General features: G+C 44.2%; 1 protein-coding gene and 1 long non-coding RNA gene across 4 annotated transcripts; one reads left to right on the top strand and one right to left on the bottom strand.

Annotated features, from left to right (window-relative positions):
* Window positions 1-22,550: 22,550 nt before the first annotated feature.
* On the bottom strand, window positions 22,551-72,630 carry LOC125403177 (uncharacterized). Its single transcript, XR_015000968.2, has 3 exons — window positions 72,304-72,630; window positions 71,527-71,717; window positions 22,551-26,494 (listed from the first exon to the last, which is right to left on the bottom strand). It is a non-coding gene; the product is annotated as an uncharacterized LOC125403177 (long non-coding RNA).
* Window positions 72,631-80,966: 8,336 nt separating this feature from the next.
* Window positions 80,967-142,018, top strand: Lmcd1 (LIM and cysteine rich domains 1). Of its 3 annotated transcripts, XM_048438537.3 has the most exons (7): window positions 80,986-81,139; window positions 97,374-97,462; window positions 115,666-115,754; window positions 121,141-121,396; window positions 127,126-127,461; window positions 140,316-140,531; window positions 141,411-142,018. In XM_048438537.3, the coding sequence occupies exons 2-7, from the start codon at window positions 97,451-97,453 to the stop codon at window positions 141,567-141,569; spliced, it is 1,068 nt and encodes a 355-aa protein (XP_048294494.3). In that variant the 5' UTR covers window positions 80,986-81,139; window positions 97,374-97,450; the 3' UTR covers window positions 141,570-142,018. The 3 variants fall into 3 exon arrangements, with proteins under 3 accessions (XP_048294493.3, XP_048294495.3, XP_048294494.3); XM_048438536.3 differs by lacking the exon at window positions 97,374-97,462 and having other exon boundaries at window positions 80,967-81,139; XM_048438538.3 differs by lacking the exons at window positions 97,374-97,462; window positions 115,666-115,754 and having other exon boundaries at window positions 80,983-81,139.
* The last annotated feature ends 2,161 nt before the right edge of the window (window positions 142,019-144,179 follow it).

Below are 144,179 nucleotides of genomic sequence, written 5' to 3'. Positions count from 1 at the left end.
ATGGGATTCGGGGAGTAAGAAATATCGCCCGGGATTGTATAGATAATTTTAAACCTGAGGAAATTGAATTCTCTAATACAGCTACCGGAAAAGAAAATCTATTCATTCAATCATCATGTTAACATCAATGTTGTATCCAATGAGCGCCAGAACTGTGCACCGTGGGATGCTACAGAATTGGTTCCGAGCACAGTATAAAGCCGTGTCTTTTATGCTTGATACAAATCCACCCTGTACTCCCTGCCCTGCAAAGTTCTGATCTGAAGGCCGGACGCTTTGCCAGTAGAGGGCGCTGAAGAGACGCTGTTGGGCAAAAGGTCCTCCTCCCTCTGTGTGTCCTGCTTAACAGCTTCTAAGCAAATGCAGGGTAGCCAGGAAAATGCTTCAGTCTTCTCAAAAACTCACTCCCAGGGTGGTTCAGTAAACACTCAGTGAAAGCTCAATGGGCAAACAAATGCACTCCACGGTGCTTCTGATGTCCGGCAAGCAAACATTTTTGCTGCCTTTAGCAAAGAAGCCAAAAGCTATGTGGCCCTGTAAACATCAATCTATCAGCCTATCAAATCCCCCTAGCTTTAGATTGCAAGCTCCACTTTGTGGGAAACCTTCCCAAGCGTGCGCTCTTATTGAAAAGCTTTTTCCCCCCTGCTGAGAGTTTACTAAAACCATCTGATGTCACCACAGTGGTGTGGAATAAATTAACCCAATAGAGACAGAATGACTCCCATCCTAGTGTTGCTTCAGTCACATGGGAGCCCTGAGGCATTAGCTTCACACTCCTAAAGGCAGAGAGAACCACAGCAGGATCCACCCAGGAAACATTGGGACCAGAAGCCAGCCCTGTGCAGAGTGAGAAAGCCCAGCTGTCGTGGATATATACAGAAACCGAGCAACAACAGCACGTATCTGTGAGTCACACCTATACAGAGGCCCCTCAGGGATGCTCACTCGGCTCGCCCAGCTCTGGGATAAAGGGATGGACTCTGGCGTCAAGCATACTAGGGAGATGTATGTAGTATAACAGACTACCACAAAGCTTGACGGCTGGAAACAGGGTCACAGCCTTGCTAGGGGTGAAAGGGTGGACAGATGTGCTTGTGTCTTTGTGCCCCTTTGGGGAGAAGGAATCTGCACCTACCTGTCATTAATAGCTTAGCATGTGCACATTGGTGAGGACTTGTCCTGGTTATTGCCTTTTCTGAATCTGGGACTAAGAGGCTGCTGAAGTAAGAAGATCCCCCCAAAAAATATGAGTGCACCATAAATGTGGGTGCTGCCTTCCAGTGGCAGTCTAGATATAGCGACAGAAGGAGAAAGGGTTGTGTCTTATGCCTGCTTGCTTCCACTCTTGTTCGTGAGTTCAGCTACCTTGTCTCTGCTGCTGCTGCATTCCTTCACCAGTATTCAGACCCAGCATCAGCCTTCCAATATAGACTGAAGACCAGTGGCTCTCCAAGACTACAGTGCCAGACTGGAACTTCTGAGACACTTACCTCAAATATCAATATACTGAGCAAATATCAGTGGGTTCTCTGCCTGTCAGTGTGAGGTGATCGTGGTTAGACTACTCAGACCAATCTAATAAATGTCCTTTAAATGTCTATCCGACACGTTGGACCTGTTTCTCTGGAGAGCCCTAACACAGCCCTGTTAATGTAGCTTTTACTGAGGTAACTTTCAACCCAGATAGTGTGGGCAGCACAGCCCTGACAGTGATTAGGCCATATTCCAAGAAGGACCTCATCCCAGACAATCAGAGAACAAGGGAAGACTTCAGGGGATAATGATAATGAGGAACCCAAGGCAGTGGCTGACTGTGTTCCTGAATAGACTGCCTGCCTTTGTGCCCCCTGTCTCTATAAGGCTGGAGATGAGAGAGAACAATGTGAGTATGTTGGTCCACTCATTTCCTTCTCCAGCCAGTGCCCTCTGAATAATGTGCAACTTGAAAATTTAATTCCTCTTTTTGCTCAAGGGTGATGGTCCCAAGGACTCATTGTCACTGGGTGGCAGGGGTGGGATTGACTGGGAGGCTCTGCTTCTGAGAGCTGACTGGAGCTCTAACTGTGGTGAGTGGTGGGAGGGGGTACCAAAAGCACGGGAATGACAGAGTCAGCCATGTGTCTGTTCTGGGACACCACAAGTGTGACAGAACCATCTAGAAGTACCAAGTGGATAGGTAGGCTCAGACCAAGGTCCACAGCTCTCCAAATCTCAGAAGCGGCCCTAGGAGAAATCAAATTTCCCATGCCAGAGGTCTGTGGGGACTTCAATGGAGCCAGAAAGACTGAGACAGACTTCCCCACATTTTCTGGTGGGTGGAGCTCCTCCAGACTAAACCAGGTAGAATTTCTATATGTGTAAATGTATCTGGTGGGGGGACACACATGCACTAGCACCTGTGTATGAAGATCAAGAGAGAACCTTCTGGATTTAGCTTTCTCTTTTCACCCAGTTGAAGAAGGGTTTCTCTCCATGTTTCTGCAGCTGCACTATGAATTCCACGCTAGTTGGCCTGCTTAGGAGTTTCCAAGTGCTGGTCTGCCTCCACCTCCCAACTCTCACTGGGAGTGTTGGGATTGCATGCTTTCCACATGGGGTTTTAGGAATGAAATTTGGGACCTCAGGCCCCAGTGGCTAAAACCTTTGTAGTAACAGTCTGTCCTGTCCCTTTAGGAGACAAGTCCCACCTACTCCCTCCCCTGTCTGCTGTGGTAAGCAGATCTTCCTTCTGCTTCCATCCTGAGTTCCTTCCTTTCTGTCTCTCTCCCGAAGAGGCAGCTTCTACCTCACTCCCTTCTCCCCTTACCCCTTCCTCTGTTGCTCTTCCTCTCTCTCTTTCTGCTTCTCTGCTCTTCTCCCTTCTCCCCTTACCCCCTTTGCCTTTCCTCTTCATAACTCACAAAATAAATACCCACTTTCTCTGCATGATGTGACTAATAGGTCTCTGTCTCTACCCACCATGACTGTGGCTCCTTGTAGGACTGGCTGCCCTGCCAAGGTCTCTCACTTGCCATGTGGCTCTCTGCCTCGGGCTGCTGGCCCTAGTGGCCTGCCCCTGAACCCCTCAGGGAACCACAGCATTTTACTTTTACCATGACATTTGGTGCTCTTGACTCGGCCAGGCTCTCTCCACATTCCCTCCAGCCCTCAGGTGGGCTGGTTGAGGACTGTGGGACACTGGGCTCGAGAACCAGGGTTCTTTACAACAGCCCCACATTCTATCTGCCTGAACACCGACCTCTGTGAACACCAGTGGCTTGGGTGGTGAGTTTTCCCCCTTCAAACCCCAACCACAGTCTTCACGGCTACAGTTGAGCACTTCTCTGACATTCGCCTCTGGTTATGTCCCGTAGCTAAAAACATAATCGGACTACCCAAAGTTGGTCCTCCCATGCTAGCACTGGAAACGCTGTGTGGTGCATTCGATTTGGGGCCTAAGTTCCCTTGGATTTTTCTTTCTCCTTTCTTTTTCTTTTCCTTTGAACCACTCATAAGTGGTCCCCGCCATGAGAGATGGCTCAGAACAGCCTCTAGTCTCTGGCTTCCGAGTCACCCAGACTGGAGCCAGTCACGCTTTAACACCCTGCCTGTAGTAAGAAGACGTCCTTCTATAGGTGTTTGCTGTTTTCGCTGGTTTTCCCATTTTCAACTATGGTATAAACCCTCAAACTACCAGCCACCCACCTGTAAATGCTCTGCTGGTGTCCCGCTGACTCTGCTTTTCCTCAAACTATCCCTGCCACCACTACCACTGATCCCACAGAAACAACAAGATTAGTCAGATCCGCGAGGCAGCTGTTTTCAGTTCCAGCCTTTGCTCCCTGCTGCAGCTTGTGGTGCAAGGCTCGGCAACAGGGCAGGTCATGCCTCTAGGTCTCTCTTATTATGCTTAAAACTCTGATGGCTCAAAAAACATAACATGGTTTCTCCATACAACATGTGACTGCTGCCATTTTGACTGAGGTCAGGTGGCCTTACCACCAGCTTAACTGAGATTGGAGGTATTCCCTGCCTGGTCCCCCAGTGCTGACTGTTATATGTATGTTTTGTGCAGTGGCATGCCTTTGGTAGGGCCCAACAAGAGCATCCATCACCCAATTCCTGTTCACTCTGTCTGTGTATATATGTAAGTTATATACACCTATGTTTACTGTTAAATGTTATAATTGTCTGTTCATTGTATCTCAATGCAGACTACAAAGCAATAACTCTCATTTTTAAATTGATATACTTTTAAGTCTTTTAATCCAACCTTGCTTTACCTGTTGAGAGCCAGGACAGTCAAGCTGGGGCCCAGATCTCCAGGCAGATTCTATACTGTAGTTATAACTCATGTATACCTGATAAACAGCCTTCAACAGCTCAGAAATCTGGAGAATATGACATTTAAATATTTAATTACTAAAAAACTTTTTATAACAAAAAGGAACAGGTTGGCTCCTAGCAGCAGCATTCTGTTTCCTCCAAAGAAGACTGAAGACAAATGGACACAGAACAATATTCACCTGCAATTTGCTTCAACTACCAAGTGCTGATCACTGGGCAAGACTGCCTTTCATCTAAACTGAAGATCACGAGACAGTGGACAGAATCGCTGGAATTGACAGCCTAGCTGCTCAGGTTAAGGTTGGCTTGTCTTCTTACAGATTTCCTAGCCCACAGGATCTTCTGGAGCCTGGCAGGCCCTGCACTAAATGGCAAAAGAAAAATATGACCCCCAGAAACCATGGAGGACCATGAAGAGTAGCTCTAGGTGCCAACCAAGTATGTTCTCTGCCATTTTTAAATCAATAACTGAGGTAAAATTTAATCTTCTCAAAGATCTCTGATGCTTTTTGACAGTTGAGAGGTTTTGTCAGTTTCAAAGGGCAGCCTCACCAAACAAATTTCAGTAAATTACAAATACAAATTATTAAGGTGTGCACCTACAAGTTATAAAGGTATAAGGACAAATGTAAGTTATCAAATTTCTCTCTTATGCTGCATTTCATAGTCTTAAAAATACTTTCATTATGCAAAAATATCTGTCACAGTCATTCTAATATAAATATGCTATTGTCTATAACTTATGTTTTCACAAACCCAAAAAATCTTGTGAGTTCCATGGAACCAAATTGAAGAATCCACCTTAAACCGGTCAGATACACCCCTCTCAATTCCCTGGTCCTAATTTTTTTTTCTAAACTTAACTTTGTCCTCTGTTTTGCCAATACCTTAAACAGGTGTAAGAGACACCAGACATTTCCATGCCACAAACACTGGACAGGAGCAAAGACACCAGCTACCCCAGGATGTGACCAGCACCCAGATTTCTCAGGTTCCCCCCATAAGATGACACCCACAAATAAGCAGGAAGTAGTCTTGAGAATCCACCATCCCAATTCCTTTAACCTGTGGTGCCTAATCTCCTACCTTTTTATTATAAAAAAAAGAGATGATAATGTAATGATCTGTCCTGTCCCTTTAAGAGACAAGCCCCACCCACATCCTCACACCCCCTCTGTCCACTGAAGCAAGCAGATTTTCCTTCTGCTTCCAGTCTGAGTTCTTTCCTATGTTTCTCTCTCCCAAAGAGGCAGCTTCTGCCTCGCTCCCTTCTCCCTACTTCTCCTCTTCCCTCCTCTCTCTTTCTCTCTTTCTCTCTGCCTCTCACTCTTCTCCCCTTTCCCCTTCCTCTTTCCCCTCTGTAGCACACTAAATAAATACCCACTTTCTCTGCATGATGTGCCTAATAGGTCTCTGTCTCTCACCCACCACAGGTGCAGCTCCTCGTGGGACTTGCTGCCCCTCTAGGCCTGCTGTAGCCACTCAGAGAATGGCACCGTTTTATTTTTACCATAACATTTGCCTGCTGAGTCATCTTTAGGCCCTGTTAGTACCATTGCTGCTGTCCGTTGCCCCCTACACCACTTTGCTTTCTCCATATTGTCTTTACCCCCACTGTCATCATGTAACTTCACACTCAAAATGGATGGATAGATCTTAAGTACATGAAGGCCAAGACACAGAGCCCTACATCTGGGTTTCTTTGCCTGCCAAATGGGGGCAATAGGTTTCTAGGAAGCTTTCCCTAGTCCTCATGGATAGACAAGCTCTTCTCAATATTCAGTGGCTTTGCAAATCTCTAATCTACTTCCATTTTCTTTGTCATTATAAAAAGTAAGCCATTGTGGTCACCTAAAGGTGTCATGTCCAATTGACTGTCAGCCTGGGAGTACCAAAGCCAACCACAGCTGTCAGATGGGAGGAGGCCCCAATTGAAGTGCTGGAATCCTCAGGTCTATCTCTCAGGGACAGTTGGCCAGGAAGTAGCCCAGAAATCGCTAGGAAGCATCCTGAGCTGGGCGGGCAGCCACCTGGGAAGGGGTTTGCCCAGGGGTGGGAACAAAGATGCGTGGTCTCAGAAATGAGGTTTTTCTGATGAAGTTCAGGCAGAACTAATGTCTTAATTATACTGCCAACATCTTTCTGGCCTGGGGCAGTTTGCAAAGAATTTAAAAGCAGGTTTAAGTCTGACTCCTTCACCTCTGAGCACCTAAAGAGCCGTCATCCAGTTTTCTCAAGGTTGCCACGTTTGGGCTGCTCTTCATGCTAGTGTTTCATTCCAGCCCTGTGCCAACCAGATCCTGGGCACCTTGTCCCAGGAATGGGCACCCACTCAGCCTAAGGAAGCCTAGCCTGTCTGTGTGTAAATCCAGCAAGAGGGGGGCAGCTGTGCACAAAAACAAAAGTAGTGTGTATTACTCTTCATCGTTGTGAGAAAATGCCCTGACCAAGGCAATTTTCAGAAGAAAAAAAAAAGATTCTATTTGTGACTACAGTTCTAGGGGGAGAGTCCACAATGCAGGGGAGGTATGGCAGCTGGGCCAGAAGCCGGAAACTAGGAGACCTTATCTTCAGCCACAAGCAGGAAGCAGAGAGAGTGAACTGGAAGTGAGGCCAAGCTAGCAACTCACAAGCCAGCCCCTACTTTCTCCAACAAGACCCCATCCACTCCCCAAACTGCAGCACTAACTGGGCATAACAGAGTTCAAATACTGGAGTCCATGGGTGGCATTTCTCATTCAAATCAAAACATTTTTTTTTTCTAAAATGAGACCACTTTTATTGACAAAGGAGTTGGGGAATGCCTTTGGTTTTAACTATTTTGTTACTTATTATGAAAAACTTATTTATTGGTAAAAACTTATCACTATTGTGAATTTGTTCTCATTGTGAAGTAAAGAAAGCAAGACAAGCTGAATCATAGGACATGGACCCCTGGCGTTCCATTTGTGGTAAAAGATAATTTTGAAGGATTTCAGACTTCCAGCTTCCTGAATAGAGAGACTCACTTTGTGTTGTCTTTTGTAGCCACATTTTAAAGATAAGGAAATAAAGCACAGAAATGTCAAGCTACTTGACAAAGGTAACCCAGCGGATCAGTGGCATGCCAGTCACTAACTCAAGCTGGAAGTTATGTTTAGAACTTCCTACCACACCTAGAAAGGTGCTCCCACCCGTAAGACCCACAGTAGAACCTATCATTTCAAAGTATCAAGTCTGAGCAGCCCCTGATGACCATTCTGAGAACAACCTACATGTCAGGCTTGGCCACGGGCCTCCTCAGCCTCTGGCAGCTCTTGATCTCAAACTTGACTGGTTCCCAGGGCATCTGAAGGTGTGCACACATCTGCCACCATTACTATTACCATTCTGCAGACCAGACATTGAGAGGAAGGGGCACAAAATGCTCACTAGTGTCCAAACAGGGACTAAGGAGTAGGCATGGCCCATGTTCGACAATCTACAAAGTTTGCAACAGAAAACTGTAGCAAGCTTTTTTGTGGGACTATCTTTGGATCACCGCTTCCCAAATCATGACATTGAGGAGCCAAAGATGCTCATTTTTGTCCTCCGCCTCCATCTTGTGTTTTGTGTAAGCTATTTTCCATAAAACTTCTCCAGTTCTCAGAAATGGCTAGGGGCAAAAGTAACAGGGCAGCCATCTGGAAAGTACAGGTGACTGTAGAATGTCCCCACCTGAAGGTCCGCTGATAAGAAAATTTAACAAACAACAGGTGGGGTGAGGTTTGAAAATAAAAATCTGTGAAAAGTTCCTAGACATGAGTCAATCAGGATTAAACCCATCACTCCAAACCCTGCCAATGTAATTTTCCTGTTTTTTGCCTTTAAATAGTGCTCTCTAGAAGGGCAGGGTACCTCCTTTCACTGCTGCACTGACGAGGGCCCTACAGGTTTGTCCTCACGCAGAATAGTAAACCTTGCTTTTGCATTTTGGTGAGTTGGTCTCCCCCCTGGTCTTTTGGGGTCCCCACAGACTGGGCTCATCCGACACAGAGACTTATTATTATATTATACATATATATATAATAAGTTATTAATATAAAAGCTTAGCTTAGGCTTTTTTCCAACTAGCTCTTATAACTCAAATCAGCCTGCTTCTATTAATCTACTTCCTATCACGTGGCTCGGTTACCTCTCCTCTGTACTGTATGACCAGCTTGTCTCCAGTCTTACTGGCAACTCCTGCTTTCTTCTGCCCAGTGTTCTCTCTCTCTCCCCAAAGTCCCGCCTGTTCTCTCCTGCCTTACTATTAGCCATTCAGCTCTTTATTAAACCAATTACAGTGTCTCATCTCCATACAGTGTACACAAACACTCCACAACAGAGAACAGCACAGTCAATCACAGAAAAAGAAGAAAAGAAAAAGGGAGGGAGAGAGAGAGGGAGGGAGGGAGAGAACTTATAGTCAGGGCTGCAGGAATGGCTCAGCTGGGAAAGTACTCGCCTTATATGTGTGAGGACCTGAGTTCGATCCCCAGAACCCATGTGACAATACCCATGTCCAGTGGCATGTACTGTATCCCAGCACTAGTGAGGCAGAGGCAGGAGGATCCCTGGGGCTGACTAGCCAGTCAGTCTAGCCTAATTGGTGTGCTTCGGACCAATAAGAGAAGCAACAGTCTAAGGATGACACTTGGGGTTGTCCTCTGGCCTCCATACACATGTGCACACATATACATGCACTCCTACATACATACATGCGCTCTGAACAAATTGCAAAACAAATGTCAATGCTTTAAGTAGCTTTCCAGTTTTGCATTGGACTGTGCTCATGGTTGTGTGTGAATAAGAGCTGTAGTTGGACATGGCCTCTGAAAGCATCCATCTCCCCTGCCCTAAGCAAGTGTAGTCAGAACAGGTTTGGATTCACTTTGCCACTCGTGGCTAGCTTGGCTAACTGCTCATACCCAAAGCACATTGCAGGCCCTGGACCCACATGAAACCTAAAGCCCTCCAGAAGGAAAGAACTTGGAATTGCAGACTCCGCTGGCATGCCCATCCTCAGCCCACTTCCTGCAGAAGCAGACTGACTTCCAGGCTCCTCTCACACAGCATTGTTGATATGTTGAATTGCAGTTTGTTTCCAGGCAAAGCCCAGGTTTCTGTGAGGGCAGGAAAAGCAAATAGCAGCCAATTAAGGAGAGGTGACCACAGAGGCAAGCAAACAGCCAGCAATCGATATAATGAATGTGTCAGAAGGCAGACTGGGAGCTGAGTGGGACTGCTGCCGCTGGAAGCATTTATCTTCCAAGCTGAGATGCCTCCACTCCGCTGAGAGAACAAGTTTGCATTTCAAAGAGGCTTTAGGAGAAGTGGTACCCCAGCCTGCCAAAGGAGGCTTTGAATGTTCACAATTCCTCAGTGCCTAACTGGACAATCCCTGCAGGAGTGTGGCTTAACTCTGTAGGTGGCAGAGCTGTGCAAGGGTGTGAGGCATCTTTTCCTGGGATCTTGGAAGCTTCCACATGCCCAGGTTTAAGACGTGGAAATATAGAAGAGGTGACGAGGGGCGGGAGTGTGTAACTCGTATGACAGATTCACCAAAGACTAAAGGACGTGTAAGGAGTGTCAGCATAGTCCCACAAGTGTCCCGCGCTACCGTCTCGCCAGCAAGAACCACGCGGTACACATAGGATCCTTCTGTAGAAAAGCTTTATGTCTCTTGGGAGCTAGAGCATAAGCCACATGGCGGAGACCCAGATAAGATGGAACCCATCCCTTATATAGGAAACAGACCCTGCTTTGGACGTGTCACTCTTGGATTGGTCAATTGTCCATAATCCCAGGTGAATGCCTCGGAAGTAGGCGGGGACAGTAGTGGAAAAATACCAACACGTGTGAGCTTTCTAGCTCACCTGGCGGTGCAGCACCATCTATGGTGGAGAGTGTGGTTGCGGCCTTCTACATCTCCCCCTAATTTTACTTCTTTGCAGAAAGGCAACTCCCTCAAAAGGTAAAGACAGAGGTCGCACTTCCCAAAATAGAAACATTAAAATGGGCTTACACGGAATCTGTCCCTAGGTTCATGACACCTGGAACCTATCCGGCCTGCCCTCTGCCAATTTTCTGAGAAAGGGAATATATGGCAGGAAACCCTTATGCAGAGCAACTTATCTCTCTGAGAGGGCCATTCTCTGTGCGATGCTTTTTAGCTCGACAACCTTTAGGGCTAGCTAAGCCAAGCATTCCACCCTGTGTCATGGACCACAGTCCTAGGGGTGCAGGAGCTGGTTGGCTTAAACCTTACTGCTTTAACATAGATAACCACATATAAGCAGAGGCTCCCTATTCCAGGGCAGCCAGCGCTGTTGTAAAAACCATTTTGTCCCTATGGCTTTGGGATTTGAGTCAGCAGACCATCCAGAGGAGAAACATTATTCCATAGCATAGGATTGTTTCAAAACATTTCCACCCCCATCCATTCTTTGAAGTAGGGGATGAAGGACACAATCCAGGACTGGAATTCTTCGGCCAAGCTTATGTCCATTCGCGTGGAGTTGATTGTCATGATGGACCGTCTCAAGGAGGACAGCAAATCATCAAAATTCTCCTGCAAGATACAAAGACAATTCTCAGGACAAGTTAGCCATTTTTATAAAGTTTTCATATGGTACATTGGTCACACATAAGGCTGGAGTTTTCCATTTACAGCCCAACTGGGCAAGCTGCCATAAGATATTCACCTGTTCTTTATTCTACCTCTAATAGATGTATCTATGGTAGCCTGTTGATCCAGGGCTGTAGCCACTGTGGTAGATAACTGATTGAGGGTCTTTGTTTTTTATGATATAGGCCGTGTTGCCCCAGTGGCGCCTAGGAAAAACCCAGGCCCTGTTTGTTGATATTAGGTTTAAGATTTATTGGCTCCCGTATTCCTTGCCGGTACGGTGGCCTTGGGTTCCAGAGCCCGCCCCTCCATTTTCCGAGGCCCTGGGCCTGTTTGCTGTGCGGCTCAGCCTGTCCCGGGCCAGGAGGTGGTGGCTCCACCCCCATGCGCCCCTGCCTTCCCCGCGGCTGTGTTGGTGGGGGAATGTGGCGGGAGCCGACACCCAGACCGAGGCGGCACAGGCAGCAACATCTCAAGGTCCGCGCCAGAGCCGCTGCGGCTCAAGGGGCCGATGGGAGAGGCGGCGACCAGGGCCGCTTCCCTACTAGCAAACTCTCAACACCTGTGCCATAGCAAAAGCTGCTGTAAACTCTCACAGATCCAGCCAACGACCCAATCATCCCAAAATCCAAGGGCCCTTCGCATCCACCTCCCTGCGGATCCTGAAGCATCAGACAAGCCAAGCGTATACACAGCAATCTTTCAGGAGGACTTGAGTTCTTAAAATGCTAAGCAGTTCTTAAAAACTTAAGTCGCACTATGTAGATGTAATACGGTACTGTCTGTTTACTGTGTCTAAACCTTAATTGCGCTTTTATTATGATAAATACGACCAGCCCTGCCTGAAGTCAGCATAGTTTAGCGTAGCCAAATGGAACCAAGCCATTTTACCCTCAGAGACCAGCACAGTTTTAGGTACATTGCAAGGTACAATTAGGTACAATTCTGGCCTGGCAGCTTGTGGCACCGCTCTCATTCTCGGTACAGCTGTGATATCTTCCAGGCCAGGCACCAACTGAGCCGGTGCAACGTGCTCCCCACCATAGCCATAGAGCAAAGCTCCGTTCCAGCCGCCCTCCAGCCCCAGCTGCACCCACTCCGCGCCCAAACCGGTGTACGGAGCAAAGCGGAACTCAGAGAAGCAGGCTTGCTGCTCTGCAAGGACCTCATTTAATCTTTTAGGGAATTTGGGCGTCGTTAGTCTCTCTGGCTGCTTCCTGCTGTTATTGGGCCGCTGTATTTTAGGGGTAAACACTACAACATTTCAGGAGGTCTCGGTGATTCAAACCACATGGATCTCAAGCACATACTTAGGCTCTCCTTTTCTATGGAGACGAAAACAGAACCTCTCCTCCAAAACATCATATTCTTAAGCCCATGTTTTAAATTTAAACTACCTTTTTTAGCAGTTTCTAAATTCAAATATCTTTCTCCTGTCCAGTACATAAAAAACAACATGAACAACAACATAACATAAAGCTTTTGACCTTGTAAATCAGCCTTCTCCCCCATTTTTACTTTTTTAAAATCATTGGGGGGTCCTTTTTAACTTATTTGGGTGTGCGCGCACAACCTCCCACTGCTGCTCAGTTTCTGATATGCTCTCTGGACTTTAGAGCGTACCTCTCTAAGCATGCATGCCTGCAGTTCTGAATCCTCCTTGTGTCCAAGGGGTCTCCGGCGATGCAAAGTTCTTCTTCTTCTTCTTCCCGGGTATGGCACCAGATGTCCCGCGCTACCATCTCGCCAGCAAGAACCACGCGGTACACATAGGATCCTTCTGTAGAAAAGCTTTATGTCTCTTGGGAGCTAGAGCATAAGCCACATGGCGGAGACCCAGATAAGATGGAACCCATCCCTTATATAGGAAACAGACCCTGCTTTGGGCGTGTCACTCTTGGATTGGTCAATTGTCCATAATCCCAGGTGAATGCCTCGGAAGTAGGCGGGGACAGTAGTGGAAAAATACCAACACGTGTGAGCTTTCTAGCTCACCTGGCGGTGCAGCGCCATCTATGGTGGAGAGTGTGGTTGCGGCCTTCTACACACAAGCAGCAAACTAACAGGAAAATTGTGTGTGTGTGGGGGGGTATTGGCCATCAGAATAGGTGAGGACAGTCTGCTTAAGAACTGTCTTCAGGGTACTACAGTCTCATGGAGCATAGGAAGGTTGTGAGAGGAGGGAAAGAAAGAGAAGAGAAAGAAAGAAGAGCAGGCCTCCTCCACATGCATGCTCACAAAATGAACCCACCCACACATGCTCACACACGGAGGAAGAGGAAGGAAAGTGAAGCAGATGTTGAGCCTGGGAATGGATGGGAAGAGCCTAGGAGACAAGCAGGTGAAGGAAGGCAGCCAGAGATGAGAGAACTGAGGCCATAGCAATCCAAAGGTCTATGTGGCTACAGGGTGACCAGCATTCCTGACCAGTCAGTGAATAGCTACCATGTTTGCTGAGCAACTAAGCAGACAGGCCATATGGTCACTGTTTTCTGTACAGTATTGACTACAGGAGGAAAATCTAGGACTTGGGACTAAAGAGATACAGTGATGCTAAGAACAAGAAGCCAGGACTGTGGAGATAGCTCAGTTGGAAAAGTTATAGCTCTCCAAGCATGAAGGCCTAACTTCACACCCTAGAAGGTGTGTTTCCTTTTATTTTTTAAAGCCCAAAGTGGTGGTATGCTACCGTGAATCCCTGCCCTAGGCAGTCAGAGATGGGCAGGTCCCCAAGGCTCACTGGCCAGCAAGCCTAGCTTGCTTGGCAAGTTCTAGATCAGTGAATGAGAGACCCTGTCTTCAAAAGAAGGTGGACAGTGCCTGGAAAGTGATATCTGAGGTTATCACCTACCAACATACATAAAGACATGTGCACCTACACACACACACGACTGCATGCACAAACACACACACACACAAACACACACACACACACCTGGACAGCTCAGCAAGGCTAGAGAAATCCCTGTCCCACCAGTGACACAGATCAGGGCCAAGAGTACCAAGTTCTGATTCCAAGGTTTTAGATACAACATTCCCAATGTCTCAGGAGCACATTAAAGCAAGTGTTACATTAATCATGGCCCCTTCTTGTTAGACCATCTCAAGGTTTTCAAGTTCCAGCAGTTAGATTCTCTCATCCCAGTGTATACTGTTCTATCCAGTTGCTATATGACAAATTGCTGTAGGCTGGGTACCTATAACAGCAAAAACTCACTGCTCTCAGTGCAGAGAAGTTAAAATTTGGAAAGCATTTTTTTTTTCAGTATCTAGAGAGTTTCCACTTCCTAGTCCACAAATACCCCCTGCTCTTTCTCTCCATGTCTTCACGTGGGGGGAAGGGACAGGGGTTCTCCATGGGATGACTTTTGTGAGTATACCAATCACATGATATTATATCCTTCTGGAGTCTTTGATGGAGTTCAAGAATAGTTATAATTTTCCTTAGTTAGGATAAAAGATAAAGTAGATACAAATATTGTAACTATAATTCTTGCTTGATAAATGCTTTATTGTATGTAATCTTGCTATGTTAGGGTTAAAACCTTCCTTTTCATTTAGACAGAAAGGGGGAGGTGATGTGGGATTCCTCTCTACATGCTGTTAATATGTTTTATTGCCATTGGTTAATAAAGAAGCTACTTTTGGTCAATGGCTTAACAGAATAGAATCAGGCTGAAGGAGATATAGAGAAAGAGTAGGTGGAGTCAAAAAAGACACCATGTAGTGGCCACAGGAGACAAATGCTGAATGGAACCTTACCAATAAGCCACAGCCACATGGAGATATTCAGATTAATAGAAATGGGATAATTTAAGATATGAGTTAGCCAGGAATTTGCCTAAGATATTGGTCAAGCAGAGTTGTAATGAATAGTTTCTGTGTGATAATTTCAGTTCTGGGTAGCCAGGAATGAATGAGCAGTGTTCACCAACAAACAAACCAACATACATATAATCTAGAATAACCATAACATCAATGTCTGTACCATTGTGCCAACTCTTTCATAGCTGTCAATCACTGGCACTGATTGTAAAACAGGAGCCCTCATTCATAGGACATGGTGCCTGGACTGGTAAAGCTTTTCCAAGCCGCTGGGTCTGAAATTTTAACATTATGAATCCATTCCCTTGGATCTAAATACAAAGTCTCCTTGTAAAATGTATATCTTTTAAAAGAAGACAAATCATCTTACCTCCCCCACCCCCCAGGGACAAAGGCCATGCCTCTTTAATTATGATGGAAGGGGTAGGAAGAAGAAAGAATATTCAAGGGAGGGAGGAAGCAGACAGTAAGCATGAACCAGGAGAGACACACCAGTATTTATGGAGTGTACATCTCCCGCATGTATGAGGACTACCATCCGTGGCTGCCTGGAACTTTGTAGCATCCTCAAATACAAGGCTTTCCAGGTTAAAATCATGAACAGAGTGTCCTGAGCACAGCTGTCTATGTTACTGATCCCACCTATGCCATTTTCTGTGACCTCACAACAGTCCTATGTGGTAGATATTAGGAGGAGACACAGACCCATGGACAGACATTTCATAGGACATCTGCCATTTTGACAAGATCGAAACCAGCGTATCTCTGGATTCAAGGTTCAGGCTTCACCCAAGCAAACCAAGACAAACAATCCCACTGACTTCATACTTTACCCAACTGCCATTTCTCCTTCAAGCATGTCAAAGACAGTCCTGCAGTTTGGCAACCTGCGAGAGCTTGTTTGAGCAGGAGGGAGGCATGTTTGGTGCCTGGCACAATGTAAATCAGTAGCAAGAATGAACAATCTCTCGGAGAGAAGCCATCTTGTTCCTTTCTCTAGCAACCATGTCATACAGGAGCCTCCTCACTTGAACCAGCCTGGCTTGCAAGCTGAGATCTGGACCAATGAAAAACCCCATCTTAAAAAGGAAGTTGGTTGGCTCCCGAGGAGGGGAGCAGCACTTTTCGGTCCATTATGTGGCTGTCTATCTTGCCCCATGATCCTAAATTGAATTCGCCACAACATGACATCCGCTACATTAGCTGAGCTCATATCCAGCTACCTGAAGTAAAATTTAAATGGTACCAGGCCAATTCCAACCAACCATAGGTATTACCTATCTCTAACTTCAAGAAAGGGGAATGGAGGGGACCATGATTTCCCTCATTTATGGCTCTTTTTTATTTAATACTAAGGAGAGGATGTCAAAAAGAAGAACTTAGGAGACAGTGGGTTCCAACTGTATGTTGACTGTTCAAGTTCAAAAGATGGAACCTGGGGCAGGGTAAAGGAAAGAGGAGACACGAGTAATCTGGGGCTTTGCCACCCACTCTAACAACTACAACTACCTCATCTAGCCACTAGATGGCGCCAAACACAAACCATCCTGGATACCAAGAGAAAGCCAGGGAATCTTGATGCTAAAATTAACCTATGTACAGATGACTGTAGCCCAAGCAGAGTGGGGATTTGTTTGTTTTGTTTTGGTTTTTTCTGCCACTAAAATGAGAGTATTTTGTATTTAATACAAAAAGAGGACATTGAAAAGAAGCACTCAGAAGATGGTAAGTTTCAGCCATGTGTTGGCTATTCAAATGCAATCTAGTGTTCAAACACCCGGATCTTCAGCATCTCCCCAGGACAGTCCAGCTGTTACCCCCACTTTACAGCTGAGAACACTGACATCTGAAAGACTGTTTCCTGCTCAGGGTCATTCAGCTGGAAAGTGGGGGATCTAGATAGGATTGAGCCCATATCACTCCCATCTATATCATGATATATACCCCCAAGAATGTAAGTGGCTGAAGATCACTGTACCCATAAACCACCCTGACAGAGCTCTAACAGATACAAACATCAATTTTACAACAGCAAAGTCTAACAGTTGATGGAAATGATCAAGGTGTGTACTTCCCCAAGAAGCAAAGGGGCATTGAGAGTAAAGGGGACCTGGTGCCCTGGAACTGGAGTTACAGATGGTTGTGAGCTGCCACGTGGGTGCGGGGAATTGAACCCAGATCCTCTGCAAACACAACAAGTGCCTTTAACCACTGGACCATCTCTTCAGCTGCCACAGCCCCTTCCACTCAAGCTCCCACCGCCACCACTTCTGCAGCCACTGCTCTTCTCTCTGCTTCTGAGTTCTGTTGCTTTCGATCCCAGACAAAAGTGAGAACACACTGGGCCTGTCTTCTGGGCCTGTATCACTTGGCATGTTGCTGTCCCGTTGCTCCAGGGTTATCATAAATGACTGAAGCCCCTTCTCTTCAAGGCTAAGCAGCAATCTGTCAGGGACGGGTAGCACACATGCTCTACCCTTTTGTGCACTGATGAACATCTCGGCTGCTCCAGCTTCTTGTCTTCGTGCAAGGGGTGCACCAAAGAACATGAGAACACAGACATCTCATTAACACACTAATTTCAGACTCTGTGGGTAAATGCTGGGTCGTGTTTCATTGATTATTTTGACTTACGTTTTATAGGGATTGTACATGTGGTTTTCATCAATGTATTTCACTTCCCAATGTCATTACTCATCAGATACCATGACTCTCTGTTGTGTAGTTATTCCTTACAAATTGAAACATTCCCACCTAGAGGGAGAAGGGAGACTCATAAGACTCGGTGAACTAATGAAGCTTGCAAGGCTCAAGAAGCAGGTGAATGGTGCTGAACAGATGGATCATCCATCCAGAGCACTGGCCACTCTTGCAAAAGACCTGGTTTCAGGTCTCAGCACCCACACAACTGCTCACACTGCCTGTAACTCTCGTTCCAGGCATTCAGGCGCCCTCTTCTGGCCACTGGCAGGCACTGCAAGCATGTGGTGCACATAAAGACAAGCAGGAGACACACAGAAGTGAAGAAAACAAACTTTTTCAAATAGAAGAAGCTCATTAAGCTTGGGACTTGGGGAGCTCTGAGATTTACAAGACTTTGTCACATGCCACCCTCCCGGAGTATGCAGGCTGTAACCAGTTGTTAGGGCTTCTCCTCTCTTCCATGGAGCAGCCTACAAGTAGACCAAGGAGCCCCAGGGAAGTGGCTCTTTTGAGTCCTCACCCAAGCAGGGTGAGCTTTTGGTAACACAGCTGGCTTCGTTCCTCATGCTCCTGTAAGTTACCCTCACCCATGTTCCTGAAATTACCCCCAATAAACCCACAGTTTCACAGCACTAGACCTGGGTGGAATCCTTGCCTTAGTCAGTCATCTATGCCCTATCTGAAGTAAACAGAGGCTTGCTCTTATCTCCCAAGAAGTCACGTGATACTTTCCATATGTATTTTGTCTAATTTATGAAGTAAGAAAAATGTGAGGGTACTGAGAAAACATGAAGAGACATAGCATGCCTACTTAGGGGCCACACTTGGTCCCTGGGGTGCAGGAAGAGGGAGGACAGTGGTGGTGTGGGGTAGTCTGGCAGAGCAGAATCGACTCCAGCAGGAAAACTGCAACATCTGAGCCCAAGATCAGCTCCCACCTCACTCACACATGGCCAAGACGTGAGGCATGTGCTTGCTTTTAGACCCATTCCTGTTGCAGAAAAGACCATGACAAGCAGACATAGGGTTGTGCTTGAGAGGAAAAAAAGATAGCGGGGGAATGAAGAAGAGAGTCCAGGGGAAGTGACTGAAAATTTATGTCACAGCATTTCAAAGAGGAATTAAAGGCTGCTTGGAGAAATGCATGTCAAGCAAGAGAGACGGTAAGTACTGAGACATATGCACAAAAGATGTGGAAATCCTACAGTACTTGTGGTGCCTGGTACCCTGGGAAGTTGGGGCTCTGGACCAGGAGGAAGCTGGAAAAGTAATGCAGGGTGGACTAGACCCAGTGCCAGGAGCTACTCGGGGATGTGGCTAGTCTAGTCCAAAATGTGTGCCAAGTGTAAAATACCTTCCAGATTTGGGAGACTCAGTGAGAAGAGAGAAAACTAAATGTTTTTATATTGTTTGCCTGTGGAGATGATAATATTTGGGATATATTTAGCTCAATAAAATATACTGTTAAAATTAATGTCAGCTGCTTGTTTTTGCTATGCGAAAGTGGCTACCAGATGATGGAGGGCCACATAGATAGCTGGTATTTGGTCTCCACCAGTCATTGATGGACCTATTGGTTTGTGGGGCATCCTATGACACTGTACGGGCCTCAACGTTTAGCTTGGGATAAGAGGGACACTAGAATTTCTGGCAAGAGAGGGAAAGTTTTGTTCCCTGCCAGTTTAGGGTCAGTCTGGAAGGGGAGAGCTGGAAGTGAGGAAGGGATATGCCCTTCCTGCAGAACTTTCTAAATTGCAAACAGGAAGGGTAGGCGAGAGAGCTTCCAGACGAGAAAAACACCTGGCAGGTAAAACTTGCATTGCTGTCCTGTAAACCAAACCAAACAAAACAAAACCACAGGATCCCATGATATCCCTTGGAGAGTCATCCCTACTTCTCTCTCCCCCACCCCTTCCTCACCACCAGTAAATCATAGAATCCAACCTTCCTGCAGGATGTAAAACACAAAGCCAAACAGATTGCTTTCAGGACACAGGAAAGTAAAGAGGAAAAGCTCAAGAGAAGGCTTTACTCCTCTTGTTAAAGAGCCAAGAGGAAAACTCAAGCCCATTGGCCCATGGGCAGCAATCCCCAACAGTGTGGTCCTTTGTGCCTTCCTTCAAGCCTGCTGACAGGAAGGCCCGTTGCCATGGGAATGGGCCCAGCCAGGAAGCAACGTGGAGCAAACACAGACAGTCTCACTGCCTGCTCTGTCCACAGAGTCGACCAGTTGGTAAATATTACACCAGGCACATATCAGAGACACAGAGCAAACAGTATGTCATGCGAGAGCTGCGCTGGCTTGGCTCCAGCGGGAGGGGATGTTACACTGAGAAACTGCAAAGCTTGAATTCCATGTTACCAGGGGTGGGCGTTGCCCAATAGAATGGAGGGCCATCTTAAGATGTAGTGGGACAACATTACAGTGGGGATCTTGTAGTATGTAGTCTTGTAGGCACTGGTGGCTAAAAAGACATCAAGTCACTCTGATGAAAAGAAGGAAGAAAGTTCTTTTCTGTTCAGTTTTATTGATCATTAAGAAAGAGCACTTGTTGCTCTTGAGGGAAACTGGGTTCAGTTCCAACTTCTAAAAAGTGAGTATCTTCGATATATCGTAAGGTGTGAGTGTTTAACAAGCTAATGAATGAAATTAATGTGATTAATGTGATCTGGTATACAGTAGGTGCTAAGTGAAGGTTACCTTCACTTTCTACCACAGTATACCCATGGACTCTAAACAGTGTTTTCCCTCTGTACACCACAAGTACAGACCAACATCTTGCATATTATTTATTATTTTAAGTTGTTGTTTGCAGTGCTTAGAGCTGAACCTAGGTCTTCAAGCACTCTTCCTCTGAGCTGCATCTCCCACCCACTGCTCTCATTTAGATAATGCTGCACCTTATGAAGAATATCAAGGCCACCCTGACTTCTCCACTACAGATCGCTGGGTAAAACAACCTGCTGATAAACCCCCCTTTCTAAGCCGGCTCTTCTGCACCCTCTGTCTATGGAATTGACAGCCTAGGTGTAAACCCTGCACATGTCAGTCAGTTGTCAGAGTTCCTCCAAGCTGAAGCCACTGCTCCAATCTGGCAAGGTCATGGGCAAGCGGTCATTTGCTCTTGGAGAGCTTGCTGTCTGGTGCAATAGGAATAGAAACATGTCCTCCTGACCCCTGACCTGAGATGACTATTCCAAAGACAGGTTCCTTGGCCTGGTTCTAGACCTGCTCAATGAGAACATCAGGGGACAGAGTCTAGACATCATTCCTAGAAGATATCTATGCCCAGATAACTCTCAAAAATTCAGTTCTCCTGTACTATTTCTGCCTTTTTAATACATTTCAGGTTCTTTCTCTACTAGTTTTTTGTTTGGTGGAGTTGATTTTGTTTGAGACAAGGTCCCACTAAGTGCCCAAGTGGGCCTTGAACTTGCAACCTTCCTATTTCAACCTTCCTTCCAGGTAGCTGAGGTCATGCCTGCCTTCTGCATTTTTAAACTGATTCTTGAACCACTTGTGTCAGAATCTCCTAGATGGAGGTTAGGCATGCAAGATTGAGGACATCACCTTGGAACCAAGCATAACCCCTGACTTTCAATATCACCTCTTAAAACACTGGGTCAGTCATACAAAACAGAAATACAACACACCCGTGTCTTGTGACAGACCTTGCCTATGCTACCAATTTAGGGTTACTGCTTCAATTCCATTGCCCCTTCCCTTATTCTAAAATGAACGAAGTATCTTGCTTCATGACCATGTCTAATCCAAAGGACCAAGTATGAATATACTTAGCAACCATAATCAAGTGACGAGTGAGTGTCTGCCTTGGGCCTGGGGCTGGTCCAACTGTAGAAGTAGGAAAGTACAATCAGCTAAAAGAATATCCAAGACAGCTGGTGAATAGCATTGTGTGGTCTATGCCCCATTCCTTCCCAAAAGAGCTCAAAAATAGCTTATATTTTTAAAAGAGCACAATGTTCTTAATTAATAAATGCTGTCCTAATGAATTCACATAAGGAAAAGGAATTTAAAAATATGGTATATAGTTGGATAGATAACCCAGAATCTATGAGTGGTAACAAGTCTACCTAAGATCTTCCTAGCAGTTAGGTAGAAAAAAAAATATAAAATTCTTGGTGTCAGAAATAGACATTTATATATTTTTTAAAGGAAGAAGTTTTCTAAATGAAAAGATTTTCAAAGACCATTTTCAATGAACTCAAATGTCTCCTAGCATATGATGTTTCCCTGGAGACTGACAGACTGCTTCTGTTGTGGTGGAGGACAAGCCCCATGAGAAGCTGGAAAGCTATACATCATAGTTAGGAGAAAGGGGCACATCAGGAGCCTGCTGGAAAGGATGTGGGGACTCAGCCTTTAGGCTTCAAACACAATGATAGAGCCATCACCAACATCAATAATGCTCTCTGCTACACATCCCTGAGAGTGGAACCATTCCAGGGTTGTAGATAGCTTTCCAGGAAAAACAGAATGGAAGCTCTCCAAGACCCAGAAAAAAAAGAACAATTCCTTTTTTGGAGAGAGAGAGTTACACACATGTGAAACATGGAGAAACGCAGATCTGTGTCTCTTTATGAGTTGATGTCTCCTTATGATTTGATGAGTCCTAAGGTTAAAGATGATCCACTACCAATACCCAGAGAATTCACAAAGCAAAGAGTTTTCCTTAAGAGTATCACTGAGAGGCTGTAAGAGGGCTTGCTGTTTGCTTCACAAGCAGGAGGGCCTGAGTTCAAGTCCCAGCACTCACATAAAAGTCAGGCATGGTAGTGTGCACATGAAATTCTAGCCCTGGTAGACAGATGGAACCTTGGGGCTTGCTAGCTAGCCTGTTTAACCAAATAAGTGAGTTCTGTAAGATTTCCTACAGCAGACTTTGTCTCAAAAACTGAGGTAAAGAGCAATCACAGAGGACATCCCATGTTCATCTCTGACCTATACACATGGGCACCTGGTTTATATACACACATATGCAGGCACACATGCACACAAACTTGCATGCACACACATACATCACACACATATGCAAAGACAAAATAGTTGAGTGAGTACTTTATTTAACTAACTCAGCACCCCCTGGAGTGACAAGAAATTACATAAAGAACATATACAAATGTGGGAAACAGGAAGACTGGAAACATAGAGACAAGAAGAAGCAACCATGGTCAAGTGGAGGTCTCCCCTCTATTCTGTGTCTGGAAACTTTTCCAGTCTTGGATGACTGTTACCAAGTCGTAAAACTGAACAGATTAATCATTGTGTCTGTGAAGTTCTTTCATGGGAGACAACAGAAACAGATTTGGGTTAACTGAAGCAGGAATTTATTAAAGGACACAGGGTGACTGAATCTGAGGGTCAGATGGAAACTAAAAGAAATAAAAAGGACTCAAGAGACAGAGACCAAGGTATCTATGGTTGAAAGCAAGCCCAGCCAGTCTCGTCAAGATTTAGTTTCTGCCGTCAATCAATCAGCAACCATGGATCTCTCAACTCAAATAAAACTCTACAGAATAAATTTTTGATATTTCAGTGTAGCTCTGAAGTTCACCCTCTGGTGGGGAAGGCTGGTAACCTTTATTGAGGTTCCCAGTGAGGTGAATTGCTTGCTAGGAGACACCTGGTTCCACATAAAGACATTTTTGCTTACCATACTTGACTGACATCGATGGGTTGTCACCACCAGGAATACTGCCAAACATCCTACATTACACAGAATACACAATGCTTTTCTGTAATAGCAACAGTGTGAATATTGAAACCTTGATGTTGACCCCAACTGAGCATACAAGAGGCATCAACTTATAGGAAAGCCAAGGTTTGCAGTAGACATACCTAGACTCTCCCGCTCCAGACTCGGGAGTCTCTTTAACACTGAAGTCATGTTTTCCTCCTCCACTTAACATTCAGTCATTTTCCCTCCTCCACTCAGCTTTTAATCATATTGATTGATGTGGGATTCCCCTCTGTATGCTGTGAATATGTTTTGTTACCATTGGTTAATAAAGAAGCTCTTTTGACCAATGGCTCAGCAGAGTAAAGCCAGGCAGGAAATCAGAACAGAAATAAAGAAAGAGAGAGAGTGGGTGGCGTCAGGGAGACGCCATGTAGCTGCCAAAGGAGGCAGATGCCATGTAGCTGCCCAAGAAGCAAGAGGTAACAAACCATGAGCCTCGTGGTAGAACATAGAATAATAGAAATGAGTGAATTTAAGATGTAAGAGCTGGTTAGAAATATGCCTGAGTCATTGGCCAAACAATGTTGTAATTAAAATAGTTGCTGCATAATTATTTGGGTCTGGGCAACTGGGAAATGAGCGAACAGTCTCCTTCTTCATAATATTGTTTCCATCAGTTGTCATCCACAACTTTCTTCAGAAGATAGTCCTGAACCACAGGAGAGTCTACAGAGCTGGGCTTGCCAGGAGTTCACACCTACATGGTGAGCCAGTGCAAAAGAAGGAAGTCCATTTTGTCCTTCGTCAATCCAGGCATGGTGTGCATGCCAAATCTCCTCTAGCTGAGGCTGGAATTTGACCAAAATGATATCCATGTTTGCTATTTTACTTGCTAGTTCCTTCTACCAGTTCTCCTTCCTACCTTCCCTCCTTCCCACCTGCTTTCTTTTCCACCTGCCTTATTTCCTTATTTCCTTTTATACTTTAAGACAGTGTTATGTAGTCCAGGATGGCCTTCAACTAGCTATACATACAAGGATGACCTTGAATTTTTTATTATCCTGCCTCTGCTTCCCAAATTCTGGAATTGTAGACATTGACCACTATCTTAGTTAAGGTTTCTATTGCTGTGAAGAGACACCATGATAATGACAATTCTTATAAAGGAAAATATTTAATTGGAGCTTGTGTACAGTTTTAGAGGTTTAGTTCATCATCATCATGTTGGGACATGGCACAATGCAGGCAGACACGGTGCTGGAAAAGGAGCTAAGGTGTGAGATGATTGACAAGTAAAACAACAGACACCCACCATATGAACATTTCTGCCTTGACTTTCAGTTCTTCTGATTCCATGATCAAATGCCTTGAAAAGCTACTACCTAGATCTAGACCATTGCTGGAACCAGACTCAGAGCTCCACAGCAGAGGCCAACAAAGGAATGATTTTTAAACATTCAAAACAGGCTAATGGTCTCTGATCGCCAATATCACCACAGAACCCATGCTATCTACTTCAGCCTTTCAAGTGGCTGGAGCCAACTTACCCAGGAGAAGCAAAATGAAAGAGAAGGAATTATGCTCCAAGTCTCAAGAGAGATAAAGGAAAGCAAAGGAGAGAGCTGGTGAGCCAGATTGAATTTACCCAAATGCAAAATAAAGCAGCATCAGAAGGTTTGATGACTGCCTCAGGAATGATATTGAGAGAAGACAGGTCTGTGGATAAGGAGTTAGGTGTGGGCAAGCAGCAGAGACCAGCAAAGGGGACTAAACCATCTTTATGGGTCAGTGAACAAATGCCTCCACACGGAGCTAAACCAAAGATATTTAAAGAGATCAAGAGTTGGGGGCTCAGAAAGCTGATCTGGCTGTGAAAAGAGAAGGAAAGGTTTTAAAAACAATGTTCATACCTTCCTGTTTCTCTGCCTTCTCTCATGCCTGCATGGTAATGAGATAAGGGCTGTTCAGATGATTAAGGGTGCATTCTTCTAAGAAATTATTTAATTCGTGGATTAACTATGAATATTTAAATGTTTTAATGTATGTGTGTGCCTGTGTACATGTGCACACACATGTGGAGGCCAGAGGACAACATTGGCTGCTGTCCTCCCCTACAACCAACCTTATTTTTTGAAAAAACATGGTCTCCCACAAGCCTGGAAGCTACCAGAAAGGCTAGGTTGTTTGGTCAAAGCACCTCAGAAAGTCACATTCCCCACCTTCCAAATGCTTCAAGCATCCTTCTCATGCTTGTAAAGCAAGTGCTTTGTGAACTTGTATATCTTCCCAACCTGGATATTTACAGTTAAATTACTTAAAATATAAGACAACTTAAAACTCACTGGGTTCTTCTTGCAGCTCAGTGACTTAGGTAAGGAAGATCATTTCACACAGACCTCCATATCTCTATTGATAAATAAGTGGGTTCTTCCATCTTTGGGAGTCTTTGTTCTATGGCATAGAAAGGACAACTTTAGGGCAACCTTCAATGGTGTCTTGTTGACAGAGGTTGCTGTCCCACCTGGTCCCATAATTATTCAGTCCCAAAGAAACACACTGAGGCCTACATTAGTTATGAACTGGTTAACCTATTAGCTCAGGCTTCTTATTAATTAATTATTACATCTTAAATTAGCCCATTATTCTTGTCTGTGTTAGCCACGTAGCTTGATACTTTTTATCAGTGAGGAATTCTTATCTTGCTTCCTTTGTGTCTGGGTTACAACTACAGACTGACCAGAATTCTCCTGTTCTTGTCACCCCACCTCTACTTCATGCCTGATTGCTTCATCTGTACTTCCTGCCTGGCTACTGGCCAATCACTATTTTATTAAAATACTAAAAGTGAAAGGGTGCAGATCATTGTCCCACAGCACTCCCCCCCTCTTATTTTAAAGAATGCTGAATCAAATCTCCTTTGTTTACCTTTTTCCCTGACAATTATCCATAACAAGTTGTAACCAACATTCTAAACAAAGGTAAACATCCATAATCCATTTTTTTGGGAATGTGGGCATAGTTTTCTAGGATATTTCCTACTGATTGGGGACACTGGTAATCTTATGAGGACCTAAAGAAAATTTAGAATTAAGGTCAAGTCCTGACTGGAGTCTTCTGTGAGACTTGATCATCTCAGCCAGCAGTCTTGAAACTATTCTGGATGTAGAACTCAGAGGGAACTCCAACAGAGGTCTTCTGAAATATTGGATAATTTGAGCCATTCACTCCTATTGGAGATTTTTCAGGGGGATTTTCTTGATCAAACTTTATTTTCGTAACCCAGAATGAATCCACAGCTTCTCATTTCCTGTGGAAACAAAAGCAAAACCCAAAGTAACATATCTTTTGACTTAAATTTTGAAGTCAAGCCATCTTCAAAATACATATGTTGGATTAATCCAGAAGCATGTATAATCAAATGTCTTTTAGCAGCGGTTGCTCCTTCCTCAGCAGTCATACAATTCAAAGACAACACAATAACACAGTGTCCAGACTCTCCATGTATTTTCCATTGTTATGTGGCTTTAATTTTAAACTCTATTTCTTTTCTTTTTAGTTTTAATTTTTAGTTTTTTGAGAGAGGGTTTCTCTGTGTATTTTTGGCTGTCCTGGAACTCACTCTGTAGACCAGGCTGTCCTCATAGAACTCACAGAGATCCACCTGCCTCTGCTTCCAAGTGCTAGAATAAAAGGTGTGTGCCACCATACCCAACTTCTCTCTCTCCCTCTTTCTCTCTTTCTTTCTCTCTTTCTCTTTTTTTCTCTCTTTCTCTCTTTCTCTCTTTTTCTCTTTCTCTCTCCCTCCCTCTCTCTCTCTCTCTCTCTCGCTCTCTCTCTCTCTCTCTCTTTCTCTCAGGACTTTATCCTTTTTCTTTTCTCTCCCAAGCCTATTCTTATTTTTTAAACACATTGTAAACTGTTCAGAGGTTTTCTTTGTCTTTGAATTTATCATTACTCTATATCTCTTTTTCTGACCACATGAGTCTTTAATTTGCTAAGTGATATGGCTAGAATTAAGCTGTGGCTTTTTTGGCTGGATCCATCCTATTTCTTAGCATTCTGAAAGTCTAGCCTCATGGTAGAGGTACCAAATAGAGCTATGTTTATTGCCACAACTCTACAGAATTTCAAGTTCCCCACCACCACCAAAAAGCATGTGGTCAGCTATTCATCAACACCATTTAAGTGTTCCATGGCGGGGCTGAGTTACGAAATCTCTCTTAAGTAAGGCATGCTTGCCTCTAGCAGAGCCCTCCCAAGAAAACGTTGCTACCAAGAAGCCGAGTTTAACTCTGTTCTTCTATGTCTAGAATTACTTCCCAAACTCTATCAGTTTTTAAGTGGATTTAGATGTCCACCTTGGTGCCATTTTTTCACAGAGATTTCTGTCCCACCCCATCCAAACTACTCTCTTTCGTTCAAGCTAATAAGCCAACCAGTTTATGATTAATGTAGACCTCTGTGTGTTTCTTTGGGACTGAACAACTGAGGGACCAGGCAGAATAGAAACATATGTCAACAGTATCTTTAGACCCAATAGCTACATAGGCACATGTCTTACCAGGTCTGTGCTAACCCACATCCTTCATCAGAAGAGGAGAGTCTTCTGCCTCTAGGTCTTGGGGTCTACTTGAGCTGCATAGCTGTCCCAGCCATGGTCATGGCCCTTGGAGATCAACCTATAGCAAGACAGGTCTGGTTATTTCTGTATTATGAACAGCACAGCTGTCTCTTTGTGATCCAGAGAAACTGATTCTAGGATCAGTCTCTCTGAATACTTTAAATCCCTTGTATGAAATGAGAGATATTGCATGAAACCTGCATATCTTCCCATACACATCACATCACCTCTAGCTGACTGAGGATATTTAATACACTTTAAATGTTATACAAATAGTTGCTGCGTAGAGAATCTTGATCAGGACACCTGTCTTTATACATTCCATATGTGTAACAAGATGGCCTGATTGTTGGGGTTTCTGTCCTGCCCAGAAACACAGCCGGCAAGTCCCAAAGAAAATCACACAGAGCTCTCCATAAGCTAAAACTGACTGGCCCATTAGCTCAGGCTTCTTGCTAACTCTTATAACTTATATTAACCCATTATTCTTAGCTATGTCAGCCACATAACTCAGTACCTTTTTCAGTGGGGTAGGTCACATCCTGCTTCTTCAGTGATCTGGGCAGGACTGGGGAAAGATCTTCCTTCTTTCCAGTATACTCCTGTTCTCATTGCCCCACCTCTACTTCCTGTCTGGCTACCGGCCAATCAGCATTTATTTAAAATATAATTGACAGAATATAGAACTGTCCCACACCACATATGGTTTCAATAGTTCTCTAATTTCTGACCCAAACATGGTTGCATCAGTATGGTCATTCTGCAGACATCAATCCCCTCCACTGCTTCTGACCCTTCTACTAGAATGAGGGGTCTTTGTTGGCCATGCAAAACACCTCAGCCCATATTCTTTTCTGTTTTTTTCAGTGGAATTGAAGCTTAACAAAGGAACAAGCAAAAATACACATCTAGGGATCTGCTTCTAGAAAGCCCACACTGTGACAGCTTGGGGTCCCAGGAGCTTGGTAAAGTATGGTAGGCAGAAAAAAAAATACTGTGAGAATTTGATTGCAAATTTATGCCAATTAATAATGATATTATGGGTTGGAAACTAGAGGATACTACTGACATGTGGGATGTGGCAACACAGCCTCACACATAACTTATTGGAATGCCCACAGTACTCAGTGTTTCAGGGGCCATGAATACAAGTAAAGAACAGGGACAGACACCTTGAGCAACTGGCCTGATAATCCCTTATGTACACAGTATAAGCAAGATCCAAATACTTGGAGTCTGGCTTCAGAGACTATTCTTTCTTATCCCCTCATTCACACCATCACCACCCCACTGGTCTGAAGTAATTTTGCCCCTAGGCTTCAATTTCTTCTTTTATGTGATATTTGGATAGGACAGCCCCTAGAGCTCTCCAAAGACACTGTTAGGTGTTCTTGTTCAGTGTATCCATAGTAACAGAGTGAGTAAAAGGCTTAAGCCATGAAATCAGAGGTCACTACTGTCACCATGCCTGGAAATCTTGGTGCCATTCTGGTTTGGCTTTAAAGGAAGAAAGATGGAGGACTCTGAAGGAGGTTCTTACCCTGCTTCATGCTCTCTGGGAGCAGGAGGAAGACACTCCAAACACTCTACTGCAGGCCTCCTCCAGGACACAAAGAAAGACTCTCCCTAAAGACATCAGCCAGGCACTGAATGCTTAAGCAATCATTGAATTCAATGATGGAGGCTCGAAGTGGTAAAGTCACTTTTCTAAGACTACAAAGATGGTCACCAAGAAAGCACGTGCTCATAACCCAGCAGGCTCCAATATGAGTGCTCACCACCTCTGCCATCTTTGCATATGGTTTGATTTTGTCACCCAGGGTTTTTACATGAAAAGTTTCACCCTAGAGCAAGTGTATTTAGAAGTGGGACCTAGTGAGAGGTTCTTAGATCATTGGGGGCATTCACCTAGAGGACATTAGAGTTCAGGAAATTTCTAGGATAATCATCTCAAGAAGGGTTTTAGAGATGGGCCAAGTCTCTGCCTACCATTCCCTTGCTCTGGCTTCTGGATTTTCCTTGTAATCTTTCCCTCTTGCAGACATTTCTACCACAACGGCATCACCATTAGGCAAGTCCTTTTCTCATTTACAGAATGATCTGATGATATTAACTGAGGCACTACTCTCAGAATAAGAACACCCATGAAGATGGATGTCTCTCAAAGTAGAACACCAGAGATAGCAGTCATAATACAGTTATAAAGAAGGAGAAGGGTTAGAGGCAATGATCGAAACAATCACAGACAACTAGAAGGTCACTAGTCCTTAAGGTCCTTAAAAAGAGGAAGAGGAATCAGGGAGGAGAAAGGTGGAAAGAGAAAGGGGAAGGAGAGAAGGAAGAGAAGAAGGAAGAAGAGGAAAATGAAAAGTCACAATACCCAGGAAAGACCTGTGAATCAGTCACTGTACAGAGTGTGTCCTGTAGACTCAATCCTCACATCTGTCTTGTTAGGGAGCTCAGAATCATTTTGCCCACTTTACAGATAAGCAAACCAAGGTCTGAACTCAGAAATATCACCCTGTGCCAAGAGGCAGTAGAGTATAAACAGTGGCATCTAACACTCCCAGCTGCCTCATTGTAGTCAAGCAAACAGCACTCCCACGGGAATGGCACTCCAACTTTGCAATGCCCATTCCAAATGGCTTGTTATAGCTAATGAGTTGACCCTCCTGTCCTCTGAATTAGAAGAAAGCCTAGAATTAACTTCCCTCAGATAAGAGCCTTTATAAATAGTTTCCAAGGAATGGCCTCTGCTTTGTTGGAAAGGTCGGCGTGAGACTGGTTGTCACCCAACTCTCTGTTGACATTTCCTTTTAAAAGAACATAGCATACATTCTTGGGCAGGACTCACACATTCTTACATTTTGCTTTCTTTTTTTTGAACTATTTATGGCAAAAAAAATGATTATTAGAAATGCTAGGTGGAAGCCTAGAGTTCCTTCTCTCTGGGATGGAGGCATCCAATGTCAGCCCTCCAGAGCCCTGGAAGTAGCTTCTCCCTTCTCCTGGCCCTAAAGACCTCACAAATGTTCATAATGATATGCGAAAGCACGGAGTAGGTGGTTAGCGCATGATGAGGGGCAGAGGGCACTATGCAAAACATTCTACATGCAGTGTGCATTGAAATTTCACTATTACCTTATGACCTGAGTCATACATTAATCATATTTTATTAGGTAAGTAGGCCAGGAGCACTCTGCCCTTATGAATGGATTTATCCATTCATGAATGCATGGATGAATGGATTCTTGACAAAACAGTTGTGTTATAAAATCAAATACTATATGGCTCTCTTGTTCTCTGCCTTCACATGAAGCCACCACTGTTAAGATATTAAGCCAGGAAGCCCCCCCCCCCCACCTGGAAGCGGAGGACATGCTGGCTCTATTCCCTTGGACTTTCCAATCTCCAGAACTGAGAACCACATGAACTTACTTCTATTTTTCATACACAGCTATGTCCCAGGTATCTTTTTATAGCACCAGAAAATGAACTCTGTCACCCAGGAAGCAAATGTAAAGGACTCTCAAACACAGACCTCCGTGAATCCAAACAAGGAGTCCCAGACTGGAAGTAGCTGGAAGTCACTTGCCAAATGAACAGCATGCCTGTGGGAGCTTGGGGAATCCAGAAGAGGGCATCAGATCCCCTGTAACTGGAGTTACAGGCATGTAGATGTTAGGAACTGAATCCTGGTCCTCCACAAAAGCAATAGGCCCTCTTAACTGCTAAACCATTTCTCTAACCCTTCATCTAAGAAATTTTTACACAACCATAAATATACAAGCATATAAAATAAGTATGCAGATCAATTACCAATAATAAATCATAAAGAATTTTATGTTAAAACCACATTTTGACATATATATATAATTCTAGCATTTATTGAAGATAGGTTATGGATTGTAGGGTGGTAGGTGTAATGGTATGAGGTAGAAGACCTAGGAAGTTTATTGATTCAATGAAAATAATAAGGCAAATCAGTATGAAGTTGATCTTTTAGGGGAATGGATAAGTACTACCTGTTTTAGAATAAGTTAGATTAAAGTTAGATTAGTCTTTGTTGGAATGAGTGAAACTCATTAGTGATGAGACCTTTGGAAGGAGATAACATTGAGGGACACATGATGATAACGATCGGAAGTCCTATTATTGTAAGGATGATGAAAGAGACAAATAAATTTTATTCATTTTGTTTCTCATGGATTGTTGTTTTTTAGTTCTATAAGTTTAGGAAGTTCAGCCCTTGGGTAAATTTGGGAAGAAATTTTTAATTGGAATAAAATAAAACGTGTAATATTTGAGAACAGGACAATAAAAACTCATATATATGTATCTAGTTGTTTCACGTTGTGGAAAATTTGGGTCTTGAACTTTGCACACTAGTGATGAGAATGTGCTTGTTTATTTTTACACAACGAATTAAATCTTGGACGAATACTTAAAATAGCAGAGCAGGGAGAATCACCAATGTTTTTCATAGTTGATCAACATCTTTACTTAATAACTGTCCATCCCTCTTTGAATAAAAACATATTATGCAATGGTTGAAGTATGTGTAGGGCCATTTCAGACATTGTTGAAAATTCTATCTTAATCTCAAGTCAAAATTAATTTAGTGATTTTACATGTGTGTATGTGTGTGTGAGAGACTCGACTAAGTGACTTAAACTATAACTTTAAAAATCAAACATTTTAGCACAATACAATCCAAAAATACACTCACTTGATCCTTACATGGTAAAGAACGATGGCAGAAAATATTTCAAAATCCTTTGTTTTCTATAGTTAAACCATTAAGCTTCTGTAAGCTCGGAATAGTTTTAAGGTATAATACAAAACCCTGCAATTTGTAATATATGAGAATCTTTTTTTAAAAGATTCATTCTTTATGTATACAGTGTTCTCCTTGTATGCACACCTGCATGCCAGAGAAAGGCACCAGATCTCATTACAGATGGCTGTGAGCCACCATGTGGGTGCTGGGAATTGAACTCAGGACCTCTGGAAGAGCAGCCAGTGCTCTTAACCACTGAGCCATCTCTCCAGCCCCCAATATATGAGAATCTTGAATCTGAGCGAAGACCTGCCTTTCGGGAAGCTTCCATCGTCATGGGACGTGATGGGCACACAAGGTCAAAAGTGCACTCGTTCCATGTTCAGAATCAAGGCTGTAGTGAATGTGAGCTGTTTGATTTTCAATTTAATTTTGGTTGCTGAGAATTTAGAAACCATTTATTGTTGCCAAACTTGTTGTGACACCCCCCACACATACACACACGTTCAATCATGCAGCCCCAACTCAAGGCTGCAACACACAATTTAGGAAGCTGGGCTAAGGAGGACCTGTAGTAAATGACTGTAGTAAAACTCAATCATGCATGATGCCAAAGCTTCCAGACTTAACCTCAATATTATTTTTTCATTTTTGAATAGTGGTAGCCTCAGCTAAGAGAACACTCTACCAGGGGCCATATCCTGGGTTGTCTGATTCATTTTTTTTAAACAAACCTTACTATATTATCCATGCTGGCTCCAGATCATTCTGTCATTATGTAGCCCAGAAGTCTCTAAAGTTTGTGGTCCTCCTGCCTCTGCCTCCCAAGTAGCTAGGATTACAGGCTTGTACCACCAAGCCTGGCTTCCCAGGTTTTTTTCTCTGTCAGTGCCTTGCTGTGGTCCTGAGGTATCACATGAAACTGACAGTCATTAGGATTCTCCTGTCTTGTTTTTTGTTTCTGATAACACTGCTGCCCTCACTCCAGTACCTTTCTCCTCGCACTCCACTGCGGGGGGGGGGGGGGACAGAAAAATGCCTCTTTTTAACTAGCCAAAACTTGTTTAAAAGATACAAAACAAAAGGAAAGGAAAATAAGAAAAACGAAACACACATGAAAAGACGGGGCTAATTGGATACAGTCTACCGTGGGAATAAAGTTTGACAATGGCTCTGTGAAGAAGCCAGAACTGAGCATCAGAGGCTCTGCTGGCCAGGAAGGGGAGAGAAGGAGGAGAAAAGGACTTGGTCACTGTGCTTTCATGACTATGTGCCTGTCATTGAGCAGGTTTTCTGAGTCAAGAGGAAAACACCAGCAAGAGCAGGTGTAAGCTGCAAGAAACAGCAAACCAGCACTTAAACTGGCTTGAGAATTAGATTAATTGGTACATATAGTAGAGAAACCCATGTTTGTCTGGTTTCAAGTTTTCATTAGATGATATTTTGGTCAACAAGAAACAATAAATGGAGCACTGGTTTCAAAAGATGACATCATCCAGTGACATCATTGCTGCCTTAAGTTTTCTAAGCACATTCTATGACATTCACACAAAGATTGAGTCACCATGCAATGTGTGTCTCAGAATGCATCCCCATTGTTAAGATCTCTACAACTGAATGTAAAGAAAGAAAAATAAGCTTTCAATAGTGACTCAATTAATCTCTCAATTCTCCTTTAAGGAAGGCGATATCCAAACAACTGCAGGCCTGTCTACATCCTTCCCAGCTCATCAACAGAAAGGGAGTTTTCTTCTTCCATCCTCCAGCACAAGATCTCATCCCAGGCTCTGCAGCCTCACCCAGATTACTTGCCCATAGCCTCCTACAAGGCTAAGGCTCATAGGGTGGTGTTGGTCAGCAATAGATCACATACTCATCGGCTCTGGCTCACATGACCTCCAATGACAGAAAAGAGAAGAGGAGGGTTAATGAGAGGCAAGGCAGAGGGGAGTCTTGCAACAAGGCCTAGGACATGAAGGAGCTGGGAGAGAGCTGTGACTTGGCTCTGTCACTTCCTCTTGATTCCTGGTGATTTTTCTTTGGCAGGTAGGAGTCAACTGAGAAGTCTACGAAGTACTGTTGTCTCCTCTCTCTGCTAAAGAAGAATCTTTTCCAAGAATGGCAGACCAGGAGCAGAGTGAGTGGGTGCAAAAAGGCATCCTGTTTTGTTAATGAGAGCTGACAGTCCAGAGATGATGTCAGTGAAGAAAACTTCCCCCACCTAGGGAGACTGCTAATGAAGTTTTACTTTCCATGGGCCCCAGTGAAAACAAAGCAACAGCAAGAAATGGCATCCTTTGTTGAGAAGGTCACAAGTCCAGAGAGGGCCAGTTGGCATGGGGCCACAGCAGAATGAATGCAGCAGGCACATTGCAACAAATACTAGCATCATCAAGCATGCCAAGTTGACTAAGAGTTTGTAAAAGAGTGGCGCTGAGTTCCTAAATGGCTTTGTGCAAGCGAGAACACATAAGAGACCCCAATTAAGAGTCTCCTGCCCAAGTCTACCGGAGACACAACACAAAACACATCACACCCTCTACAAAGATCATGTGATAAACATAGGAACACATGCTATGAATATTTGATTTGGAAGTAGTCTGTGGCCCCATGCTCCCTCTGTCTGTCCTTTTCCCTTGCTGCTCAGCACAGCTGATTCTTGCACAGCTACTTCAGACTCCATCTTCAGACCCCAACTTGAATGTTACTTTGTCAGAGAGGTCGGGCCCATCATGGATTTCATAAAGTCTTATTCGTTGCTCTTCTATTGCTGTGATAAAATGCTATGACCATCGAAACACACAGAAGAGGGGCTTTGATTGGGCCTATGGTTCCAGAGCATTAGAATCCGCAATGGCAAAGCAAAGGGACAAGAACCTGGAACAGTAGCTGAGACAGAACAACTCTGGCCACAGACAGCAGCAGAGAGAAAACTGGGAATAACTTTGGAAAGTCTATCCTTGCTGTGGGACAATGGTCTTACAGACTGTAAAAAATTGTTACTTGTAATTTTAATAAAACATTGATTGGCCAGTAGCCAGGCAGGAAGTATAGGTGGGATGACTAGGCTGGAAGTATAGGCGGGAAAATGAGAACTGGAGAATTCTGTGAAGAGGAAAGAGTCAGTCTGCAGTCATAACCCAGACACAGAAGAAGAAAGATGAGAATGCCACTCTGATAAAAGGTACCAAGCCACATGATTAACATAGGCAAGAATAATGGGCTAATTTAAGATGTAAGAATTAGTGAATAAGAAAGACCTGAGCTACTGGGCCAACTAGTTTATAATTAACGTAAGTCTCTGTGTGTTTCTTTGTGACTAAATGGCTGTGGGACCAGGTAGGACAGAAACCTCTATCAACATGTTCCTAATGACATACTTCCCCAAGCAAGGCCATTATCCCTAAGTCTCCTCAGACAGCACCAGTTGGGCACCAAGTATGCAAATACCAAACTATAAGAAGCATTTATCAATCTGATTTCTCATAAGACTGCCATATGATATTTGCTTAATGACATGTGCACAACCTGCTTCAGAAGGAACTTCATAAGAGCAGGGCCTTGGTCTAATCTTAGTTATCCATAGATGGCCAGCAATAGATGGTCACCAAGATATGGACTTTAGCAGCAACTGACCCTCAAACACTTGTTGTAAATGTAGTCATTCATCCCTGGCCTCTTCTCATAGATACTTGAGCTATGCCAGACTCTTTTAAAAATATTTTCACCTTTTATTCACATATATGTGTGTATGTAACACAAGAAATCACTGGACCTAGAGCTACAGGTAGTTATGAACCGCCCAGCATGAGGTCTGGGGACCAAGCTAGAGTTCTCTAGAAGAGTAGCAAATTTTCTTACCTACTGAGTCATCTCTCCAGCCCCTCACAACAGACTCTTTGCATACGCTCCAAACCCTTGCAGAGGCTGTTTCTCTATCAAAGGCAGTGCTCTCCACTGCCATATGTCTGGACTACCTGGTAAGTATCATTCCTTCTCCAAGGCCACTATGGTCTTGCTTCTATAGCCTACATAGACCCTCAAATCATCTACAAGAATAAATGATAGAACACAAATCATGAAGACAGACAGTCCATGTTCAACCTTAGCTCCCTACATACTAATATGAAAGCATAGGAGAGTCTTTAGGCTTTCAGGACCTATTTCCTCTGGAAAATGGTGGTAATAATAACACTGACTGATAGTAGTTCTATGAGAACTAAATGGGGGAAAGTATTCAGCTCCAGGACCTATGACATGGTAGGATTCTGACAATAATGGCAGTCCATATCTACACATCACAATTAAGGGGGCAGTTTATAGCCGTTTCTCTTTACATTCTCCAGACTTCCACTTTGCCTAACACATAATAGATACTCACCATGTGAGCATTGAATTACACTGGATGCCATTCTGGAACTCTGCAGGCATTTAATGGCCTTCTACATATTGCTTTGCCTACAGCTACCCCAAGAAAGCATCCCCATGTGGCTCATGTCTTCCACAAAAATCTAAGAAGATGCATCACCAGCCATGAGAATATAATCACACCCATGTTTCCACTGTGAAATGAATTGTTGTCCATTGACTTCTAGCCTGTGCCCTCTGCTCTTCCGGCCCATTTTTATTAGTGTGAACTAGCAAGAGCAACTACAAAAGACAGGCAGGAAGTAACCCTGGCATGGTATCCATCTCTCTCTCAGATGGGCACTTCATAGGCAGGAAGTAACACTGGGACAGTGTACATCAATCTCTCAGATGGGCGCTTCACAGGCTGAGCGTCTTAAGCTGTTTAGAAAATACAAGACCTAATGCTTCAGCCTTTTGCTGCCTGGAACTGCCAATGCCTCCTGTCCTCAGCCTCAAGGACTGTGTCACGTTTAAGGTCATGACTATGGGTCACAGAGGAGCCAGGCATCCTAACAAAATATTATTTGCTTCCCCGATTTCTGGTGCATTCATCAGGAGCCTTCAGTTCCCAAAGGTCAAGGGTTCTAATTGGTTTTAGTTCCAACCCATAACGTCACTAGATCCCTAGAACTAATCATTTTAACAGACACCTAGGTTGGGTCCAGCATCGCTGTCCGAGTTCTGACTCTGCTTTCCTTATTCCGACATTATGAATATGTTTCCTTTTAAAACTGTGTTTTTGTTGGAAAGTTCTGTATGTCCTCTCTGAAGTCTTCCAGAATTTACTGGCACCTAAGGAGGCCCCTTAAAAAGTCAATGGCAAAAGATGAAATATACCTGCAATGGATACACTTGACAGACAGGAAATGAGATGAACGAAATCAAACAAAAAGGTGGTGGAATGGGAGGGGAACGTGGCGACAACCTTTGGGCTGCAGAGATACTACCCAAGGACCTCATTCAGCAAGTGGTTGTTTGCTTGGCCAGTGTCCTCCATTCCATGGATTTTAGGCGTGTTTGCACACTCAATGGGAAAATGGAAGAAATAGGTCATTGAGACCTTTCATTTTTCTCATTCCTTTCATATAAACATGAAGAAATTAAAATGCTGCTAAGTTAGGATAACCCAAAGATAGTTCAAGCCTTCATTTTGGCCACTTCTTTCTGTTTGATGCAGCTTTCTGCTCTTGCAACAGATGAAAATACTTCTTTCCATGGCAACACCATGTAGAAATATGGCAGTTTTTATTTTAAAAAGAAAAAAAAGGCCATGCTGTTTATCTTGAATCTAAATCAGACTCTCTCCACTTTCCTCTCATCCACAACTACACTAGTGTTGGCAGGTTCCCTCAAGGGCATGTGAGGATGTTTAGGTACTTTTACCAAAAGCTTTTGGTTCTTCATCTCCAGTCCCCCATATTATTCTGATCTTGAACACTCAAAAATGCTTTCAACCTTGGGTACTCAAGGCCAAGTTCTCAACTTACTGTCCATGGCTCCCCACCATTGTCCTGCCTCCCTCTTTATTTTCATATCCTTCAATGGCTCACATATTACCCTCCATGCTAACACTACTGAGCTGTTTAACATGGGCGCCTAAATGTATTTGACTTTCATGGAAATTTGCTGTTTTATTACAGTCAAGTTCAACCTGACTTCACCACTGCATCCATAAGCTGACACACTCATGTATCAAAATACATAGACACACTATCTCTTCCCTATCACAAGCAACTGGACAATAAAGTCAATTTTTACTGAGAGTCTAAGAAGAGCACACTGTCAAGGGGATATTGCTTGTCATGGGTGCTTTACAAATTCCTCAGAATTCAGGGGTTACCTGATGTATCTCTTTCCTCCTTTCACAAAACTATCTAGTTGACGTCATCTCTTCCTCCTTATCCCTTCCCCAGTCTCACAGCCCACTGAACAGAATGAAATCCAGGGACTGAGCTGAGAAATCTCTATGATACCAGATCATTGGCAAATTCTGACAATTCAGCAATCCAAGACCAGAGAAAGGTGGACACTGATCTCAGTTCATTGGCATCATTGGCTGCATGAGTGAACATGCTAGTTTCTTTTTTCTGGAATAGTCTTCCATATTGCCTAAGTGATGTAACATTTAAAGTTTCAAGAGTAAAGGAGAAGAAAATAAAATAAAATAAATCACTATTGAGAAAACTTGGGCATTTCAGGTACTTTGTTGTTGTTCAAAGAGGAAATGGCAGTAGTGCCGATCCCTCTGCAATGCAATGAGATTTACACAACACACACATGCTAGCGCACATAGAAATTCATCTTAGGAAAAGAATCACTGTTTATCAAACCTATCTTTGTGACAGATAGAAATCGCCACCAAAAATTACAGCCAATAAAAATGCAGAGTCAAAGATCTTCTTCCCAGCGGACACATCTACAACACAACACCTATACCCAAGGCTTGGGAGTCATTGCTGAAGAATGGGCAGAAAGACTGTAAGAACCAGAAGAACAGTGTTTGCTGTGAAAGTGTGTCTCCTAGGAAGGACAGAAGCTACACCCATAAAGTCTCACCAGCATTGCTGTCTAAATATGAGCTTAATACAGATAATAATACAATAATAATAATAGACATCCTAATATTGACAGGGGCTAGGGGACCTCAGAAGGCCGTGAACCTACATAAAGAACAATAGGCAATTAAGAGATGCTGAGAATGAGAGCAAATAGTCTTCCCCAGAAAAGGGCACACCAAATGGTTAGCCCTGAAATAATACATACTAGTAACAATATGAATATTAAGCAGGTTGGATTTATGTATTTGTGTATGTATGTCTTTGTTTAACAACAATTAATGAAATAGGCAATTAATGTGAAAGGGAGTAAGGGGGGGTTATATGGTAGGGGTTTGAGTGAGGAAAGGGAATGAGGAATGATGTAATTATACCATCATCTCAAGTAATCATCATCATCATCCTACTACTAAAAATAATAAATAGCAAAAATGATCAACTCATGATTGGCTCTGTCTTCTTTCTTCTGGGTCTAAGAAGAGCCTCTCCACCATCATCCTGAGGTCCAGAGTAGAAATGGGGGAAGGGCAGAAATAAATCTCACCCAGTGTATAGCACTTTATTCTGTAAGCCACTGATATTTCAGGGTTATATAATACCTGTCTCAAATAACTGACAATTTGACACAACCTAGAGTCATCTGGGAAAAGACTCACAGTTGAGGAATTGCCTAGATCAGGTTGGTCGGTGGACATGTCTGAGGGGAATTGCTTTGATTATTAATTGATGTAAAAAGATCCAGTCACTATGGGTAGCACCATTCCCTAGACGAATTGTCGTGAACTATGTAAGAAAGGTATCTTGACATGATTCTTCCTTCCAGCCTCCATGCAACACCCTCCATAATTTCCTGCTGTGTCTTTGACTACAAAGGAATTCCTTGGTCAGAACTAATGATGTGTGGAATAGCAAGCAGGCCTACCTTCCCGTTCCTAGCTTGACTTCCCTCAATAAAGGACTGTGACCTAGAATTTGTAAATGAAATAAAATTTTTCTCCTCCAAAGCCTCTTTGCCCCAATAATAGAAATCAGGCTAGAACATTGCCTTGGTATAATGTAGTCTAAGTAGAATAATGAACTCTAATACGCATCTGGTCTTTTTGTAGTGCTCATATGTCAAGCAAAAAGATCAACATCTATCTTTTTATACAAAAATTAACATATTAAAGCATTATTCATATTATCATGGTGTTGAAAAGTCATTAATCCTTCCCAATTGCTCTACCTTGGTCTCCCAGGACCTGACTGAGACTTCCTCATTGATTGCTTTCTGTCCTATATTCTCATTTGCATTCAACAGTCCACCATGCTAATATTCTCACTCTCAAAGAAGCCATATTATTTTTAACCTTGTCTATGCTCCTACCTGGAATTCTCTGGCCTACCCACCTTCATTCTCCACTGTATTATTCAAATGGCACCTCTTTGTTGAAGTCTTTTGGCACCCCCAATGAGAATTATGAGCAGCTCCACTTATTAGGTGTGTTCTTTGAAGCATGCATTTTCTTTTCTAGTAATTTGCAATATTAGATGTGTTTATAAGGCTGTTTAATGAAATCACTTCCCCAGCTAGACTATGTTTCCTGGCAATGGGAATTGCATCTAATTTATCCAACCACTTAGACTGCCAAATGCTTAAACACGGTAGATATCCACGGTATTTTATGGATGAAGGAACGAGTGAACTGTGAATGAGGAAGTTTTTCTAGTCTTTGGCTCCTTACTAGACTTGAGAAATAAAGTTGCTATTTCCATTGAGCAAGAATTCAGAGAACTCTCCTCATTTAATCTGTTAGATCAGAAAACTCAAGTCATTATATTTCTGGGCACCGTTTATACAGGTACCTCGGGATGGCACCTCGTTCTCTTAGGCTTTCTGGCCATGCAGATAAAGAAGTAAAATCCAGAACTTCTCTGAACACAAGCTCTGACCCAAAAGCTTGTAAGAGGAATGTGAGCACCCAACAAGCAGAGCTGCTTACCCACGGCTCACAGTTAATGCACTCATGAGCTAAAATGGACTATTCATGTTTTGGAATGTGTCCGGATGCTGCCCAGAAATGGAGTACTGGATGCTATTTTCTCTCCACAGCCGACTATGGCTTCAGGCATTCCAAGGGCATGGTCTGAGCAGTTCCATATAAACAACCCCAGAGGCCCAGAGCAGGACCCCTCTGTTTTTTTAGGCCACTGATCAAGACATTGGCTGTGCCACTGGTCTTATGGCCAGGGGTTAGAGGGCAAGGGCTGGGCCAGTTGCCACGAGATGCACTGTGATCAGCAAGTCTCTATTTGTAGTTTCACAGGGCTCTTGGATGAGTCCTAAAAAAACAGCAAAAGTCACAAGAACAAGGAGCCCAGGTGAGATAATTGATACCACCAAAGGGTCACATTCTCTCTGATCTTTGGGTTCAAATCCAGCATAGTCAATGACTAGTGATGTGAAGTTGGGCCTTTCACCACACTTCCCTAAGTCATATTATCTTCAAACAGGAGGTAAGAGAGCTGGAGAGATGTCTCAGTGAGTAAAGTATTTGCCTTGTAATATGAGGTTCTGACTTCAGTTCTCAGACTCATGGACAAACAGCCAGGCATGGCAGCTTGAATTTGTATCCACAACACTGGGGATGTAGAAACTGGCAGATCCCTGGGTTCACTAGCCATCCAGTCTAGCCAATTAGGTGCACTTCTGGCCAATAAGAAACCCTATTTCAAAACTCAAGGTGGCTGGCTCCTGAGGGAATTTCACTAGAGGAAGTATCACACACACACACACACACACACACACACACACACACACACACACACACACACAAAGGTAAAACAAAAATCCTTTCTTCTTGCAATCATATTAAGTGATGCAATGCTTAGGAAGCACCTACCATATAGCAGGTTCCTCCTGATAGTAAACATCCCTCCATTTGTGATTGTGACTTTTCTCATGACCAGCAGCAGCAGCTAAAAGGAGACAACATTTTGGCCCTTGGTTTCAGAAGGAATAGTCCAGCACAGTGAAGAAGGTATGGTAGCATAGTGGATCTGTCCATGGTGGCAGGGACATGTGGTATCTGCTTGTTAAAGCTTGGTAGACCAGGAAGCAGAGAGTTCCATAGGAATTGATATAACCTTCAAGGCCTGTCCCTAACAATTCACTTCTGCTAGCTAGATCACACCTCCTCAGGGTCCAAAGACATTCAGACTTAAACCATAAACTATTCCTAATCCTTCTTCTGATCAGGCAGTAGACTCAAATCGTCAATCTACGTCTCAATAACTAACAAGATATTCTAGTTTTATTCTGTTGCTATGAAAGAATAGATCAAAACCAACCTGGGAAGTATGGTATTTATTTCAGCTTATGCTTCCAGGTCACAGTCCATAATCAAGGCAAGCCAGAGCAGAAACTCAGGACGGACCTGAAGAAGAAACGACAGGGGAATGCTGCTTGCTGCCTTGCTCTCTGGCTCATACTCAGTAACTTTCTTGTATAACCTAGACTCACCTATCCAGGGATGATGCTGCCCACAGTAGATTGGGCCCTCCTACCACATTTGGAAATCAAGACAAGAATGCCTATAGGTCAATCTGATTGAATCAATTCTGCAATTAAGTTTCCTTCTTCCCAGGTGACTCGGGTTTTGTCAAATCAGCAATAAAAACCAACCATGATAGAGTCATGTTATAAGTCAGGTTTTCATTCATACTTTAGCAGAAGGGACCAAGTTTTATGACAGTTAGGGGTGAGCTCCATGATAAGCAATATAACATGGTAGAGATGGCAAAATATTAATAAATGGCTATCTCCTCTGCAAAGAGCAACCCCTAATAACCAGGCACTGACTTGAGTGCATGATTTATACTCCTGTTGGTAGTATGGCCTTAGTAAATTGTTGATTTTTACAACTATTCTAATAGAAATAGTGATACCATTGTCATTTTGGGGTGTGTGTGTGTGTGTGTGTGTGTATGTGTGTGTGTGTGTGTGTGTGTGTGTGTGTGTGTGTGTGTGTGTGTGAGAGAGAGAGAGAGAGAGAGAGAGAGAGAGAGAGAGAGAGAAAAGATGCCAAAGATCAACCTTTACCTTGTTTTTTGAGGCAAGGTATGGTGGTTTGCATGAGATGCACCCTATAGCCTCATGTATTTGATTAGAGGCAAGGACAAGGAAGCAACTCAGTTGGTGAATGTGTATTATGGCCTAGATGTGAAATGCTCTCATGTGTTGCACATCCAGTCACCACTTAGTAGAGCTGTTTTGGGAGATTCTGGAAATGTTAGGGTATGGGACCTATGTGGAAGAAGGAAGTCCATCTGTGGCTCTGATCCTTCGCTGGGAGTCCATCTGTGGCCCTGACCCTTCCCTAAGAGTCAGTCTGTGGCCCTGACCCTTCCCTAGGAGTCCGACTGTGGCCCCAGACCATTCCCTTGGAGTCTGTCTGTGGCCCTAACCCTTCCCTCAGCCTCTGATTCTTGTTACTCTTAGATAAATAGCTTCCTCCTTCACAACTTCCTACCTCCATGATGCTCTGTCTCCCCACAAGCCCAGAATAAAGAAAGATGAGAACTATAGACTAAAATCCCCAAAATCATGAGACAAAATGTATCTCTCTCCCTTTATGTTATTTATGTTAGCTATTTTGCCAGGTTTTATATTTTTCTCAAAGATTAAAACCTTCCATATTGGAAAGAAACTTTAATAAGACACAAAGTGTTTACAAAGAGGTGAAGTAACAGGATGTTCTAAAAAATGATGGAGCATTCCACCTTGCAAGGAAGTTCCATAAGCCCAGGAAGTAAACAATCCAAATACTTCAGGAAGTGCCTGAAACTGACCAGTTTCACTAGGCCATGCCTCTCAAGCATATATAAACAGTAAGGACTTCTGAGAGACACTCTTAGACAAGATTAGCTGCCTAGAACTGACCCGCTTACAACTGATCTGTATGAAAATAATATTCTCCAACCTGTTAAGCTGCCTATCGACTGTGCAATATGCCCCATGGTTCCAGCTTTCATAAGCCATAACCTATGCTGGGGCAGGCTTTGATGATGGAACTGTCTGTGTCATTTCTGCTCATTTAAGCCACCCCTCACCCACATTCCTGTAAGTAACCCCAAGAAAACTCACTGGTTTACCAACTTGTACTTCGGTGGTATCCATACTTTGGTCTGGCATTGGTTCCCTACCTGGAATGAGTAGACATTTATTTATGTCTCCCCAGGAACAGTGCCACACAACATACCAGAAAAGAAAAACTTAACACAACAGGTTCCTTACATCTTATAAGGATCTCAGAAAGAATCAACATGTCTGACCTGTTGGTCAGATATTTCCAGATGCCTGTAGAATAACATTTTTTTTCACTCTCTCATGGTGCTTTGCCATTGTTGACTGGTTTAATCCTAATGACATCCTAGAATGTGCTTGCATAATTGTCTATCCCACTTTAAAGATGCAGCAACTGAGCCTCATGGAAGCTATGTGGTCATCCAGGACAGCAGGTCACGTCTACTTGATGTCTAACTCCAGCCACTGCATTCTCAGTCATGGTCCGAGACTATGTCTCCATGATAGCCAGTATTTGTTCCAACTCTCAACACAAGATCTGACCCCTCCTTAGCTCTGGGAATTTAGTGGCACTTTTTCCAAATATTTATGGACAGCCTCAAACTTCACCATGGGAGCAGAAGCCAGCTTACACATGGGTCGAGCATGAGAAGCTATTCTGTCACTGAAATTCTGATCATCTCCTGGGACTCTCCTTCAGAGGAGCTGGGTGTTGATAGCTGAATTCTCGAAGGGGACAGTCCCAGGCTGGTGTGTGGGAAAAGATCGGCAGAGTGGCTTCGACTTTGCAAATCTTTAGGCATTTGCACATTGAATAAACTGATCCTTATTGACTGAAGAACCAGTTTCTTATTTCTGTCCCCTTTTTTTATTTTCCTTATTCATTATTTTCCAAGAAACCGGTTCTTAAATACTATGTGGTTGATGCTGTCCTTGAACTCATGGTCCTTCTGCCTCAGTCTCTCAGAGCCTTGGATTACAGATACGTCCACCACACACAACTAAAGACTGAAACCTAGAGAGTTCTCAGTTCACAAAGTTAGGGGGAAATGAAATAACATCAATTATAATATGATTCCAAACACTTCTCCAGCCCTGAGAACAAATCTAAAGCATCATGAGAGACCTATATAGACTTTGGGGGTGTTCAGGCTTTTGCTCATGTGCCCTCAATTCTGTTCCCCACGAAGTAGCCACAGTGGGCTTAGCCAAATGCAAATAGTATCCAGCTGAAAACCCCGTGTGGCTTTTCAGTGTTGAAAAACCATATCCGTGTCCTTTAGTGCAGTCCATAAAGCTTGTGAGATCATTTCTTGCCTGTGTTTACAACGCCCTCGTCCACCATCTCTCCCAAGTTTTCCAAATCCAACCCATTAAACAGCTAAGTTCTGGCTCCTCAGATGAACAAATTATCTTCCTGCCTGGGGCCTTTGCGCTTCCTACTTCTACTTTCAGGGAGACTCCCTGGATCACCCCATTGAAGGCCCTCTTCCTGCTCCACCTGTAATTTAGTACTGCACAGCATAGACACTCATTGGGTGCATTGCTTTGCTTGGTTGTTTATTGTCTCTTTCACCTTCTAGAATGTAAATTCCAGGAGAGCAGTGACTTTGTGGAGCTCACATGTGTCTTGTCAGCATGTATAATGGTGACACAGTTAATGTGTGCTGAATGAACTAATGAGTGATGGAAATCCAACACACAATCCAGGTATGATGGTATACACACGTAATTCTGGGACTTCGGAGGCTGAAATAACAGGCAGCAAGAGGATTATGGATCTGAGGCCAGCCTGGGATGCATAGAGAGTTTAAAGAGTTTCAGAACAGCATGAACAGCATAGGGAGTCTTTGTCTCAAAAAAAACAAAAAAACCTAGGAAGCAAGACAGTGAACAGGAGGGAGGAAAGAAATAAGGAGGTTTCAACTGGAACTTGTGGGAAAAGGAAGCAAAAAGCCCTGATTTTCACAGTGTGTGCCCCAGAGTAAAAAGGAGGGGATTGACAAAAAGAAGCCACTGGTGGTTCCCCAGGGCAGCAGATGATCTTACTTCTGTGCCTCTCTTGGAATGAGCTATAAGTATCCTCATAGCACCAGCTGCTCGGGGCAGGAACTTAGGGTACAAACAGGGCACTTGATGGTGTCCCAGCTCAGTGAGTTGAGCTGAGCCCTCTGGAAGTCCTTCTGTGGTACTAGATCATGCTAATCCTGGGTCAAACTCTAAGTGCAAACTGGGTTTGAAGTTGTTATTCATCAAACTCCTGGTTAAATTTAATGACACACTTGTAATGGTCTTGAGGGAACATTTTCATTTTGCATAAGTCAATCAAGCTAGTGTCTTGTGATGGCTGCCTGCAGGCACTACACATACTTTTTAAATGAAAGTTCAAAGATGTAGGACAGTTCCAAGATAAAGATAAACTATCGGGACTAGTCAGGAGAGCCACATTCTTCCTATAAGTCATTTTCATATGACCACTCATCTCCACTCTGAGAATGGGATGCTTGACATGGACCTCTTTTGGGTGCACCCCAACCACACTCTGGGTTCTAGTATCTTCTCAGAGTAAGGAGAAGGGAACCCAAGACAGGAAGAGAGGGGTTCTTGGAGCAGGGTGGAGTAATATGGATATTTACAGAATCAATAGAAACACGTGTGTATGAGGGGAGAGCTACTTGTTCTTCCCAGCCACCCAGAACCAAAATAATCACACAGAAACTGTATTAATTAAATCACTGCTTGGCCCATTAGCTCTAACTTCTTATTGGCTAACTCCTACATTTTAAGTTAACCCATAACCATTAATGTGTGCATCACCACAAGGTCGTGGCATACCAGCAAAGTTTCAGTTTCAGCACATCTATCTCCAGCAGTGGCAGCTCCATGCCATCCCTGACTCGGCCCTTCTTTCTCCCAGCAATCAGTTCCATCTTCCCCACCTACCTAAGTTCTGCCCTATCAACAGGCCAAAGCAGTTTTTCTTTATTCATTAACGGTAATTACAGCACACAGAGGGGACTCCCATATCAAATGTGAAAATGGAAGAGCATGTGTTGGGATGGGATAAAGATGAAATGAAAGGGAGAGGGGGCACTGCATTCATGCACTTGGGCAAGACCCATAATCTCTCTCCATTAGCAGTCACCTGTCCTGCAAATTGCAACACCATGGATGGTTTCTGCATGAGTAGCATCAGTCCTACCTGCAAATCTGCTGAAAGCACAAATTCTCAAGCCCCACTGCAAACTTTACTGCATGAGAACACCAGACGGTGTATTGGTTACTCTTCCACTGCACTAATGAAACACCATGACCATGGCAACTTATAGAAAAAAGAGTTCACTGGGGCTCATGGTTCCAGAGATAAGATTCAGAACTGTAGAGTAAAGGCATGGAGCTTAGAACAGGAAGCTGATCCACAAGCAGGAAACAGACAGGAAACTAGAAATTATGCAAGTCTTTAAACTCTCATTGTCGCTCCCCCTCCAGTGGTATTATTATTCCTGCAAAGCTACACCTTCTAATCCTACTCAAAAAGCATCACCAACTGGGAACCAAATATTAAAATATATGAGACTATGGGAGACATCTCATTTAAACCACCACAGATGAGTTCACTATTCCATGCAAGTAAGCCTTTCTTTCAGGTGATCCTGATACACGACCAAGGTTGAGGGATGAAGTTTCCATCTCTAGTACCCTCTCATAGTCTCCAAGTGTCCAGCTTACAACCGTGTCTGGAGAATCTACTGCCTTTGTGAATCCCTTCGTGAATCTTATGAGTCCTGTTTATTAGACCCCTTCATTCCTGCTATGCCTGGACTGAGCCATCTAGTTGATGCAAACATGTTAACGGCAGTCATCAAGTGAATTATTGTCCCTAGTTCTTTAGCCTTCCCTATTTCCAGAGCCCTTTTCTTCCACATGCCATGAAGTTCTTCCACAAAAGGCACATTGGGTAGTGCTACCCCCTTTGTGTGATTTGTGCTTTGGTCAAAAGGATACTAGCAGATGTACTTGAGCAAGGCCTTGAGATGTACATACACATATGCTGGCATACCTTTGTCATCCCTGTACTTCTCCAGGGATGTGGTTCCCCTTCAGCCTGGTCCCAGAATGAACCCAGGTGAAACAGACCTAACTTGTCCACTTAAGCTAATGTACGATTCCTAGTGAATGAAACACTTCTTGTTGCAAAACGTAAGACTCTGGGCTTATTTGTTACCCAGTAATAGCAGCCTGATGCATTGAACATTAGTAGACTTTGGTTGCCTGACTAAACTGTTTCACTTGCAGCCTAGACCTTCTGATATCCTGGTGCCTTATGAAGGAGGATTTTCATTTTTGTTATGTTTTTTTAATTAAGATTTTAAAATACAATGTTTTCTCATTTTACATAGCTATCCCTGTTCCCACTCCCTCCCCTCCTCCTGCCTCACCCTTATCCCCACCCCACTCCCCCATCTCCTCCTTATAAAGAGTAAGGCTTCCAAAGGGGTGTCAGCATAGTCTGACACTTAGCTTCAAGGCAAGACCAAGGCCCTCACCCTTATATCTAGGCTGAGCAAGGTATCCCTCCAAAGAGAATGTGCTCCTAGATGCCAGTTCAAGCAACAGGGATAAATCCTGGTCCCACTGCTAGTGGTCCCACAGACCGCCCAAGCCTCACATTCAATGGGCCTAATTTGGTCCTATGTGGGTTTCCCTGCTATCAATCTAGAGTCAGTGAGTGCTCACTAGCTCAGGTCAGCTGTTTTTGTGGGTATCACCACCATGGTCTTGGATTTTCAGAACTTAGTTAGAGGGAAGAATATATATTTTGGAGAAACCATGCTGGCAGTTGGGAGGGTTCCACTTCTCTCTAGCAAGCCTGAACAGCAGTCTGGGCCCTGGAGTCAGATGATACAGAAGATGCTAAGGGTAGAATGGGAGATAAGATGTGATAAAAAAAATAATGTTTTTGGGCAGTTAGGATCAGAAAATTGAGACAGGGTAATGAGCCAGGTTAATTAGGGCTGAAAATGAAGGGTACAGTTTCAGACTAGAGTAGCCCCCTCTGGCAGAAGGTTATGGGATGCTGTTTACCAGAAGGAAATGATTTGCTTCAGACTCAAATCATCCACCCAGTTTTGCTATAAAACTAGTTGTGCCGTGGGCTCTTTCTTAGATGGGGGACATGTCAGTAAAGTGCCATGTGTACTTTCAACCAGCTGTCTGGGGACCCCGATGATGAGACAAAGCATGGGAGTTACACACTATATGGTGATAAGGAAGGTGGAGGCTGTTTCTGGTCATTGGGCACTTGACCTCCTGTTGACATCCCAGAGGCATGCATCTTTTAGGTTGAATGCTCTTGAAAGAAGAAATTAAGAAAATTTCTGGGTAACCAAACGTAGATACATAGATATTTTCAGTATTAATTGGACAGAGCCTTAGACATACAGCAATATACCCTTCATTCTCAGTCCCAATTATCCTAGCCTGGGACATACCAGTACCGTAGCATGGCTAATAAAAACCCAGAGACAGATATTGGGGTCCAACCCGAAGATCAGAAAAGCAAAACAGTCAGCCACTGGCTTTTACCTCAATCTGGAATGGCAATCCTGCCTCCAGGATGGGTACAGAATGAGGCTGTACTATCCACCTCACCTCAGTGCCATAATCAGGGGATACCTAGATTTGAGATAAGAAAGAAAGAATGGAATGAGGGTGAGAGGGAGAAAGAGAGAGAGAGAGAGAGAGAGAGAGAGAGAGAGAGAGCTGTTGTCTTGAGGGTTTGCTGTACACTAGGCACTATAACTAGTAGTTTACATGAATCACTTTAATCATATTCCTGATGTTGTACATTTACACTCAGTATACAGATAGGAGTCTTAAAACTCAGGAACATGAAACAATACCCTGTCCCAGTTTGCTTTCTGTTGCTGGAATAAAAATGCTGACCAAAAGCAACTTGGAGGGAGGAAAAGTTTCTCTGGATTGTACTTCTCTGCCACTGTCCATCACTGAACTATGCCAGGACAGAAACTCAGGCAAGAACCTGGAGGCAGGAACTGAAGCAGAGGTTGTACTGCAATTCCATTTACTGGCTTGCTCCCCATATTTGCTAGACCTGCTTTCTTTTACATTCAGGGACCGTCTTTTATGCCCAGGGTGGCACCTCCCACAGCTGATTGAACCCTCCCCCACCAATCGTTAATCAAGAAAATTCCCTATAGGCATACCAATAGGTGAATCAGATGAAGGAAATTTCTCAGTTGAGGTTCCTTCTTCCCAGGTGACTTTAGCTTGTAGCAAGTTGACCAAAAACCTAACTAGCACTAACCAGACTGCACAATTGCTAGCAGGGAGCCCAGAGTGGAAGCCAGGCTTACTTAAAAGTCAAGGTTCACACTGGTGCTACAATCCATCACAAGAGCTTCTTAATTATTTGACTGCAGGATAATTCCTGTCTCTTCTGGGTTAAGTTTTATAAACACCATCTCAAGTGTCTTCTTATAGCTGGTGTCATCCTCATTTCATACACGGGAAATAATAAAGCTGAGGGAGGTTGAATGACTGACCGAACATACAATGTGGTGATTTGAAAGAAAATGGCCCCCAAAGGGAATGGCACAGTTAGAGGGTGTGGTTTTGTCAAAGTAGGTGTGTCTTGTTAGAGGAAGTGTGTCTCTGTGGGGCAGTCTTGGAGGTCTCTTTGGCTCAAGCTTCCCTCAGTGTGACACATAGTTCACTTCCTATTACCTTCGGACCAAGATGTAACCAGCACCACGTCTGACTGAATACCACCATGCTTCTTGCCATGATGATAATGGATTAAACCTCTGAAACTGTAAGTGAGCCGTCCCAGTTAAATATTTCTCTGGTCATGGTGTCACTTCACAGCAAGAGAAACCCTAACTAAGATACACAGTAAGCAACACAGGCAAGATCTGATTAAGATCAGAGCCCCATCCCTAATCAGTAGGCTATCCTTCATGTTGTCAGTGTCCACACACTATGATCAAATCACATTCACCAAAAAGTGATTATAAGTCATTTAAAGAGTACTCCAAAAAAATATGGCTTTCATGGAGCCACAATATACACCTAAATCTCACAGTTGCAACAGACTCTGGTGACATATGTGTCTTTGGCAACCTTGAAGCATGGAATATACTTTGGTAATGAACTCTATCCCCAGATATATATATATATATATATATATATATATATATATATATATATATATGTGTGTGTGTGTGTGTGTGTGTGTGTGTGTGTGTGTGTGTGTGTGTCCCACTGGGCCAGCATCAGAGCTTACTTCTAGAAACATCAATCATGAAATATCATGGCTTCTGAGTGTGTCTGGATTCCACCATGGTCTCCCACGTAGCAGTTTTATACTCTTAGGGCATGTGGTAACAGACCTTTGGTCAACTTGACGCAAACTAGCATTGTCTGAGGAAAGGGAACCTCAGTTGAGGAATTGCCTCCATTGATGATAGAGTACAAGAATAACCCCTGTGAAACAAATCTCAGCCAGACAGAGTGGTATAGGCCAGTCATTCCAACATCAGCAGGTCTAGGCAAGAGAATTACAAGTTCAAAGCCAGCTTGAGGTAGACAGAGATCCTGTCTGAGTAAAGCAAGTGCTGGAGGTGTAGCACAGTGGTTGTGTGCTTGCATGGCACATGCAAGGTGCCAGGTTCTAGTCCACAAAAAATCAATAGAAAAGCAAGTCACTATAGCTGAGAAGCAATTTTAAAAATATATTTCAGAGGTCCCTGAAAAAGTTATGTTCGTAGGCATGACCCAGGATGGTGACTGGCAGGGACTGGAGGGAAGAAAGCACTGGAAAGTTAGTGTGTAATGCACTTGGAGATTCAGGTTGGGAAGATAAGGAACATTCTGGATATAAATAGTGCTACATAACACTAAGTACATTTAATGTCACTGAATAGTAAACCGGAAAATGGCCAGTGTGGGGACTAGAAAGCAGGCTCAGTGATTAAGAGTATTTGCTGCTCTTTCAGAGGTCCTGGGTCAGGATCCCAGCACATATATGGAGGCTCAAATCATCTGTATCGCCAGGTCCCAGGGATCTGATAACCTTTTCTAATGTCCACAAGCACTGGGCATGCACAAGATACACATACATAATACATACATACATACATACAAGCAAAACACTCATAAAATTCAGTAAATAAATTTTCAAAAGTTTAAAAAGCAAGAAAATCTCTTAACACAGCTCCCAATCTGTCTGTGGCTCTCCTGAGCTTACAAATAAATGTAGTTTTTCTATTCTTGTGGGGTATGTGCTTTAAAACAGCACTCAGCTCTTGTCTGGTGGATAACAAGACCCAGTTACTTTGGGCGCAGGCTGTTTGAATAGGGAACTCGTGAAGCTGCCTAAATGCATAGGCCCTCCTCTTTCCTCCCACATGCCCAGCCTGCTTTCTGCCTTGGTCTTCTGTGGGATTTGACCTGGCCTGGCCTCTGGCTTCCACCCAGCTGTTGGTAAAAGTTTTCTTGCTCCTCCCATGTGACCCCAGGAACAGAGAAGCCATTTAAGCCTTATAAATACTGGCAGGCTCAAAAAGTAAGTCTCCAGCCTCAAAAACATGTCTCTGTTTCCTTTGGCAGATTGGCAGATCCCGTAATATTTTCAGATAAGAAGGTAAACAGTGGGTGGAGGAGGATTAAGGCGTCCTAACAAGGCCCGTGTCTTTACAGAGAGAGAAAGAGAAAAATTACTACTCAAATCATTTCCTTTGGGGGAAAAGGAAAGAAGCAAGCCCATCAGAGCCCCCAAAGCTGAGAGAAGTGGGGGAGGGTTAAGTGGGCACTTCTCTCTGTTTTTTTTCTTTCAAAAAATAAATGAGGACACTGAGGACAGACTGGAAGATACAGTCTTGCACACGTCACCCTCAGAGCTTAGAGAAAGGGAAGAGGGTGAGAAAAGAAATTTACTCAAAGCCGGGCAGTGGTAGTGCACACATTTAATTCCAGCAAGGCAGGCAAATCTCTGAGTTCAAGGCCAGCCTGGTTTACAGAGTGAGTTACAAGGCAGTCAGGGCTACATAGAGAAATCTTGTCTTGGGGGAAAAAAAAGAAAGAAAAAGAAAAGAAAAGAAATTGATTGAAACCTCAGTCTGAGTTCTGGAGTGTGATGGTCTTTGAAGGTGCTTAGCAAATTCACTCCTTAAAAAAAGAAAAGAAAAGAAAAGAAAAAGAGGAAGTCAGACCCTTACTTTATATTCAACCCTCAGAAGCTGGGAATGCAGGGAAGACAGAGAAGCCAAGTCTGCATAGCTCAAGTGTGGGTACTTGCCGAGCATCTATGATAGTCTGGAAGGAAGATAATAAGCCATAGATGATAGAGTATCTTCAGGTCCCTCACCCCCAAGCCTTCCTGTGTGTCACTAAATTCCAGCTCAGGGAAGCAAGTACTTTTTAAGACTTAAAGATGCCCTCTACCTGGATAGGAGGTCCAGGGAGGAGGGTGATTCTGTGTGTTCTGTTTACTGTTTGTATGTCTCTTCACATACTAGGTACTTAGAAAAATATGTATGAAGTAGACGAATACCTCTAGCCAGAGTCTCATCTTTTATTTCCTTTTTTTTTTTTGATGTGGCTTGGTATAACCCACAGATGTGGGACCTTAGGAAACACACATCTTCAGATCACATCGATACTGAGCTGATGTCTAATCTCCACCCCACGTTGTAATAATCGTGTCAGGAATCCAGTGTCTTCACACCCCCACAGCAAGGCCACCTTCCCCAAAGTGGAAAGGAAAGTAGTAGTTGTGGCTCTGAAAGCCAGCTTTATAAAAGGCTTGCCCTGTCCTGGCCTTGCAACCGTTCTGTTATTGACATTGAAACCTAATTGTGTTGACCTTGGTCTCCAAGGTAAACAAAGTATGTGGAGGAAATGTTTGGACGTGAAGATTCCTGTTTGCTTCCCGTTTGACCTACCGGCTGGGATCCTGAATGGTTCCATTCTCTTCCTTTTAAAGTGCTTCTGATATGCAGCAAAAGGGACAGTCCCTATCTACTGATCCTTTTCAAAATCAGATGAAGACGTACAGTTGGGACTCCCAGTCATGAAACTGCTCTAACAAAGAAACACCAGGAGCTATGCCTCTCCAGGGGCCCCAAGATGCTGAGGAAGAGCTAAGGGAACATGAAGGAGGGATGAGTGTTGTGGTCAGGAGTTGCTGATCTATTGTGGAGTTTTTGTTTGCACTTCTCATAGTGTGTATATATATGTGTGCCATATGTGTGTGTGCATGTGTGTGTAAGAAGTCAATGCCACGTATCGTCCTCAGTTGCTCTCCACCTTACATTTTTGAGAAAGGGTCTCTCACTGAGCCTGCCTCTCACTGATTGGCTAGATGGCTAGCCAGTGAGTTTGAAGGATTCACCTAAGCCCCACCCTCACCCCTGCAGGTGGGGTTACAGACTTAAGCTGATGTGCCTGCCTGACTTTTAAAATGGATGATGGGTATGCAAACCTGGTCCCTCCTGTGAGGCAGGCACTTCATCAGCTGAGCCAGCTTTCCAAAGTCGTGTGTGTGTGTGTGTGTGTGTGTGTGTGTGTGTGTGTGTGGTGCTGGCAATTGGAGATTGGACTTGGGACCTTGTGTAAGATCTTGCAAATCTGAACATTGATTACATACCTGGAACAAAGTTAAGACTTTCAATAAGGGGTCTCACTAAATCCTTTCAGTGGGTCCAAGACAAAGGCCCATTTCTCCCCTTTACATGTGAGAAAACAGAGGCCCAGAGATGGCCCAAGGACACATAACTGAAGTGGTAACCAGAGTATGTCTTGGTGCCAAAGCCTTAAGCACAAGGTAATGCTGCTTCTCCAGGCTTGTTCTCCCTGGTACCGTAGCATTCCTTCCCCTGAGTATGAGGGTGGTTTCTTAATTAAACAGTCAGATCTTGGGCCTGGAGAGACAAGACAATAAATGATTGGATGAAGACCTTTCTCCTTAGAATTTCCATCCAGGAGATGGCAGACAACAAAGGCTGGAGCTGGACGTGGAGTTTGGAGAAGGGCACATGAGCTTGACTTTCTCCAGTGGGAGACGGGGACCAGAGCAGGGTTCTGATGGGTGCAGGGCATGGCCAGATCTGTGTGCTGGAAATCACATGCCAGAAGTGGCATGCCAGGCCTCCTGGTGTCCCAAGCAAGACACACACTGCTGAGCTGTGCGGAGCTGAGGAAGTTGTCTCACCCACAATTGGCATTGTTGGTAGGGACCTGCCTGGCAAACCATGGCCTCCTCATAACCCAGTCTGGAGAGCTGGCTTTTGTTGCAGTTGGCAGGGAGCCCTGGATGAGCTCAGCAGCGGAGAATGCAGAGTGTCACTGCTTTCCAATGTAAAGTGCTCTGCTTAATCAGGACTACAGCTGGACCATCATATGGGGGCTGGGGAATGTATCCAGGGCTGCCTGTGCTTTCTCACACATGTGGTAACAGATGAGCTGAAGTCAGACTCATCCTTGGCACACAGGATCTTAAACCTCTGAGCACGATCCCTGGAAACCTTGCTATTCCACATGCAACCTGGGTGTCAATCATGTGAGCAACTCCTGCCATCCGTCAGAAATGCAAACTCCCAGGCTGTGGAGATGGCTTAATGGCTTAAAGAGCTGGCCACCCAAGTTCTGAACCCAAGATCTGATTCTCCGAACCTATAGGAAGTCAGGTATGGTTTCATGCACCTCCAATCCCAGCAAGATGGGAGTTGAAGACAAGAAAATACACAGGAGTTTGCAGGCCAGGGAACAAAAGACTGCTTCAAAAACATACAAGATGGGGGCTGGAGAGATGGCTCAGTGGTTAAGAGCACTGCCTGCTCTTCCAAAGGTTCCGAGTTCAATTCCCAGCAACCACATGGTGGCTCACAACCATCTGTAAAGAGATCTGGTGCCCTCTTCTGGCCTGCAGGCACACATGCAGACAGAATACTGAGAATACTGTATACATAATAAACAAATAAATCTAAAAAAAAATGCAAGGTGAGGGTTAGCACCTGATGTTGTCCTCTGACCCCCACTGCACACACACTAGCACATGTGTGATCACCCTCCCCACAACTCACAAAGATAAATTATAAAAGAAAGAAAAGAAGCGCAAACTCTGGGCTCCACACAGACCTACTGAATCCAAACGTGCTTTACCATGCTCCCCACATGAAGGAAGTTTAGACATGCTGTCTTTGACCACGCCCTGATCAGATGAGTCAGACTTCCTGAAGCCGTACTTCCACAGCATGTGTGCTTTCTGAGACTGAGATGCATGGTGGAGTTTGTTTATCACCACAGGAAACCTTTGAGACACCCTTAAAGACCCATCATGCTACAGTTAAACAATATCTTGTATGTGCCTCCCCCAGTCAGCAGTGCCACACAAATTCCCTTTGAAGGGGTGCAGAAAGCATCATCAGATGATTCTTCTGATCCCTGCTAAGGCTCTGAGGCTGCCTATAAGCAGAGTGGGCAGCCTGGTGAGGAGAAGAGTAAAGGCGTCCTGAGCAAATCCAGAGTTTCATTGCCCATAAATTCACTCTGGTGGAAACAGAGCCTGCCATCTTTCGATGGGTCACCTCTGTGTTCCTTGGGAAAATGAGCTATGGGACTGGAGATAGCTCAGTGGTTAAGAGGACCTAAGTTTGGTTCCTAGTGGCCATGGTGGATGCTAACTGCAGCTCTAGGGGATCTGACAAGTCTAGTCTCAATAGACACCTTTACTCATGTACATACCTACACATACAAGCACACATGCACACACATAATTTTAAAAAAAGAAAAAATTTCAATTTACTTTGTTGTTTCGGAATTTTCTTATGGATAAAAAGGCATCCTTACCCTAAAACTAAGTGTCTTAGTTATGATTTCTATTGCTGTGATAAAACACCATGACCAACAGCAACTTTGAAAAGAAAAGATTTATTCGTCTTATATTTAGAGGTAACAGTCCATCCCTGAAGGAAGTCAGGCAAGAACTCCTGCAGGGAAGGAACCTGGAGTTGGGAACTAATGCAGAGGTCACGAAGGAACACTGCTTACTGACTTGCTCTTCATGACTTACTCAGCCTGCTTTATTATAGCGCCCAGATGCACCTGCCCATAAGAGGAACTGCCGACAGTGAGCTAGACCCTCTCACACCAATAATCAAGCATGCAAATGTCCTACAGGTATATCAACTGGTCAGTCCAATGAGGGAATTTTCTCAGTTGCGGTTCTCTCTTCCCAAATGACTCTATCTGTGTCAAGCTGACATAAGATTAGGGGTGACACTAAATCATGGTGACTCCAGAGTTTGGTCTGGCGTGTGTGTGTGTGTGTGTGTGTGTGTGTGTGTGTGTGTGTGTGTTTCATGTATGCACATGCATGTGCAGTATATATAGATACATGTGTATGTGTGCAGAAGTGTACACATGCATGTAGAGGCCAGGGATCAACATTAAGCATCTTCCTCAATGGCCTTCCACCTAAGATTTTGAGTCAGGGTCTCCCACTAAACCTGAAGTTTGCTGGTTTGACTAGACTGGTGGCCAGTAAGCCAGAAGAGTTTCCTGACTCCTCTTCCCCAGTTTTAGGATTTCAGGTAAACACACCTTACTTCTCTTTCTTATCTGAGTTCTGGAGATCTGAGCTCAGGTCTTCCTGTTTACACCATGCCCTTCACAAACTGAGCCATGTCTCCACCCCCAAGTCTATTTTCTTGATGATATTCTCTCAGCCAACGGAAAACCCTAAGGGCTGTTTCCTTCCATCTTCTCCACCCTTCACACCTTGCCTGCCAGGACCCACAACTGATCCCCTACTGCTAAGCCTGTCTTTCTGCTCTCTGCTCCATGAAACAATTAGGAGGTTCCAGAAGAACAGAAATCAAAGATGCTTGAAGTCCGTGAAAGCTGAGACCAGCCTGGTCCAGCTTCTCAGCTGCTGTAAGTAATGACTACAAACTCAAGGAGATCAAGACAATAAATATTTATTGTCTCCCAGGTCTGGAGGCTGGAAATACTAAATCAATCTCATTGGGCTAAAACTGTGCTGGAAAATCCAGAGCCTGTTGCTGACCTGTTCCAGCTTCTAGAAGCTACCATTATTGGCTAGCTTGTTGCTACATTCCTTAGGCTGTGCCTCCATCACTGCATGGCCTTCCCCTCTGTTCTCTGTGTCATATCTTCCTCTTCCTCACTCTAACAGGGATGTGTATACATGATTACACTTAGGGCCCACATGCTTAACCATCATGACTCCAAAGCCTGGCTTTGTATTGTCTTCTGACATTTATGGATCCAGGGATAGGATGTGCGTATCTTTTGGGGAAGGGACATTTTCTAACTATTGCATGGTCATTCCAATGCACTACCAAAGCTAAACTTTATTTACTGTAGTCACTAAGGTGACATGGCTCCTGCCCACCTCTGAACTCATCTTATTCCACCTCTTCTTCCTCTCAGCCCATTTCTTTGGTCTGTTTTTAGACCCCCAAACAAGTATGTACCTGCCACAAGGACTTTGCTCTTACAGATTCTTTGCTTGGAATATTACTGCTTTTGATATCATTTCCTGAAAGAATTCATGAATTAATGAGTGAGAATGAATGAACTCATGAACAAATGTCGTATTCCCAAATATAACAAAATTATCAAGCAGCCTCATGGATTGACTAGCTTCATCTACTTCTTAGTTTTTCTCAGTACGAATAAAGATCTTTCCAGATAATCATTTTTTTCAATCATCAAACACTTCTAAACACCCATAAGTCTTAGCTATCTACAGACTGGCTAGAAAGGAATCACATTCTCCCATTGTGATGAAGCCTGAGCTGAGGACTGACATGTCTAATGTTGTGTAGCACCTTGCCCATCTATTTGCTCTTGCAGAAGAAAAGCCCTAGGAGTAGAGTCTTCTTGGATATCCAGCAGTGGTTGTCATGGGGCTTTGTCCAGGGGCCAGGGAATACTCATCTCAAAGAGTGATGGCTCATTTACAAACACTACCACTCATAGGCTTCAGACTCCCCTGGAGACAGAATGCCTGGTTGTGGTCAAATGACCTTGAATTTCTTTCTGACTCAGAGAGCAGGACTGTCATCAGGGAAATTCTAATAATACACCAAGATAAAAGCATAAACCAAAGTTGTTGGGGTTTTATTGTTGTTGTTCCCAAAATAAAAATTCTAACATGCCTAGATCTACACTTAGTAGAAGTTATTAGATTATAAACAGATCTAGAGAGAATAACTCAACTCCCTCTGATTTGTCTAGAACGTTCTCTATCTGTATCCCAGGGAAAACCCCCTTAGTCCCAAACCAGGACAGCTGGTTACATACTGGTGACTTACATGCTTATCCCTACCACTTGAGGGCTGGAGCAAATGGGTACAAGCAGGGTCCACATAATATATGTCCAAATATGTACAAGTTGTAAATCAAGCTAACATACTGTGGGACAAAAAAAAGCTTTCTCCTTCTGCCCATGACAAATGATCTCAAAGCAACATGGGAAATCAGGTTTGAATTTCAAGCTCATGAGTGTCTCTCTAGTTTCTGGTTGATTTTCACTTTTTCTTCCTACTCATAACTCTGCTCTGTACTTTAAGGGGTATTACATAGGTGGGAATGTTCAAACTTCATCTACACACACTAGGATGGCCTGCTCTTAGTTATTCGTTGGTCCTAGGGTAAACTGTGGCAGGCCTATAAACGAGACTTAGTCATCTCTGAAGTGGGATTATGGTCCATTACACAGGGCTTTCAGAGTTCAAAGTCTTTAAATTCTTGCTGAGAAGAGCCAGATTGTGGTCCCCAGGACTGGAGAAATCCCTCCTAAGTCTCTTGGTCATACTGGTAAGCACTACTCAATGGAGTATCCACATAGCTGGAAACCATGGGTGACTTCTAATTCCCAAATGTACCAACAGCTCCTCCACAGCCTGAGATCACAGTTATTCAACTAATGTAGTGAACCCTACAGAAAACTTTACAGTTGCCCTCAGGCTATTCCTAGAAAAAAAAACTTTTTAGAACAATTGAAGTTACGATAAGAGTCAAGAAAAAAGCCATGTAGCCATTGAGAATTAAATGAGAATGATCCCCACCCCCGTAAAATTCATAGGGAAAAGGCCTGCTGTGAAGAATCCAGAACTTTCCCCCACTCTCCATTCTGAGTCCACACAAGTGCTAACATTTCAATTTAATTTCATGAAATTTATTTTACTGAATTACTTAGACTATGACAAATACTGACAGGCAAAATGCCACATGATCAAAATCTCCTCCTACAGCCTTATCCACATGAGTTAATAAAATTAAGAAAAAAAGCACACAGCTAATACAAGGTGGTAAAAGGATGATTTTTTTAGAGTTTCTATTGTTGTGATAAAACATCATGACAAAAAATAACTTGGGGAGGAAATAGATTATTTATCTTATATTTCATTACCAGAGGCAGCCAAGGCAGGAACCTGGAGACAGGAAATGAAGCAGAAAGCATAGAGGAGTGCTTGCTTACTGGATTGCTCCCCCATTGTTTGCTTTTTTATACATCCAGGACCACTTCCCCAGGAGAAGTTTCATCTACAATGGGCTGGACCCTCCTACATCAATCACTAATCAAGAAAATGCCCCACGGGCTTGCCTTCATAGGTCAATCCTATGAAGTCCTGTTAAGGCATATTGGCGAAGGGCCACTTGTTGATTCCCAGATGCCCAACCCTGAAATAATCATACAAAACTGTATTAATTAAATCACTGCTTGGCCCATTAGCTCTAGCTTCTTATTGGCTAACTCTTACATTAATTTAATCCATTTCTACTAATCTGTATATCACTACGAGGTCATGGCCTACCAGCAAAGTTTTAGCATGTCTATCTCTGGTGGCAGCTCCATGGCAGCTCTCTCTCTCCACTTTTCTTCTCCCAGCATTCAGTCCAGTTTTCCCCACCTACTTAAGCTCTGTCCTATCAATGGGCCAAGGCAGTGTTTTATTCATTAACCAATAAAAGCAACACATAGGCAGAAAGGACCTCCCACACCAAAGGCATTTCTCAGTTGTGGTTCCTTCTTCTCAGATGACTCCAGTTTATGACAAATTGATTTTTTAAAAAAAAAAAAACAATGATTAAAACCATCTAGGATATGTGTTAAAATCAAGAAATACGGTTGTCAAGGTGAAGAGCATGGACTCAGGGAAGGTGATTTTTAGATGTTGCCTCTAAAATTTGCCACCAGTATGATCCAAGGTGAGTTTCATTGCTCATGTGACTCTTGATTTCTTCTTCAACAGCCCGTACTATAAAGAACTGGAGGGGAGATGGGCAGAGATGGAACACATAAAGGACACAACCAGTGTCTATGGCATGAAGTTTCAAACCACACATCTTCATAGTAACAGACATGCTGCTGGCTGTTACTGGAAAACTCCACTGGCAGAACAGTTCTCACTACCAGCATGGCATGCTGTAGCCATAGTACTGTGAAGCAGATTAATTAACTCTGAGGCTTGTTGTTAAGGAGAGATGACTTCCATGATGACTGAGATGTCAGGAAAAGAAACCCAGCTAGAGCGCCCAAGAAACAGCTCTGTTGGCAAAAGACTTGCCTTACAAACACCAAGAACCAAGGCTGATCTCCAGAGCCCATGTAAAAAGCCAGAAGTAGTGGTAAACATCTGTAATTTCAGCTTAGGGCGGTAGAGACAGGGGCTCCCTAGGGCGGCCTGGCCATGCAGCCTAGCCAAATCAGTATGCCACAGGTCCCTGAGAGAGACCCTGTCTAATATCCAAAGTGGATTGCCTCTGAAGAATAGCATTCAGGGTTGATCTCTAGCCCCCACACAACCTACACATAAATATACATATAACAAAAGAAACCCCTCATTGGAGAGAGTTGATAGTCTAAGTCTTTAATAACTACAGAATGACGAAAAAGAACCCACGGGGAGATCCTTGGAGACACAGATTGTTCATATCTTCCTTGGAATACGCAGCACTGAGTGAGCAGTGCCCATGAGGACAGATACATCTCAGACTACATGGGACACACAAGAGCAGCTACGAAGAGAGCTAACCATGGCATTTACAGTCATACTGACGCCACCCGTGTCTTTGCAGCCCTTCAGTCACCTCTCAAATAACAGAAGGCAGGTCACTCACGGGCAAGCTCGAGTCACTCTCACCTTCGGTGACTGTCCCTAGCTCTGGCCAGACACAGGCAACTACTCAAGTTGTGCATGAGTCATTTCTAAATTAAATGTGAACATCACCAAATTAGCTCAAAAATGATCGAACATCTGGACCGATGGACCATATCACTAAGTTGACGGAAGGAGACATAAGGAATTAAGGGGAAAAAAAATAGAAGCCTACATTCTTTGAAAAGTTTGTTTTCTTTCGAAATGGAGGACTATTTTTGTAAAAACGACTGACTCACTTCCTTTTTTATCATTGTAAAGGAAAGAGAGTGTGTGTAATAGATTGCTTTACAACCAAATGAAGATGTCATGTGGACGTTAAGCTCCCTAGTTTGGTTTACTTTATCCTAGCGACATTCAAAATGTGCACATGAGCCTAAGATGGATTCGTTTCTGGGTTGCATTGCTTAAGGACTCTCCACGATTGCAAGGAACTTCCCGACAAACTTTCTCATGCCTTCTGGGAGGCAGAAGCATGGCTTACCCCCCAAATACTCTCTTGCCTGGTCACCCTACGTTCTTACATTTGTCCTCGTGGGATGGAAGCCTTATTGTGGGATCTTGGGAGTAAACTAATAAGGTCCAAAGATGCTTTCTACCCTGAATTCTTGACACCCTTTGTCAAGCTTTTCCAGTTCAGGGGACAGGGACGGCAAAGGGAACGGAATCCGACTCATCAGAGCTCCACTCCTAGTGGAAAAGCTGCTGCTCTCTCTGAGCTTCGGCTTCCTCATCTGCGAAATGGGGAGACTCAGGATTGTCGGGAGGATTAAGTGTGACTATCTTGGTAGAGGGTTTGGCTCTATGCCCAGCCACCTGGCACAAGCAGCACAAATGTTCACTCTTCTTTCTAAGGAGTGTTCGCAGTTATTTATGTAGACACTCTAGAAGCTAAGCCACTGGAATCTCAACTTTGGGGTAATAGAAAACTTTTAAAGCTCTGGCCAAAGGGAATTTTTGCTGCAAGGCTCTTGCCCTCCCTGTCACAATGCTCCCCATTCATCACCTTTCGTTGCAATTACTTGTTTACAGGGTCTGTCTTCTCCAGAATAGCCGATCCTGTGTCTGCCTTAGTTCACTGCTGCCTGCCCAATGCTCAGCACAGCAAGGCACACAGAAAGAAAGCACAGAAGTTATTTGGCCAGATAGTGAAAGACTGGACAATTAATGGACCGACCCATGAAATGTCAGATGGAATGAAACATGGATCAAGGTTAGACCGGATGAATGAATAGCTGTTTCCATTGATGGAAATAATGAATGAACTAAAAGATTGAGGTTGATCATGCCCTTCTAACTGAGTCAGATGAAGGTATTTTGCATTCATGACACAACATGAGCCAAACTAAATGTTAGATCTCAGCTTGGAGTGAGTTCTTCAGGGATAGATGATGGTTATTTTTGAGTATCTTGAGGAGTTGGAGTCAGTGCGGGGATAGGTGATAATGCCCTACTGGAAAGCATGACTCACTCCACGCTCACGTGGTACACAATTTGCACGTCTCTCTCACCTTCCATCACAATCCAGGATCTATCTGGCAGCTTCTGGCTTTGGCACATCTATTCAGGTCAGATGACATCACCAGCAAGCCATGTCTCTGGGGTTATGACAACAAGTGGGGACATCAACAGGAGCCCTCGGCCCCCAGAGTTTTTACAACTTGATTTCTGATAACTCAGAATCTTTCCTGAAATCTCTCACCCACCCCTTCTTCTGGGTGAGCTCATCTGGTCTTTCGAGAAGGATGATCATCGACGAAGCATTGCTGGACTTCGTCAGGGGGATTTGGTGTCTACATAGCCTGTGCATCAGCCGTGGACACACTCATCTTTCAGCTGCTCTGGAGTACTGCCCACGACTGTCTGGGCATTCCACTGCTTCCCCAGAGGTCTCTACAGCACCCAGGGTTAGACAAAGGAAGTCTGAATGGTTTTTTTATTGCAACTTGCCTTGAACTGATATGTTTAAAGTGATCATTGGACTACCAGACTTCCTCTAAATGTCTGTGACTATAATGGGGTAAGGGAGATACTTAATGCCACTTTATTCACAAAGAAAGACCCACACAGCCATGCTGGGTCTTAAAGGTCACTAAGGAGATTTTCCTAAAGTAAACAAACAGGATGACCACTCTCTACCTGACGATTACCAAATCAGCCTCACTTGCATTTCCCAAGCTGTCCTTCTGACAGCTAAAAGAAAGAAAACTATTTCTATATCTGGAGTTAAAAAGGGGGAAAGACTTCTTGAAGATACAATCACATTTTTCATGCATGCATGTGTGTGTGTGTTCATGCATGTGTGCATGTTTATCAGTGTGCAAGTAAATGTGCACATATGTGGGCATGTATATAGAGAAGAATAGACAAGCTCAGTTGTTCTTTGTTGGATGCCTTGCATCTTGTTTTCTCTTAAAACAGGATCTCTCCCTGACCAGGAACTCAACAAGTAGGCTTGGCTAGCAGACCATTGAGCCTCAGAGATTTATCTATCTCTGCCTTCTGTATCATCATCACTGGGCTTACATGTAAGTCCCATTATGCTTGGCTATTGTATATGTGAGTTCTGGGAATTAAACTCATATCCTTGCATTTGCAATGTGAGCACTTTACCAACTGAGCTGCCTCCCCAGCCCTGATCACAGTCTTCTAGTAGATTCACTATTTTCATGTATGTAAGAGCAAAGCCTTTCAGCTACATCATGAAGGCAGGAACGGGACAGATGAGGGACCTTTTCTGAAAGGTAGATTGTTGTAGAATATTTATTGAAGATGTGTTACATTTGTTTGTGGTCTGGAATATTACTTTAGCTGTGTAAAGGTGTATTATATTTGCTTATGTTGCATCTGTTAAATGATGTAAGGATGCATGCTTACTTGTGTACAGACATGTTGATGTTTCACCTTGCCTGCCTAAGACACCTTATTAGTCTGATCAAGAGCTGAATGGCCAGTAGGTAGGCAGGGAAAGGATAGTCGGGGCTGGAAGACAAAGAGAATAAATAGCAGGAGAAATCTAGTCTCAAAAAAAATGAGAGAATAAGGACAAGAAAATGAGGGACACACCTGGGGCCAGGGGCCAGGCAGCCACCAGTCAGCCAGTCGTGAGAAGCACTGAAAGTAAGATATACAGAAGGAAAGAAAAGCAAAATTCCCTAAGGCAAGCACAGAAGAAGAAAAACAAGTTAAATTATGAGAGCTAGTAGGACAAGCATAAGACAAGACCGAGCATTCATAAGTGATAAGTCTCTGTGTCGTGATTTGGGATCTTGTTGGTGACCCAAAAGACAGACTGGTACAGCAGATGTCAGCTCATGCTAAAAAGGAAACTTATAATAGTGAGATATTATACTTACCTGAATTGTTCTAGTACTAATAACTCTGGAGTCAGAAATTGAAATAAAACTTTATAAACCCAAGGAGAGCAGAGAGATAATCAGCTGACCTTATTCTCCACATTTTTATGATCCAAAAACCCCAGAAATCTCCCTCAGCCCCTCCTTCTTTCTTCCTGTCCCTGTCTATCCAACTTTCTTCGTCCTTCAACATCTCTATGGATAATCCTGGTCAGCCAACCACTGACTCCATCCTTGATTCAAGGGGTCTTTATTGGCACAGTCGAGTGGCAGTGTGAACAATTCTCCAGCAATATTGAGAGACCCCCAGATACCTGGGGTCAATGAACAGATAAATTCTCACAGACAGCATCAAGCAGAGGATGGCAGATGTTACCCAGGTGACCCAGATAGACGGGAGAGACAGGATTCCTAAAAGGTTCTGCCAACTCTGTCTCCTCTTAGAGCATTAAGTATCCAATACAATGTACCCTGCATTATATTAGCCAGTGGCTTCCTCAGTGGCTGTGTGGAAGCCACTGCTTATTATAGCCATGTGTAGAGAAACATCTTGGGGAATTAGGCCAAGGTTGTAGTGTTAGGCACTAGGGAGAAAGATAACAATAGAGGCAAACACTATTCTAAACCATTTGTAATCTAGGAATAACTGGGTGAACATTATAAGGGAAGAGATTTTTTGGAAAAGGAGTCAATCATGGTGGATGCCAACAGCAGTGCGGGTACTTTGTATGCCCACCCTCCTCTCAGCGGGTCCGTCCCTTCTAGGCCAGGCTCACAGTCCCATTTCACAGCTAGAACAATCAGGAAAAAATGAAAAGTGCCCACGATTGAACAGCTGAGACGCAGAAAAGCACGGATACAACCTCAGGAATTCCTGCGTGAAAAGCTACACTTTCCTGCCCAGCATCTGCCAGACCCAGTGGGAGGAAGACAGGAGAGGACCCAGAGTCAGCAGTCGTGACCAGCAGGGTGGTCCAACAGTCAGAAAGGTAGGGGAAGCTGAAGCACGGAGTGGGGCACAAAGGACTAGACCAGTGTGGGATCCTCAGGCAGAGAATCTAATCCCTAAAGAAAGCTGGGCAACAGGAAATGGTTGGATTACATGCTTGACTCATCACTGTGTGACTTAGTTTGTTTTCTGGGTATGAGAAAAAGCACTGACTAAAAGCAACTTAAGGGAAGAAAGGAATTACATCATGATATAACTTCCTGGTCACATCCATCACAGAAAGAAGTCAGGGCAGGAACCCCAGATAGAGGAACAGAGAGCTAGCTAGGCTGGAAGCAGAACTGGCCACAACCCACAAAAGTTCACGCTCAATGACCGACCTCCACCAACCAGGCCCTGCATTCTCCCAAACCACACCACCAGCTGGGGACCAGCTGAGTTTGTGGGGGACATCCCGAGTTGAGCTATAGTGCGGATCAAATCAGACATCCCCCTCATTTGAAACATAGTCTAATTTGCTCCTCAAGTCCAGCTGTAGAAATGAATCTAAGTCCTAAGTGATGCCAGTTCGTGGGTGATACCTCACCTATTCTGGTAGCCACAGAGCATGTGCATGTCATTCTTGGGGCCAGATAATACACAAAGGCATTTGTATCAGCATCTCACAGGGAGATGCTACCAGGTGAAAGTTTCAGGATGCCTTGGAAAATTAAAATGCCAATATAGCAAACAGGCGGGAAAGTGCAGTCATGGAGAAAGCTATTAATGAAGGCATCAGCATACTGATTTTTATATCTTCTGTCTTTTCAGTTTGTCCCAGAGTGAAGAATGCGATAATATTTACCTCTACCTCTCACAGATGGGAGATCTCCCAAGGTGTTGGATTTTCTCCATTACCTGTGTTCAGATTATTTTAAAATGCAACGTTATTTTAAACAGTCCCCTAAAGCTGAATAGATGGCTCAGTCCATAAAGTGTTTGCTGAGAACGCACAAGGACCTAATATCAATCCCCAGAATGTACAGCCAAACCAAAGCCATGTGTGACGGTGTGTACTAGTAACCCCAGCCCTGGAGACAGGCTAAGAGGCAGGCAGATCCCTGAGAAGCCACCTAGCCAAATCAGCAAGTCTCAGGTCAGTGAGAAACCCTGCCGCAGGAAAATCAATGTGGATGATGTCCTGAGGAATGACATTTGAGGTCAACTTCTGGTCTGCTCATACATTTACACACTGCTATTCATAAACACGTACATGCATGCTCATACCTGCGCAAAAATAAATAAATGGTATCCATAATTAAGTAACTGAGGGATATATACAATCAGCCCATAGGTGGTAAGTGGCAAGAAGGAGAGAGATAGAACAATTTTCATTTCTAAGCAATGGTTCAATGTCACACATACATATACATATGTATATTTATAATTGCTTGGCACATGGCTGTAGTACTATTAATACAAACCCAGAGACAGATATTGGGGTTCAGCCTGAAGGTCAGAAAAGCGAAACAGTCAGCCACTAGCTATTACCTCTTCTTCAGTCTGAAATGGTGATCCTGCCTTCAGGAATCTCAAAAGGAGACTGAATGCAAGCTGTCTTCTCCCATCTTATAGTCCACTCTAGGACTGGGATTAAAGGCATGCACCACTATCGCCTGGTTTCTATGGCAAACAAATGTGGGTACTGGGATTAAAGGTATGTGTCACCACTGCTTGATCTGTAAGGCTGACTAGTGGGGCTGTATTATTCTCTGATCTTTAGGCAAACTTTATTTATTAAATTACAAATGAAATATCACTACACATGGCCAATACCTCAGGAGGGGCTGCTGGTGTTTTTAGCTGAGGTTTATATCAGTATTAACATTGGAATCTTGACACATGTAAACTCAAATCAAGGCTTTTCAATCAGCTATATGACCATGGGAAAATTGCTTCATGTCTCCAGGCATCCTAGTTAGCATTAACTGTCTATTCAGCACACACAAGAACCACCTGAAATGAGTCTCCATTGAGTAACTGTCTTTACCAGGTTGGTATATAAACGTGTCTGTGAACAACAGTCTTGATAGTCTTAGTGGATGGAGAAGGGACTAGCCTGTTGTAGGTTGTACCGTGGTCTGGGCAGGCAGTTGGGAGCTTTATCAGACAGTGCTCCTGAGAGTAATTCAGCAAGCAGTGTTCCTCCATGGTTCCTGCCTCCCGTTTCTGTCTTAACTACCCCTCAAATGGACTGAGAACTGAAAATATAATCTAAATAAACTCTTTCCTCCTCAAGCTGGTTTTTTTTTTTGATCAAAGTGTTTTTGCACAGCAACAGAAATCAAACTTGAATACCAGGGCTCAATGCAATGGGATTAGATCACTTTCCTCAAGGAGGTACTGTAGGAAGATTTCATGAAACGTTGCATGGATAGAAGCTGGCCATGTCATTTCAGCATCAGCCCAGAAATCACACTTGGTATCAACTATCTTGAGTATGTCTTTTGAAGTTGGGAGGTCCCCTCCTTACCAAGCCACTGAAAATTTATGAGGCAGCTTCTTCTAAACTAGTCCATCTCTACCACTACCCTCCCCACACCCCAAGGTTCATTATGATTCCTAGACTAGGAATTTGGATCTCTATCACGGAACTTTAATCTTACAGAATGTTCTACTTCCTTAGTGAGTCATGGCAACATCTTCCTCCCACTGGGTCACATAGAACATAAATAAGTATTTTCTACACATTGTTTGCAAACTGCATGCCAGCTAATCACACAATGATTCAAGCTCAGATAGCCTCAGTGTCTCATACCCAAATCTAATCCCCAAAGAATCAGATGAAATCAAAATGGAATTGGTATCAGGAGGATGGGACCCCTAATGTGGGATTCCCCTCTGTATGTGGCGATTATCATTAATTAATAAAGAAAACTGGCTCGGCCTAATAGGGTAGAGTAGAGCTAGGCTGGAAAAACTGAATGGTGGGAGAAAGGAGGTGGAGTCAGGGAGAAGTCATGTCACCCCATCAGAGACAGACACCGGACAGAACTTTACCGGGTAAGCCACAGCCACGTGGCAATACACAGATTAATGGAGATGGGTTAAATTAATATGTAAGAGTTAGCCAATAAGAAGTTAGAGCTAATGGGCCAAACAGTGCTTTAAATAGTACAGTTTCTGTGTAATTATTTCGGGGCTGAGCAGTCTGGAACCAACAAGTGGCCTCCTCCAACAGATCCCATGGTGGCATCATATAAGAAGAAGGGAAGGTCAATGAGTTTGCTCTGTGCATAAAGGCACTTGCTGTCATGCCTGATGGCTTTGATTTCCAAGATGCACAGAAGAGGAGGAGAAAATCAGCTCCTACATGTTGTCTCCAGATCTTTGCACATTGACTAAATAATTAAATATAATTAAAAAGAAAAAAAGAAGAAGAGAGGGAGGAGAACGAAGAAAAAGAAAAGGGGAGGAAGTAAGAGGGAGAAGAAAGGGAGACAGAATTGAGGAAGAAAAAAAAGGAGAAAGAAGTGGAGAATGGGGACAGAGCTGGGCTGTTTTCTGCTTTACCACACAATGAGCTTCACAGTGTAATCATGTATTGTGAAGCTCCCTGTACTCTCTATGTACCAAGTACATTGCAGTCCCCCACCCCTAGGTCTCCCAGCCCCTAAAACCACTAGCCAAAATAAGTCCATCCTTTATAAATTACCTTGTTTCAGGCATTTTGTTATAGCAACAAAAAATGGACAGTGTTGCCAAGCTTTTATCTATGCCCCACATTCCCACACCCACCCCTCAAAGCAGGCAAATTTATTGACAGTTATTTTAATAACTTTCTCCTCGCACACCATCCGCCAAGTTTACACAGCGGTTCTGTGTGTAGGCATTCCTGAGCATAAGGCCGACGACCTAGGATTAAAATAGTTTTCAGCTAAGAGAAAACCACAAAAGAGGAAGGAAATTCCTGGTGAGCAAGAAGGCTTTGTACACCTGTGGCCTTATCACCCAGGAGCTACAGCCTGTGGTACCTGGTGGTACCCTGCAGTGCCCTGGTGCCACATGCCATGCCTCATGGAAACGGTGATGGTGACAGCTGCCTGTATCTCCCATGCTCTTTACATCCTTCCATCGTCTCTGCACTAGATATGCTGTATTTACAAACTACTTCTTTTTTTCTCACAACCCTGGGCATGGAACCCAGGGTCTCCAGCAAGTTAAGCAAATGCTCCACCACTTAGCCATATCCTGGGCCTAGCTACATTATTTTTAATATAGGTAAACTGAGGCGTAAAGGACCTACATGCCTGAAGTAGCACTCCATGGCTGAATAACTTCACAGTTGGTTTCCTTGTGGCCTCAAAGCAACCAGCAAGCCAAGCTATAAGGTACCTCATTTCCCACCTTACCTTGCGGCATTTCTCACTGATTTTCATGTTCCCATTGCTCACGAAGCCTCACATCCTTATCTTGATTCATATATAACAGAGAACACAAAGAATCCAAAATAGACCACAGGGAGTCTGCTAAAGAGCTTGCAGACACCAAGCCAATCGAGGAGCATTGCATTTTGGGTCGGAGTTAATTCTGGAAGGGATTGCTGAAGAGAAATAATAAAGGGATTTCTTATAAAGAAGAAAACAGGGACCAGAAGTTTCTTAAAGAAAATGGAAGCATCCAAAGCCAGCAATAACTAAAAGCAGAAGCCCGAAGTGGCAAAGTGGCAGAGCTATCACTGTTCTGTAGGAACTGTGCAGATGTAGGTGTTCTACTTCCATTTCTGCTGCGGTGTTAAAAGCACCCCAACAAAAAGCAATTTAAGGGAGAAAGGGCTTATTTTAGTTCACAATTCCAGGTTAAAGTCTATGCCTTCTGAAAAGTCCCGGCCGCGGGAGCTTGAAGCAGCTAATCACATCACAGCCACAGTCAAGAGCAGGGAAAAATTCATGCATGTTTAGTGTTCAGCTAGCCTTCTACACTTGTGTAGTACAGAACCCACTGCTTAGGGAATGATTCTGTCCAAAATGGACTATGTCTGCCCACATGAATTAACATAAACAAGACAACGTCTCAGGATCGCCTCTGGGCACAGAGGGAGAAGAAGAAGAGAAAATGAAGTCAAAGGCCATGCAAGAAACATGAACACCAAAGGTTGGGGGACCCATCCTTGCCCAGAAGGTACTCACCCAGAAATCAGGGACTCCCTGAGTGATCCCAGTGTGAACTTGTATCCCCACTAGCTGGGAGGCCTTCAGCAGCTAAACTGACATGGCTGAGCTTTAGATTCTCATCTGGAAACATAAATGACAGCCCTTGGTCATTTCAAGGACTTCACTCATCAAACACTAAGAATGCAAAGCAAGATAGACATGTGTTTACTTTCTTCCCGTGACTTTTTCTCTTCCAGGCAGGAAGAGCCACTCTGAATGTGGGTGACAACATCCTGTTTAAGGGGGAAAGGAGGAAAGGAGGAAGCCAGATAAGAACCAGTATTTGCCTATTTTTGATTCTTGATTTACATAGATGTTAAGTAGCCTCATGCTCTAACTAAAACTGATGAAAGTCAATCCTGCTGCTGTGCTTTTCCCTCCTTGTCCTCCTCTCTCTCTCTCTCTCTCTCTCTCTCTCTCTCTCTCTATCTCTCTCTCTCTCTCTCTTTCTCTCTCTCTCTCTCTCTCTCTGTGTCTGTGTGTGTGTGTGTCTGTGCGCGTGTGTGATTGTGTGTAGTATAGATCCCTGTTTATGTGTTTATGGATGCTGAGGATGACCGACTGCATTTCTCAGGCTTGTGTGTCCTTTAGATTTCCTGTTCTAAAATAAGCATTTTTTATGAATCTATGTGTGTTTGCTTATTGGAATATAGGAGATGGAACTCAGAACCTCAATCATGCTCAGCAAGTGCAGGTGTATGAGTGTTCATGCAGGTATGTGTACATATGAAGGGCGGTCAGAGGTTGACGGTGGTGCCTTTACCAATCATTCTCCACTTGATTTTTCTTTGAAATGGGGTCTCTGGCTAACCGTGGAGCTCAGAAGTTAGCTAGACTGGCTGACCAGTAAGCTCCAGGGCTCTTCTTGTTTCTGCCTCCCTAGTATTGAGGCATGCATTGCCCAGAATTTGAACTCAGGTTCTCATGACAGTGAGAACTTTCTCTCTTGGCAAAGACAGGAGAAATCCTCCCAGACACTTACAAACTAACTGGCCCACAAACTACTTCATCTCCATCAAGTTTATGAACTGAACTATCTCCCTAGTTCCTTAAGATGCCTTTCCTGAGTATCTGGTTACACCCGTGAGAAAGGTAACTAATAGAGTAACTTAAGGACAGATAAAGCTGTTTAAGGAGATACTTGGGGCCAGAGGTATGGCTAAGTTGAATAACACCCACCTAGCAAGTGGAAGTCCCTGAGGTTCTCTCCCCAGCACTGAAGAAAAAAAAAACAACTAAATCAATTAAAAGGATGGATACCCCATTCACATGACACCCCAAGAAAGTTATAAGACCTCACAGAAGTGTCACTTTTAAAGAGACAAAGCAAACTTGTTCTTCCTAAGAAGTAACAGAAAACTAAAGCTTTAGCACAAATTCAGTTATTATGGAATGATGCTCCTTGGGTCTTTTACTTGGTGTAACAAATAAGCAGAGATCCAGCACCTTCATGTTCTTTTTACATCTAGACACCCTCGGCTTCCAGTGGGGTAGAGCCCTGTCAGTTACTGTTTATTTCTTTAAGAATCAATGTCAGGGAAGACATGTTTGTTCTATTTTACGGGTTGATGGGGTACAGTCCATCACAGCAAGGGAGGTTTGGAGGCAGGAGCTTCGGGTGGCTGCTCACATTGTATCTGAGGTCAGGAAGCAGAGTCATGACTGTCAACGCTCAGCTGGCTATCTCCTTTGTGTACAGCTTGAGAGGGTACACAGCCCATGGTGTGGTGTCATCCTCATTCAGAGTGGATCTTCCCATTTTAATTGCCTTAATCGAGACAATTTCTATCAGACATGTGCTGAGACATGTCTCCTGGATGATTCTGGTTTCTATCAAGTTGACCACATTAACAGTCCCAATCTATCGCAAGTAAGTCTAAATCAATCACAACAAATTCATCCTAAACTGAAAATATTTTAAATCCAAAATGTATTGAATAGTCTAAATAAATGCCCCAGTTCAGCAGTTATAGACATTCACTCACTCTTGAGATTGTGTGGCTGACCAAGAGCTGTAGGTTCCTGCCCAGCATCACCAGAAACTACTGGACCATCAACTGATACTCCAGGAAAAGGCAAATATTCAAACACTGAAGTCAAGTTAATCACTTCCATACTATCATAAAGTTTTGCTTGTTTGTTTTGGGGTTTGTTTTGTTTTTAAGTCAGAGGCTTGGAAAATGTCTCAGTGGGAGAAGATGTGCCACACAAGTGTGTAGATATGCATTCAGGTAGCCAGAGCCTACGGAAGAGCCAGATAAGGTAGTGCATATCTGTAATCCCAATGCCCCTTTGGTGATGTGAATGGCAGAGCTGGGAAAATCCATGGAAACTTGCAAAGCAGCTAGCCTGGCTAATGCTGGAGCAAACAAAAAGCACTGACTCAAGAGGGAAAGTGGGGACTGACACCTGAGATTGTCTTCTGACCTTCTCATACTGTGCACCGACACAGAGGAGGGCGTGCACGTGCACGCACGCGCGCACACACACACACACACAGGAGAAAGGGTAAAAAAGAAGTCAAAATCATTGTTACAATGGTTTGGGGGTGGGTTCAGGCACACTTAACTGGTTAATTGGGTCGCTGGCTCAGGGCCTCACAAGACTTATTTCCAGCTGTCAGCTGGCATGAGGTATCCAAGAAGACCCCCTCTGAGACAGGAGACAGGCTCCATTCTTCGTCCAAGTCCATCTGCTGTTGGAAGAGTTCATTTTCTTGCAGATGTAGAACTGATGGTGGTTGATTCCTCAGATCCAGCAAGACAGAAAGAAGGGCTTTTTCTGTCAGCAGTGGGCTCTCTTCTCCTAGGCTCAGACCAGGCTGGGTGCACACAGGAAGAGCTCCCCTCTGTAGCTTATTCTAGGCCTTAATTCTAGCTGCAAAATCCCTTATTTGTGCCAGAAGAAACAGCATAATCATGGCATGATTCCTAACCCCTTCACCATCTTGTATTTGTTAGAAGTAACTTGCAGGTACCAGAATGGCGAGCCACTTTAAACTTCTGTATACTGCAAATGGAGCAAGACAAATGTGGATGCACTTGCAGTAAAAGGGCAACAACCATCTTTATCCTCAGTTTTCAGAGACCACGAGATTCTCAAGTAACTTCTAACCACTTCATCCATGGTAGATAGAGCTGGACCGAGCATGCATTCTCTCTCTCTCTCTCTCTCTCTCTCTCTCTCTCTCTCTCTCTCTCTCTCTCCTCTCCCCCACCCTTTCTCAGAGCTATTTTTAAGTATACATCCTGTTCTCTCTTTGTACACCCTTTACCCGATTAAATGGGCAAAGGCTACTATTGCACCTTAAGGTAGATTGCAAAGCTGACACCAAGGACAAATTTACCAGTCACTTCTAGCAACTTACAGCAAACTTGAGTTGCAAGGTGGGGGATCAGAAACAGTGATGTTAGCAGAATCAGGCTCAACATCATGCTCCTGGCATATTGTACTTTTCAAACAGAGTCGCCTCATGTCTTTCTCCACCCTTGTCAAAGACTGTGAAGCAGAACGCTGGTTGGATCAAACAATTGTGGTTTTTAATCCAGATGTTTTGACCCTATAGGCAAAGCTTTTCTGGATCTGGGAGGTTATCCAAAAATCTGGAGAAAATTAGATCTTTATTCTAAAATTAAAGTTCCTGTAAAAAGAAAATAGCAGGAAAGAAACCAAAATATTTAAGTTGTGGACAAGTTACAAAATATATGGCACAAATGTGGGTTGAAATTAACACAAATTAAACTATCATATGTCACTCATGCATATTTATAACCGCTAATTAAAATAGACTATGCAGTCTGTAAATTATTTATATCTACTAATCCTTAAGTGTTAGGTGTTTTTAATGAATACAGGATGTTCTTAAAATCATAACCAAATAAAAATCATTATTCATGTTCACTCATGGAGACAGCTTGGGCCATGTTTACCACACCCTAATGGTAAAAACACTGTAATCAGTGGGGATGCATGAAAGTATCTGGTGTGCATCCAGGAAATCTGGGTTCAAATCTTGCTTCAACTTTCCTCTGGCTTTGTAACTTTGGCAAAATCACTTATCCCTCTTAGTACAAGCTGCACAAGAGGCCATAGGAGACCCATCCCTAACTGACTTCACAGCCTCATAATTTCACCAGGTGGCAATGGGAGAAATGTCAGCTATCAGCTAAATTTCTTTTGCTGATCATGGGTTTATTTAGTCTGCAGTGAAGCCCTGCTCTGTCTAACGTGGTAGCCCTAGCCACGTGAGGCCACTGAATCTTTGCAGTATGGCTAATCTTGAGGGAGATATACCGAGAGGATAAGATGTTTCAAAGACATAACACAAAACAGTAACGGAAGAGGTTAAAGAGATGGTTAAGTTGGTAAGGGCACTGGATGCTGTTCCAGAGGACCCAGATTTAAATTCCAACACCCACAGAGAGGCTCACAACTGTCCATAACTCATTCAGGGGATTGGATGTCCTCTTCTGGCCTCCAAGGGCTTAAAGCATGCACATGGTTCACAGACCTGCACTTTGCACAGCCAAGATACCCATACACATAAAACAAATTAATTAACATTTTAAATCAAGCACAGTTGGAGATGGCAATACTTTGCTGATCATGTTGAATAAAATTCATTGTAAAGATCTCGTCTGTTCCTTTAGGATTTCTGTAAATATGGCTATCGGAAGTTTTAAGTGTCACATGTGGCATGCGCTGTATTCGGCTGGAAAGCAGGAATGTGTAACATCTCTGTATTTTCAGAAGTGTGGCTATAAGAGCATCCCAGCCCTGCCTGCCTGGACCTCATCTCCTCTTGTTCCTTCCAGCTGTTAGTGTTGCTCTTCAGACACTCTGGCCCTCCTATCCCTCCCTCACCAAGCCAATGACCACCTGAGGACCTTTGCTCTCATAGCTCTGGGCTCCTGGAGTCCTCTCTCCATGCTGGCCCCACTTCCCACCTAAACTTCTTTCCCTCTCCTCTGATATGCTGCCGCTTCTGCCAGGCTTTCCTGGACCCTGGGGCACAGTGGTTTTCTCCTCCATGCATTTTTCCCTGGGCATCTTGAGAAATCTGCAGTTTGCTTAACTAAATATCTAGTCACTGGCTGAATCTCAGGTCCATCCACCAGATAGAAACCTGTGAGGACAACCCCCTTCCCTGCTGTGTTTACCATGTGTGAATATGAGATTCATTCAAAAATCGCATATCAGATACAGGGAGGGATGGTGAGGGTATCAACAGAACTGTCTTGAACCAAGTACTTACTTCTCCCTTCGAGTGGCTCACTCTCCTCTGTAATAACGACCAGGGTCAGGGGAAGGTTACATGGAATGGGTGACAACACCTAAAATGTGAAACTGTGAATTTGAATTTCAGTGCAGGCAATTTCTAGTTCTGTGATCTTTGATAAAGAAAGGCCTTTGAATTTTCATTTTCTGAGTGGCCAAGATCTAGTAAGATAGAGGTTTTAACAGGTAGAGTGGCCTAGTGTTAGTTATTGCACCAACAATCTCCAAGCAGAAGGATTTCTTCTTTAGTTTATGGAGTATCCCCAGCGCGTAGGCCAGGGCTTGGTTAAGGCAGGTGTCTGGGACTCCTTTGTAAATGAATCGGTGTTTCCAGCACCTCAAAACAATGGACCTTGAGAAAATCAGTCCTCGCTGCTTTTCCAATCCCCCACCAAAAGATTTCCAGATTTCTATTTTCCTCCCCAAAGAAATAAAGAATTCAGTCCATAAAATACATAAAGCCATAAAACTATACAAGCAAAAGAATCAGAATTCAATTCTCTGTACCCATGAAAAAAGCCAGGCATGGGGACATACATGTTTATAATCTCAGCCCTAGAAAGGCGAAAACAGAGAATCTCTGGACCAGTCCAGTGTCAAGATCCAGGTTCAATAAGACACTATCTCAAAAAAAGATAAGGCACACACAAGTTTGACGATGGACCATCTATGATAAAAATTGGCATTATAAGCTGGGATGGGGACAGACTCTAGAGGACAGCAGGGACCTCTCATTTGCCCATAGTATTTCTCTAGGAAACAGTGGATGGGGCACCGAACACAGCAGCTCTTGTATTCTATTCTGAGAATAGACCCTTACCTCCTTACCTTTTCCTCTGTCTCCAGGGACCTTGAAGGATGCTATGACATCTGCATCCTTCAATGTACCTGGAAATAGAGGTAAAAGTAAGGAGAACTGGAGGGAATCTAGCTGAAACTATCAGTGTCAAGTCAATGCAGTTACCATGATCCCCAGAACAATGGTTTCTCAAGATGAGACAGGAAGAATGGCTAGGGAGGGAGTGGGCAGTAACTTCACTGGGAAGGCCTCTGCCTGGTCGGAAAGGGATAAAGCTTGCCTTTGTTATACTCCTGGCTTCTGTTCGCATTGCTCTGAGAAATGAAAACTTCTGACATGATGTCTTTCTTTAGCACTGTTGTTCTGAGAATTTGCTACTGAGAGAGGTGCTCATGGGGAAACTTCCATCCAGGGCCAGGCTTCTGTTGCCAGGTGGATGTCTAACATTTACATGGAGCTCACCTTGGAAGTCTGAACAAAGCAGACAAAGCCAGCTCTTTTCCTCTCACCTGGCCTGATGAGTGTTAATGAAAAGTCAGAATCACAGGTAGGAAAGTTGCCTAGTTTGTAAAACTCTCAACTAGTAAACATGAGGACCGGGGTTCAATCCTCAAAACCTATGTAAAACAAGCCTGGTGTGGTAGCATGCTCAGAATCCCAGCACTGGGGAGGCAGAGACAGGTGGATTCCTCGGAGTTCACTAGCCAATCAGCCAAACCTACTGGGCAAAGTCCAGGTCAGTAAAAGACCTTGTCAAAGATTGCCAGCCCTTGACAAACAATAGCCAATAATGTCATCTGGCCTCCTCATAAACACACACACACACACACACACACACACACACACACACACACACACGTACCAGAACCAGATCTTTATTCATCTATCCAACTAATGGGCCCTCAACTTCCCTTACATGCTTGATAGTTGTACTTAGAGCTAGGAATAAACAAAACTAATTATAGCAGAAACCTGTGAGAAAAAAATAGGTTCTCTGTCATCTTAGGGCGGGGGGGGGAGCAAAATCACCGATGCATAGTCTTTTCCAGGAATATGAAAGAGGAATCACCGTTTGAGTCAGAAAGGGGTAGGGATGATTTGAGATTCTTGAAGAAGATGAAGGATTAGGCAATAGAAAGCTTCTGAAAAGGAAGTTTCAGTATGTGACCCACAGTCCCAGCCCCCAAGGAGTCAATACTAAAGGATGTACTTTAAGGTCAGTATTGGACCTCCTACAACCAATCTTCCACTTACCATACTGGAGCCCTGGCTTTGGTAGGAGATCTTGCCAATGTGGGTTGTAGAAAGACCACCTCACCTCATGACAGATAAAGCAGGACTGCCTCATATAAAAGGGGACAGGGAAATCCAAGTCTGGGGAGCTTCCTCAGATAGCATTGTGGCCTCAGAAACAAACAGCCTGGCGTAGCTAAGCAATCCTGGCCAACTTCCAGGGATTGTTATCAGATGTAACGTGGACAGTTCATTTCAAGGATGAGAAAAATCCGATAGACCTGCAAGACTCAATTTGTGTAAAAATTACTGAGTTTCACGGTCAATCTTTTATAGTCTTGAGCTCCTTCCTCTGGGCCTGTTCTTGCCTCACCTTCACAGGTGAGGTCAAGTCTTGTTGCAGAGTGCAACTCTGGTGTCTCCTCATCTTCCTAGTTGGAGTGATAATAATACTACATGAAGGAATTCTGTTGCTATAATGTTGAAATGGCTCCCTGGGTAAGGGCGCTTGCTGCCAAGCCTGATGATCTGAGTTCGATGCTGGGAATCCATGTGGTAGAAGGGGAGAACTGACTTCCGCAAGTCATTCTCTGACCTCCACATGAAATGTTGTATCATACATACACACGTGAGCGTGTGCACGCCCACGCGGGGACACATACACACACACACACACACACACACACACACACACACACACACACGGGGGGGGGGGAGAGAGAGAGAGAGAGAGAGAGAGGTAAAAACATATTGTATTCTCTTCCACTGAGAAGGGAAGGCCAAACAAGTTATTAAAAAAGTTATTTTAAACTTTTTTGTTATTATTGTTGCTTTTAAGAAATGTTCATTTGCCAGAGTCTCTTCTCTCTGGTAACTAGAGACCTTACTCAGCTTAGGGTCGGTCCAGGCTTCTGCCGACCACCTGCCTCGTGCACCCCTAGGACAAGGAGGAAGAGGGTGGGCAGAGAGCATTTATTTTTGGAGCCAGTTCTCTAAAAATACCTTGGCTCTCCGATTTGCTCTCTCTTTTGACCTGAATGATTCTGCCTGGGTCTCATCTGCCCCTCCCTCTGCTCCTTGCCCTTTAAAGGAGAAGGGCGTGGAAAGGGATTCCTGCCGCCTAGGGGACAGATGTGAGCCCTAGGTGGCAGAGCCGCCGGCTACACTGACGTCAGGGTAGAACTTAGCTGCATTCTCAGCCTCCGTGCAGAGGCCACCCTAAGGGAGGGGAGCAGCCTTTTGCTCTGATTGGCTGGCTCCCCGTGGGCGCCCACTCGCATTGGCTGGCGACGTTTTAGAGGGAGTCCCGCTCTCCAATTAAAGCGGACGGCGGCTCTGTGCTGAGCCCAGAGCAGCCGACTGAGCACACAAACCTGAACTTGACCCATCAGCTGCAGTGTCCCTTCTGCACACCCTCCCGCCCCTGTCTGAGAAGCCAGGAGCTGTTTCTGCATTCCTAGGATGGCGAAGGTGGCTAAGGACCTCAACCCCAGAGTACAAAAGGTGAGCCGAGATCCCTCTGTATTGGTGTATCCTCCCATTCCCCTTGCTCTCAGTCGCACAGAGTACCTAGAAACACCCTAAGGGATGCGTCAAATCCACACAATGCACACACACAAAAAAAAGAATTAGGTGATTATACTTATTTGAGTTAACAGACGCATCCCTCAAATCCACTCTTTAAGTCATTGTTAAGAAAAGTATTTACATTGAGTCTTGGTTCTTTATTGCCGCTGATTATAGGTGAATTAAAGTAAAAACTTAGGAGGCAGGGATAAGCGCTTGTTTGTGATCACGGGAAATGCCCTAGCTTTCCCCACCCTGTCCCCTCCGCTTCTCTGCTTTCCCGATGTGGCTTTAGTGAAGTTTGGGAGTCTGTGATACACACCCTCCCTCTTTGCTACCCTCCCAAAGTTGTGTGGTTTCTCCAGCACACAGAACAGTTTCTTTTGATGCTGTTGGCAGTGGTAGCCATTCTAGCACAGGGAACTAATTTCTGTCCCCAGGGTCTGCATGTTTCCCTTTCAAGAAAGGCTGGCCCAGAGCCCAGAAGAAGGTCACGGGTAAATTGCTGCAGGAGGGGCCAGCAGCTAGCCTACAGCTCCAAGCTGACTGCCTACTTACCTGAGGCACCCTGAAGGCAGCAGACTGGACTTTGAGAAGACATAGGGGACAGGAAGGCAGCAGTGACAAAAAGCGATGCTTCCCAGATGGAGAAATAGGAAGAACAGGGTCACCGGAAGGTAGCTCCTGGGGGCAGAAGTGTTCAGACCCTGGCCCTGGGTCTGCCACATTTTAGCTGGATAACAGCGGACAAGTCACACTTTCCCTATTTATGCTATATGGGTGAGAGACACCCCAACAGTTTTAATAGCAATGTTGAAGGTGTAGCTTAATCTCCCCAAGCAGTAATTATTAAGCTCTGCTTTCAGAACATTTCATCTTGCAGGACAAAGTCCTCCTTTGCTGACATTTTGTGGGAGGTAGAGAGGCAAAAGAAAGAAAAAGAAAGACTTGAGGAGAGGACACGAAGAAAAGAGGGAGAGAGAGGAAGCCCCAGGCCTCCTGCCCTCCCACTGCTCAGTCTAGTGAATCCCTCTACACATGGCATCAAATCAGACTTAATCCAGGCATCTCCCTGATGCATTCACTAGACTATTTGCAGAATCGAGTGTCCCCTTTCCTCCAGAATTCGCGGAACACTGAGACCTGAGTGAGGGGGATGCCTGGTGGTTTCCGGTTGTGTTCGGGCTTTACTCTTACTGAACTGCGTTTTTCTCAAGGATTTGAGGACAGGCTTCACCCTTTCTCACCTCTGCTCCAGTCTAGCATCTCCAATCACATGCCTACAGTGAGATTCAAAACAACTAAAGTGCAGACTGTCTGACGGCTAAGCCCATAATGGCTGCTCAGGGTGCCAGTGGGGTCACCTCTCCACTTGTAGCACTGTGGAATGGTATGTTCGGATTGCTGTCCCAAATTCGGTCAAAGTACCAGAATTCAGGGGTGTGACAGCATTTCTCTGTCCTCAGAGAGGTCAAATGATTTGGGAGTGTGTTGCTATAAGCTGGTTGACATCATAGAATGTGAGATGAAGTCTATAAAAGCACCCCTTCCCTTCATCAAAAGCCCAGGTCATGATTGGAGAGAGCCTTGTTTTTATTGTCCCTTGCATAGGAGGGTGTGATTCTCTGGATCAGAGATGGAACATGTTCCTCTTCATGTCCCCGCCTAGTGCCAACTTCCTTGGTCTGCAAAGGTTTTATTTTCCATTTAGATCCAATTACAGGCTTAGAGAAAGAATGAAGTGGGTAGAGATGAAAGGGCTGCTATTTTTTTACCTCTTGGAATTTCAACCATTGGGGAAGATCACTACGGGGTGGATTAACCAATGTCTTCAACCTCAAGAGTGGAGGGAAGGGAAGGGAAGGAGCCTGAGATAAGAGGGCCTTGTTGAATGGTGCAGGAGTGGCTAAATACTGTGCCCTATCAACAGTGCGCTGAAAGAGTTTACTGCATATTTACTTTAAAAATCTGCAACTGTGGGGGTTTACAACATTTGGCCTCGGGAAACATGATCACACTTAGACGTTCTGAACCAGTTTCAGACTCAGAGTTGCAAAGAACTTATTATTTACAGAATGTGAAATGGATTGCAGTGTCCCCATTGCCCTGTCCCCTAAGGATTGGGAGGGGTGGGAATCCCCAGCAGCTGGGGAAGTCATAAAAAGGTCTTCGAGAGAAAATATAAAATCCCAGACTGTAGTGGCCTTGGAGATCATGTGACTGAGCCCAGACAGGCTGCTGGCCTCTCTAGCTGTGGGATGCTTGCTCTCATTCACAGGGGCAGAGGCTGAGGAACAGTCCCAAGCCACTGGCTCTTGAGCCATCATTCACTTTCCTCTTGGAAGAGAAGATATTCCTCCCAGGACAAGCAGGTCCCTGGGCATGGTGAAATTGCCAAAATTCCTTGGCAGAAAAAGAGCCCAGAAGGCCAAATGCCTGTCTCTAGGTGGAACCAATCACTAGAATGCTTATTAAGAATTCTGCTTACTGCCACAGATTTTGGCATAAGATCTGAGTTCAAATCCCAGCTCCACCATTTACTAGATGTGCACTAGAGCAAGGTAATTAACTTCTGTGTTGGTGGTGTTGGTGTCCTAGAGTCAATAATGACACTGACTTCTCTCACTAACTGTGATAATTAGTGAGGTGATGTATATTAAAGGCGCAGCATCAAAGTACTCAGTGGAAATCACCCATTAGTGGGACTGGGAAGACCGCCAATTTGGTAAAGTGTTTGCCACACAATCATAAGGACCTGAGTTCAACCTTTAGCGCCCGCATGAAGAGTCATGGCATATCTGTATAATCTCAGCACTGGAGAGGTAGAGACAGACAGCTCCCTGGGACTTGCTGGTCACCCAGTTCAGCCTACTTGACAAGTTCCAGGTTCCAGTGAGTGACCCTGTCTCAAAAACACAAAGTGGATGACTCTGGAGAAAAAAAACTAGCCACGGTTTGCCTTAGGCCATCATCCACCACAGCTATTTGTACACACACACACACACACACACACACACCTGTGCACATGTGAACATGTATAAATATTATACATATATTCACACACAGAGGCACACAAAATCAACTATTAGGATGTTTCGTGGTGATTTTCATTTTGAAAGCATGTGGATACAAGAAGGTACATGCTTTAATTTTTGCTGTCCCAAGGAAATAGTCACCAACTTGCATTCGGCTATACCTAAGTCAGTTGTGCCCTACACCCCTTGGTAATCTAGAGCAAAGACCAATGATCTCATTTCCATTTTCACCCAACACATGGAAAGTGTGTCTGTGCAGAATCACGTCTCTCCTTCTGAACTTGGATGATCAATCAGTGAGCAGTTCACCCCAGAGATATAGAGTTGGGGGGCTGATGGGTAGCACTTGGAGCTCTTTATCACCTTTTGGAAACTGAGGCTCAGAGGAGTCAAACTACTGACCAGGGGTTACTGAAGAGGTGCGTAGAAGCCTAGTAGGCTCTGAAAGATGCCCTGATAGCCAGAAGACCTTTGTGGGGATTTAGAACGGACTAGATCAAAGAGATTTAAGACTCTAAAGAGCTTTGTTACTCCACATGCAGCTTTAAGAGATGGGATAACGAGTTTTATGTCCAGGTCCAACTAGACATCTTTCTCTACATATTATTGCTCCACATTATATGCTTCCTGGCTATCTGGGCTATCCAGGATTGTTCTCATCTACATCCAGAGCCCTTCCTGTTTTCACCTCTAATTCTTGCTGTGTGCAAAATTTCTGGCACATGACTTGGGCAGGCCAGTCCAACACAAACAGGACTCTTCAAGAATGTCACTGGCTCCCTCACTCTTAAAAAACATATTAAGCTGTCATTTAAAGACCTTAATAGCCAACACATTGGAGGTATGCCCATAGGTGTATAAAACAACTTGTCCCCAAAAAGAGCTGAAAGGGGGAAATTAACCAAGGTTGTTTTTTTAATTTTATTTGTGTGTGTGCACACGCATGCACGCATGCGTGTGTGCCACAGCACATGTGCAGAGGTCAGAGGACAACCCTTAGGTAGCAGTTCTCCCCTTCCACGGTGAGTTCAAAGGATCAGGCTCAGATGGTGAGGCTGGTGGGGTAAACACTTTTGCCCGCTGGGTCATTTCGCCAGCCCTCTCTAAGTCTTTTTCAGAAAACGGCAACTCTGCACAGGGCAGGCGCTTATTCTAACACACAAGTGTGTCTGAAGAGGCTCAGTGAGGGAATCCCAGGTAACCTGCCTTAGAAGGGCATCAGGCACCTGCGGAGGTGGTAGTGGGATCTTCCGGTCACATGACCTGCAGACTTGCTGAGGCAGGACAAGAACAAACTGAGCTCTTCCGAGCAGAAAGCCAGACCACCCAGCTCCTGCGTGTTTCTCTCGTGCCTGTACTCCGGGAACTCTCAGGAGGAGATGCCAGTGAGTCGACTGTGTTCCAGAAGAAGCCTAGTGCTGGGCTGGGGTGGGAGAATCACCCTGCCTTCCCTACTCACATATTCAAAATAGCCTATGTATAATAAAGCAGAGACTCGCCATGACTCATGGCAGGCCTAGCATGCTCTTATCTCACCACCACTTACCCAACACCATTGAAACATTCATTTTTCTAGCAGGTGGCTGAATCACTGTAGTTAAAAAGGCACGTGATGGGTTTGGGATGCACCCCAGAGGTAAAACCTATGCCTAGCACACTTGAGACCCTGGATGCTATCCCAAGCACTACAAAATCAATGAATTAATGAACAAATAATCATTATTATTTTTCCAGGCATTTGCTCACTGGAGGACTATACACAGATCATTTTCCTAAGAAGTGGCAGAAGTTAGATAAATTTCCTTCTACCTTCATTCAGCTGCCTTTTACGTCAGACCATCTCCTAAACAAGTGATTGTGGCAAAACAGGCCTAATGCTCCATTCTCAGGAAAGCAGACTTGTCCGGGAACCTTCTAGAGCATTGCAGAGGAAGAGACAACTGCTCACGACTTTCATGACTTTCCTTTGAGACTGTCCTCTTCTTCCCTTATATTACAGAAAGAGGATCTGGTCAGCAGCTGTCACCTCCTTGACAGGTGTAGGGTCAAAAGCCACTTCTATAAGATTCCTTCAATATCAGGGGGCTTCTTTGACTACACTTGGGACATTTTGGTGTTCTGAACATTCTTGGTGTCATGTATGTCAATAGCATAGATTTCTTGGAGATTTAGAAAGTGCCATCTGTGGGATTTCTCTAGGAATTAAAGGTAAAGTAGGGGTCTGTGGATGTTGAGATTCTTTTTAATAGTTCACACATACATATTTGGTATCTAAGTTTAGATACTTGAGGCAGACATTTGCTATTTTTTATTTTATTTGCTTATTTGATGTGTGTGTGCATGTGTGTGTGAATGTATGTATGTGTGTGTGGTGTTATGTCATAGTGCACATGTAGGAGGACAACTTTCAGGAGTTGCTTCTCACTTTCTGTTACGTAGGTTCTGAGTATCAGACTCAGGACATCTGGCTTGACGGCAAGTACCTTTACCTGATGAGCCACTTTATCAGCCCAGATCTCGGCTTTTACAAATTCAGAAATGACAAGGCAATCACAAAGCACGAAATTCTCACATCAGTTCTGTAGCTGGAGTCTACCCTTTTCTATGAGAAATGAACCTGTTCCCTCTTTTATCCCTCAAAAAAGACTGTGTTTGTTCTTACTGTTATCAATTGTTTGAATTCCTTCCTCCCAGGAGACTTGTCTGTTCTCTGTTAAGACAGACAAGCTCAGGGGAAAAGCAAATGAGGGCAAGGGTAGACTCCCCTCCAGAATGCTCAGGATGCCTGACATGTACTCTGACACCAACACCTTCAGAACCACCAAGTGAATTCAACAGTGTCCTTTCCACATATGAGTGGATTTAGACCAAGTGTTGAAATGACTTGCCTAACGTGAACAGGCTAAGAAGTCAAAACCAGGTCTCTCAGATCACAAATTCTAAGCTCACCTATCCAAAGAAGGTAGTTTCACACATATACTAAGTTCTCCCAACTCACTAAACTCGGTGATAGTCTGGGGAACAACTTCCCAGAATCTGCCCAATGTCACCAGATGTCTGATCTTCTGTGATATATGTGAACACCCAGGAGCATACTGTCACCCTCTTCAATTCCCAGCCATTTCCAGGTTACAACATAAGCTTTCTATATTCTTCCTGATTTTTTAGAAGGCTGATGATATTCTATAGTTAAGAATCTTGTGCAGGAACCATTCAAAGAATCACATTATTGCCCTATTATCCTGATTCTTAAAATAAATTCTGGAGATACTAGACCAAAGATTCCAGGCTATATTAGTATGAGTATTAGCTTCCCTGGAGAATGTACATCTCAACATGCTTGGTCAGCTTGACTCATGCTTTGCCCAGTAATATGTGAATCAGGACAAGAAAACCACAGCCCAGGATCCCATAAGGACATGCTTTAAAAGGACATAATATTGCTAAAAGGGAAGAAATCAAATTATCCACTGTCTACTTTAAAAGGCAGAGACTATGGATTCCAGGCCTAGGTGGCTTTTGAAAAATCCATGTGGTTTGTTTATAGATTGAATTTTTCTCTATATTATTTTAAAACATTTGATCCTGTGTAAAAAAAAACTGTCTATGGACACAAATGCAAATGAATCATTGTGCCAAAGAGCTGAAGAGACTCAAATGGTGCTCTCTCCTGTGATCCTAGAACTGCCCCAGGCCCAGACAAAGGAATCTCTGGGACTTACTGACCCATCAGTCTAGAACACTTGGTGAGCCTTTAGGTCCCAATGAGAAATATTGTCTCATAAAATATGGTAGAGAGTGACTAAAGGAAACACTTGATATTTACCTATTGCCTCTCTATATGTGTGCACATACACATATATGTACACATTGGGTGGGGAAGATCCACATATTTCAACCGTAGTGATCTAGAGATAAGACCTAATTCTCTTATTTACCAGTTCCACAATTTTTGCCAAGTTATTTATCCTTGCTGAACCTCCAATCTCTCATTTTAGAACACAGGCTAATAGTAGTTCTACATTTAAAAGCTAGTTTAATGAGGTAAGCAAGCAATAAACCTGTCCCCCTTGCTGTTATTGGCATTCCCTCTCATCAGCACAAAGCAAAAATCTCATAGGTCATTAAGCGCTGGAATGTTGGAAGAGCAAGTTCAGTTTGCCTACATCACATGTGGCGGCTTCTAAGCTATCAGATTGCAAGACCTTCTCTTTGTAGCTAAACTTGATCCGGCCATAAATATGCTCAGGCCGCACCATATGCAAAATCATGGAAATAGCAGCAGTCCCTTAGATCTCTCACTGCCAACCTTTCACCAGCAGACTTCGCCTTGTCCAACCCCCATCCTCGTGACCTTACCCAGGCACTCACCCTTAGATCCTTTGCCTGCAAATGCAAATGAAATCCACTTATCTATTTCTGTGTAAATAGTTATTTAACATTTACTAGGTTTCATCCACTATCTGGTCATACTATATGATGAATTCAAAAGCTCTGAGATTCTGACCATGCCAACTTGAATCTGAAGTTCATTTTTCATATGGTAAAAGAAAGGCCTGACAATATCAATGTTCTAGATTCTATGTATTCCTTGACTTCTCACCTCTCTCTCTCTCTCTCTCTCTCTCTCTCTCTCTCTCTCTCTCTCTCTCTCTCACACACACACACACACACACACACACACATACATGTGTGTCTGTATGTGTGCACCCTAATCCTCTTTTCCTGGCTATCCTCACATCTCCCAGACTGTGTACCTTCAGAGAAACCCGAACATGCTACCTTACTTTAACAGTGGAGGGTGTCAATTCTTTACCCACTTTTTATATCCCAAGCAGGACTCTTAGAAAAGCAACCATCAGAAACAGAGTTTAAAAGTAGCTCCTGGGTCCCACCAGTACCTAGTTTCAGCATTCATGCTGATGGAGAGTTGACCAATTGTCTGTCTAAGTACATGTCCTCAAAGGCTGCTGATCCCTGGGTTGTATTTTTTTTCATTGTGTCGATTTCAGGGACACCAAAGGATTAAGAGAAAAACAGAGAAAGGGTTACTAGCTAAGCAATGCCCTATAAGAAACCTGTCCTTAAGAAGACAGCATCTCTTTGGGCCACATGACTAAAGGCCATTTCTAGCTACTGATTCATGAGCCTGACCATCAAGGTGACGGGCTCAAGAAATCTGCTGGCTACAGGAGGTAGAAGGAAAGAAGATCCCAGCTTTGTCCCCATCCTGGAGGACAGCCACCCACCTCCCAAGGCACTCCTATGTTCCCCACCTCAGCTGGCTGTACAGCCATCTGGATTCCTTCTTAAGAGTACTTTGACTCTAACAAGAGGGACAGTGGGTAGGGATTTATGTAAGGGAATTCTTTTGAAATCCTGCTGGTAGATAAAGGCAGGGATACTTTGCTTTTTCTTTATTAAAATGGGGTCTCACCGTGTAATTGAGGCTGGTCTTGACTCATATTTTCCTGCCTTAGTCATCCAAGTTCCAGGATTTCAGGTGTGTGCCACTATCCTGGGACAAATCATTTTACTTTTGTTTTTTGGTCCTAAAGATCATACCCAGGGCCCTGAGATTTCTAGACAGATTTTTCTGTCACCGAAATCTACTCCTCAATCATTAGAAAGATGTGTTTTTAATGAGAGATCTGTGGTTACACCAGGGGTTACCAGGCAACTTAGTAAGCAAAGCTATTGCATCTTTATATTTTTACTCTCTCATTGAAAGATAGGACTTCCTTATATCAGAAATGAAAGCAAAGGCCCTGAAAATTTATGAACTCTGGGCCTTAAATACCAATGGATATCAGTGATTATTTAACTGAGTTGAATTTGGACATACCATTTATGTTCACCCTTGTTCTGAAAAGATATTGATGATAGCCACCAATGTTTCCTAATAATATTTGAAGTAGCTTATATATTATTAATCCACAGCTTTGAATTTATGTGTTTATATAATTTCAATAATACTTTCTTTGGGATTTTAACTTATGCATTTAAAACAGTATTCTGAGAAGAGATACTTTCCAATCAGATAGCCAGGAGGTCCCTTCCCATCATAAATAAAACTTTAACAGCATTACACATATATACTTATGTGCATATACACACATGTATACATATATATGTAAAAGCATACATTCATATATGTATGGTGATAGAGAGCTGGGCTACTGGAGTAGGCAAAGTAGACTCAAATTGAGACCTGCTATTCATTTTATAATGTCTTGAGTAAGTCATTTTTGAAAGAAGCCTCAGTTTCTTCATCGGTAAACGGACCTTAAACTCCTTTCTTTACATTGATCTTTTGAGTCCTTAGCATAGCGCTTGACATATAATAACTGTGTTAAATGTAGCTATCATCACCATTAGAAGACAGTACAAAAGTGAAATCTTAAATAAACAATAAAATAGTATGCTGGTGAAACACTTTTACCCACATTTGATTTGATCTAATATAAGAATCTACTCTTTTTAAAGCTAAGCATGATTGTTTACACCTTAATCCTAAGATTCAGGAAGTTGAAGTAAGAGGATTGCCACAAGTCCAAGGCCAGGCTAGGCTATATAACAAATACTAGTTTTGCTGGGGCGATATAGTCAGACCTTATCAAAGAAAGGAAGGAAGGGAGGGAGGGAGAGAGGGAGGGAGGGAGGGAGGGAGGGAGGGAGGGAGGGAGGGAGGGAGGGAGGGAGGGAGGAAAGGAGGAAAGAAAGAAAGGGTAGAAGGAAAGGAAGGGAGATGAAGGAGTGAGCATTTACTTTGTTTATGTGTATTATAGAGTTATTACTTGTTGGCCTGAGAGTAGAGGAAGTGGAAGAAAAGGACTCACAAATTTGATGATTTCCAAAGAGAAACTATCTGAGCATCCCAGCATTGTCCTGACTGGAGGTAGAAAAGTGAATCAGAGGAATATGAGAGGAAGTTAATCTCCCCCAGGGTGATCAGGGAAGTCTCCCCAAGAAGGCAATTTGAACAGTGTGTTGAAAGATGAGGATGGCCACCGATCAGGTCACAATTCTGCTTTGTGCCTTCCAGATCTGACGCTAATATTCCCATCTCACTTGCTGTCTAACTTAGGGATAGCAGCTGTCTCAAATTGTGAAGAAATGCATTCCGCTGCAGTCCTCCATTCCAGCTGTGTGTCTTTTATTTATCTGAAAACGTGTTCCTTTTTCTCAATGAAGACCCTCCGGGCTGATGAGATAGTAGGGACGGCCACATTGGCAATGGAGAAGATGTCTTGATACACCCTGCAGATGACAATCAGCCTTCTAAAAGTCAGGTCCTTGGTCCTCAAGACTCAGAATCTTGCATCACAATGGTTCCTATCACACGGCTCTTCCTTCAGACTTCTGACTTGGATTCTTTCTTGAAGCATTTCAGAGCAAGTGACAGAACATAGTGAAATGTACAAGGGTTGAATATAAAAAAGTCACTAGGCTGACTGTTCTTAATTTTTGTTAGTTACGTGTGGTGTATGTGACTATATGACCCGGAAAAAACCCTAATGATTTGCTGCCAAGTTTTTGGAAAATGAAAACACAGTCATCATAGTTATATTTGCAGGGACTTGAAAAAGAGTACGATTTAATGGAGGAACTCAAGTCTGTCCTCCTACACAGCCGACAGGCCCAAACAGCTCAGGAGGAAAACACAGTCCCAGAATAAGACTTGTTGCTAATTAGACTTGTAATCACCACCTCTACCTTTCCTGGGGCCCAGGGTTAAGACCATCACAGGGAAAATCACTGTTTTCTTATTTGAATAATGCCTGTGCTCTGCATTTACACAATAGAAATTAGTTTTTAAAGGATAGTAAAGACCTCAGAGAGTCTGGGTTTTCTTGCTGGATGGACGAGGCCACAGACCCAGCAAGATCAAGTGACTTGTTCAAGGTCCTAAGGCTAGTTTGTTGAAGTACTAATAGGTCAGGAATGTAACTCAGCAGGAGACTATTTGTCTAGCATGGACAGGCCTAGTACACAGACAAGGAAGAGGAAGAGGAATCGAAGAAATCAGGGTGCCACAGTATCTAGGCATGTGACTCAGTTGCTGACATGCCCGAAGCCCTGGGTTCCATTGTTAGCACTGCATAAACCAGGTGTGGTGACTCCAGTAGTAGAGACAGAAGCATCAGAAGTTCAACTAAATAATAAGCTGGAAGTCCACCTGGGCTACATGAGACCCTGACTCAAAAATAAAACACTATTTGGCCTAACCTCCATGGCCAGAGCCATCAGGGCAGGATGACATGGGCAGCGATGAGAATGGCTCATGAATAGATCTGGTTTTCGTTTGTTTGCTTGCTTGTTTTATTAACTTCTCTGATCCTTAGAAAGCTCTTCCTTCTCTTGAACTAGAATCTCTGACTCAGTAGCATCTCCCCAGCAGCTCTTTTTGCTTCCAGGTCAGCTCAAGACTGAATGGCCAGTTGTTTCCTAAAACTCTATTTCTAGTTCTTCTGTCAAGTCTTTCACGCTGGTCAGGCTGAAAGCCAAGGCTTCCGTTTCCAGGGTCACTTTCCAGCTCTAGGAGACCTAGCATAAGCTTTCCATAGACTTCCTTGAACTTTGATCTGGGGAACCACATTTGCAAACTGTGTCATTTCTCTGTCTGGGAGGGATTCTCTCCGTCTGTCTTCATGTACTTCTGTGCCACCAACAATCCTGTTCTTAGGAGAGGACTCTAAAAATGGAAACTCCATTAATAATAATAATAATAATAATAATAATAACCAAAGAATTACTAAGAGAAACCCTCCCACACTCCTGGGCAATACTTAAGAAAATTCAGTACTGTTGTTCCTAGTTTAACAAAAAGGTGGGGAAACTGTGTACATAAAACCTGAGAAGATTAAGGTAGGATATAATAATTCCTGTTAAATCAAAGAAATAGCACAGCATTTGTCTTGTGTGGTGTGTGTGTGTGTGTGTGTGTGTGTGTGTGTAATATACATGTACATGTGAGTCAGTGAGCCATAGGGATCCACCTATTGCCACTTCCCCAGAAGCATGCACCACTAAACCCAGCTTAGAATCAAACCTTCATACTTGCATAGTAAATACCATCCCAAGTAAGACATTGCTCAAGCCTCTGCACAAGGTATTTATTAATTGCAGAGTGTTCATAGTTTATTGCCATATGGAATGCTAGAATAGGATAATAGAATAGAATAGAATAGAATAGAATAGAATAGAATAGAATAGAATAGAATAGAATAGAATAGAACAGAACAGAACAGAATAAAGGTACAATACAAGACTGCGTACCTCTGTGACGTCTCTTCTGGAGGGAATATGCAACAAATAAATGAGAGATCTGTCAATCAAAAATACCTTGCTTTCTCTGAAAGATACCACCAAGAAATGAAAGGTAATGAACAAAGAGAAAGTGTTTCAAGTGTTACACAACACATGGATACATTTGACAAAGAGTTGTATCCAGAATATATAGATATCTCCCACAAACTAATTCTAAATGTGTAACTTAAAAAATCATTTTACTTACATGATCAGCATATGTGTGGATGCCTGCATATCAGTATTGTATCATGTGCATGCAGTGCTTGTAGAGGCCAGAAGAGAGCATCGTATCCTCTGAGCCTGGAGTTCCAGACAGCTGAGAGTTGCCATGTGGGTGCTGAGAACTGAACCTGGGTCAACTGCAAGAGTAGCAAGTGCTCTTAATTGCTGAGCTATCTCTCCAGCCCCTAAAAGTGAAGACTGGACAAAGTACATCAAGAAGAGGCCTAAATAGCTTGTACATGCAGAAAAGGGAGTCTGACATCTTTATTTCAATTAGAAATACAGATTAAAAGCATAATAAGATTGTGTTGGATACTCAGAGGAAGGCGGAAATGAAGTCAGATATTATCAGGTCTGGGGGAAAAAGTGGAGCAGCTGGAAGTCACATGATCTAGAAGTCACATGATGTTGCCAGGGAGAATGAAACACATAAAATGATACTACCAGAAGGTGCAGGTAGCTTCTCGTGGGGTTTAACTGCTACCCCCGCAGCAGTTTCACTTTTAGATATATGTCTAAGAGAAAGGACCATGGGTGTCCACCATAAAACTTAGACAAAAGTGTCTGGAATGATTTTTACCTGTAATAGCCCTAGATTGGAAACAATTCAAATTCCCCGTTAACATGAGAATGGCTATTTAGATAACAGAAACTACTAAGCAATTTTTAATCTAATGTATGCAACGACCTGGGTAACCTCAAACAAGGAGTAAGAAACAAAATTGTTTAGTACCGTAGAGTATATTTTGTATGATGCTCAAGACAGGGAGAGAAAGAAGTCGACGGTGCTAGACCTCAGAATAGTAGCTATCTTTCTGAGAGAGGGCTATTACCAAGAAAGGGGAACGTGGAAACTTTCTGGAATGTAGGTTTTTCTATATTTTATCTGGTTAGTGATCTTAAGGAATATACATATAAAGTAATCAAGCGAATACTTGAGATTTTTTTAATATTTTTAAACTCCAAAGCTAGGCACAGTAGCACACCCATTTGCAATCCCTGTGATCCTTCTGGAAGATGAGGTTAGGTCCAGGAGAACCAGAAGTTCGCCACTCAGCTAGTCTAGCATATGCAGCAGTGAACAAGAGACGTTGTCTCTGTTGTCTCTCAAGGAGGAGGAAAGGGAAGGACCAATACCCAAGGCTGCCCTCTGTCTTTCACATGCACACCATGACAAACACACATGCACACACATGTACATACAGCATGCACCCAGGCAACATGCACAAAGAGAGGAAGGTTCTGTGTGAGTTTTGCTTTGACTTTAAGAGACAACAATTAAGAATAAAGATGGATCTGTGAGCAGATGATTAGGGAACCGTAGGGCTGAGGGCTGAGTTCCCGCAGCAGCCTGGTGGATACCACTTTAAGGAAGAAGGCTTTCTCAAGGAGCTGCTGCCTGGGGCTTTTAGATCTCCCTCCCTTTAGTCTGGAATTACCATTTCAGTGATGGTCCCTCTTCACTCAGGAACCTGACAATGGCCAGCCTGCCCTGAATGATCCTGCCACCAGTTCCCCAAGAGTCTTTCTTGTACACACACCTGCTTGTCGAGAGGGCCTTATTCTCCATGCACTCACCTTCTGTGAGGCCGGCAATTCAGACCAGGCCCTCTCTTTTCTGAACCCCTAACACTGATCTGCTTTCCTACTGGGCACATGTGTCTGTCACCTTCAGAACGGTCCAGGGACATCTGCAGTTGTTGTCTTGCTTGCTTTAATGCCTGTACCACGATATCCTGATTGTGCTGGCTTTCCCCACCTCACCTCACTCTCCTCTGTGTGTTCCCCATTAGTGCAGTCCACAGGAAGGCTCAGCAGTAAGGCGGTGGAACGGAGAAAAGTCAGGCAAGAAGGAGATGAGGAACGGGAGAGTTGCCCCCTCTCCTGACAGAGACAGTCATTCCTGAGAGGATAGAAGAGAAAAAGGGATCGTGACAGTAGAGGGCATGATACAGATGTATAAGAGAGAAAGAAAACCACGCTCCTCTCCCTTGGTGGGGCCCCAATGTCGCACTACCGACTCTCTGGCCTTTATAGTCATGAGCCAAAACCAGAACCAGCCAACGAGGAGTGGGGTGCAGGGGTAGAGGGAGGCAGATGCCTTGATGCTGTCCTTGGTGGTATCCAAGATATATCTTAAGACAAAAAGGAAACTAGTGAGATGCATGCCAAACCGAACTCAGAATTTTTGATGACTATGTCCAACGTCAGATTATCTTTCCTTATCTATGAAAGCAATGGCCACAGGATGCAGACGAGCTACACCTTGATATATTTCCAGTTTTCTAACCAACTCGGGCCTTCCTGTGAATCCAGCAGCCATTGCTTCCCAGCCCAGGTCCCCTGAAGACAAACTCCAGGGATTTCCATAGGCTGGGGAGACAGTCGGCCCTGGTCTCCAAACAACAGCAGTCACATCTTAGAAGAGCTGGCCCTCTTGAAGAGTGACTGAAGGCTGGCTGAAATCGAGGCCAAGCGTCTCTAGCTCAGTTTAATTTAATCATATTAAACTGATATCTAGTTTAATTTTCTACCCCTTGATGAATATTTATACCAAAATAGGCCAGTGGAAGCGTTCCATCTGGGAGGGTTTGCAGAAGTTTGTCTTTCTGCAGCCACCTTGACTAAGCTTAGGGAAACAGTGGAATCACTGCCAACTGCGGAGTCTTTGAAGTACGGGAGATGCTGAGACGGCTCCGGACTATAGTATTTCTTATCTTGAAGACTCGAAGTTGGCATTCCACCCTCTTTTTCTTTTTAATGCTTAGTATCAATGCGGCTTAGTGCTTTATAATTTTAGCCAAACCTTCAATACCACACTGATCATGGTGAAAAGTGTTTTTGAAAGCGTGGATAACACTATTAAAATTTTTTCTGGGTGATCTTGCTCAGTTAATTGTTGTTTTAAAATTTACTTTATAAAGAGTGGGGGGTTGGAGGCAATTCAGTTGGTGCAGTGCAAACATGAAGGCCTGAGTTCAATCCCCAGAACCCATGTCTTTTAAAATGACCAGGCATGGTGGTATGCTCTTATAATTCCAGTACTGGGGAAGCGGAGACAGGGGATGTCTGGGTCTTGTTCGCCAGCTAGCCTAGCCTACGCAAGTTGGGGGCCAGTGAGATACACCATCTCAAAATTAAGATGAGAAATGAAATTCCAGGGTGTCCTCTGTCCTTTGTCCCCTCTTCCTCTCTCTCTCACCCTTTCCCCATCTCTCTCCTTCCTCCCCTGTCCCTCCACCTCTCTCTCATATGCACACGCATACACACATGTACCTGCATATCCATAAACAACCACTATACACTTACACCAGTTTCTTTCATTTTCCTTTTATTTTCTACCCATTACACTTCAAGCCTCTCACATTCTAAGCAGCCCTCTTGTCTTTACCGGTAAAGAGATGTCTCCCAAATTGTCTTCTTTGCTTCTTAGCAGCCCTCCTGTACTCCTCAGAGCCCAGGCTTCTCAACCCTAGGCTGCCCTCTTCGTGAAAGGGTAAACTAGAATCCTTGTTCCTGCATAAAGAGTATTGACTTCTCCAGCGAAGCACAGGCAGTGGGCCATGCATTGCATCGAATCAAAGTTTCTCTCATCTTTACAGGAATCTACTTTTACAAGAGGGTAAACCCAGGCTCAGAGGCAAGACCTGGATGGCTTCAGTTGCAGGCACAATCGCTGATGAAGGTGAAGGTCAGGAAATTCATCCCTAGATCTTCCTCCTTCCCTAGGATCTTTTCAGTTCCCTGAAGTCTAGGATATAAATTTGTTCATGGGTTGAATTTAGTCAATACACAAACATGAACATTTACCAGACTCTATCTCTTTTCAGATCGCAAACACTTCTGATTCTATTGGGGAGAAAATCTTTCAGTACTGACATGTCTGACTTCTCAAACATTTAACCAGATTTATGTTAAAGTCACGTGAGCCAATCCAAAGTGCTTAGAAGGAAATTTTATAGAATTAGAATGTAATGAAGCTGTTTCATTATTCACTCTATTTTTAAAGGTTTATCTGTATATGACTGTTTTATCTACCTGCATGTCTGAATATTGTTGCCTGCTTGGTGCCCACAGAGGCCAGAAGAGAGAGTTGGACCGTGTAACTGGAGTTACAATGGTTATGAGCCATCATGTGGGTTCTAGGAACCAAACCCATGCCCTCTAGAAGAGCAGCCAGTACTCTTAACCAGTGAGTTTCCCCCCAGTCCCTATTTGCTATGTCTTACGGCTGCTTTCTATTTTAAATACATTTCAGGGGTGAAGTTATTTTTCAAGAAACAAGTTCTCCAAAAGTGATCTGTGTGACTATAAATAAGCAGATAGTCACACAGATGGTATGTAGAGGACAAAGGCCATGAAGAAGGAAGACGGGGTTCTGTAAACAGCTGATGTTTGATTTTGCCTGATCTCCAAAACACTTTGTGTTTTCCCAAAACATCTTCTATGTATTATTATGTGTGATTCTCACAACCATGCTGCTAAAGACTATAATTCACATTTAAAGATGAGAAAGGACTGGAAATTAGGTCAAGGATAGTGTTGCATGCCTGTCATACATAGGGTCCTAGGTTTCATTCTCAACACTATTATACAAAAAGTATAATAAAGCTGAATGGGGTGGTGTAAACCTGTAATCCCAGCATCCAGCAGGTGGAGAGTTCTAAAGTCCAAGGCCATTTGCAACCACACAGTTCAATGTCAGTTTATGATACATGAGATCCTGTGTTCAGAAAGAAAAAAGTATAATGAAAATGCAAAAATCTGAGATTGAAAGGGCAGAAAGAACTTTCTGGAGCTACATAGGTAGCATGAATAGTATCCAGAGTTTACATTTAATGCCACAAGCTCCAACACGCACAGAACTTCCCCAACACTCTGTGAGCCACCCACAACAGGAGTGGGTAAAGAGATAATTCCGAGGTGATGCGCCAAGATCAAAATGCCATGGAAAGCCTGCACAATTTAACAAAGCTCTCAGATTGGCTTGGGTTTACACTATTTCCCAGTACTTGTATATATTCTCATTCCTAGAAAAGCCTGGGGCAGAGTCTCTCTACAGAAATATGCTCTGCTCTTCCCTCCCTGCGAAGTCACTTTCCAGAAGACAGTGATGGAATGAGCTTTCCTGTCCAGGCAGTGTCTCATATTCTGGGTACACTGGCATGTAAGCTATAGCCTGAAGTAGAAATGGACCACTCTGTGAAGAAACATCCATCTCTGAAACAAGGAGAGCAGCTCTTTCCAAGTTGGCCTTGAGTGGTTGGCTGAGATTTGGCACTAGACCCAGGTGCCTAGACAGATAGATGGAGCTGGTAGAAATGGAGATCAGGTGCCAAAGAAGTAAAGGGACAGTTGCATGTGCCTGTACTTAAGAGTCCTGTATTTGTGGAGGTTAGAGGCGGGAACTGCAAGGGAGAGGTGAAACCACTTGATGAAGTCCAACAGGAGAGAAGAGCTGGTGCTAGAACCGGGGAGGAGAGGGGACAGCTGAGCAGGGCTCAGAAGGGCACTGACAAACATCACAGAAAGGGACCATCTAACGTAGTAGTTTTTGATGCCAAGAAACACAGACAGAAGGCAAAAACTGAGAGTCCTGTCAAAGGGACTTTCTAAATCAAAGTGTGTTTTAAGGAGCTACCATGTGCAAGGCATTCTGGGGACTAGCGGTAGACCAATGAACTAGACTCCGGCAACTCTGTCCTCTTAGAACTTGCAATCAAGCAGGAAGAGTTGCTAAAGACCATCAAAGTGGGGAGATGAGGCCCACCGTGATGGGGACCATAAAGAAGTGAAAGGCACAAGCACTCCAAGAGTACATGACAAGGACATGTGAAATTTTTCTGCAAACTACCTTGGGTTCTGCAGTTTTGATTTTTCTCATTTGAATGACATCTAGTAAATTTCAAAGGTGAGACCTTGACAATGAGCTATTCGTAGGTGAATGGCCACCTCTAATGTCCATTTCTTGTTTGGTTGATTGGTAAGTTTTTTTCTATGTGTGTATTTACTTACTTTTATTTATCATTATTAGTGTGGGGGAGTGCATGCATGTGTGGTGTGTGTGATTCATATGTGTATAAGTATAGGTGTGCACATGTTCCAACACACACGTGGGAGTTGGAAAAAAACCTTTGAGAGTTGGTTTCTCCTTCTACCGGGGGTTCCAGTAATCTATTTTTGGGTCATAAAGTTTGTGTGACAACTGCTCTTACCCCCTAAGCCATCTCTTTGGCTTTTGTTTGTTTATTTGAATCACGGTCCCCCTATGTAGACCAGGTTGGCCTCACACTCATAGAGAACCACCTGCCTCTGCCTTCTCAGTGCAGGGTTATAGACATGAGCCACCACGCCTACATCTAATATCTGCTTTATAAAACTAGACTGAGAAAAAAAATGACCTATGACCTTCTTAAGGTCCTATCAGCTCTAAGGATCTACGGCTTTCTTACATTCAAAAGCCCACTGTACCTAGGGCACAATTAGGTCCCTATGCAGTGCAGAAGTCAAGGGAAAGATGAAATACTTGGGCTCAAAAGCTGTCTTTAATATTCAGTTTTTAAAAATGTCAGTAAAAAAGAGAAAAGAGGAATCATTTATAAGACAAGTGTCCTTTGAAACCAGAGAAACACCTCCCTAAAAGCAGCCTCTCTCTCTCTCTCTCTCTCTCTCTCTCTCTCTCTCTCTCTCTCTCTCTCTTTCTCTCTCTCTCTCTCTCTGTGTGTGTGTGTGTGTGTGTGTGTGTGTGTGTGTGTGTGTGTGTGTGTGTGTGAAGCTTCCATTGTCAATAAGCTAACCTACAATTTAAAGTCTGAGGTTCCTAGCAGGAGGCACTTGCATAGTGAAACCTGCAGACTTTTAATAACTGGGCTACAAAACACATTTAGACAGCATGTTTCCTTTCAAGGTATTAAGACTCAGACAGGCAAGATTTCAAACCTTCCAGCTTTTCTCCAACCACCGCCCCTTTCCTAAGCTAACGCCAATGAAAGCATATCATCCTGAAAATTAGAATTCACACACACACACACACACACACACACACACACACACACACATGAAATTATATTCTTATAGGATTACATTATTAATCTAGCACAATGCTAAATACACAAGTGTCTCACCAAACTGGAAGGTATAATGAACAGATATAGCCAAACTTAAGATTAAAATTTATACTAGAAACAAAGTTTATGAAGAGTTGAAATCTAAGAACCATGAGATGAATTAGACTCTGAGTGTAACCTGAAGACATCAGGCCCAGAAACACCAGCAGCTTGTTCTCGTTTAGGAGATGTGGGTGCGGGGGAGGAAGGGATCCCATAAAAGGACCTTATTTTTCTTATCTTCACTTCCCCCAAGCTACTTGGATAAGATTCTCAAGGGAGTCCGGTCAACTTCTGGTTCACAGCGAGGGTCATATAGCTGTGCTCTATTATCCACAAAGCTGCAGGTCATAGCCAAAGAAGGACAACGTTCCTAGGAAGGGCTGCATTGGAGGAAGAAGCACCAGGGAAGGGATCAGAAGTGACAGGTCAGCTACCGCCTCTAGGATTCCTCTTCATAACCTTCATGCTGTGGGGATAGAAGTGTCTCATAAGATCCTTTAGGAAACACCAGAGTGTTAGATGGGCCAACATCAAAAACACTGGTAACAAGTTATGCTGGAGAGGATGTGAGGTAAGGGGAACACTCCTCCATTGCTGGTGGGAGTGCAAACTGGTACAGTCACTTTGGAAATCAGTATGATGGTTTCTCAGAAACTAAGGAAACAACTTACCTCAAGACCCAACAAAACCACTTTTGGGTATATGCCCAAAGGATGCTCAATCATACCACAAGGACATGTGCTCAACTGTGTTCATAGCAGCATTATTTGTCATAGACATAAAATGGAAAAAACTTAAATGCCCCTCAACTAAAGAATGGATAAAGAAGATGTGGTACATTTACACAATGGAGTATTGTACAGCAGAAAAAAGTAATGACATCTTGAAACTTGCAGGCAAATGGATGGAGCTAGAAAACATCATATTGAGTGAGGTAACCCAGACCCAGAAAGACAAATATAATATGTACTCACTCATAAGTTGCTTTTTAGACATAAAGCAAAGAAAAACCAGCATACAATTCACAAGCCCAGAGAACCTAGACAACAAAGAGGGCCCTAAGAGAGACATACATGGATTTAATCTACATGGAAAGTAGAAAGATCTCCTGAGTAAATAGGAAGCATGGTAATCACGAGAGAAGGTAGAAGGTGCGGGGGGAGAGGAAGGAAGGGAGTAGAGAAAAAATGTATAGCTCAATAAAACAATTTAAAAAATAAAAGGAAAACACCAAAGTATAGATTAGGAGATCTATGGTAGAGAGCTTGTCTAGCTTGCATGAGGCCCTGTATTCAATTCCCCAGCACTTCCCAAAGCAACAACAAACACCCAAGTGGGGCTTAGTAGAGTGAATGCCTGTAATCATACAGTAATGAGACAACTGAGACAGGAATATTAGCATAAACTCAAGGCTAGCCTGGCTATAGCCTGGACTAGACTGGACTACAGTGTGAGATACTGTCTTTTAAAACAAAGTCCTCTGGTGGGTAGGGATGTAGCTCAGTTGATAAAGTGCTTGCCTAGCACTCAGAAAGCCCTGGGTTCAATTCCCCAGTACAACATACACTGTGAATGATGATGCACTCAGGAGGTACTTTGCCTTGTACATTTCTCTTTTCATGTTAGCCCATGCAATGTTGATAGCTAGTTCAAAGGTAGTTGGTGCCAAAGGAAAATCTGAGTTCAGTCTTACAAACCTTGACCCATCAATCCAGTGGGGTATCAAGAAATGAGATTTGTGGATCTGCTTTGGATACTGCAGTGTGTAAACACGGGCTATCAGCAAGCTGCTGGCCGCCAAGGAGGCTGGCTTCCCCTCTCCCTCCATCACCGTAGTTCTCACCCTGCCAATAGAAAGTTAAACAAAACTGTCTGTGTCCAAGGTTTGGACGACCGAGTTCCTAGATTTTCCATGTGCTGTCACATGCAACTGGTTGCTCAGCAACAAATTTCTCAGTTTAAGAGCTGAAACTTTGCACCTTGCCCTAATGCCTTTGTCAAAGCAACCCCAATATCCTGACCTTTGGAAGATGCAGGAGTCTTTTGATGGCCACATATAGGCATGTACTTTCAAGGTCTCTTGCCAAGGCCTAGAAGAGAGGATCTGTCTGTCCAGATCAGTTCATAGAATTTTGATAGCTCTCCTTTCTCAGTGTCTCTCATCTCAGGACTTTCTAAGAACTGTAAAACCTTGGGTGAGGGTCTTATCATCTCCCCTATCTTTTAAAAATACAGGCGCTAAAAGAACAAAGTAGCGAAACTGCAAAATACAGTAACAGTGGAAAGAAAGAAAAGGGAATAGATAACTTCCAACTTTGGTTAAGCAAGCACTTTCTCTGTTATAGCCTAGGGCTTGTGTGGGGAGGTAGACATGACTAGAAGACATACGTGCAATTCCCGTCTACCTCAGTGGGACTGAACTAAGCTCATCACGTCACTCATGGTACACGGACTACCCTTCCTGGAGAGGAGCGTTTTCAGGAAGTCTGGCTTTGCTGTCATCTCAGGATGCTCACACCTTTCCTGGCATGAATCTAGCTTGGGAGTTTAAGTACCAAAAGCAGTAATTGTCCTCCTAACCAGACACAGGGAAGCCACAGCCCTTCCTCTTCCCCAGAATAGTGCTGACTGACTGCCTCTTCTCCAGACCGCCACTGACTGAGACCCTCCATCCCTCCTGAGACTGATGGCGGCCCCCACAGCTCCCCAGCTCTAGGGTGGAGGGGACTGAGAAACTTTTCTAGAAGGAAGTACCCAGACTGGGCTCATATGAGCTCCATGACTGCCAGCTGCATGGAGAGCCACCGCTTTTTATTATTTTCTTAAGAGGTGCAGTGTTGAGGGGGAGGGGTCTGGCTGAGAAGACTTCTCTCGTTCTTCTACCCAAGAATCTCTGGGGTCTTGACAAAGGTCTAGGCTTCCACACTGTGAAATATCCTAACAATTAAAAAAGAAGAAATAAGTTTCCCACAAAGTGCAAGGCCTTAGCACAGCAACAGTAGTAATAATAATAACAATAGATGAGGAGGAGGAGGAGAAGGAGAAGAAGAAGAAGAAGAAGAAGAAGAAGAAGAAGAAGAAGAAGAAGAAGAAGAAGAAGAAGAAGAAGAAGAAGAAGAAGAAGAAAGAAGAAGAAATTATTCACAGATACTGAGATACTGTTCATAATCTACGGCTGGACTTACTCTTCTCTCTATGGATGCCCACTGACCAGTCCCTCCTCCATGAGACAGATCCTGTGCCCCAGTGGAAGCTGACCAAGGGTGGGGTATGGAGGGAGGATGATCCTATACATAACAGTGTTCCTCTGTATCCAGATGTTTTCCTCTAATGCATTGCAAAATGAATTCTCCCAGTTCTTGCCTTTTCCACTCTCAAGAACTGTTATTCTCTCTTCATCTTCTGGTTTATTCCTCACTTGACTCCCCAGGTTTTGGAAAATCCCCAAGGAAAAACTTTAGGCCATGGCTATAAAAAAAATCCTGTTTTCTCAAATATGGGAGGAGTGAGTATAGGCTGTATCCTAGAGGGTTCCATCAGTCACTTCATCAGGCTTTGAGGGAACTGACTCAGAACATGTCAGGAGGTAAGGGGAGGCATAGAGTTGGCTGCTGTCTTTCTCCTTAGTTGAGTGACTATCTGACCTGAGTCCTTTACCATGACAGGGAATCCAACCATGCCAATTACTTCTAGAACCATGCTGAATCTCACAAGACAGTGGCAAAGACCTTGTCTTTATTAGGGGACACATAACAGCATTCTTGGCGATCTTTGATTCCCTCTCTCTATCTATCTATCTCTCTGTCTCTGTCTCTGTCTCTCTCTCTCTCTCTCTCTCTCTCTCTCTCTTTCTCTCTCCCCCCTCCTTCCCTCTCCCCCTTCTCCCTCTCCTCCTCCCCTGTGTGTGAGCATGGGCTCCTACAATCTGCACACAGGGCATTTTAGGTTCTCATCTAGATAATTATGGATGAGAATAAATTGCTTCAGCTCTGATATTCTTTCACTGAACAGTGTAGTGAGGCTGAAAATTCACAGACTAAACAAACTGAGATTAGCTCTGTTGGTCCAGCGCTTAGAATTCTAGAAGTGGAAAACTTTGTGTGTTGTTTGTTAGAGACATTTGAAGCAACAGACGAGGATCACAATCACTGGGTGGCAAGCTGGCGGTCGCCATGCCTGACCTGGGCTTTAGGGTAAAGCATCAGTGTTTTCCTTCTAGTTCAGTTGGTTCATGTGTGTCATAAGTATCCTGTGGACCAGCTGCAGTTGAATAGGAAAATTCTCACCTCCTTAAATGTTATTTTATTAACTTTGAGACCAAGAACTTTAGCTCCAGTTTGTTTCAAACTCCTTATGTGGCTGAGAATGGTAGACCTGGAGTTTACCGTTTTGGCTTGACTGGCTGGCTAGAAAGCCTCGTAGTATCCACACCCCACCCCACCCCAGAACTGGGGTTACAGATGTCCCTTGCTGTGTCTGATTTTAGCTCTAAAATACAACTTTTAAAACAAATGCTGCACAAAACATATTTTACTCTGTATGAGGAGTATTCCTTTGGAATTTCTTAGTTTTCATACACCCTTTTGTTCATTCACTCGTTTTCCTCAGTAGAGTTTGTGCCCATTCAGTCTTGGTGCAGTCGATGTCTGGGGTAAAATCAGATTCTCTTTGTCATCCTTCCCACCGTCAGTGTGTCATGTTTAACATGCAAGGACAGCTCACTGAGGTAGAACCGGCACGCAGAAATTATATGTACAAGAGACCTGCAAGTTCGCAGTCCCGTATCTGTGGACATTTTTGAACCCCTTGACTCGTGAGCCTCCCCCACAGTTACCTTTCTCCTTGTAATGAAAGCAACTGTGATCCACTCTCTTGGCAAATTCTACGTACAAAATTATAATCAAAACACTATACTTTAGATCTCCCAGATGTATTCTCATTGTATAGATCACACTTAGTGCCCATTTAGGGCCATCTCCCCGTTTCTCCAGACCTAGAGCCTGGCACTCAGCATCCACTCTGTTTCTGTGGGACCCTCTTAGGATACCTACATGAGAACGAGCAATGCCTGTCTTTCTGTGCCAGGATTGACTCATTTAACCTAATGCTTCTGGGTCCATCTCAGTGGCCAAAACCAGCAGATATTATTATTGACTGATTATTAATTAATTAATTAATAATTGATGATAAATAATATTAATTATTTATTGTGCGTACACACATGCGTACATGCATGCATCCATGAGCATGCATGTGCAGAGCCTGTAGAGGTTAGGAGATTGCATCGGATCCCCTAGAGTTGGAGTTACAGGCTGCTTTTAGCTGTCCTATATGGCTGATGTGAATGGAACTCAAGTCCTCTGGAAAGTAGCAAGTGCCTTCAATCACTAAGTCATCTCCCTGGGATTTCTTTTATTAAGGATGTACTAAGGATGACATATATAGCATTCTGCTGTAAAAGTTCACACACCATTCTGTTGCTTATTCATCAACTGGCTGACACACATCTAGCTTGGATTCTTATCTTGGCTATTGTGAATAAAGCTGCAATAGATATGGGGATGCAGCCACCTCCTCTAGTAGTGACTGCTTTCATTATTTCATTCATATTTCCATATATATATATGTGCAAATAGATTGTGTGTGTGTGTGTGTGTGTGTGTGTGTGTGTGTGTGTGTGTACTTAGTGCTGGGAGCCTAATACTACTTTTCTTAATGACTGTTCTTCTATTATAACTTATATTCCTATCAACTGTATCCAAGGGTTTAGAAAAGAAAATTATTAAACCAATGGGCTAAAGAACTGAACTCTGAGTTGGAGCAGCTGAGGGTTGGACTAAGACAGAAGAGTTCCCAAACTTGTCTATACCTTGGAACCCCCTGGGGAACTTCCAAATATAATGACACCTATGAGCAAGCCCTGTGTTTCAGCCTAGGCCTTGGATGTATTAAAAGATCAGCAGGGATGGAGAGATGCCTCAGCTAGTAAAGTACTTGCCACAAACTCATGAGGACCTGAGTTCAGATCTCTAGTACCCATGTAAAAAGGCTGTCTGTTGCTGTGTGAACCAGTGCTGGGGAGGCAAGACAGGGGGACCCCCCAGAGTTCACTGACCAGCCAATCTAGCAGAAGCAGTAAGCTCCAGGCTCAGTGAGAGACTCTGTCGCAAAAGATATAACAGAGATAGAGGAAGAAATCTAAAGTCAACCTCTTGCCTCCACATGTGCACGCATAGGTATGCATACAAACACCACACACACACACACACACACACACACACACACACATACACACCCACAATTCCCAAGGACTCACAAGTTTCAAGGTGCTGCCACTGTAGTTACTGCCACAACTAGGAGCCTACTCTCTGACAACCATGGCAACACACCTGCCTCCGAGACTTGCTGCACCATAGTGTCCAGAAAACTCTAAACCTCAGTATCTGTAAGGGATCAGTTATGGATATGTCTCAGATACCAAAATTCAAGGGCGCTCAGGCCCCTTATAGGAAAACAGTGTGTCACCTTGCACAGGATCTGTGCTTGTCTCTCAAATCACACCTCACATAATACCATAACTATGCAAAATTGTTAAAAAACTATACAAACACACATGTTCTTCTATCCATGGTTCTTTAGTGTTTACTTATGTTAATGTATGTGGATGCTTTGCCTGCATGTATGCCTGTGCACCATGTGTGTGAATTGCCCTTGGAGGCCAGGAAAGGCGCCAGATCCCTTGGGACTGAAATTATAGATGGTTGTGAGCCTGCACGTGGACTCTGGAAACAGAACCTAGGTCCTCTAGAAGAGGAAGAAGCGCTCTTAACCACTGAGCCATCTCCCAAGGGCCTCTATTTAGGATTTTCATCCAAGGTTGGTTGAATCCATGACTGTGGTCTACACAGGTAATGAAGAATAACTACACTTACCACAACTGCTGCCATTCCTGTATTAATATTAGAAGAAAGGTGGCGCCTCGAGCCATTTGCAGGCTTGCGGGTCTCTGAGGGTTAGATAGTTACGAAAAGAAGCTTAGCATGTGCACTGAAGACTTCCAGAGACCCAGGTGTGAAAAGACTGCGAGAGAAATGTGAATGGCAACAGTAAATGGACATAGAAATGGATGTATTTGAACTCGTGGCATGAACAATTACATCAACCTCCAGGGATTCATACTAAGAGCTGGGAATGAACCCAGGAATGACTACTTCCTTCTTGGCTAAGGAGGAAGTTTGTTAGCTCTTATTTTTGTTAAGCGCTGACAATTTTGAGCAGTAGATATTTAGCATGTAGTCCCCAAACCACCGTCTGTCCCACTATCTCCACCACGTGGGTCCAAGATCAAGATCCAGATCCATGATGCTGTACTACGTATTAACAATCTGGGCCCTTCCCAGGCTTCCAGGAAAGGGCAGAATATATGTGATCCATGACTCTGATATACTTCCTCTAACTACGACATTTCCCTCTGTACTTGAAGTCTATCTGTTGCCTTGAACATCTTTCAGTTTGCTGATCCAAACAAGAGAAGGTAGTAGAAATTTGAGGTCAAGGAAATTGTATCTGAGCCCGACTCTGTTTCTCATAAATCAAACCTTCCTAGGACCTCATGTAGTTGTGTTTTTGTTGGTTTGTTGCCTTTGGGAACCCACTATCTAGCTCCCAAATAAATATACAAAAACTAATTCTTATTTATGAATGTCCAGCCTTAGCTTGACTTGTATCTAGCCAGCTCTTCTAATTTAAGTTAACCCGTTTCTCTTCCTCTACATTTTGCCTCTGGGCTTTTTACCTTTCTTTATTCCATATGTCTTTCGTCCTTACTACATGGCTGGTTGTGCGGCTGGGTGACTGGCCCCTGACACTCTCCTCTCCTCCTTTCCTCACTCATCCTTCTTCCCTTTTATTATGTCTGCCTGGCAGCCCCAACTATTCCTCTCTTGTCTAGCTATTGGCCATTCAGCTCTTTATTAGGCCAATCAGGTGTTTTACGCAAGCACAGTAACACAGCTTCCCAGAATTAAACAAATACAACATAAAAGAAAGCAACACATCTTTGCATCGTTAAACAAACATTTCACAGCATAGACAAATGTAACACATCTTAAATTATTATCTCACAACAACCTCATGACCCTACAGATCTGCATTCCTCCTTTTGTTCCCAGATTCCCAGAATCAAGGACACCTTCAGTGGAAGCTGTCTGGGATCTGGAGACTTCTGGTATGGTAGAGAGTCGGACCTGGATTTTCATAATCCAAGTATGAACTATGTCCCAGGGAGTAAACCCCATCAGTTCCATGGGCTTGTTTTTCTCATGAGCAAAACGGAAGATACCTTTCTTCTGGGACCACTATGAAGGCCAAGCAAGATAAGGGGTGTTCCCCCACTTGTGAAATGTAAAGGACAGCATTCTTGGCGGAATGATCAATAGCCAGTCAGCTAAGAACACACATAAAACCTGCCTGGTGCAACATCATGGCTCAGTCACGTATACTCTTGGATCTTCCAGAAGAGCCTCAATATTTCTGGACTTCAGTATTGAGATCTAGAAATGAAAGTAATAAAAAATACCTCTTTGGTACAATTGGCAGAATGTTTATATGAAATATTATACTATGTAAATGCTAGATATTTGCCCTCACAAAGAGGTACTCAATAAATGTTAGCTACATTCATGATTATCGAGAAAAACAGAGCATCACACAGAAGTGAATTTAGAAGCCCCTCCCTCCTCCAGAAGACCATATTCCTGAACATTCTGAATAGGCAATTTACTCTTTATCAGTAGATTAGGAATATCAGCAGTCTTCAAAGGCTGATCCTAAGTGTTAACAAAGAGAGTGATTAAGGAAGTGAAGCCACTTGGTGGAGTGCAGAGCTGTTGGTATTGGACTATTTCTAGTAGTGGGATGGTTTTAGGATTGGTTTAGCTGAATGTAATACTGGATCTTTCTGGACCCTCTCAGAATTTCAGCCTGCTCCACTTATCTCCATTCTCATTCTCTGTTTGCTATTGGAATTTCTTTGAGTTGAATTTAAGTAACCTAATAGGTTAACCAGTGACCCTCAATGACCTGTATTTATAGGACTTACCTATAAAATTCCCCTAACAGATCAAATCCAACATTCATTTGAAACATATTGCCTCGGGAAGCACTGAGGAGAGTCATGGGGCATGTGCAGACACTAATAGACCACTGTCAAAGGGCAAGACCATGAAAGTCACATAATCGCGAGATCCTGCTCCTCATAAGTGAAAGATCCTGGAAGGTTTTAGGACCAGCTCAAAACCCTTTAAGGAACCAGGTCTTAGATAGTAATTTAATGTTAGGACAAGGTGGGTGACCAATTACAAAACTAGTTAATGTCTTGCAGGGTATAAATCACAATCTGAGGAGTGAAATTTTCAAAAAGAGAGAGATTATTTGTATCTCCCAGGACCCATGACTGCAAGTCAGCATGCAGGGTAACTAAGTCTTAGAGCTGAGGGGAACGGATGCCACTGAATGATGCATGAGTCAGGCAAGCCAAAAACCTTATCCTCCTGCCATCTTATAGCATTGAAAGACTACGTCAGCCATCTTTATGACATATTACCAAAATCTGGACAATATTTTAGACAATGTTTCATACGTATTCGATTTTACAAACAACTTTTTCATCTTATGCGAGGCCCGCAAGGAGAAAGAAACTGAGCAGGACACCTCTTTTCTAATCCCCACGCTCACCCTGAACACTGCAGTCGTCCCTTTTAAATTCCTCTCCATCCCAACCCCATATTATTCTCCATGATAACATTTTTGTTATTAGCACAGTTCCTGGGGAGTGAAGGAGATGGTCTCGTCCATAAAGTACCAAACATGAGGACCCAGGTCTGGATCACCAGCATTCACATCCCATCCAGGCAGTGAAGAGCGGTGATGCATACCTGCAACCCTGGTGTGGGGGCAAGGGTGGGGAGAAGAGGGCCCCCAGAACTCAGTGGCCAGACACCCTAGCTGAATTAGTGAACTGCTATTCCAGTGATAGACAGTTGCTCAGAGAATAAGGCAGAGAACCGTAGAGAAAAGTACTCAGTGCCAGCCTCTGGCTGCCACATGCATGGGTACACACACACACACACACAGAGAAAGAGAGAGAGAGAGAGAGAGAGAGAGGTGGGAGAGAGACTTTCCCTAGAAGTTCACCAGAAAGCAACTGCTTAAAGAAGATTAAAGATCCCAGGCTGTCTCTTGCTCCCTATACCTCTAGTAACTACCTAAGTCCTTGGAAGATCTAACTAAGTCTGGTGGACTGGGAAAAGTGGAGCGAGGGGAAGCTTTGATTTGGATGGAAAGAACAAGAAAATAAAAAAATAAATGCATGATTCAATTCTAAGAATTTATATTACATGTACCACATCCTACCAAACCAGAGCCAAAAACAGTTGTCAAAATACATTTTCTTTCCCTCAAGAGAAAAGGTTGATTAGATGCTACACTCTAAGAAACCTTTGTTAAAGGGATGGTCCCCCTTAAGCGTCTATACTCAGCTCCTGGGAGAGGCTGGGAAACACAGTGCCATCCATCAATGGCATCTCCTTCAGAGAAGGGCACTGTTTATAAACCAGAGGCTCTTATTTGGAGCTCTGCTTCAGGCTAATTCCCCTCCCCCTCCTCAATCAACAAGGTCATCATTTCCTCTGCGCTGACGATCCTTGGGTCTGCCTGGCTCCAGTGAATGGCATGCAGCGAACAAGTGCCTGTTTACTGTGTAGAACAGTCAGCCAGAAAACTAGTTACATGCATGGCCTGACTGCCCAAAAGTAGCTCTTCCTTGCAAGGCCATTTGTTTTGCTTTCCTCGAACTTTTGTTGTCATGGAAACTGGCCCACTAGCCGGCTGGAGCCTAAGTTCTGCTTCCTGTACCTACATAGCTAAGGCTACCTGGCCCAAGGATAGACCTCCATTGTCATCACATGCTTGAAAACAGTGGCCTTTCTTGGTTGGGAACAGCTTGCTGAAAGAGGTCATCAAATATGACAGCCGTTTGCAGAGACCTACACTGGGCCTGCATGAGCCTGGCCTGTGTGCAGCCAGTCATGGATGGGGGAGGGGTTCATAGAGCCCTGGCCCTCTGGCTGAAATATCAGCTACTGAGAGAGTCTAGGAAGTAGTGTTTCCCTGTTTTCAGTTATGTACCCACCAGGCTCCAATGGACAGCTCCAAACCATGGTTATAGACACACAGTCCTGGTTAAAACTCTAGCTCACAAAACGAAATGAGAAATGTTTCTGTGAGAAACAGATTTGTAAGGAAGGGTGTGGGGGTGACCTAGTAGGAGGGGAGGTGAGAGAGGATGGGGGTGAAAGAGAATGCTTTCATTTTACATGTATGAGATTGCCAACAAACAAGTTTAATTAATAGAAAACAGAACAAAACCGAAAGAGTTTCTCAAGGACAGAGGCTGAAATCCGCCTTGCTTAATCACAAAGTGTGGAGCCTGCTTTGGCCATGTGCTTTGTTTTGTTTGTTTGGTTTTTTGTTTTGTTTTGTTTTGTTTTTGTTTTTCAAATCAAATCACAGAGACAACAAATAGGTAAGGAAGAAAGTAGAGAATGAAAAACATATGGGGTCTGCCCTTCCAAAAATAGTTCCCCAGAAGTCCCCAAGGAAGCGAAAACTTGAGAGAAAGTTCCAGAGCAATCAATTCAAGGTCTTTCGAGCTGTCTTTCATAAGATCTAATGACAACAGTAAATACACAGTGCATAATAAGTGTGTGTTAAATTCTTCCCGGTTTCTCATTTAACCTTCTTGGCATCTCCATGAGGCATGTTGGGTTCCTATTATCCCAGTAGGTCAGGAAGAGAAAGACTCAACAAGCCCAACCATTGGTCCTGTACAATAAGAGAATGGGGCAAAAGTAGCACTCAAACCAGCCCAGCCTGACCCCGCACCAGGGCCCTTCTCCCTTTAAAAGGGGCCCATTCCCCTACTCTCTTGTTGCAGCTAGCACAGGCTGGCAACTTAAAGGTTAGCCGCCTTCTCATGTCCGGTGCCTGCCATTTATGTTCGATCACGTGATCCTCACTTCCACTCTGCTGCCATGAGCTACTCTGGAACATCTCACCAATGAGTGCCGTCGGGGACACAAGCCAGGCAGCCCCACCCAGGTGGTTTTCTTGTTTGACAAAGCAGAAACCTGATCTAGGCAGAACAATGGCTTGCATCCAGTCACACACGTAGCTGATAAATGCCAGACCTAGCGCAGGGAGTCTGCTCACCACATCACAGGCTGTCACGCTGAGGAACAGCCCTGTCTTACATCACTCTTTCTCAACCAAACAGGAGTTAGCAGCCACACTGAGGCTCGGCTCCAGATCAGTCCTCAAAACTAATCCTCCTCTGGGAGGACTGTTAAATAGCCCCTCATTAGATCAGCTCTGCTCAGGCCTGCCGTGCCACTTAGGAAAGGCTTCCGTGAATGACTTCTTTCCAGGCCTCTGGGTATAGCTGGAAGACTCCAACAATGAAGCCTTATTTGTGAATTAAGTACACTTGGAACCACTCGAATAGTAAGTGTGGAAAGATTGCTGTATTTCAGCTCATATAATTCGAGGTGTGGGGAGGAGGAGGAGAGGTAGATGCAAGCATAGACACAGGCCGATAACTTTAAGGAACAAAGTTCTGTCTAGGGAACACGACCCCCAACTTAGGAAGATGGTTAGTGACCTGAACCATCTCAACACTCACACTTAGCATAGATCTGTAATCTTAACCCTCAAGGGGCGAAGGTAGGAGGATCTCATGCTTGCGGCCAGAATGGATCACATAGTAAAACCCATTTCCGGGGCCAGGTGGATGTATAACATGATTTTAGTACTAATCACAAATGTAAGTACACTGTCCTCTAATGCCCACAAGCCTGCTGTTCTAGTTGTTGGGAGATGTGGGTGCAGGGCGGGGGGAGATATTGAAAAGGATCACTGTGTGGAATCCTAACCCTGGCAGTGAGGGTAGGTTCACCTACAAACTTCACCAGGTCCCCTCCCCTTCTCCATCTTCACACACTCTTTTAAAACCAAACAGAGGGCTATAGAAAAGTCCCCAAAATTCTTTCCTTACAAGCATGAGGACCTGAGTTTTACCCCCAGGCCCCACATAAACAAAAACCAGTGTGGTGATGCGTGAGGCAGAAACAAATAGGTACCCTGGGCTTGCTAGACAGTCTAGCCTGCGCCTGCGCTGTGAGTTCACGACAGGGTAAGACTCTTTCACATAAACAATGTGGGTTGGGCCTGAGGAGAAACAATACCCATCATGGTCTTCTTGTCTTCGTGTGTGTGTGTGTGTGTGTGTGTGTGTGTGTGTGTGTGTGTGTGTGTGTATGTACGCATGCATGCACACACACACACACACACACACACACACTACAACACAGTGAACCACAAATGTCCCCAGAAGCACACTCAAATTGTGACAGCACAATACACATTCTAGCATTTGTTCTCCTCACAGTTTGTCTCTTTCAATGGCCAGGCTTCCCTTCCCACCATTTTCTGTCTATTAACCTGCACAGTCTAAATTTGCAAGGGGCCTAGTTGAAGAAGCTTCCCTGTTCCTCCCATATGGGTTTATGAATGGATGCCTTCTTCAATACTTCTGACATTTATGTCCAAATCATAGCCATTACCATTGCTAGACTTACAGTCTGGCACTGCAACCTAGCCCTCGCTGCGACTCAGCAGCGGTTTGCAAAATTGAGTGAGAAGTATGAGCTTCCCTCTCCAAAGCCCCTGGCTTGTGCATTCCTTTTGGGCATATAGCCTCTAATATTAAAGCTCCCGTGCACGGCACAGAGTGGACACTAAGTAAATGCTATGCCATCTGTGCATTTGTCAAGATGAAGAACTTATTCCTTTACATTTCTAATGGGTTGAACCCTGCCTGCTTCTGATAAGAACAAGATGGTACACACACCTCTACCAAGTCTCCCCTTCCCCCACCCCCAGGGTAAAGCTAGGTTAAGTTTCTCAGCCTGCAGATCCATCACTAACCCACCAGCTCTCCAATTCTAACGTAATAAATGTCTGGGGATTCTGTTTAAGGGCAGTGTGATGAAGAGGTCCCAGGGATCTTGCAGATCTGGTGAGCTTGTGGGTAAAGTTGCTTGTTGGAGGACCTCAGGAGAGCCACTGGATCTAACCACAGCAGCAATGGCAGCCAAAGGCATTCCTGTTTCCTAGGGCTTGTAGTGAATAACAAAACCTGCCTTGTGTGTTGCCCTCCCCCGAGAGGAGATTTCAAAGGCTCATGAGATTGTTTTTGGTACTTTAGCAAAATATTTAAGTCCTGCTCTGAGCCATAAACAGCTAAGGCATGTTCCTTTGTTTGTGCCTGGAGTGTTGGTTCGGTCACATCCTATCAATAAATCAGAAGGCAATGAAGGAGACGCTGGAAGATTCCGTTCCAGTGATAGACGGATTAAGGAAGGAGTGAAGGTGGGGAAAGAAGCAGATGGCCCCTCATAGCAATCTTTCCAGACAGCCCTGGCACTCAGAGACAGCCTTGGAGCCTGGCGGGGAGCCCCAGTAGAGCTTTTATTAAGAAGGGCCCCACCCTTCAGCACTTGCCGCCTATGGCCCCATTCCCGGATGTTCTTCTCTGTTCCCAGTAAACAGTGAGTGGCAGCATATTGATCAGGAGCCCTTTGAACCCCACGCAGTCCCTTTGCTGCTATGCCAAGTCTCCCAGAGGTCAATGTGAAGGAAAACACCCTCTCTGTGCCTCCTTTTCCAGATGTCCCTGGGCCAGCAGCAGTCCGCAAGGGGAGTGGCTTGTCTGCGGTGCAAGGGAATGTGCTCCGGCTTCGAGCCTCATTCGTGGAGGTAATGGATTGGGTCAAGGGACTCTGTCTGCTTTTGTTTCTTGACTGTCCTTTTCAAAAATGTGGGTGGTTCTCTCTGTTGGCACAGGGTAGGAGGATGCCTACTAGAAAGGGCAACTGGGGAATGAGGCCCTCTTCTTGTCCTGATTCAGGAATGGGTAAATGTAAAGAACTTGGGGAGCAAAGATAGAGAAAGCTGTTTTGCATTTCAGAAACCATTTTAAGGTAGATGCTGTCAAGCCTGGTCCAGCAAGAGTTGTGTTTTTTTGTTGTTGTTGTTTGTTTGTTTTGTTTTGTTGCTGTGATCAAACATCTAACAAGAAGCGATTTAAGGAAGGAAGAGTCTTCTGTTGGCTCGTGAGTGGAGGGGACACCATTAGCCCTGCAAAGGAAGGCATGGTGGCAGGAGTGTGCCATTGGTACTCTTCGCATCTTGGTGGAACAGGAAGCAAAGGGCAGACAGGAAGGAGAGAGCCTGGCTAGGAGAACCCCAAGGACCCAACTCCCATGGACCCATTTCCTCCAGCAAGGCCCCACCTCTTAAACAGCGACCAAGTATTTTAACATAGGAGCCTATCGGGGAGATTCTACTTATAAGCCACAGCAGATGACTATGGGTTTGGAGATGTGTCTGGGGAAGGGCTGTCGACTCTCAGGTCTGAAGAGGGCCTTGGTCTCACCTCACTGAAGTAGCATCTCTGGAGTGAATTTTCACCTAGGTGTGGCTCCTGAAATAGAGGCCAAAAGTAGAAGCAGGGAGAGAGTTCTGCCAGGAAAGTGCTTGGCTTGCAAGCATGAGTACTTGATCTCCCTTCCCGAAAGGCAAATGTCTCTGAGGAGGCAAAGAGAGGAGGATCCCTGGTGCTTCCTGGCCACCCAGCTAGTCTCCTCAGCAAATTCCAGTATAACTTCTTTGCAACTTCTAAAGCAATGAGAGGCCTTGTCTCAAGTAACAGGAAAGACGGAACCTGAAAAATGACCCCGAAAGTTGTCTTCTGACTTCGCACAGAGACACACACACACACTCATACACACATGCATGCATAGGCATGCACACATGCATGTAGTCAGAGGCGTTCCGGCCACAGTACTGGGAAACCAGAACCTGTGATTCCCATCCTTCCATGAGGAGTGTTGGGTCTGGCTAGAGTTCTGGAATTTGTCTTCTTTTATCTCTGAGGACTTTGAAACAATGTGGAGGCTGCCAACAAACATAATGTCCCGGCAATCTTCACGTCAGTATCAACGTGGACAGTTGTTCTAGAGTTATGCAAGGCGCAAACTGGGTGACTGTCTCTGCCACCACAGAGAAAGAGGCCGCACTCCATAGAACACCATAGCAAACCAAGAGCTTTTATTATCAGTGTCTTGTTAAAGCTTGGACATTCAATGGGCTTTCCTAAGATGCCGACATTCATGGTGATATTGTAGTTGCAAAATATCTGCTATGCATGAGACCCTATCTCAAAAGAAAACAACCTACTTATTAATAAGCAAACTCTTCTATATAGAAATGTTAATCAACATTATATATTAGACAATATTTCTCCTTTCTGCAAGTACGTACAGGAAAGGTGAGTAACTGGAAAGAATTCACTAATTGGCGTGATTTGAACTTAGGCCTGAATGAGATGCAGTCTCAAGCTCATAAACATCTGCACTATGGTGGATTTGAGCTTTGTAGCCCTGCCCCATTCCTTTGCTCCATTTCCTGACCAGCCTCAGCCTCAGCCTCAGAGGAGCCCACATAGTCTGCCCATGGAAGGGACTTTGGAAGTCATATAACACAGACCTCTGTCCCCTTTATAATGTCCTCCTTCAGCTGACTTGATCTCAGCAGCAAGGACTCCACTCATTTCTGTTTTAGCCATTTGAGCAGATTGTAGTCTGAAGGGAAGTTACCTTCTTCATCATGTCAACTCTACTAGTTTCAAATCTTCCTTCCGCCAGGGTCTCAGACAATATTGAGGAATCTCTGCAACTCTTTGTGTGTCGCTTTGTAAACTTCCTGAAACGGGGAGCAAATGCTCACTCCATGCACAAGGGTCAGTCCTGGGCTGCTGCTACCTACCATCCTAAAACAATCCTGTAGTGGATATGGTTGTTTACGAAGACAGAGCAATCTGACCCTATCCTTCATGCTTCCTAGGAAATTAAGTCTTTTTACATTGTTTTAATCCCTCTATTTTCTTGTCATCCAGCCCATGGGTTAAATAGCGAGTAAATTTCTTGAGAAGCATAGATTGTATTTGGGCGTCTTACATAGAACATGTCATTTTGCACTAGAATGACCACATGAGAAGCTTAAATTCAACCATGTTGATGCAGTGATGTCACAGCATCTTGGGAGGACACATTTCCACACATCTTCATGTCCCAGTTCTCACAGTCAATTGATGAAGATGATGCATCAGTTTAATTTCTGTCGCTGTGATAAATACGGCAACTAAAGCAACTTTAAGAAAAAGAGTTCAGGGGGCTGGAGAGATGGCTCAGAGGTTAAGAGCATTGCCTGCTCTTTCAATTTCAATGCTGAGTTCAATTCCCAGCAACCACATGGTGGCTCACAACCATCTGTAATGAGGTCTGGTGTCCTCTTCTGGCCATCAGGCATACACACAGACAGAATATTGTATAAATAAATAAATAAATATTTTTTAAAGAAGAAATACATATAAAATAAAAAAAGAAAAGAAAAAGAGTTCATTTGGGTTCACAGTTCTAGAAGGTGTATAGAGCCCATCTTGTTGGGGAAAGCATGGTAGTAGGAACATGAAGCTGGCCCATCACATTGCACCGGCAGTCCAGAACAGAGAGAAAACAGGAACTGGGGTTTGTCTATAAAATTTCAAAGCCCGCCTCCAGTGATACTCTTCCTTCAGCAAAGCTCTACTTCCAAAAGTTTTATAACCCCATAAACATCACCATTAGTTAGGGGCCAATTATCAAAACATCTGAGTCTATGCAGGATATTTCATATACAAATCACAACAGTTAAATGACTTAATTTCAGTCAGTCTGGTTTGAAGCAAAAGCCCATGTCTATTCAAAAAGAGAGGAGGAACAGGCCACATTAATGCTACTTAGGTTCTTTGGGGTAGTGTATATGTCCCTCACAATATGGGTACCTAACAAGAGCTAGGGCAGAGTGGGAGGGACAGTGTCTTCCTCAACTGTCACAGTGAAGCAGTGTGCCCAGCAGTAAGAAGAGCAGAAGTATCAGAGGAAGTATCCTGGACACATCCTCAAAGAGTATTCTCATGTTCTCCATTTCAAATGGTTTGCATTCCCAGTGACTCAGGTAGCATCCTGGGATCCCACGTTGACCAAAGAAGCCCAGAGCAGCTCCACATCCAGGTCCTCAAGTAGAGAATAGGGAGGCCAGGGGGCCAAGCAGAACGCAAAAGACTTGCAGACGCAGCTGCCCTGTGTCCCAACACACTGGGCTTTTCTTTCCACTTCTGCTGTTGTCACCTCTCAAGTGAAAACGACTAACACCGTCCATCAACAGCCTTCCAGTCTGCCTCTCATAAGGAGAGGTGAGGGAATCCAATGGACTGTGACTGAGATGTCCACTTTCACATAACCGGACACTCCTTCCTGTGGGATCAAAGAGAAAAGGCTTCTCATGTGCACCCTGCAGTGCCCTTAAGGTCCTTTGTCTCCCATGGTGCTGGGATGAATCCTTCAGGTCATACATTTAACTCTTGTCACATGGTGGTACCCCAGATGTGAACAGTCTGTCCATCATGCCACACAAGATGCAACCTGACACTAAACAAAAATTAGGGTTTCTTTTCCAAGGTTCCTTAACTCAACAGTGTCCAGACTCCAGAGCATAGAGCTCTGAACGCTCATCTGTGTCCTACCTACTCACATTTGGGAGTGAGCCAAGGGTCGCAGAAGTACCCAATGCCCCATAACGTATTGTGGTTCAGCCTTCTCCTGATTTCTGCTACACTTTCATCTCCTGCAGTGCCAGTTGTGAGCTCCCTGGAGGTTCTAGTTAAACCTCCTCTTCAAACGAGATGCGCTTTTCAACCCCACCCCCACCACAGGCTTTTGAAGTACTGGGGAAGCTGATGCTTCACTGAGGGAGGCTGAACTAGAGGATGTATCTGTCCACATCCAAGGATTTTATCAACTAGATGACAGGGGCACCCTGCCTCCAACCACGATGATAAAAACTGCCAACATTGCTAACTACCCACTGAGGGACTTGATCTGAAACAAGTGACCATGGCTGTAAGACTGTCTATCCAATGATACCTGTAACCGCTAGGTGTAAAAGCAAACAGGGCTCTTTTGGGTTGCTTGGACCCCATAATGCATCTACAGCTAAGCCCTCTTGCCTTGCCCTAGTCCCTGTGGTTGGTCTTAACATTGCTCACTTTTTTAAAAAAACAGTCTCTTAAATTGCATGCACTGGGGCGTCTGAGACACTGCACAGCAAACTCATGGTGACAGACCTGTGAAGGGAGGGGAGACCACTTTCCTTCTCACACCCTGGAACTCTCTGGAGTTCCAAACCTTAACAGCATGACACAAAACAGTCAAACACTTTCTTTTATTAATTGTCAGAGAGAGAGGCACCAGGGCTTTCAAGTGAACTTGAAACTTCCCCAGAATGTATTTCCTCCTCCTGGGCCCCTGACAGAGCCACCCTCCCAGGACATCAATCTTCCCAGCTGGAAGGTTTTACTCAGTTCACTCCCTTCCCCCTGGCTTCTCTCCACAAAGCTGAAGAAAATTCCCACCAGATCTCACTTCAAGTGGGCATGCTGAAGAATTTCAACCAGAGCTTATGCAGCTCATGAATCACAGGAGACAATTTTAATGATCCTTAAGAGCAGAAAACTTAGCATAACTTTTTTTGTAAAGGGCCAAGTAATAAATATTTTGGGCTTTGAGGGTCAGACGGCCTCTGTTGTAACTATTCAATTGTTCTAGCCCCCAAAGCAATCAAGGGTAGACATGCAAATAAATGAGTATGCCGTGTTTCAATAAAACTTTATTTGTAAAAAAGAAAGCCAGGGGCCAGGTTCAAACTACAGTCCACACACATTTTGAATAAATTTGCTTTTGCCTTTGTAACCACCAAGAGGAAACTGCAGCTCTTGTTTACAGCAAATATGGAACAGAGCCTTCTCAGATGATATTTGCATTCTGAGTTCCCCAAAGCTAGACAGAAAGAGACAGGTATGCTTCCCCAATGCTATTCTCTGTCCCAAAGATCTTGTCTGTCTGCTGTCCATCTTTTCAGGTTAATAAAGTAAAACTCGTGTGCTTGGGTACAAAATGGTAGATAATGTTGTTACTGCCAAAGCATGTCATCTCTGAAGGATGTCATCTGAAGGATGACCTCACTTCTTTCTACTGTCCCCCAGGAAAATATGCAAGTCTTGTAAATGCAGCCAGGAGGAGCACTGCCTGAGCTCCGACCTGGAGGACGATCGGAAAATCGGGCGCCTGCTGATGGACTCCAAGTATGCCACCCTCACGGCCCGGGTGAAAGGTGGAGATGGCATCCGCATCTATAAGAGGAACCGCATGATCATGACCAATCCCATCGCCACCGGCAAAGACCCCACCTTTGACACCATTACCTATGAGTGGGCTCCTCCAGGAGTCACCCAGAAACTGGTAAGAATTGGTTCTTCTTACTCCGTTAAGCATGAGCTGTGTCATGGTTTCCTGAAACTCAATGATGAGGTAGAAATGGCCACAGTTTTAGCTCTGTTCCTGTTTCAGGTAATGACACAAAGACAGTCTGGGCCTCCGTTTTTCTCATTCACAGAATGGAAAGAGGTCTTCATATGAACTCTTGAGGGCTTTCCAGTTCTATACAGGGCCATTCACTGTTTCTTTGGGACTCCTCACTTCTGAACAGGGGATGATTTATCACAGTTCTCTGAATGTTCTTTTTTTTTCTCTGCAAGATGCTCATTTCCATATGAAATGATCTGGAACCCTCAACAAGCCTATGGAAAAATAGAGGAGCCATCCTCCCTCCTCAGACAAGGGATGCCCCTTGATCTTAGATGAATGAATGAATGAATACCTATTAAGCGTTCATGAACTCCACCACCCTGCAAGGCAGAGATTCCCTTACACAAGACACAAAGAGTGGCTTTTGCAAGTTGTTCAGGTGAAGCAGGGGCTGATGAACGGTCACAGACATTGGCATCAAAGCAGTGCCAGAGCCAGGACATGCCAAGGGAACCGGAAATCCGGTCTACCCTCAGTTCCCTGGGTGTGTAAACCATCGGTTGGTGCTCACAAAGTCAGTTGGACACAAGCCATGAAGTCATAAAGAGCTGCCTTGAGGTATCGGGAAGCAGCTGGTGAAAGCCCCGAATATGTTGCTCCCCATCTAATCAGGGGCAGCCATCAGAGGGTCATGGTGAAGGCTGCACTGTAAAACTGCCTGACTACAAAGCCCTCCTGTCTGCTCCACAGCTGGCTGCTCTCAGTTCTGGCATTAGCCAGCACTCTCTCTTAGTTCACCCTCCCTTCTCTGTTTTCATTTCCAAGTGGTCGAGCCTGATTGAATTTTGGAAGTGGGACAGAATCTGTCTGCCCGTCATCCTTCCCTACCAAAATGAAAGCTAGAGAACTCTATCAGACCTCCAAGTGGGTGCCCATCAGCCTGTCTGTGCCCCTGTATCAAGCACTGCTATGCACTGGTAACCAAACTAAGAGTATTTCACCCAGAGCCTTGTATAATTTCCCAGTGTGTTAGACAAATACTGTTATTGATGCCAGGTACCTAGAGGGAAACTGAGACTCAGAGGGGGCCTGCAACTAGCCAAATGCCCAGCTGATTTAGGTGGAGCCAAGCCTTGGGGGAATCCGGCTCCCTAGCAAAAAAAAGCAATTACTCCCCCAAGAGATGAATCCTGAAACAACTGGAACTAGCTCTTGCCTCCACCTTCCCAGGCTTGTTCTTTGGATAGTGAGGCCCAGACAGTCCTTTGACAGCCCCGAAAGAGGGGTTGTGTGGGTGACTTGGCCACCCAAAGCTGTGTCCTAATCCATCCCCAGGGCCTTATATCCTGACCTAGACATTGGTGTATTCAGCTATCACTTTGATGGCCACAACCCCTTCCCTGCCACCCCTCATTGCCCTCAGAGAGACTGACCTTAGATGTCTGCTTCCACCATGCACAGAAAAGAACCTGTCTGAGAGCTTCCTTCTGGGCACACTTAATGCCCTTCTGACTGCAGTCTGGTAATGCATGACAATCCTGTCACTGCTTCCAAATGATTCCTACATACCCAAAGAACTGAGCCTCAGTTCTTGAGAGCCACCTAGGTAACAATCATGCTGCCTATTATTTCTCAATAACAACAACAAAAAAGTCACTACACCCACTGTCTTTTACTACAGGGTAGAGAAGAATTCCTTCTCAGCAGGGCAGCAACTGTTTGATGTATCAAATGATCTGTTTATTTTGTTTGATGTATCAAATGATCTCGCAATACCTAGAGGGTCTCGGCTTCCTTGGCCAGGTGGAGTCCTTTTGGACCTCTTTAAGCTGTTAGCTGGAGTAAACTATCAACTTCTTACTCCTTTGTGAGGACAGTCGGGCAAGGTTACCTCAGTCCTCTGCTCATGGTCATGCAGCCTGCCCTGAACTTGACAGATGACAAAATTGAAGTCCACAGGGGCCAGGCACTTGGGGAGGAGAGGAGTTAGTTGCTGGGCCTCTGCCTCACCATCCCAGGACTCTGGCTACTCCCGTTTCTGGAAAAGTACTTGGAAGGCAACTGGGCATGTGCAGATGGATGTGGAGTTGACCAGGCGTGCCATGTACATTTTGTGCCAGCAAAGCTTCAGATGGGGCTTCCTGGGATCTAGGAGACAATCAACAAGAAGGTACCTACAGTCAAACGTCAATCTTACTTCAACAGGAGCTGGCCACATGGCTCTTACCTTCTCCAGAATTTAGTTATTAAAAACCCAATGACTGCCAGTCTTGGGACATACCCACCCCAGCTTTCTCTCTGGTGTGATTCAGCTTCCCGTTGCTTTGACAAATTTGTGGGATAAACTAATTATAAAAAGGAAAGGATTGTTTGGGCTCCCAGTTCTGCAGGCATGGGTCTGTGATCAAGTCGGTCCATGTGACACTACAGTAGAAACTTCACAGCAAGGAATCAAGAAAGAAAAGACTAGGGTCCCTCTCTACCCCTCAAAGGCTTGTTCCAAAGTGTTCTAAAAGCCCCCATCACACTCCACTGTTTTAAGTGTCCGCCACCACCCAATAGCACCAAGAAGGAAAACAAATCCCTAACTCAATCATCTCTGGGGACAGTCACCACTCATAGTGTGGCACCCCTGTTCACTAGCATCTGATAGCAGCTTTGGCTGCTCACTGTGGTTTTCAGTGGAAGTTTACATGTTAATCCCCATAATCCAAGTGAATCTAGCTCTGATTGGGGGCTAGACTTGGGCCAGCTGGGTTCACAGAGGAGAACCTGGTAGGAGCCAGGCAAGTTGATGATGAACTACAGGATAGAGATGAAAAAGTCACCCAGAAAAAGCAACTTGCCTCTCTGTTTCTTGTACTGTGGCCTTGACCTTTGTCACCTCTCTGACCTCCCCATCCCTGAGATCTACTAAGCAGATCTCTGGCTGTGAAGGAAACCATAGTCATCTGTAAACACATTAATATCCAGATAATTACCAGTCACCTAGACGGGGAAGTGCTATTGACTTCAGTCCCTGTCGATTCTACTCTTAGAGGTGCTGACACATATTTTAAAATTAACAAATCATGAAATGCCATAGTCCCATAATGATATAATTATACTTTTTCGAGGAAAAGCTATTTTAAACTAGATTGATTTTTCTTTTAATCAGGGGTCTTGCCCATGAGGAAAATGAAATCAAAATGTTCCATTTGGAAGGGAACAAAATCCACACTACAAAGCTGGCAAAACTAAAATGAGCTTTGTTTGCACCAAAAATGAGACTCTGTGGCAATGCCTCGGGCAAGTAAAAGCCCACGCAAGCCCCTCTGAGGTGCTACCAAGAGTCATACACTTCTTCTTGGAGAACTCATGAGTTTTCAAAATCCCAAAGCGCAAAGAACTTGCCTTGCCTCCGTTCTCCTGCTAGGTGTTTGGGGTCCCGGTTGATTCCTCTCACACGTTTGTTTCTTGCTGGGGTTTCATTGAGAAGCAGTTATGGTCGGCATTTCCCTTCTTGCTGTGACAGAACAATGGTGGGATCGGCTCAAGGAGGATTTATTGTGTTGTGAAGCAGCAGAAACTCTAGGAGGAAACAAGTCCCAGTGCCATTGTCAATGGCTTTTCAGAAAGACTCCGGGCCAGCCACATTCAGAGAATCCGGCCACATTCAGAGAATCTGGTTGGATTGCGTCCTCGTTCAGTCCTAGTCCAACTGGCCTTGGTAAACTCTCATTAGATCCGTCCCCTTGTATCAGTGGGTGATCGCATCCCTCGCAGTCCTTATTTCCTGCGGATCCAGGATCCAGTCCATCTGGACACTCACCTTCCTGGACCTGGAGGGAGGCAGGAGGAACTTGAACTTCCCACTGGGCAGGAAACCCTGACTGCTATTAGGGATGGAGAGGGAGGAGGAAAGGGAGTGGGGGGAGTGGGAGGGTGGTGGGAGGAGGGGCGGAAATGGAAACGTTTATAATTTAATAAAATTAAAAAAAAAAGAAACTCTAGGAGGTTGGTCACATCACTTCTGAAGCCGAGAAGCAAGAAGCAGAGAGCGAGGGAAAGGCAGGTGCTCAGCCAGCCTTTTATTCTCTCTAAGACCCACAGCCCAAGGATGGTGCCACCCACATTTGGGGTAGATCTTCTTTCCTCAGTTAAACCTTCCTAGAAACACTCTCCTAGACACACCCCAAAATGTGTTTCCCTGTGACTGTAAGGCCAGTCAAGCTGACAACACATATTAACTGTCTCACTTGTCGTCACAATCACTTCACACCAGACAACAAAGACAATTGACCTTCATTTCTGTTCTGACAGAAATGGAAATGAGCAGACAGACACCCCTTCTCTTCCTAATGTCACCCCAAAGTGAAAATCACAGTAGTGTATTGGGGAATGGACAGCAAAATTACGCAGTCATCAGCCAGCCCCGCTGTGCCTAGTCGGTGAGCGAATGGAGAGCCAGCTAACAGGTGTAAGTCTGTGCTTCTTTCTCACCTGTCAAAACTAGTGGCATCACGGTAGAGCACCTGCCTGGCATGCGTGCTGGCTTGGTTAAATCTCCAGGGAGAGTTCTTAAATTCTGTGTCAGTCAGAGGACGGCATCATACAGAGCAGGGCTCCCCTGGGCCTACAGCTTGATGGATTCAGACACAGGCTCACATCCATGCCTCTAGCACCAAGGAAAAAAATACAGAAGCATCTCAGCACATCTCATCACAGCTACAGGGTGTGCATCTCCCCTTTGCATTCTTTCTCTCGCCTATGTATTCTTATTGGAGATAAGGGACAGATGTTGCTTTGTGACTTATGAAAGAAAAACTGAAGTAGAAAATAAACACAACAAGGCTAAGGTGACAGTTCTGTAACTGAAGTGCATGCTTTGCAAGTACAGAACTTGAGTTCAGTCCTGCAGAACCCGTTAAAAAAAAAAAAAAAAGCAGGCATGATGGCACATGGAATCCCAGTTCTGGAAGGGCAGAGATAAGTGGATCCCTGGGGCCAATCTAGCCTATGTGGTGAGTCCAAGGCCAATGAGAGGCCTTGTCTTAAACAAAAGGTGGATGGATGGCCTCCTTTACCTTCTGCTGCTGTTCTGAAGCACTCCAACCAAGAGCAACTTAGGGGAGGAACGTGTTTATTTAGCTTATACTTTCCATGTCATGGTTCATGATTAAGGGAAGTTAAGGCAGGAACTTCAGGGGAATTTCAAAGCAGACCCTGTGGGGGACATTTGCTTGTTAGCTTATTCCGGCACCTGCCCAAGGAATGGTACTTCCCTCAATGAGCTGGACCCGCTTACATCAATTAACAGTTAAGACAATCCCTCAACGCCCACACACCAACCTGATACAGTTACTCAACTGACTCTTTTAGGGGTGATTTTAGGCTGGGTCAAGTTAACAGCTAACGCTACCTAAGACAATGGCACTTGAACAGCAGCCAAGGTTGGCCTCTGGCCTCTGAATGCATATACATACATGTGAATACATATAATATATATGCATATGCATAACATATGCAGGAAGGAAGGGAAAAGAACAAGAAAAGCATACTTATATTTCAATCCCAGGTAAAAGTGGAAGATCATCATTTTTGTTTTAAGTAGATTGTGTCTTAGCTTCTATGACCACGAACTACAGCCATATGATATTATCTCTTCCACTCCATTCTCCTAGGGCCTGCAGTACATGGAACTCATCCCCAAGGAGAAGCAGCCTGTGACAGGTACTGAGGGTGCCCTCTACCGCCGACGTCAGCTCATGCATCAGCTCCCTATATATGACCAGGACCCCTCTCGCTGCCGTGGACTTGTGGAAAGTGAGCTGAAAGCAATGGAAGATTTCGTCAAGCAGTACAAGAGTGAGGCCCTCGGGGTGGGCGAAGTGGCCCTCCCAGGCCAGGGAGGCTTGCCCAAAGAGGAAGGCAAGACACAGGAGAAGTCAGAGGGCACAGAGACCACTGCCCCAACCACCAATGGCAGCCTGGGTGACCCATCCAAGGAAGTGGAATATGTGAGTGTCCCTTGTCTCCTCTGGTCTGGTCGAAGCTCCCCAGGCCAGAGATATGCTGTCAGGGTCCCATCTTACCATACTCTCCTTTCTTCATGAGTTTATTATCTTTTTGCTCCTACTTAACATTTGACTCTACAAGTCCCAGCACAGGGATCCCTTTGTTTGCCCAGTCATCATCATTGTGGTCTGATTACCTGATGTAAACAACTTAAGAAAGGATGGTTCTATTTTGCCTTTTGGTTTCTAAGTCAGTAGTCTTTGGGCACTGTATGCTTGAGCAGAACAAGCATACAGTTCATACACAGGAGAGGGATCGCTTAGGTGGATAGGAAGCACCCAGTTGACAGAACGTGGAGAGAGGGAACAGAGGATGGGACCAAGGCAAGATCTAGCCTCTAGGGACTTGTCCCCAGTGACTACTTCCCATATCTAGCTAGGCCTTATTTCCTACCTTTTGTCACCTTCCAACAATGTCATCAGATTTACTAGGTCAAGGCCTTCATGATGTGCTGGTCTTTAGAAATGCCCTTGCAAACATTCCCAGAGGACTGCTTTATTAATCCCCTGAACAATTCTCAGTTCCAGCCAAATGGACAACCAAGATTAGTCATCCTGTACCTGAAGTATGTCTTGCAGGGAAAATGCTAACAGTCTCTCTCATAAACCAAGCAACCCACAGAAAGATGATGGCCTAAGAGCCTGGCTACCCTGTCATTCCTGGCTGTGGGTTCCTTAAGTACCTACCAATTCCACTCCATCTTGACCCAACTTGGAATTGTCATCCAAGGAGCCACAGCCTCATAATCTTTTAGCTGAGCATTCCAAGATTGGGCTTTTCCTTATTATTTACCAGTGAGACATGTTTTTCATATATATATAGTGTGTCTGCGTGTTTGTGTAGGTATGTATATGTGGAGAAGAAGGTGCCTGTGGAGTCCAGAAGATAAGGTTGAATTCCTTGAAGTTAGAATTACAGGTGGTTTTGTAGCTGACAGATGTGGGTGCTGGGAACTAAACTCAGGCACTGGGGCCATCTCTCCAAGCCCTGTCAGTAATACTCTGTGAAAGACTGTTCAAAGAAACCAAATCTTGTTAGCATAGTAGTCTCTAGTTTTATAAACTGTCCTCTCCCACATCACCCCAATCCTGCCGGTATCCACCCTTAAATAGCTGTCTGTCCTTAAAGAGCAAGTTTTAAAGAATTCCGACTTGGAAGAGAATCTCTTGATGTCATTGTGACTTCTCTGAATTGCCATTCCCAGGGGAGAGATGCTGTTCTGAAAGCATATCTTGTCCTTACTAAACCCCGCATGTTTGTTCAACATAGAACTAGAGCAAAGATGCTCTGAGATTCTGGGGCCTTGCCTGTACTTAACTCTGGGGAATATCTGTGGTATTTTGGAAGCAATTAAGTAACAATATTGGCCATTAAGGGGCATATTCCACACTCAGAAATAAGGAGGAATGAGGAGGAAACGGTTTGGATGAATCTGTCTGATGCCTCTGAACGATGTAGTTTGCTGTCCAATCCCAAACACAGTTTTAACTGGAAACTCACTTGTCATTAGTGGGATCACATCTGTCCCTTTCTGTAGATTCAGAGAGCTTGTTCATTTCTACATCTACAGTGGGTATCTTTGATGTAGACAGCTGGTGCTAAACAAGTAAATCCATGTTCAAACTGCATTTGGGCTCTGGAAGATGGGAACAATTTGGATAGTGTTTTGCCTAAGAAGATAGCGGCATTTCCTTTTCACAGTGCTTAAGCACAAAGCTTTACTCAGACTTTCAGGATCTCTTTAAATTCACACAGTTGCCTGATATAACGATTCACGAGAGTCAGGCGAGGTGTAGACTCTCAGGTGCACAAACATTATGTAGATTGTCCAAGATCCCATTTCCATAACAGTATGCAGAAGATGCTGAGTTAAAGCGCCCTGCTTGCTATTTGTCCCAAAAGAAAACAACTGGATTCTCTGTCTGTCTCCTCAAAGCAGAAGAAAGAGTCACAATTAAAGCAACTCAGGAGAAAAGCAGGCCGGCCATAAAGCTGTGTCTCCAGCAGCCTCACTGCCAAGTACCTGTACCACTCTCTGAAGCCCATGCATGCATGCATGCATGCATGGAAGAAAGGATGGACAGATGGATGGATGCATGCATGGGTGACCTTAAAGAATTCCTGCTTTTAAAAAAAAAATACTACCCGGTATTCTTAAGCTTTTTTGCATTGTGTTCTAGAAACACAGGCATAAATGCCAACACTATTTTTGATCCCTCTACCACCCACTACTGCCCTTGACACTGAATCATGGTCCTCTTCCCCTCAAGATCTCCCACCATGCAATAATGCATGCTGCTACACAGCCTTCACTGCCCCAAAGGCTTCATATGCTAAGCTATGACCTTCCTCTTAAACCTCATTATAGCATCAATGGCTGTAAGTGGAGATTATTCTTTTGTTTTCCGACCACCCAGACCCGAATAATCACACAGAAGCTATATTAATTATAATACTGTTTGACCCATTAGCTCAGGCTTCTTTTTAACTAACTCTTACATCTTAAATTAACCCATTTCTATTATATTATATTTTACCATAAGGCTCATGATTTGTTACCTCTTGCTTCTTGAGCAGCTACATGGCATCTGTCTGACTCCACCTTTTTTCTCCCTGCATTCACTTTAGTTTTCCCACCTACCTATATTCTGCCCTGCCATAGGCCAAAACAGCTTCTTCATTAACCAAAGGTAATAAAACATATTCACAGCATACAGACTGGAATCCCACATCAAATGGCCATTAAGCTGCTGAGTTCTCCCCACCCCCAACAGTCCAGTCTCAGAGAGGAATGTCATGTCAGAGTCCTTTCTAAACTGCCTCTGGAGAACTTTTCAAATCTACAAGGCCAATTAAATGTCATTAAGTCTTTGTGATGACCATGAGACAGATTGAGGTTGTCAGATCAATTTCCCAGATGAGAAGCCTAGGACACAGTCATGGTAGTTTGCTAAGGAGTGATAGGCTGATTCGAACCCAGGTCTTGTCATCACTAGCAGTGTGGTGTGAGCAGTCCTAAGAGGAGCCCCCTAGAAAGGAAAATACATTTGAGTGCTAATGTCTGGAGTGAGCCACAGCACCTGACACCCCTCAAAGGCCGGCCTGCGGGAAAATGAGCCCCTTTTCTCTGTGTGCTGAAGAGCAGAAGGACACCCTACCCCAGACCAAGTTCCTCCTCATGGGTCTCAGGAGCATCTTGGAGCTCTGGCCAGAGGGCTGTGAACTCCAGCAACATGCTGGACTCTACCAGTCTGCTGGAAGCCCCTCACCCACCCTCCAAGCCCCAACCCTCACTTCTCCCAGCAGGACAGAATTGATGCATGTCTGTGCTGGATGGGCCACAGCCTGCTTGCTCTGACTGCTGACTGCTCCACAGACAGCTTCGCTGTATTTAGAGAGCTCAGTGAATTTTCCCTCAGAAATTGAATATACAGGGTTCCCAGGCATGGTCACTGTGCCCAGGCATTTCCGCCTTTCCACCATCCCACACTTGAAACCCAAGAAAGGGAAGAGGATGCCAGAACAGAGCATGAAACATACTCTCCGTATTCTCCGCTCTGATGCCGACCGTTCTTAGCACAGGCCCCCACCACTCCCGCCATCACCTTGTCCCTTCCTCAGGTCAGGTGATCATCCCTAAACCTCAAGCCACAGAGAGTCAATGAAGAGGAATGGAGGCTCCCCACAGTCCTGAGAATGTATTCCTAAGATCCCGAGATACCCCATGGGATGCCAGAAGTAGGCAAACTCTTTTTCCTCCACCTCCCCACAAAAATGCAAAGGGAGGCACAGAGGCCTTGGACCCCACCCTCCTACATAGGACGGCCTTTCGGATGGAAACTTACAGCTGCCGGCAGCTCAGGCTGCGGCCCAGCCCAGAAGGGACATATTTGTGGGCAAGGGACTTCCAAGTCTTTGTCGGAGCAGATGTTTGGCTTGTGGGCTGTGCAGGCTGGCTGCCTTTCCTGCCTGCTCTGCTTGGGGACTTGAAGCCACCCCAGCCTCTCTGTGGGCTGCTTTTTTTCCGAGCTGGAATAAAGTGGCAGAGATCAATGTAAGATCACCAAGCCACAGCCAACCTTGGTCCCTTCAGCTTCTCTGATCCAGGTACCCATGGGTGGGAACTTGGGAGCAGCCCTCAAGATCACCGTGGTAACCAGGCTCCTCAGTCTCTGCCTGCTTCCTTCTCAGTGGGGATATTTTAATGAAATTCAAAAAGATCATTTTTCCAAGGAAAAAAATCCCTTTATTCCACTTTTTATTCTATAAATACTTTCCCATATGACCATGTGACTTTTACAGTCATTTTTCTTCCCTCTTTTGAGTGGGCTGCATAATATTCCATTGACTAAAACAGTCACTGGCAAGCTATTTTCAATAAAGGACAGAAAGAGAATATATAGAAGTTGGCAGGCCCTACAGTCCCTGTCACCTCTACTCAACTCAGCCCCTGTAGCACATTGCTATAAACTCTATCTAAACAAGTGACTGGCTGTGAGCCAATAAAACTTTACTTACAAAAACAGGCAGTGGTCTGGAGTTAATCCATGGAGAAATGTAGTTTGCTAACCCTGAGCAAGAAAAAAAAACATCTTCAGCTTTTCCCTAATTGAGTTTTGTCTCTCCTTTTTTTTCTTCTGCTTTTTGATTTCGTAGGCTAATCAATGATGTTGATTGTGATGGTAGTGTTAGTGACGGTGTTGGTGATGATGGTGGGGATGGCCATAGGAATGGTGATGATGATGATGGTGTAGATGATAAAGATGGCGGTGACCATAGCAATGGTGATGATAATGGTGCCAGTGATGATGATGGGGATGGTGGTGATGGTCCTAGTGATGATGATGAAATGGTGATGCCAATGATGTTGGTGATGGTGATCAACAGGTGACAATCTGTGAGCTGCCATTCTGTGCCTAAGTTATGTCAGGTACCATTCCAGGAAATTTCCAAGTCATTTTATCTACTCCTAAAAATTACCCTGTAATTTTACACACACACACTCACTCACACACACACACACACACACACACATATATATATATATTTATGTTTATTATAACTATTTATAAAAAATAGTTTATTTTTAAACTTTTATGTATATAGATGCTCATCTACACATATATATGTGCACCATGTGTGTCTAGTGACTGTCAAAGCCAAAAGAAGACATCAGATCCCTTGTAACTAAAGTTACACATGGTTGTAAGCTACTATGTGGGTGCTGTGAACTGAACTCCTCTACCAAAGTAGCCGAGCTTTTAACTGCTGATCCATCTCTCCAACCTCTTTATTTTTCTGCATCCACATAGACTGCACAGGAACATGGGACATTGCATCCACTGTCCCTGGGTCTAGACATTGTGCATGGCCCCTGTGACAAGAACACACTGAACACTTTACCCTGCTCAGCTATGAAGCAGACAGCTTGCTTTCTATACCAAGCCGGTCCTCGAGCTTCTGTGAGAATAAATGCAGACTACCATTTCTCTCATGAGAGTAAGTTTATGTGTTTCAGGCCCATCTCAGTGATATTTAGCTTCCATGGGCAAAGACCCCATAGTTGCAACCTGCTCCAAGAAAACACTCTTGGTAAAAAGGCTGTTAGCTGTAGTGGCCACCATGGGTAACGAGTTTCCTATAAGCCAGAGACCACCATTACTGAGGCTTGAACGAGCCCCAGTGTTCCCTGTGCTTCCCTAGGAATGAAGCCATTATACTGACCACATTCCAGGCCTGGAACCCTAACCATTGTGCACCCAATGTGCTCCTCCAGTGCCCTCTGTGGTCTCGGGAAGATTAGTGCATAAGAAAACAGAAATCAAGACAGCTAAGCCTGCAGAAACGATGCCAGGTCTGAAAAGTGGGGGGAGTGGTACCATCTGTCAGACACAAGGCTGAGAGGCAAAGCTGGGGACTAAGCACCATAAGAGGACATGGGAGATGCTGTTTATAAATAAGTTGTTGAGTGTTTGCATGGGAGAGAAGCCAGTGCCTGAATTCAAGGCCTTGTGTTAATATTTACTGGAGTGCAATGGTAAGATTTTTCACGAGGCTCTCTGGATTTAGACTGGGTAGGCTTTCGGATAAGAGCCTTCCAGGAGAGAAACAGAAAGGTTGGGATGTGCTTCTGACAAGCCCAAGGCAGAGATCACTGTAGCTACAGAGGTTTTTCTGTGCCCATGAGTCCCTCTGAACCTTGGTCCTTAGATACAGTTCTAAATAGTTGCAAGGTCCTTGGCCACTGTCCTGAACCTACTATGACCTGAAACACTTTGTGTCTTGCGTAACCACATGACTCCATGTATTCGATATTGTTTTTTCATTATGCTGTAGAGCAAGCCGTCCTGGCAAAGTGTCTAATGTCAATGAGGTCCCTCTTGTTCTCAGATCAGTCATTTGATCAGAGCTCCATAGGGACATCTTGGCTCTATCCACTCATCTTTACTTGGGCAGGGGTCTGTGCTTATGTTTGGACTGCACTGGGGGAAACACACAGCTAGATTGGTCGGGCAGGGTCTCCTTGGGACTCTTCCTCTACTTTCTCCATGTGATGATCACCTTGGTATGGAAGCTTCCAGATGTTGTAACTTCTGTTTTCTCAGGAGTCCTCAGGGTGTGTCTTTAGAAATAGAGTCCAGGAAAAGCTGCATACGTGATCCATAACTTATGGCAGCTCTGCTTAAGATTGTACAAATTTACACTGTCATAAAAAAGGGGAAGGAATTTGGGTGACATTGAGTCTTGAAGCTTGATATTTTCCCAGATTCTTCTTGGGTACTGTTTCATGGCACTGGGCAGCGCAGTAGGGCACAGCTGCTGGTCAGTCATACCATTGTAATAGTGAACACCAAGACTCTACTGAACTATGTTGCTGAGTCAGAAGGCTGATAGTTGACAGTGCTGGGTGCATAGCAACTTATATTTTCCACTCCCAATTACCTAACCTTGTCATAAGAAGAGGACCACTCTCTTGCTTAATGTGATATAGTGGCACTTCACCCATTCTGTTCCACTAGGCTGGGACATGATTCCTCGGGATATCATGCTGATTGAAAGAGTATCTAAGGCTATGCCAGTGTGATCTGAATACATCCCAAAGCAAGGAGCCCATGACCTAAGGGCTCAGCTACCTACAGTCTTGTTTGATCATCCATGCCTTTCTCAAACCAGATATTTAAACACTGCCTAGGCCCAAGCACAAAATACTCAAAATTTCTCATTTTTGACTGCTTTTTGGGGGGGGGAGGTGGGGGTTCCTATTCCTTTACTTGTTCTCTTGCCCTGGCTAGTCTCTAGCTTGTTGTGGAGATTCTTCTGCCTCAGTCTCCTGGGTGCTGGGATTATAAACATGAGTCATTGCTTTTGATTATTTAACTAAACACCTTACACTATGTGAGCAAGTCATAGAAAGTCGTGGGGATGGATAAAAGCCTCCTTCCTACTCATTCTACCTCTGAAAAGTTCTGTCCCACATCCCCTGTCCCAGGGGAAAGTGCTGTGCAGACAAGGTTCTCTGGCATCAACTGGGAACACTCTCACGAGCGAGCTGAGTTTGGGCACTTGGGAACAGGAGCAAAATCCAGCTGACAGGCTCAAGAGAAATGACTTCCTGGATGCCTTTTACCCTAGTACCAAGGAAATTCTGCCTTCCTGTACCACCTCTTTTCCCAAAAAGTCCAAGAGTAGCCAAATGGGCTTACTTGGAAAGTGTTAAAATGTAAACTCCCCAGGAAATCAAATTAGCCTGTAATCCCCAAGCCACAGGGCAAACTTTACACAAAGCTTACTCAGGTGTTAGTATTCCATGGTGGTTTCTCAACGTGCCGTCCCTGACAGTACCCATATCTTCTTGAACCTTGCAAATTCCTGGCCTGCTGAATCAATGGCTATGGGGAAAGGGAGTGAAGGAGTGTGTGGCTGCAAGCCCTCCAGGGGACATGAGGTGGGATAAGCCTGGTCACTAGGGTCTCCAGCAGGCAGGGTTTGAGAAGTATAGCAGTGACCACAGCTCAGGGCTAAGAGTCAACGGGCATGGAACTGTGACATAAGACGATCAGCCTGGTGGAAGTTCTGACCTTGCTCAGCTGGAGACAAGGGGCACAGGAAATGCAAAGAATGGGAGGAGCATCCAGGGCAAGTCCACGTGGTATAGCATCATGGGAACAGAGAGCCAGCTCCAGCCCTGACCTTACCACGGCAGGTCATCTTATGTGGGGAGGGGTGATTTAACCCTTCTGAGCCTCAACTTTCTATTCTATGAGGGAAGCAGTTTGGACAGTAAATGAGCTCTTCAAACTTCCCAGTAAATCCACTGGACTCATACAATAACCCCAAAATGCTGGTGCTGCTAACATTGCCCCTATTTGACAGATGACAAAATTGAGACATAAAGAGGCTAGCTTACCTAAAGTCACACAGCCATCATGTTGGCACTTGACTCCAGGGCTTGGCTCCCTGCCACCCTAAACAGTTGAGAAGCTGGGAGCTTCACCAAGGATGGTGGTCGGGGAAGCCAGGATCTTAGCACACAAGTAGGTGTAGGATCTGATCCTTCACTGCCAACCTGTTCCTGGTGGCTGAGAGCCCATGAGACTGCCAGACCCAGACAACCCCAGAGCCCTCAGCCTTTGAGATAACCAAGAAGACAGAAGAAATAGAAGGAGGAGGAAGACGAGGAGGAGGCCACTCAGAGGCAGAAAGATGTCGAAGGGGCTCATTACACTATGTGTTTTTACAAATGGGCAATGACGTTTGCTAAAACAAAGAGCTGGTGAAGGGTAGTAACTGCCACCCAAAAATCATGGCGGAGAGCACATTCCTCAGGCAGGGACCTGACAAAGCATGTCGGATGGACAGACTGCCACCAAGGTCTGTGAAACTGACTTCTCCCTTCCTGCTCCCTGCCCTACTTATTAGCCTACAGATCAAATCGCATCCCCCCTCCTTCTCCTGGTCTCCAGAACCTGCAGTGGTTCCCCATTGCCTCCCGAATAAAGCTTCCATCTACCACATCACTTCAGGGTCACTCTTGAGCACCCACTCAACTGCCCATATCAGCAGCTCCTTTCCGAGTGCCACCACGTTGCTTCCCAGCATCCCCAGGCCATTCCTTTATCCCTGTCCTCTCCTTCCATGTTAAGCAACATCTGGGAATCTGGCGTGTGGTCAGCCAACAGTAAGTCCCTTCAGTCCCTTCCGTGTGGGAGGAAATGACTGGAAATTTCATTCTACAAACGTAGACGCCAGACAGAAAATGCACCGTGTGCTCCAGTAGCCCTGTCCATGTGGTTTTCAGGGCCCAAGTGGGCAAAGCAGGCAGCGTGTGAGACTAGAGCTGACGGCCACTTATGATTTTGACCCTCTGATGAGTCCCAGGCTGGTGGCACTCGGTCATGAGAAGAGGTAGAGCATTTTCAGTTAACTGAGGGGATCCTCACTTTCATCAATGGAGAGGAGTGAAGCTGGAAAACTAGAATGTTCTAAAGTCTGTTATCAAGCAGTGAGGGTCCACGTCAGATCCATCCAGATTCCATGCCTAGATATTAACTCGGCACCTACTGTGCTCCAGGAAGCTATGTTCCCTGGTCCCACTTGGTTTCCTTTTCCTAATTGTCATCATTTTACTTCTTATTTCCTCTCTGGTGTACAAGGGTATATTGAGTAGATCACTAAAAGAGATAAGATAGGAATAGTGTTCACGCTATTCAGTTTTCTGTTAGTTTAACAAACACTTGGAGGAATCAACTTAACAAAGGAAGAATGTTCATTGAGATCACAGTTTCCTTGGTTTCTCCCTATGGTGAGCTGCCCTTGTCACCTTGGGCATATGGTCAGGTGACGAATCATGGTGAGTGTAGATGAATCATGGTGGTGTAACAAAACTGCTCATCACATGGTGACCAGAGAGCAGAGCAATTAAGAAATGAGCTTCCCACCATTCCGAATTCAAGGCCACATCCTTCTGATCACTTATGAGGCCACACCTCTCATCAATAATACCCGTAGGCTGAGAACCAAGCCATTAACATAGGGCCTGTAAGGAATATTCTGATTCCAAAGTATAGTAGATTTTTAATTCTGTTTCTAATTTATGCATATGTATGTGTGTGTGTGTGTGTGTGTGTGTGTATTTGCAGAGGCCAGAAGAGGGCATAAGGTCTCCTGGAGCAGGAGATACTGGCAACTGTGACCAACAGACCTGGGTGCTGGGAATCACACTTGGTTCCTCTGAAAGAGCAGTAAGAGTTCTTACTCCAGTCCCTACAGTAGACTTTTAACATATACCTCCCCATCTAAAGATGGCAAAATATAAATATTTGGGAGTGAGGCTGACAGGGTTTATTAAGTTAAAATTAGCATCTGAAGAAAAAAAATAAAGACAGCAAACATTGTAGGGTCCTGAGCCAACCGCCAAAATTAAGCACCTTGTGAGCATTTTACACAAGAGAGAAAACAAATCTCCATGACATTTTTATTCATGCGATTGAAAATGTAGCCCTTAAGTATGGGTCTTTTTAAAACTCTAGGTCTAATAATAAGGGAAGTGGAGTTCTTTTTGAGGATAAAATGTTGGCTATACTGGAGCAGCCCAGGCAGCTGTTTGCTGACCCCAGCTGTAAAAACCACAGCACACAGTCCGCAGACCTAACTGTGGAGGAGGTTGGCGAGGTTCTTAGGCCAGCTTTGTCTTCTGAAAATTGTGCATCGCTGAGCATGTCACCGAGTCTCTCAGAGGCACAGGAGTCTCTGAAAGGGAAAATAACCATTTTCCAAACACAGAAACAACCGCCAGGTATGTGCGAGGTTATTCATAATAGGCAAAACATCCCCAGCACACGGCAGGGTACAGATGTGCCTTAAGGACATGAGAGCCATCATTATCCTGGGGCTTTGGGGAGCAGAAGAAGATTTAAAATGGCTTAAGGGAGTTTATGTTGTAGGTCTGTCAAATTCCCGTTTCTGAGAGGATGAAAAAGACAAACTTACAAATATGGGAGGAAGAAAGGGAGGTGTGTAAGGATGAATGGATGAAGAGATGGATAGTGAGGTGGGTGGGTGGATGGATAGGTGGATGGATGGATGGGTGCATGGGTGGATGGATAGAGTGGTTGATAGATGGATGGGTATGTAAGAAAAATGCTGTTCAGCACTCACAAATCCAGGAGATATGTCAAGCAATGGTTCTCAAAGTACCTTTAGGCGAACCTGTGAGGTCAAAGTTTTATATGATTCCACATAGTGTATGTAGTTACTTGAACCCTGAGAAAGTGGAGGGTTCATTACATGACGAACATGGAGTATGCTTCTTGCAAAGAGGGCAGAATGGAAAGAGAAAGACATTTTCGCTGTGGAGAAACCTGACAACCAAGTCTCAGCCAGGGTGTCAAGATCAACATCCAACTTCAGCAAAAGTCAGCAATTCTCCTTAGGAGGCATAGGGAGAGCATATGCCCCTGGTGCAGGTGAGGAGAGCCTGCTTGGCCTTTGGGGTCCTCATCTCAGTGTTACCCCATGACAGTGACATCAAGCAGATTACAGTTGACTCACATTTTTACCTCATATCTGACCATGACTCTCTCAGACTGGCAAGGTTCCACAAACACAGAGACATGTTAAGAAACTGTCACCCCTTCCCCCAAAGGGGAGCCTGCAAAAGCAACAGAAGGCTAAGTGTGGTGTCCCAGAACAGAGGAAAGAGGTCACATGAAATCTAACGCTACCTTAATGAAGTTCCTCAATGACATGTTAACCACTAGCTCTTTGAGAAAGGTACCTGGTTAATACAAGTCAATCAAGAACAGAGAAAACGGAATGTGGGTGGTGTGGGAATTCTCTGCTTTTTTTTTCTTCTGTAAATCTCAAACTATTCAAGAACAATAAGCTGATCAGAAGACAATGCAGGGCAAGAAATCTATTTAAAGTTGAGCAAAAAGAAGGGTTCCTGTGGCCTTATACAATATGCGGTGACATTTTTGTTGATATTTTTGAGGGACACACACATGTGCCACAGCATACATGTCACACACGTATGATCAGAGGACAATTTGTTGGAGTCGGTTCTTTCCTTCCACTGTGTGGGTCATAGGGGTCAAACTCAGGTCATTGGGCTTGGCAGCAAGCTCCCTTACCCAGGGTCCATCTCAGGTCCATGACTAACTTCTGAGAAAAGGCACTTGTTAAATTTTGATGTAGAGTCAAAGACGCACATCCTGTTTTCTTGGACGGCTGTTAAAATACTCCTCCCTTCCTAGTCCAACTTATCAGAGTGAGGCCGCAGTTCCTCTACAGTTTTCAACCAAAACGGCACAAGGCATACAAACATTTGAGTAGTTAAGAGAATCCAGCCATCTTACGTGAGTTATTTAAAAGATATTCAACTGTTCCTTTCACTAAATTTTTTGTTTTAGAAAACACAGTTGTTTTCAGGCATAAAATGTATATGCTAACACACCATATAAGCTTTTTCTGTCATTGTGAAGAAGCAAGTAGTCTAAATGTCCACTGTTTTCATTTCTCTTAAGGTGGCTATCCATCACTGTTTCCCTCATCAACGAAAACTTTGTGAAACTCTCAATAACTCCAATGACACAAAGGGTGGTGAGACTAATCAACCTGAGACTCGGGGCTTGATAAGTCACTTTATTTAGCCCTCCAAAGACAGAAAAAATATTTATCCCACTTACCAAAGAACAGAGAAGTCTTTTAACTCGTCCAAAGTCACACAGGAGGTGGAGAGGGTGGAACTGGGATTCAAACTTACGTCACATGTCCCTCTTTCTGATATCCTTTCTAGGCCTGTGAGCTCTGCAAGGGAGCGGCCCCTGCTGACAGCCCCGTGGTCTATGCCGACAGGGCTGGCTACAACAAGCAGTGGCACCCCACTTGCTTTGTGTGTATCAAGTGCTCGGAGCCACTGGTCGACCTCATCTACTTCTGGAAGGATGGTGCACCCTGGTGCGGCCGCCACTACTGTGAGAGCTTACGACCCAGATGCTCTGGCTGTGACGAGGTGAGAGTTAGTCCGTAGGCTGATGGGAGCAAGTGGGGGCGGCCATGCTGTGCAGTGCAACCCCACGGCAAATAGGTGTGGCTTTACTGACAGTGTGATCTTCTTTAAGAAAACTGAGGTAGGCTTCACTGGGTACTCAAAGCCTCAATTTTCTCATCTACAAAATGGGCCTGATTTGAGAATGGTGACACATGCTTACAAACTCAGACCTTTGGAGTTTGGCTATAGGAGGACCACCCTGATAACTCAGCTAGTCAACTGCTTGCCCTGCAAGTATGAAGAATCAAGTTTGAATGCTTAAACAATAGCATTTTTTAAGCTCGGTTATGTTTAAGTGGAGTGACAGAGAGGTGGTATAATTTGCCAAGTCACAAGACTGTCAAATGCCCCAGTGACAACTCAGGCTCACATCCTGTTGTGCTCCAAACCTGTTAAATCGGGTTTCCATTCTGTCTTTTCTCAGCTCCTGAAGTTATTCTAGGGTGTCACTTTATTCTGGGTCCAACAGACCACCCGTGGGTTTTTGTTCTTAGGAAACGGCCACTGTCTGCTTCTTCATTGTTAATTGTCTTCCAGGGTCACTCGAGTTATTTAATCCCAGCTCAGAAAATAACTGTCCTCTGGACTTGCCCCAAAAGTTTCACTGACAGATAAATAAAAACCTGTCTGTAGCAGAGTATTTTCTTTTTCATGTCTGAAAAACTGAGACATGGCCATGACCCTCAGATCATCTCAGAGTGCTTCGCGGGGGCATTTAAAGGTCACAGTACAACATGGGATGGGATTAAACTAGCCCACAATTTATCCCCTACACACTGCCTCTACTTCGGGCCAGAACCTCAGTCATGCCTTCCTTCCTCTGTCTCTCTCTCTCTCCAGATCATCTTCTCAGAAGACTACCAGCGCGTGGAAGACCTGGCCTGGCATCGGAAGCACTTCATCTGTGAGGGCTGTGAGCAGCTGCTGAGTGGCCGTGCATACATTGTCACCAAGGGCCAGCTCCTGTGCCCCACTTGTAGCAAGTCCAAACGCTCCTGAAGTGTTGCCCACCCACTGCCAGAGTCCATTGGATCCCACCAGGAGACTGAAGCCGTCAGTCCTCTGGGGCGAATACAAGAGTCAGCAAGCAGTGCATATTCTAGGTTGAGTGGTGGTAGATCCTTGGGGGTCCATAGTTTTGAAACCAGAGGGATTCTAAGAAGTCTTAGAATGAATTTATTGTTTCCCAACTGCAGCTAACAAAAGACACACTGGTATCCTGCAAGGGAACCCTAGGAGAAATTTCCCAGAATGCATTTCTGAGGGATCCAATGAAGTAGCTGTAGGCTGTGCTTTTTTCCTTTGGACAAGGGATCTCTCTAGGGGGCAGGATGGGATCTCAACTCTCATTTGTTTGCCTCTTTTTCAAGTGGAATCTGAATCTGCAATAAACAATGCTGTTGGCATGGTAAACATATCAATAAAAGGTTTATGAATTTCACACTCCACATCTTTGTCTAATTATTTACACCATGACACTGGTTCTGGAAAAGGTGGTTATCGCCAAGACCCTGAGCTGATACTTCCAGGAGATGAGTAAATACTAATAATAATCTTATAGTAATACTATAAGATGTGTGTATATCAGATACCGGCTTCCTCTCTCCCATTGCTCTTCCCATACTCTCAAATATCTGATAGGAACATATATCCATATTTCATGGTACCCTAAAAGTAAAAATGTTACTAGAATTAAGGATTGGGGCCTGCCTTGGCAACGCTAACAAACCAGGCTCAGCCATCCCTTCCATCCTCAATAAGCCAATTTAAAAAGCCAAATTAATAATAAAAAACATAAAAAGAAAATTTGTTTAACTTGGCCACACATAGAAAAAAACAAAGAGATCTGGCAATTCCCCACAAAAAATCCATCTTTGGGGTACTTAGAAGAGTCTTGGGTTTAAATAGGATGTAAGGAGCATGCATAACTAAGCAGCCCTGGCCAAGGTATGGCCCCACCCATTATTGCATCATCACTGACTCTACATAGACCAAGTCATCTCTGAACTGTGTGAAATCTTTCCGGGTGACAGATTCCCTCCCTGGCTGGCATCAGACTTCATTCAGTCTTTTCCTTCTCCCAGGATAAGACTCCGAAATTCCAATCCCATGGAGTGCCTTGTTTGATAATCTGATAGACACACACACAGAGAGAGAGAGAGAGAGAGAGAGAGAGAGAGAGAGAGAGAGAGAGAGAATTTGAGAATTACTTGAAGAACAGTCTCATTCCTTTCAGGCATGCGGGTTACTGGAGCTGATGATCTTCAAGGTACCTATGCTCAACCAGTGGGTGGGACATACATGGTGCCCAACAAACATAAATCTTTTAAACTACAGCATTTTTATAAGAAATATCTCAATTTTCACATGTTGCCAAGTGAACATTTTGTGAGCCAAATACAAATTTCGAGGGGTGTGATTTCATCTCCCTTTTATGGTCTGAGTATTTTCAGTCCTCAAATTTATTTCCTTCCCACAATTACTAAGTACCATTTCTTTTTCTACCAGATATACAAGAATGAAAAAGACACTGGCCCCAGGGGTGCACGATCCAGTCATCAGTACTCTCCTTAAAATTTCTCATCTGCTGCCCTGACTCTTATCTGCCCCAGTCCGTTTGTGTGCTTTCCAATTCTGATGAAACTGTTAGGATTTCTCCTACAGCTGTGGGTATCACCTTCAGCACATCTCTCCCATCCCCCTGGGTTTGAACATTACTGTGCTGTCTCAAACACAAGTTCAGAGCACCTCTTTGCTCTCAATCCTAGGAACCAGACTTCAACTATAGCATTTGAAACCTTCAGAAACTTGGTCCCTCAATCTCCAGCCTCAGAAAACAGTACTTCCCTCTTTTCCTTACATAGGTACAAACTCCACCCACTACCCTCCTTTTTGGGTACCTAAAGGTCAAGTCCATTATCTATTGGAAGTTCACATGTCCTACAGGATGCTCCATCATCCATTTCACGGGCACTTCCCCTGAGTACAGAAGAATGATCACGTATCCATCTACCAATCCATCCATCCATCTGTCTAGCCAGCCAGCCAGCCGTCTACTCAGGCAGCCAGCTAGCCACCCATCCTAGAAATGTTCAATATGCACTATGGTTGTTGGTCCTTGTCCTGTGTGCAGGGCATATCTCTCCCCCAAAAACAGTGACCACTTCTTCCATGAATTTTACAGACTATGGAGACCAGCTTCAGAAAAACACATCTACAGTCAACGTGAAACTATAGTTACTATACAAGCTATAGAAGGAAGATTCACACACATAAAAAGAGACTAGGCCTAGTCAGGAATGTTAAAGAGAGAGAGAGAGAGAGAGAGAGAGAGAGAGAGAGAGAGAGAGAGAGAATAGAAAAGGTGCCCCTATGACAGCTGACCTGGCATGAGTGGCCCTGATCTGAAAGAGAGAGAAGGATCAAGGGTTAAAGATGGAAATCATGAACAAAGGCCCCATGGAGGAAGCCTTGTCAATTTATTCAATGCCCAGTTTTTGTATTGGAAATATAGGGATAAATATGAAGCATAGACAGACAGAATGGTTTGCACAACTTGTGACAGGAACACAGAAAGAAGAGTGAACAAGTCCAGTCTGCTCCTCCCTT

This window comes from Myodes glareolus, chromosome 3 (genome assembly GCF_982192425.1).
Source record: "Myodes glareolus chromosome 3, mMyoGla1.1, whole genome shotgun sequence".
NCBI classification, from domain to species: domain Eukaryota; kingdom Metazoa; phylum Chordata; class Mammalia; order Rodentia; family Cricetidae; genus Myodes; species Myodes glareolus.
This window is presented reverse-complemented; position numbering and strand designations above follow the sequence as displayed.

Coding starts and splice junctions, on each gene's coding strand:
- Lmcd1 (XM_048438536.3), top strand. CDS start 81,098: ATGGCGAAGGTGGCTAAGGACCTCAACCCCAGAGTACAAAAG. Junction 115,755..121,140: donor TTCGAGCCTCATTCGTGGAG/GTAATGGATTGG, acceptor ACTGTCCCCCAG/GAAAATATGCAAGTCTTGTA. Junction 140,532..141,410: donor GATGCTCTGGCTGTGACGAG/GTGAGAGTTAGT, acceptor CTCTCTCTCCAG/ATCATCTTCTCAGAAGACTA.